The 144,179-nt window shown below is 44.1% G+C and overlaps 3 protein-coding genes and 1 long non-coding RNA gene across 8 annotated transcripts; 1 reads left to right on the forward strand and 3 right to left on the reverse strand.

Annotated features, from left to right (window-relative positions):
• The first annotated feature begins 2,682 nt into the window (after window positions 1–2,682).
• LOC130200908 (gastrula zinc finger protein XlCGF57.1-like) lies at window positions 2,683–5,585 on the forward strand. The gene is made up of 2 exons (XM_056425482.1): window positions 2,683–2,708; window positions 3,348–5,585. The coding sequence occupies exons 1-2, from the start codon at window positions 2,683–2,685 to the stop codon at window positions 5,263–5,265; spliced, it is 1,944 nt and encodes a 647-aa protein (XP_056281457.1). The 3' UTR covers window positions 5,266–5,585.
• Window positions 5,586–11,203: 5,618 nt separating this feature from the next.
• LOC130200787 (uncharacterized) lies at window positions 11,204–12,105 on the reverse strand. Its single transcript, XR_008833080.1, has 3 exons — window positions 12,062–12,105; window positions 11,852–11,967; window positions 11,204–11,733 (listed from the first exon to the last, which is right to left on the reverse strand). It is a non-coding gene; the product is annotated as an uncharacterized LOC130200787 (long non-coding RNA).
• Window positions 12,106–16,129: 4,024 nt separating this feature from the next.
• On the reverse strand, window positions 16,130–35,572 carry braf (B-Raf proto-oncogene, serine/threonine kinase). Of its 2 annotated transcripts, XM_056424770.1 has the most exons (20): window positions 34,414–35,572; window positions 31,496–31,597; window positions 31,065–31,352; window positions 29,890–29,993; window positions 29,232–29,334; window positions 28,788–28,936; window positions 27,202–27,321; window positions 26,956–27,115; window positions 26,416–26,455; window positions 25,892–26,011; window positions 24,741–24,877; window positions 24,548–24,665; window positions 23,763–23,847; window positions 23,458–23,634; window positions 23,314–23,360; window positions 23,014–23,132; window positions 22,436–22,567; window positions 21,438–21,572; window positions 20,631–20,784; window positions 16,130–19,460 (listed from the first exon to the last, which is right to left on the reverse strand). In XM_056424770.1, exons 1-20 carry the CDS (start codon window positions 34,567–34,569, stop codon window positions 19,438–19,440), a joined length of 2,469 nt encoding a protein of 822 aa, XP_056280745.1. In that variant the 5' UTR covers window positions 34,570–35,572; the 3' UTR covers window positions 16,130–19,437. The 2 variants fall into 2 exon arrangements, with proteins under 2 accessions (XP_056280745.1, XP_056280746.1); XM_056424771.1 differs by lacking the exon at window positions 25,892–26,011 and having other exon boundaries at window positions 34,414–35,571.
• Window positions 35,573–36,815: 1,243 nt separating this feature from the next.
• Window positions 36,816–85,319, reverse strand: arhgef39 (Rho guanine nucleotide exchange factor (GEF) 39). 4 transcript variants are annotated; one of them, XM_056425204.1, is made up of 13 exons: window positions 85,268–85,304; window positions 83,568–83,740; window positions 81,502–81,661; window positions 79,545–79,639; window positions 71,035–71,155; window positions 67,102–67,220; window positions 57,388–57,458; window positions 53,909–54,037; window positions 46,516–46,745; window positions 40,099–40,187; window positions 38,762–38,879; window positions 38,204–38,310; window positions 36,816–38,112 (listed from the first exon to the last, which is right to left on the reverse strand). In XM_056425204.1, the coding sequence occupies exons 3-13, from the start codon at window positions 81,649–81,651 to the stop codon at window positions 38,070–38,072; spliced, it is 1,272 nt and encodes a 423-aa protein (XP_056281179.1). In that variant the 5' UTR covers window positions 81,652–81,661; window positions 83,568–83,740; window positions 85,268–85,304; the 3' UTR covers window positions 36,816–38,069. The 4 variants fall into 4 exon arrangements, with proteins under 4 accessions (XP_056281179.1, XP_056281182.1, XP_056281178.1 ...); XM_056425207.1 differs by lacking the exon at window positions 83,568–83,740 and having other exon boundaries at window positions 36,816–38,109; window positions 85,268–85,319; XM_056425203.1 differs by lacking the exon at window positions 83,568–83,740 and having other exon boundaries at window positions 85,268–85,319.
• Between the last annotated feature and the right edge of the window lie 58,860 nt (window positions 85,320–144,179).

The raw sequence follows: 144,179 nt of genomic DNA on the forward strand, positions 1-144,179 counted from the left end.
GTGAGTAGGAGGGTATGGCGGACTCAAAATGACTTGAGTATAAAATAAATAAATAAATGCATGAATAAATAAATAAATGCTTAAATAAATGTATAAATAAATGCTTAAATAAATGTATAAATAAATATAGGAATGAATAAATAAGTTATAAATCAACAGGACATCATTCAATAAATATATCTTTACATTTCTGTATTTCTTCATTTATTTATTTCTCTATTTACGTGTCCACACGTATTTCTTCATTTATTTATGTGTGACATTTACGTGTCCGTATATTCAAATGAGCTGGGCGGTCCGAACCTCTGTCTAAAGCATGATTGGTCACAGGAGTGTGATGCACCTGGTGTGTTGTGCTCTACTACTTCTGCCTGGCACATGAAGCTGAAGTTGGCTCGCTCAGCTCACCGTTAGCAGAAGTTAGCCTAGACAGCTTTTTGACTTCAGCCGTTTATCATTTCCATGTACACTGAGTACAGACTCGTGTTCTTTTGGAGTCTGGTCTTGGGAGTTTGGTCTTGGGAGTCCAGACTCTCGAGGACGCAGGACGGTCTTTCTGGTCTTGTGACGTCACCACATCAACTGTTCTTGCTCATGAATTTCCTCCAATTATTCACTGTAAAATACTTTACAGTGGAGTAGAATGTGTTGCGGTGTTCACTGTCGTTTGGCGTAGGCTACGAATAAACGGTAATAACTATACAACGTCTCGTAGCTTTCCTGACCCAGGGTCGCTACAATATGAAGTTATGAATCTTAACCCTCAGTCAAATTGACGTAACGTTATCTTTTAATAAATAATAAACTCATTCTGCTCTTTAGATCCTCCAAAACCTAATTATATCTCATGTTTAGCCGCTGAGACGTCAGAGCCAGCGGAGCATTTCAAAAAGTCCTGCCGAGATCAGGCTTCTCTCGGCGGCCACACAGCGAGCTGACCGCCCGGCGCTGCGGAGCTCAGTGGTCCCGCGAGCAGGACCTCAAATCTCCGTCGCATATCCTTATTAGGCTGAATCTCGATAAACCGACCACACATTTTATGCTTAAACTACTAACTTCTCGGCTGAAAACATCCTTAAATTACATTCTGTGACTCAACAACAGTAGTATTTAGAATGTACAGACAAGAATGCAAAATAAACGCTGTTCGTCTACAGGTCCAAGTGCTAGGGATCGATTGCTTCTGTCTTGCTCTCCGACTTGACCAATCCTGTTCAACAATGAGGTTCGGACCGCCCAGCTCATTTGAATATACGGACACGTAAATGTCACACATAACTAAATGAAGAAATACGTGTGGACACATAAATAGAGATATAAATAAATGAAGAAATACAGAAATGTAGAAATACATTTATTTAATGATGTCCTGTTGAGTTATAACTAATATATATTAATTTCTGTATTTATTTCTGTATTTATACATTTATTCTTGTATTTATTTATTTATTTATACATTTATTTAAGCATTTATTTATTTATTCCTTTATTTATACATTTATTTAAGCATTTATTTATTTATTCTTGTATTTATTCATGCATTTATTTATTTATACTTAAGTCATTTTAAGTCCTCCATAGGAGGGGAGGGACTGAGTGAGAGGTCAAAGGAAGACAGTAAGAGTAACAGGTCACATGACTTCTGTCTGGATGTTCAAGTCACCCAGAAGGATGAGCGGGGGGCCGTGTTCCGAGAAGTTCGACAGGAGGACGTCTAGCTCTTCCAAGAAATCTCCCAAAGAACCAGGGGGACGGTAGAGAACAACAATGTGTAGTTGAACCGGATGAGTAACCATCACAGCATGGAACTCAAAAGTCAGTGGGGTAAAAAGTGGAAGCGGGTAGAGAGAGAAACACCATTTGGGTGAGATGAGTAAACCTGTAGCTCCACCCCGACCAGAGGGTCTGGGTGTGTGGCTGAAGGAGAAGGCCGAGGAGAGAGCAGCCGGGGTAGACGTGTGATCCAGGTCTCAGTGAGAGCCAGGAAGTCAAGCGACTGCTCCATAGCGAAGCCAGAGATGAAATGGGCCTTGCGGTTGGCTGAATGACAGTTCCAGAGGCCTCCTGTGACAAGGTGCTGGGTGTGAGTAGAACGGGTAGGAAAGATGTTTCTTTATAACTTTAAACTGTCGGAAACAATTCTGGAGGAAGTATTCACATCATGTACTGAGGTAGAGTTACAGGTACTGTACTGCAGTATGTAAACACGTTCATACTTTTTATTATGATACATCACAAAGGTACATATTGTACTTTTTACTGTAGGCTACTACACCTCAGAGGTACATGGTGTACTTTTCAGATGACAGTTTTTCTTCCTCTTTCTGTGTCATGACTTATTGATCTCACTTCTGAGTTTATTTTGTTCAGGTTCTCCCTAAAGAAACCTGTCCTCACTCATTGATAAACCTCTTGAATATTACAGTTCAATTTGAGATTCTTAAGATGTATACATGTATTGTATTATTCTGCACAGATGTCCAGCAGCTGTTGGTGACTAAACCAGAGGTTCCCTCTGAGCAGCATGACTGGAGCTCCAGTCTGGACCAGGAAGACCCAGAGCCCCCACACATTAAAGAAGACCAGGAAGACCCAGAGCCCCACACATTAAAGAAGACCAGGAGGACCCAGAGCCCCCACACATTAGAGAAGACCAGGAGGACCCAGAGCCCCCACACATTAATGAAGACCAGGAGGACCCAGAGCCCGCACACATTAGAGAAGGCCAGGAGGACCCAGAGCCCCACACATTAAAGAAGACAGGAGGACCCAGAGCCCCCACACATTAAAGAAGACCAGGAGGACCCAGAGCCCGACACATTAAAGAAGACCAGGAGGACCCAGAGCCCCCACATTAAAGAAGACCAGGAGGACTCAGAGCCCCACACATTAAAGAAGACCAGGAGGACCCAGGGCCCCACATTAAAGAGGAACTGGAGGACCCAGAGCCCCACACATTAAAGAGGAACTGGAGGACCCAGAGCCCCACACATTAAAGAAGACCAGGAGGACCCAGAGCCCCCACACATTAAAGAAGACCAGGAGGACCCAGAGCCCCCACACATTAAAGAAGACCAGGAGGACCCAGGGCCCCCACACATTAAAGAGGAACTGGAGGACCCAGAGCACCCACACATTAAAGAGGAACTGGAGGACCCAGAGCCCCCACACATTAGAGAAGACCAGGAGGACCCAGAGCCCCCACACATTAAAGAGGAACTGGAGGACCCAGAGCCCCCACACATTAAAGAGGAACTGGAGGACCCAGAGCACCCACACATTAAAGAGGAACTGGAGGACCCAGAGCCCCCACACATTAAAGAGGAACTGGAGGAGCCCCCACACATTAAAGAAGACCAGGAGGACCCAGAGCCCCCACACATTAAAGAGGAACTGGAGGACCAGGAGGACCCAGAGCACCCACACATTAAAGAGGAACTGGAGGACCAGGAGGACCCAGAGCACCCACACATTAAAGAGGAACTGGAGGACCAGGAGGACCCAGAGCCCCCACACATTAAAGAGGAACAGGAGGAACTCGGGATCAGTCAGGAAGGAGTGCAGCTTCAAGCGCTGGAGGAGGCTGGTGTCAAGTTTCCATTTGCTCAGTTCTCAAAGTCCACTAAAAAAACGAAACATTTGAAAACAGAAAGAGATGGAGAGGAAGACGGATCCAGATCAGATCCAGATAGTCCTTTACAACCGACTGCTGATGAGACTTCCCAATCCTCTAAATGTGAGACTGATAACAGTGATGATTGGAAGGAGACTCAGGAACCTCTCTCTCATTTAAACCCTTTGCAAAACAATGAAGTCCTTGAAAGTGACGTGGACTGTAATACTGGAAAAACATCAATAAGCTCCTCTGGAAGCTTTGGCCACAAGAGACACTCTGGAGTCAAAACAGGAGAGAAACTATTCAGTTGTTCAGTTTGTGGTAAAACATTCAGACGAGCGAACGCTCTGAAACTACACTCAACTGTCCACACTGGAGAGAAACTATTCAGTTGTTCAGTTTGTGGTAAAACATTCAGACTAGCGAACACTCTGAAACTACACTCAACTGTCCACTCTGGAGAAAAACTATTCAGTTGTTCAGTTTGTGGGAAAACATTCAGACGAGCGAACGCTCTGAAACGACACTCAACTGTCCACACTGGAGATGAACTATTCAGCTGTTCAGTTTGTGGTAAAACATTCAGACAAGCGAACACTCTGAAACTACACTCAACTGTTCACACTGGAGAGAAACTATTCAGTTGTTCAGTTTGTGGTAAGACATTCAGAAGAGCGAAAGCTCTGAAAGAACACTCAACTGTCCACACTGGAGAGAAACTATTCAGTTGTTCAGTTTGTGGTAAAACATTCAGACAAGCGAACACTCTGAAACGACACTCAACTGTCCACACTGGAGAGAAACTATTCAGTTGTTCAGTTTGTGGTAAAACATTCAGACTAGCGAACACTCTGAAACGACACTCAACTGTCCACACTGGAGAGAAACTATTCAGTTGTTCAGTTTGTGGTAAAACATTCAGACTAGCGAACAGTCTGAAACTACACTCAACTGTCCACACTGGAGAGAAACTATTCAGTTGTTCAGATTGTGGTAAAACATTCAGACGAGCACGCAATCTGAAACTACACTCAACTGTCCACACTGGAGAGAAACTATTCAGTTGTTCAGTTTGTGGTAAGACATTCAGAAGAGCGAACGCTCTGAAAGAACACTCAACTGTCCACACTGGAGAGAAACTATTCAGTTGTTCAGTTTGTGGTAAAACATTCAGACTAGCGAACAATCTGAAACTACACACAACTGTCCACATTGGAGAGAAACTATTCAGTTGTTCAGTTTGTGGTAAAACATTCAGACGAGCGCACAATCTGAAAGAACACTCAACTGTCCACACTGGAGAGAAACTATTCAGTTGTTCAGTTTGTGGTAAAACATTCAGACGAGCGCACAATCTGAAACTACACTCAACTGTCCACACTGGAGAGAAACTATTCAGTTGTTCAGATTGTGGTAAAACATTCAGACGAGCACACAATCTGAAACGACACTCAACTGTCCACACTGGAGAGAAACTATTCAGTTGTTCAGTTTGTGGTAAAACATTCAGACTAGCGCACACTCTGAAACGACACTCAACTGTCCACACTGGAGAGAAACTCTTCAGTTGTTCAGTTTGTGGTAAAACATTCAGACTAGTGCAGAGACTGAAACGACACTCAACTGTCCACACTGGAAAAACAAATTAGTGGTACATTTTTCTTTAAAAAATTCTCTCTTCTCTGTGATTTAAGAAAATCACTATTGCATTGATAAGATCATCAGAAATAAATGAGACATGGTTAAAGCCCCATTATGTCATTTTTCCCCTTTAGCGCCCCCTTCAGTTTTTGAGGTATTTAACGTTTACTTCAGTGTCGTAAATACCCAGTTACGATAGATGCAGCCCGGTAGAAGCAATCCGACGACTGTTTCTATTTTGGATTTATACCAACGGGCGGGATCACTAATACGAAGACTGCGCAGGAACACTGTGAACTGGGCCCAGCACCTACCAGACTAGGGTGAAGTAGCGCGGGATTGAGCAGCGCCGCCACGTTTCCGCCTGGTCGCTCAGCTGTTTGCCAGCTTTTGGGGAGGGGTGTGTGTGCGCGTGCAGTCATTTACTTTTGTTTGGGGGGACTGCAAAGACTTTGGGACTGTCGGGATCCGGGGATTATACTTCGTTTTGAGTGGGTTTGATTGTTTGTAGTGTATGTGTTCATTTTGGGGGCTTCAGATGCATTGAATTTGATTTAATATCATAACATTTGGGTTTCCGCATATCGACTGTTTTTCTTTTATAGCCATTTGAGCAGAGAGTTACACCAGAACTCGCAGATCCGCCCATTCCCTTTTTTGTGTGCGTATTGTACCTTTTCCCCTTGATTGAATTGCTAAGGGCGAATTGTTACAACATAACCAAAAGAATGACAACATTTAGTTTAGAAGACATACCGATCGCGTTTTCAGCCTATATACGTTGTTTTCTAAATGTTTGACTGTGGAGTACGTGTGATCGAATACAATATTGTTGACAACCCCAAAAAGCTACATAAAAAAGCTACCCTTATACTGTAGCTGCGAGCGTGGAGTGGCACTTTATGACATTGCGTAATCACTGCCAGAAAGCAGGTCGAAGTACATCCTCCCCGGAGCGGGCGGCTCCAGAATCCTACATAGCGGAGTTATTTCCCCACTGACCCCCGATGGCAATGGCGGAGCCGCAAATCACCATATTAAAAGTCATTGTATCGGCACAATTTTTTTCAAGCTGTTTATTTTAAGGTACAATTGTTACATAATGTTACTTTAAATACTTAAAAACCGGAGGGTTGAATAAATAAGTTCATTCAGCTACGTTGTTGTTGTTCATGATAAGGTTGAAGAAGTTTTCTCTGCCAGTCTTGACCCTATATGAGTGAACACTGAGTGTTTTATGAGTTCACAGTCTGTGACATCACAGTCGAGGGTTACGCTGGTGTGTGTCTGTCGATATAATTTTTTTTAACTGAACTGAATATGTGTGATCATTTGACCTGAAGCACGACTGGGCCCTGTTTCTCGTACCTGGCTAACGTAGTTAGCTGGATCATTTTCAGGATGAGATCACAAGTGAGGCTTTTTGGGTCAACAAAGCAAGTTTGGAACTAGAACGGGCACTCGATACAATGACTTCGCATATCACAATATTGGGCATTGAATTAAGTACATTTTGGCATTAGTTGCATGCCAATTGGATAAAAATTGACCGCTATGGTAAAAAGAAGATATTGACCTTTGACCCGATCGATCCCAAAATCTAATCAAATGGTCCCCGGATAATAACCAATCATCCCACCAAATTTCATGCGATTCGGTTTAATACTTTCTGAGTTATGCGAGTAACACGCATACAAATAAATTATTCAACATTTGGAAAATACAGCATCAGTATACTGTGTAGACTCTATACTGATGCTGTATTTTCCGACTGTGCCAGAGAGGGTTACTATGACAACAAGCTTGTAATTGAAGTGTCACAGTGTAGAACAACACACCCTGTTCTTACTCCCTTCACCGCTGTCTGATCCAGAACTCTGGATACATGCATGACGACGGCATTCAGATCATAAACATAACACTTTGAAACATCAAGCCATTAAATATGATACATACTGTATGTATTAATATTTAATGTGTTCTGGGCACGTGTGTCAAACCAGTTTCTTCTTCCATAGTGTTGTAGTATATTTTTCATTACATAGTATTTCAAGATCTCTAAACTGGCGGTCCACATGTGGTACTCGTTACCTTCGCATTGAAAATGCGAAAGGTTATGTTTTGATCGCTGTGTATTTATTTGTATGCGTGTTATTCGCATAACTCAAAAAGTATTAAACTAAATCGCATGAAATTTGGTAGCATGATTGGTTATTATCCGGGGACCATTTGATTAGATTTTCGGATCGATCGTGTCAAAGGTCAAGGTCATGAAAAGGTCAACATCTTCATTCATTTTTATAGTTGATTTCTAGAGGACAAAAGACAACAAGTTGTATCTTTAACATATAGTGATGGTTTCCTATCTATTTCCATAATTAGTTGGAATGCTTCAGCAGTCAAACTATTGTTCTTGTCTTCTTTATTAAACTTTTATATTATTCTATTTATTCCATACCCTATAGAGGGGAAAGACTTTTCATATTTCAAATGTTTCAAATGGTTATATCTTTAAATACTTTAATGTTATTTTTGGTGCATCAGATCCTATGGAGAAAACTTTAAAAAGCTTACAGTATCTTCATATTTTCAGAAAATTCAGCTATTTAATTTTTTTAATGTTCACATAGTTTTCCCCTATTGTATATTTTCTAGGGCTGTCAATCGATTAAAAAAAATTAACTAATTAATCGCACATTTTGAAATTCATTAATTGCAATTAATCGCGATTAATCGCAATTAAAAGTTGAAAGTTAAAAGTTCATTCTTTTTAAAGACCAAACTTCACACAGAGCTGTGTTTTCAAAGAGGCTCCTACCTATAAAGTGCCAGCGAGGTATTTAATATTGTGGATGATAAATTGTTTCTTCAGTGAAACATCAGATTAGTAAAAAAATATATATATATTGAGACCCCATTGGTCCTGTCATCTTTAACACTGAACAGCAGAACCAGTGGCCTTGGTAACTGACTGACATTCACATATGTCCTGTTCACCCTCTGGAGGCTGGGCTCATTTTATACATTTTACAAAACATGTAAATTCACCTTTTAAAGGCGTTTGCATATGACACATACCGCCGTGTTCTACATCAAACATTCCAGAACAATCTCAGCTCTATTCAATGAGGCTCAGTTGTCCTCGTGCCGTGTTCTCTGCTCCCTGACTGACAGGCTGCTAATGAGCTTCACCTGTGAGGTGGGAGGTCCTTTGTGATTTACTGAGTGTTCATTGGTTGTTTTTTTCCCAAAATGTTGACAGACAAACGGATTGACCAATCACGTTGAAGGTTTCGTGTGACGAGTTCTTTCCGCGTCACCCGACACGTCGCCCCTTTGTTCCTCTGTGTATCAGAAGGGGAGACGGGAGGAAGGAGGAGCAGGAGGAAACCTGACTGATTCATCCACAAGTTTAAACTGATTTCTGCTCCTTATTTTCGCGGAGAAATAATTGTTTTAAAGCAAACAGTGTTAAACCGTGCAGCGGTTTGACACTCGGTTTGAGTGTAAAACTTCAACGAACACCGGAAGTAAACAAAGTTGCGTTAATTGCGTTAAAATATTTTAGTGCGTTAACGCGGCCAAATTAATCGCATAGATTAACGCGTTAACGCTGACAGCCCTAATATTTTCAAATATTTTTTATCTTTTTCAAATTTTTAAATGATTAATTTTTTTTATGGAATAAAAAATGAATGGGATCCAATGGTGGACATCTTCAAATCCGCTTAAACTTTTTACATTTTAAAAGCTTACAATATCGGCATACATTCAGCTAAAGAAACAATCCCACCTTTAAAATGTTGACGCAATTGTTAGCTATAATTTTATTATTCAGCTTTTTTTGATAGCTCTTGTGTTTTTCCGCTCCTCCTGGAGTTTTCAAAAATAAAATAGGTCAAAATAAAAGTCATAGTTTAGTATGTCAAAATATGTCAAAAATAAAGGTCATAGTTTAGTATGCCAAAATATGTCGAAATAAAGGTCATAGTATAGTATGCCAAAATATGTCGAAATAAAGGTCCCCATGACCTTCCCTTCCCTGCTTGGCTCCTATCGTCATGTCTTGTCTTGTTTTATACTTGAGAGACTCTCTCAGCATCGCTCTTCGAACTAAAAACCATGGACCTGATCAACTGGTCTCTTAACGCAATTGACACCGACTACTCGACGAGAAGCACGGGTTCGGGGGAACCTGCCTGTCCTGCCGGGACGTGTTGCTGGTTACACGATGGACGCGTGGGGAAGTGGCGTGTCTTGTGCCTAGCAGCCCTTTCCGTGGAGGACGTGAAGACATCTACCTATTCGGAACTATGATTACAGGATTTCTGCTGTTTGGATTTGGCGCTGTCCTGGCTTATCGGAAAATTAAGGAAACAGTGACAGCTGTTAAAAGCCCCCTAAGGCTGCCCGACATGATTGACGCTGGGTAGAGTTGTTGGCACTCAGACTGTGGCATTAAACCGCCAGAATGACAACATCGTGGAGAAGCTGACGGCTCTGCAAATGAAATTGGATCGATTTGAAATCCTATTGGGAAATGGGAGGAAAATGGAGGAATAGTAGTTGCGCAAATTGAAATGCAGCTACTGGAAGACCAAACAATCCCAATCTTATCTGCTTTCGGCTCCCTCTACCAGGACGGGCCTTGGCCAAGGCCGTGACTGGAACAACAACTCCCCCGAAGATCACTGAAGCGAGAATCTCTCTCATTCCCTTCCCCCTATCCACAGACACCTGTGGTTGTTTTCTCCCCAAGACCCTTCAAGGCTATCTCCATGGCAACGACCATCTTGCGGTCTGAGAACTCTGTCTGTTGTGGCCTGGGGGAGTCATTGTATAGTATGCCAAAATATGTCAAAATTAAAGTCATAGTATAGTATGCCAAAATATGTCAAAATAAAAGTCATTGTATAGTATGCCAAAATATGTCAAAATTAAAGTCATTGTATAGTATGCCAAAATATGTCAAAATAAAGGTCATAGTATAGTATGCCAAAATATGTCAAAATAAAGGTCATAGTATAGTATGCCAAAATATGTCAAAATTAAAGTCATAGTTTAGTATGCCAAAATATGTCAAAATAAAGGTCATAGTTTAGTATGCCAAAATATGTCAAAATAAAAGTCATTGTATAGTATGCCAAAATATGTCAAAATAAAAGTCATAGTTTAGTATGCCAAAATATGTCAAAATAAAAGTCATTGTATAGTATGCCAAAATATGTCAAAATAAATGTCATAGTATAGTATGTCAAAATATCTCAAAATTAAAGTCATTGTATAGTATGCCAAAATATGTCAAAATAAAGGTCATAGTATAGTATGCCAAAATATCTCAAAATTAAAGTCATTGTATAGTATGCCAAAATATGTCGAAATAAAAGTCATAGTATAGTATGCCAAAATATGTCAAAAATAAAAGTCATAGTATAGTGTGCCAAAATATGTCAAAATAAAAGTCATAGTTTAGTATGCCAAAATATGTCGAAATAAAGTCATTGTATAGTATGCCAAAATATGTCGAAATAAAGGTCATAGTATAGTTGTGTGGGGAAGTCTAGAGCTGTGACTAGGGATGGGTATCGTTAGGATTTTATCGATACCGATACCGATACAGGTATTGCTTATCGGTATCGGTATTTTTCGATACTCTTATCGATACTTTTCAATAATTTGGTGCTCAAAATTATAGACATGAATACAAGATGTGAAGATTAAACAGTTATTTTATTGATATTGTCTTGCAGAAGTAACTGTATAACTTACATTAGCTTCTCAGAAGCAGACAAAAATAAATATAATAACTTAAAGGGCCTGGCTCTCCCTATCATGCTTTTGGAGTTTTCCTCAAACAGAGGATGAACATTTTTGTAACATTAATGCATGGAAACATGTCCCAGAATGAAAACTAAATACTGCACTCAACAGTTTTTGTTTAAAAGATAAGCATGTTCACTTTCTCCGGGAGAAGCCGAGATCTCTCCTTACTGAGAGTGTTGCCAGCTGTGGAGAACACTCTTTCAGAAGGCGTTGAGGAGGCTTGAACACAGAGGTAGGTGGTGGAGAGCTGAGAGGACAGGAAAAGTTTCCTTCTTTCTCCACCACCAGTGGACAGGGTCTTCTGATGTAGGGATGGGAAGGAGGCCTCTGTAGACGGACAGCTCATTCCTGATGTTCTCGAGGATTGTTGGCGCTGTTGTTTCCTGTTGAATAAGGCTCCTCCGCAGCTCTTTATCCTCTTCAGCGAAGAGTTCCTCCAGTGCAGAGACCCTGGGTTTCTTGACATGAGGCTGAAATATAATATTTACCATGTAAATGTATTCAGGCTTATTGCTTTTGTTAGAACATATAGCATTGGTATTACAGAATCATGTCTTACTTACATTTTCCACCTCCTCCTCTTCATCCTCTTCATCCTCATCCACTTCCACTTCCTGAGCCTCCACTGGCACTGCATCCTCCTCTCCTAACATCTGAGAGGGATATCAACATATTAATGTTGCTATGCACATTATTGCAATACAAATAAAAATACACTGTAGTAAACATTGCAAACTTTTTCTTAAATATGTAATTTTGATAAATACTTACTTCCCTCAATGCTGCTGCCTTCAGTCGTTCCCAAACTTCATCAGAAGAACTCAGCTTTCCTTGAATCTTGGATCCATAAGAGTGGCCTCCTCCAGAAAGGCCATTATGTCATGATCCTGTACACAAGAAAATAATAACACTTCACATAACACTTCACAGTGAGGGAGGGAGGGTATATACTCATTATTAGGGAAAGATATGCAGCTGTACCTGGTAACGTTTGGAGAGGTCACCCCAGACCTTTTCTTTTACCGTACAAATGTGGAATCCTCCTCTTTGACAGTTAAGTGGGTCTTCAGTTTTGCAGAATGGGAATTATCTGGCCACATGTAGAAGACTTGTCGCTTGACACACAGGGTACTTGTATACAGCATGCGCATCAGACTGACAAAGTCCTCAGCCCTCCTGAAGTCTTCATCTGTGATCTCTTCAAGTCTGATATTAAATTACAAAATTATAATGTATACTGTATTGACCATTTAGTTATACAATAATTTGTTTATATCATGACATGGATTTTCTTCATCCTGACAAGAATGAACTATTTTTAAGACTTATTATAATAGCATTATTATGTTTGCTTAGACCATTAATTAATTCATACCTGTCTCTCTTCATGAGCTTTTTGGCACAGGGTCCAAGAATGCTGCCTGTATTGCAGGATATTGCTCCACAAATCTCTCCACCATGAGATAAAGAGAATTTTTGACATCAAGGACCACAGAATGGTCAGGCAGGCCTGAAATATATAAATGATGACCAATTAAAATGTATTTATTCCTCCTGTCCTGTCTGAATTACACTGAAACAATGAGGCAAAGTTTCTTACCCAGGAGACGCTGCTTCTCTTTGAAAATGGTCTTAATCATTGAGGATCTTTGATCCAAACGATCACATCCGGATCCTTGCTGACCACTTGGAGATAGCTTGCACATTGTAAACCTTTTGTGCCCTAGGTTTAGAGAATGCAAAGCATCCAAGCTTTTGTTTGTAGCTGTCCAGCCACATCCATATTTGGGCGTTGTCGACAGTTCTGCGCGACCTTCTGTCTCACCCCAAATTCAGCCAGGACTTCATCTATTTGTTCAGCAACAACAGGCCCTCTGAGACTCATATACTGCCTGTGTCTTAAGGACTTTCTGCTTCAACTGGCCTTGGTTAATGTAGTGGAGCGTGACCGTTATGTAGTGGTCCTGTGTAATACTGGTCCACCCATCACTTGTAATGGCAACTTTTCCACACTGGCAAGCTCTGCCTCAGGTTCTCTTTTTCGATGTTATACCAAGCAGGTATGAGTGTGTTGGACAGAGTGTCTCTGGAAGGGGTGGTAATTAGGTTAAGGGCTGTGGTCATCTCCCTACAGTTGGAAAAATAGCAACAAGCATACATATTTAATTATATACATGTATATTGTAATTTATTACATCAGTTAAACTGAATAACTTACTACACTCTCTGTAAATAATATGTTACATCTTTGCACTTCTGTTTATATGCTACCTGCCATACTCTATGCTGTAGATTTTTCAGAACATCCAATTTAAGAAGTAACATAGAGTGCAAGAATGCTCACAACGTAGTCTGCTTATATTCAACACAGAAGAAAACGTTGGGCAAGTCAAAACTAGGGCTAACTTACCTAACAATTAGATAGCGATTTATGCTAAGCCAGCTACCGGCTACCAAACGTACCTTAAACCAACTGGACTCCACTGTACTGAAGGGCTGCATATCCTTCACAATATACTTTGCTATAGCCCTATGACATGTTGCTTTCTGATCCTGTGTCATTGTCCCTCGTTTAGCTATAGAGAATGGAGAGGCCACCGCTGTCTGACTTCTCCTAACATTCTCCTGTGTGGATGCTGTCGCTGTTGCTGCTGCTTGACTGACGTTGTCTATGGGATTATTTGGGGACATACATTAGAAGTTGCTTGATGGCTCCGAGTTAATAATTGTAGAGTTATAAACAAAAACAAATGTTACCTTCACGGTCGAGGCAGCCGTCCCGCTCGCACCAGGTTGCACTGAGGAGGAAGACGTTGTTGTTGTGCTAATGCTAGCACTATTAGCACTAGCATTACTAGCAGCCACAGTGTTTACTAGGCTGTCAAATATGCTGCACCGTTTGAGATTCAAATGCTTCATCAAGTTGCTTGTGTTACCCCCTTTACAAGCAACGACTTGAGTACAAAGATTGCACTTTGCACTATCGCCACTCAATTTTTGAAAGTGCACCCAGACCTTTGATCGCTTCGCTCTGTCCGCCATGACTGCGGGAGTCTCACAGTCACAACACAAATCACAACAATGATAAGAGCGCGCCGCTGGCCAATCAGAGGGGTCTCAAACCGGGATGAGGGTCACGTAATATACCGATAGCAGCACCGTATGTCCAGCGGCTTAACGGTAAACCGATACCGTCAAATCAGGTACCGGTATTGACTTAGTACCGGTTCTCGGTACCCATCCCTAGCTGTGACACATACTGTGAGTTTATCTTTATGATACACCTTTAGGTCATTTTAATCAGATCCCAGAAAAGAGATAACATTACTCCTTCATGAGCTGCTCCGCACTGGCTCTCTGTTAAATAAAGTTAGTGTCCTAACTTACAAAGTCTTATTAAATCTTATAGTTAGAGCTGAATCAGGTTCACCTGGTCCAGACCTAGAGATGCTGCTATAGGCTGATAGGCTGCTGGGGGACGCTTAGGATACACTGAGCACCTCTCTCCTCTTTTCTCTCACCTTATGGATGAATGTTCATCTCTCCATCACACATTACTAACTCTGCTTCCTCCCAGAGTCTTTGTGACTTCACGTCTCATAGGGTCCATTGGACCTGGCTGTGTCTGAGGCCTCCTGCCATGGCCCTGGTGATGAGGCCCCCATTGAATGTGTTGTAACTCTGTAATGACTCCTTCTGGTCACATGACATCTATTGCTTCTGTCCATCCTGGAGAGGGATCCTCCTCTGTTGCTTTACTTTTTTTCTGTGAAAGGGTTGTTTCTATTTCTTGGGAGTTTTTCCTGATCCGATGTGAGGTCAAAGGTCAGGGATGTCGTATGTGTACATAAAGCCCTCTGAGGCAAATTCGAAAATTGTGATATTGGGCTATACAGAATAAATTGAATTGAATAGATTAAGGAACATGTCAGAAAAGAAACTGATGATGTTAGAGTAATACAGTAAGAACAGGAAGCACTGAAGCTTGAAGGTATTGAAAAATAATAAAACAAATGCATCTTTATTTTTCAATTGTCATTTTTTAATACTACATGATAAATATGTATTCTGACATTCGTTATTCTTATTTATTTAAATATACGATTTACAGTTTTCCTTCTATTGCTAACATGCAATCAGTCCAAACTATTGTTTTGGTGGTTTCAGTGAGTTTTGGAGGTGCGATGAACGGTTTGGTTAAGTTGCATGTTATGCAATGCAGACTGGGAAGTGTTTTGAAAAGTGACTTCAGTATTCAGCAACTTGTTCGCCAAACAACTGAACAGACTCACACTGCCATCTCCTGGCAGAGAGGGTCAACACGGTGCGTCTGTCTTCTCATCCAGCCTGAGCTCTGCGTTGAAATGGTAAATGGACTTGTACGGATCTTTTCTGGTCTTCCGACCACTCAAAGCACTTTAACACTCCATGACATCATCCACCCATCCACACACACCTACACTGATGGGAGGAGCTAAGGCGCCACCTGTCCATCAGGACTAACATTCACACAACGTAGTCACAGATATGGGAGACATTTGAGGTGAAGCCTGATGGATCACGGTGGTCTGGATCGTGGAATATGCTGACTACCAACCATGCCATGGCCCTGTTGAGACTCCGCCCACTCCTCTCTACCTCCATCTGCCTGATGGATCATGGAGGTCTGGATCGTGGTCCATGCCGACAACCAACTATTCATACACTCTGTCACTCATTGAATGTGTTTTAACTCTAATCTGTCCTTCTGGTCACATGACATCTATTCTGTCCATCCTGGAGAGGGATCCTCCTCTGTTGCTCTCCTGAGGTGGTTCGGGCATCTGATTCGGACGCCTCCCTTTAGAGGTTATCCAGTTACAATCTGTACACATACGACATCCCTGACCTTTGACCTCACATCGGATCAGGAAAAACTCCCAAGAAACAGAAAAAAAGTATTACAGATTGCAAAGCCAAGGGGCACATTTGTGATTTTGGGCTATACAAAATGAACTAAATACCCCCCCCCCACACAAACACACCAAACAAATGACACGTGAAGCAAGCTACAGTTTTCATGCACTTCTTTAATATATCAGTTTTTCATATTCACAACAAATACATGAAGCTCTTTCTCCTTATGATACAGCCTTAAATATTTTTACACTCAACTTGTTTCTCTCTCACAGAAGTCTGCCTATCAAAATGTCTTTTAATCTTCCCATCTCTTTTATTTTGAACATTTTATAATTCGTTACATTTGTAGTCTCCATGCCTCCGAGCAAACAGACAGTGCGTCTCCTTTGTACAACTATTTACAGGTGAAAAATAACCCAAAATCAGAGAAACGGGTCTCCGTGAAGTCGCTTTCCGCCCGTTACAGTCGGGTCTGAGGAGGGTGCTTCAGAAGAGAAACGGAAACTAGAGAACAGAAAAGGGGGTTTCGGACGAAGAGGAGACAGACGGGTGTGCGGCGGCCTCAGTGTTTACTCCTAAAGATTCTATGAAGACTCGGCAGATACTAGTAGAAGGAAAACAAATAAATACAACGCTCGGAGAGACCGGTCCTCCTCAGGTCCGTCAGGTGAACAAGGGTGTGAAGTCTGAACCGGGGGGGGGGGGGGGGGGGGTGACGACAGAGACACTACTTCCCCAAGATCAAAAGCTCTAGAACAAGCAAATAAGTCAAGCTTGAGTTGAGCTTAAACTTCGTGAACACGTCTTCAAGCCGATACAGAAATGTACGGGAAGTCCTTGGAACGCTCGCTCACTCTCAAGACTAAAGCTGCTCCGAGATCAGAAAACTAAAATATATAAATCTAGGTTTGAATCAGAATTATATTGAAGAAAAACAAATTGAAAAAGCCGCAATTTCAATGATGAAATCAAGAATCTTTTTCTTGCCCACATGACCTCATCCTTTTGTCAGTACCAGTATCATTGGGCTATTTGTAAAAATTTTTTTTACTGATTCCAAAATGTCACGACCGAGAAAATGTGATACTCTCATCTCTAGTGACTCAAAGTCTCCTTTACAACCCGAACAAGCTCATCTCCTTGGAGGGGGCCGTCGACGTGTCGGCTCAGGATTCTTTAGAGAAGACCTCGGTTACATCAGAGGCGTTACACGACTGAGGGATATGTCATATTTCACGAAAAGGCCTCACAATATCCCGTTGTACATCGTCCTAACCCTAACCTGCATACCAGTGGAAGTCAAGAGTGGGTTGGAAGCCCTAAGACGCTCGGGGTGGAACCAGGTCCACCGAACACCAGCGCGTGCTCAACAAGTGTTTCTACGGCAGCCTAGAGCGGACACACCCAACTCTATCGTGAGAGCGCTGCACATTTTTACCCAAAGGCCACCGTAGTTTTCAGACGAGCGGGAAAAAAACAGCCAAAAAAGGATATGCTTCTTAATCTGGGTTATATGACGTCAATAGAAACATCATCTTTGTGCATTCAGTGCCCCCCCGGTCAGGGCTAGCTCTGACCCCGCTTCCACTCTTTGTGCTGAGCTACGCTAAACTCCCCACATCTCCGTCCTGTACGCACAAAGATGAGAGGCAACAAAATGTCCGATTACATGGCCGCTGGGGGGGGGGGGGGGGGGGGGCGACGATGGAAAGACATAACTCCGTGATGATGGGAAGAACCAATCTGTCAGATGTTCAGCTCCACAATATCCATTTCTCAGACCAGCCGTCTCCATCACTGCAGGTAAAGGTTACAGAAGACCGCTCTCAAACATTCACAGCTCCGCCCCCGCAGACGGCTCGCGTGTTGGACATTTCATTTTGGGTCATCAGCTCTGTATGTCACAATTTATTCTTCAATAAAAAAACAAAGAAAAGGCAAGTCGCTCATTTGCTTCTATCCATCTCTACAAAGTGCAAGTACACGAGTCACGAAGACTTAAACAAGCGTCAAAAAGAAAGACCGATAGCTTCAGAATAAAAGCTGAAAATAAATCCCATTAAATAAAATTACAACAACGAAAAAAATCACAAATAACTAAATGTCTGCAGGCCTGCCTGTACAGAAAAAAAGGCAAACACCGACTATAGCAAAAGGAAAAATAAACCTGTAATAATACCGGCAACCCTCAACACACACACACACACTGGAATGAAAAAAAAAGAGATGAAAAAAAAGTACAGGTGCAAGTTTGGAGAGAATGTAAATAACATTTCAAACTTTTCCTCTCCAGATAATCACAGGTAACCTGCGGCGCCATCGGTCAGCAGCTACAAGCGAGGTCCCCATTGTTACGCTGAGTGCAATATTAAAGCCACATGAGGGGGGGGGGGGGGGGACATGCAAAAATTGGTATTACAACAAAAAAAAGGAAAAAAAGAAATGAGAGGTTGGGTGTGAAGCGAAAGAAAAAGCTTTTTTTCGTAAAAGCTGCCGTGTCTCAACTTACTGTACACACTCCGTCGCTCCGCGTGGAGGCCGGCCGCGCGGCTCTGACCGGGCGCTTTAAAGACGCCGCGAGGAACCAAACTCATCGGCGTTTCCCGCTGTAAACGGATCCCGCGGTCGCAGAACACGTCGCGCTTCACATCGACGCGAGAACCTCCCGAAAAGGCAGAGCGTGGCTGAAGCTGGCTAATTAACAAGCGTCTGATTGGTTGGCTTCGACCCTCCGGGGGGGGGGGGGGGGGGGGGGGAGGATCCAATGCCACCGAACAATTAGGAGCAGTTTTCCTTCCCAAGGAACGCCTTCTGTTTTCCGGCGGAGGAACAGGAACACTCTTCTACCAGATTCCTGTTTACATTTTGCAGGTTTGAGAAAAGGTAGAACAAAAGATATACATGTCAGGAGATGAAACTGCTGTTGCCGCGTCCTCGTGGGTGTTGAACGTCGTGTATTTTGCAGAATGTCGACATGTAACCTGGAAAAGAAACCTTTCTTCTCAGAAAAAAACTAATCGGAAACATGAAAAAAAGAAGAAGAAAAAAGAACATTATTTCGGGGGTTAACCGCGCCGAGTAACTTCAGGCTCTTCTCTGGGATCGGCCAACGCCTTCCATCTCAACCGCTGGACGGCAGGCCACGCCTCTTTGCACGGCCCCGTTTCTGCTGTCCAGCGCCTGCAGAGGAAACGATGGGACGAGGGGCGACTCGAGGCCCTCGGTTGTGTCGTGTGGTTCCTAATGGAGTGGCGGGTGTGTCGCCCGTTTGCCTGCTGGACGGCTTTTTGTTGGAAGTGGACTCCAGCGAGGCCGACTTCCTCAGGTGGACGGAGGAAGAATAAAGCGCATTCTTTGAGACTATTCCCCCCAGTTTGTTTCTAATGAATGAATCCACCGCATGGACACGAGACTTGAGAAGTGACGGAGAGAGAGATGGACGTGGGGGCAGCAGATTACTACTTAAACGCCGAAAACTCCCCTAAAAAGAAATAAAGACAGAAGTTAGTGAGCAGCCACAGGAATGATTATACAGCGAGGCTTCATGAGCATCTGGGTTCACCAGGAACACAGTACTACTACTACAACTAGTACTACAACTAGTACTACTACAACTAGTACTACTACTACTACTACTACTAAAGCTAATACTCCTGCTATGACTTCTGCTGCTACTACTGCTGATACCAATACTAATAACACTGCCAATACTATAACTAATAATACAACTAATGGTGCTACTACTGCTACTAATGCTACTGCTAATACTACTACTGCTGCTACTACCACTGGCACCACTAATACTGCTGCTACTACCTGCTGCCACTACCACTGCTGCTGCTACTACTACCATGCCACCAACACTACCACACCACCACTACCACTGCTGCTGCTGCTAATGCCACTACTGCTACTGCTGCCACCGCTGCTACACCAATAATGCCACCACCACTGCTACCACCACTGCTAACACCACTGCCACCACCACTGCTACTGCTACCACTGCCTGCAATATGCTGCCACCACCACCACCACCACCACCGCCACTGCTAATGCCACCAATGCCACCACCACTGCCACCACCATTGCTAATACTAATAATGCTGCTGCTAATGCTACTACTACTACTACTACTGCCATTGCTAATACTAATAATGCTACTACTACTGCTACTGCCATTGCTAATACTAATTATGCTACTGCTAATGCTACTACTACTGCTACTACCATTGCTAATACTAATTATGCTGCTGCTAATGCTACTACTACTACTACTACCATTGCTAATACTAATAATGCTACTACTAATGCTACTACTACAAAGCGAGTATCTACTGCCCTCTCTAAAGCGCTTCCTTTAAATGTTCATTGAATATGCAACATAATCCATTCAGATCAAATCTTTCCACGTTCTGTTTTTTTTGGAGGAGTTTGTGTCAACATAAAAAATAATTAAAAACATGTGCATTGAGGCCGACTTCCCTCCTCGGTTCAGTAGTTCTTTAGTAGTTCGCAGCGCGAGTACATCTCCTGAATCACGACTCGGGTTGAGACCGATGGCGTGTGCGTGTGTGCGTGTGCGCGTGTGTGTGTGTGTGCGTGTGTGTGTGTGCGTGTGTGTGTGTGTGCGTGTGTGTGTGTGTGTGCTCACCGTAGCAGCCGGCCTGGATGGGGGTTTTGGGCGAGGCGCAGGCGTACAGGCTGAAGTCCTCCGTCTGGAAGCCGGCTCGGTTTAGCGACGGCTCCGAGGCGCTGCGGTGGATTTTGGGTAATGAGCGAGCCAGCAGCTCGATGGACGCCAAGATCTGACCGGGAACAAACGCAGAGCGGCCATCGGTCAGAACACGAAGGCTCGCGAGACAAGCGCACCCACAATGCCGTGCGGCGTGGAAGTAAAGGAGTCATCTCTCCTCTCAGGTGAACCTGAGGACACCTGGTGGCCGAGCCGATCGGTCCTCATGGAATCAAATGGAGATCCAACCACCGAGGGAGAGGAGACAGCTCCTGCCCGTTGTGGCCTTTGCTCTTCTCTCTCTATCTCTCTCTCTCTCTCTAGCTACCTCTCTCTCTGTCTCTCTCTCTCTCTACCTCTCTCTCTACCTCTCTCTCTCTCTCTCTCTACCTCTCTACCTCTCTCTCTCTCTACCTCTCTCTCTCTACCTCTCTCTCTCTCTCGCTACTTCTCTACCTCTCTCTCTACCTCTCTCTCTCGCTACCTCTCTACCTCTACCTCTCTCTCTCTCGCTACCTCTCTCTCCTCTCTCTCTCTCTCTCTCTACCTCTCTCTCTACCTCTCTCTACCTCTCTCTACCTCTCTCTACCTCTCTCTCATGGTTTGCTCGTGTATGAAAACTTGAATCCAGGAGATCCTTAAGAACGAAGCACCAGCAGGTCCGCGCTAAAATAAATATCCGATTCAAAAACGATAATATTTGAGCCGTGATGAGCTTCGTCTCACCTGAGGGAAGAGAGGGCGTTCCTCCCTCTTCTTCTTCAGGCAGTCGGCCATCAGCCTCTTCATGACCTTCGGACAGTTGCTGCGCACCTTGCTGAGCTCGGGAGACAGGTAACCTCGGCCCACCATGAATATGATCTATGGGAATCGAGATGGCCGTTATTATGACATCACGTTTGCCGGGATAAACATTTTGTAGAACGAAAGCAGAAATACATGCCGTTTTATTATTCGGAAAAAGACGACACTACAGTCATTTTAATTCAATAGAGAGCATTTAAATGACGCATGGATGAAATCCAAATAAAGATCATATCATTAGTAATGATGTACTAAATATAAGCGACTTATGATCTCGTTTCAGCTCCTCGGTGCGTGTATTATGACGTTTAAGTACGTCAGAGGCAAACGATGCAGTTTGTTTACTTCATAGAAAATGTTTACAGATTTGACTCGTAATATATCCAACAATTTAAGAATGATGCATTATAATTCATTTAATTATACAGCATCATATCAGTATTTCACCTTGAACAGACATTAAATAAAAGCACATTGTGCTGATAACCAAGTAAACTAAGTAAACATGTTAGTGCAGCATTGTTACTGTCAGGTAGTAATAGTTTTACTATATATATAGTAAAGTTACTAGTTTATCAAGTATTTCTTCCACCACTGCACATACGAACATTCGCAGTTAAAATCACTAAATCTGCCACTGAAATGGACAAAAAAATCAAATATATATATATATTGTATTTTGAAGCATGTAATGTTAATGGTCTGAGGTACAGTACAATTATTTAACTGAATTAACATTTGTAATGCTTTTCAATTTTTTTTTAAATGTCATTCATTTATTTATTGTCATCTATGATGGTTAATTAAAGAACACAAGCATTTCCAATAAATAGGAAACACGCGATTTATTTTTTATATTTAAATATTTGTATTTGTAACATCTCTCTCCCTCCCTCCCTCCCTCCCTCCCTCCCTCTCACCTGGTCTCTGTTGTTGATGTTGGAGTAGGGCAGTGCTCCCGACATGAGCTCGTACAGCACGACGCCGAACGCGTACACGTCCGACTGAAAGCTGTAGGGATTCTTGTCCTGCAGCCGGATCACCTCCGGGGCCTGAGAGAGGTCAAAGGTCACACCGACGAGCAACGGAGTCATAAAGACACAGGGTTCATACACTGACCAATGATTTCCACGACTTTTCACCAAATTTGCATTACATTTATGTGAAATCCCAGTGTGTACATCGTGTGGATTATTGCCGAGCTCCTGATGCTATGCCCACCAAACTTTTCAGTTAAGGTGCAAAAAAAAATAAAGATTGCCTGCTTATATTTTGAGCATCTTATTTTTTAAACGTATAAATGATTTAAAACTCAGCGTAAATGAACATATGAATACAACACAATTCCATTACTTTTCCAATTTCTTTTGGGTGATTTCACTTTTTCAAGAACTTTTCCAGGCCTGGAAATAACCATTTAAAAATGCCACGACTTTCCCGGGTTTTCCATGACCGTACAAACCCTGAAGACAACTCAGTTAAGGGGTTGACCACTGACCATCCACAGAATGGAGCCAGACAGCTGTTCAAACTGGTGGGAGCCGCTCCAGCGGGACTTGACTGTAGCGAGACCGAAGTCACCGATCTTCACCGTCAGATCCTCGTGGAGGAAAATATCTGGGGACGAGGTCAAGGAAACACTCCCCCTTTTTCTAATTTCGAGCTATTAAAAGTCGGGCTTCTGGGCACCGAGGATGGAGGTCATATTTTCATCCCGCCATCGTCAGACGATTGCAATTTAACTTGGTCATAAAAATGCCTCAACCTTAAGACAAACGGATGTTTTAAAAAGGGATACTGTTGCTCTTCAGATCTCTGTGGATGATTGATTTGGCGTGCAGGTAGCTGCAGGAGGAAAAGAGAAAAGTTACGAGGCCGATTACACACACGCCGAATGCTTTTCCATGCGTGTGTGTGGGGGGGGGGGGGGGGCGGGGCTTACTCCATGCCCTGAGCGGTCTGCCGGGCGATGTCAATCAGCTTGATCATCTCGAACTTGGTCTCGATGATGTGCAGGTGGTGGTACAGGCTGGAGCCTTCGCACCACTGGGTCACGATGGCCAGCTGAGGTTTGGTGGTGTAGCCCATGAAGAGCAGGATGTTCACGTGGCGCGTTTTCCTGGTGGAAAAACAACAACACACACACAGGGTCGATAAGACCTCTCTGTCTCGAGTAATAAGACGTTCTTCTGTAGGGAAGCTTAAAATGTACTACCCCTGCTTTGAAGGGGGGGGGGCAGATGTTACCTGAGGACTCCCACTTCATTCTTGAAGGCCTGAAGCTGTTGTGGTGTGGGAGCAGTGACATTCAACATCTTCACTGCCACATCACCTGGGAGGAGATGGAGGACATGTCAATGAAAAAACAACATTTTATTTAAGAAAAAAAAGAGTATATATATATATTTGCAAATTTCATTTAAAGAAAAAAAGTATATATATATGTATATTTGCAAATTTTGTGAAGAAAAAGTATATAAATATTTTTTTAAATTATTTTAAGAAAAAATGATATATATATATTTATATATTTTTTAAATGTATTTTAAGAAAAGAATATATATTATATATATATATTTTAAAAAAATATTTAAGAAAAGAATATATATATATTTTTAAAATGTATTTTAAGAAAAGAATATATATATTTAAAAAATTATTTTAAGAAAAGAATATATATATATTTTTAAAATGTATTTTAAGAAAAGAATATATATATATATTTTTTAAAATTTATTTTAAGAAAAAAGAATAAATATGTTTTGAAAAACTTTATTCGAAGATAATGTTGCAAAAACAGCTCCAAAATGACCTGAAATGAGGTCAAGTGTTCAGCTACTTAATCATTTCTGATAATTTTCTTAACCGTCTTGAAGCCGAAACATTAAGAGGTTTGTTTGAAAGAAATACGTCTGTGAAATTGAGATGAGCCTACTTTGTTTAAAAAAATATATAATACATAAACGCTCAGTTATTTATTATCTATAGTGATGCTTACTGGTCTGAAGGCAAGAGGACGGCGTTGGGCTTACCGTGCCACTTCCCCTTGAAGACCGTTCCAAATGATCCGGAGCCGATCCGCTGACCCAGAGTGATCTGACCCTCTGGGATCTCCCAGTCGTCACTGGAGTCCCGCCTCCCCAGGGTTTTCTGTTCCACAGGGCGCTCGGGTCAAACACGAGCTGCACAATGAACTCCACATTTAAAATAATGACAACGTCTCACCATCTTATTGCGGTCCTCGGACGAGGACGAGGACTTGCGCTCCCTCTGTGGGCACGGCGACTTCTGCGGAGCCTTGACATTTGTCAGAGAGCCGGGTAGAGAGGCGGGAGGCGTGGCCGAGAGCCCTGCGGTGGAACCTGGAGGGGGAGGGGATCAGAAATGAAGAGAAAGAGGGAAAAAAGGAGAGGTGAGGTGCATTGGTAAAAACATTTTATTTTTCAAGACAAAGCAGAAACGTAAAGAGGGATGGAAGCTCCTGGATCGTTTGGTCACATGCAGAGGTGAGGGGTTGGATGGCAGTAAATGGTTTAATACATCTAATTAAAAATCAGTTTCTAACTACCCGTGTCCACGATGTTGAGCAGAAAGGAGCCGGATGTGAATATTCTGCACGGAATATTTGTGAAATGGCTCGTGTAGATTTAGATCAGCGTTCATTTGTATTTTTCTCCGTGACCAAGACGACCAACGACTCCATTGCACTGGAGCCGTTATAAATAGAACACCATTTTTGTTATTGTCGCGTTTCTTTTTGAGTATCAAGCAGAAGTTCTACTAATACGCCATCTGAAAAAATACGGACAAAATGTATCCGACTGACTCGTTGCAATGTGCATTATTCCATTTCTGTAGAAATTAGAGACACTTGTGACTTTGTTTAAAGTGAAAATACTCGTCTGAAGTTTAATTTATAGATGGATATACAGGACAAATTGAATCGCAATTTAAATCACGATTGCATTTCTGGTCAGAAACACTCGCCAGTCTCCACTGGAACCATTTCTTCAACTTTATGTTTTTGGCGAACTTGCCCTTTAAATACCTGAAGTCACGTAAACGATGTTCTCTTTTAAAATCGTGCGGCCAACTAACGAATAAATACACCTCCGCGTGAGCTCTCGACTAAAGCCTGGAGCAGAGCAATTGAACAATTATTGATTCGTCATTATCATCAATTAACATTACATGATCACGGGAGGATTTCGGAAACCACAGAAAGAGCCGTCTTATCCGGGTAGACGGCGAGACGTACGAGTGACCTGGTCAGGTGTGTGGTCGAGAGAGCATGTACAGATGAGAGAGAGAGAGAGACATTGGATGTGACACAGGGCTGAGGGGTGAGGGGTGGAAACACACAGAGGCCTAACTACCTCGGAAAACAGGCTCGGACTCAAAATCAAACACTATGTCATTGGGGTAGGAGGATAGGAGGGGGCTTGAGGTCCGTGTTCGGTGCTTCCTCAAGCAGCGGGCGGGGTGGGTCGGGGGGGCTGCAGAGCAAAGAGAAACAGACAGACCATCACTGCTACTCACCCTGCCCCTCTCACCTCAAACCCAAACGACCACTGAGCTCCCGGGCGCAGAGTCCTCCGACCACACTACATCGTAGAAAACAGCCGGCCCCTTGGTGACGGACTGAAGCTACGCGTGTCTCTCCTCACTGTTCTGGGATCAGCTAAGGAGGGTGGCTGAAGGTTCTACCGTAAACCCTGACCCACAGATCTCAGTGGATGGTAGGGTGCGGGACTAAAACAGAACCGACTCAATGTCTTGGGTCGGATCTTCACACACACACACACACGTAGACACACAAGACCAAGAGCACGCAGATGCGGGATGGTTGGAGAAAAAAAAGCCGTAGAAAGAGCGACACGTCTCCGGTTGGGATCCTTACCTCCATCAGACCGCGGCAAGCCTTGATCTCGGATCAGGTCCTGAAAAGAAGAGGCAGGTCAAATCAAGAATAGAACCCTTTATCCCGAGTCTGAATTACGCTGGAGAACTAAGGGTTCATCTTCAGCGACAAGGCAAGAGTCGCTTCATAGATAAGCGGGCAACGGGCGTCCCTTTACAAAACCGTAGTGCACTGAACCGCGGCGGAGGCCGTGATTAATATAGTGCCGACATCATCGTTTTCCAAAAGCTCGTTTCCCCCCCATTTTCCACACAAAAAAAAAAAAATCCTATTTTGGTTGTGGTCCCATGATTTACAGACACGAGCCAGTCACGGTAGGCCCGTTAGATTCGGAATAAAATGGAAAAAGCTGTGGCCTTCTTCGTGGTTGGGGGTCCACGCAGCTCGGGGGAGTAACCTCGATGACAGCTGCGACTAAAATCCGCCAAATTCAACTGCAGCTTCTAGTGTTAACCAGCGGCATCACTTCCTGTTTGAGCAGCACACGTCCATCAGAACCAGACAGTCCGACAGACTCACGTCGATGTTGACGGGCTCGATGGTGTTGATGTGGACGTTGGGGGCCGAGGACGAGCGGTCCCGCTGGCCAAACTGGTTGCGGTGGTCCTCCTCGTTGGGCCGGAAACTGGGTGGGATGGGTATGGACTTGGACGGGGACGCGGTGGCGTGGCATATAGAACTGGAAAGATGAATCACGTAAGTGGAAAAGTGGACCGACCGAAGCACATTGAACCTGAGAGACGGAACAAGAAGACGGGGACTCACCCGGTGGAGTCCGACGGGGGGAGTGACGGACAGGCCTCGGACACGGGGGCGGTTCCGTCTGAATAGACCTCCTCCTGGGTGAACGGGTGATGCTCGAAGAACTTGGACACGAGCAACAAGCTGCGGAGCAAACGTCATCAAGATTACTCGTCCGTCGTTCATTTGTTCTCCACGCAACTTGTTGTTCGGGGCTGGAGCCCAACATCAGACGTGAATCAGGAGACACGAGCTGATGGTTATGGAAGGGCCGAAGACGGTCGAGAACAGACCAGCAACCGCATCGAGCGACGATTAAAAGGTCCAACGCTCTATCGATGGAGCGCCACACACACCGACGACGTCGTTGAACTCATAATGGACGGTTTAAAAAAGCAAAAGGATCAAAATCGATGTCACAGAAATATATCGGCGACACGTTCTCCTCCTGGCGGTCACATTATCCGCAAATTAACTCGACAGTTCAGTCCGTTATCTGGGCGTTTTGTTCCTTACAGTGTAGCCGGGAGCCTCTACGGGGGGGGGGGGAAGTCTGGGAAGCTAACTTCTTTCCGACTCCACATTTCTCTCATCCCCCCCAAACCGACGCCGACTCGAGTGACATCACTTGTGGGTCATTTAGGATTATTTGGGAGTTTTTCCTGATCCGATGTGAGGTTTTGGGACAGGGACGTCTATGTGTGCAGATTGTAAAGCACTCCGAGACAAATTTGTAATTTGTGAAATTGGGCTATACAAATAAACTGAAATGAATTTATCATTTATCCCTGTGGCTTTTTAAAATCATTGCATCACAATGAAGTATTCTCAACACACTGATGTGTGAGCTCTGTGGAGTTCCACCAGTACATATACAGAGCTCAATGTGGTGGAACAGATAGTTGTATTGTTGACTCGGAGGCGTCACAATACGATAGTGAATACATCTCAGTCTCGTCCACCAGCCACCAGATTTCTGCTCAAAATGAACTCACAGCCAGTGGCAGCGGGTGAGAACAAAAGTGTTGGTTTTTATCGAGAGGAATGAGGAATCCAAAAGGAATATATAGTGAAACGCCGGCACTGTGTGGCCACCCTGTCGGCGGCAAAGAGAACCCCCCAACAAATAAAGGCACCTTTAAATAAAACAGCATGCGATTTATTTACGGGCCGCATCGCGGGGTCCTAGATTTATGCCGTTTGGCTCGGATATCTAATCAGGGGGGGGGGGGGGGGGGGACTGGTCAGTTCTAGTACCGAGCTGGCGAATGAGGGTTTGCAGAACTGGACCCGTGAAGGTTTCGGCCATCTGGTAGCTAGACGGACACACATGGTTTTTACATATTGTATGTGTTGTCGTCCACACAGCTGCTTCTTACGGCTCGTTAAAGCAGGAGAAAGGGCGACTTTGCGGGCGATATGTTCAATAACTACATCATGTGTGCCAACAATAACCAGTTGGTCCCGGATATCACGTAATGGTCCCTTTCAAGCACCGCTATGACAACTCAAATCTAGGAGCCCAAGAGATTCTTGTGCCGTGACGGAACGACACCGCACAGATGGCTTCGATCCCAAAGTGGTTGCGGCGTCCGGCTCCTCGGACTTACTCGAGTTGGTCGTAGTTGACGCACATGAGGGGAACCTCCGTGCTGCAGCGCTGGTGGAACTTGTAGCCACAGGTCTGACAGCGGAAACCCTGGAAGAGCAGCTTTCTGCAGAAGTCACAGAAGGCCAGCGTAAAGAAGGTCTTCCTCACCTAGGAAACACAAACACAGATTCAGGACCCAGAAGGGGGGGGGGGGATACCCTTTTATACCGATTGTGCTCTGGATGGGTCAAGGTGGTCGCTGAGGGGCGGATATGGTCAGCGACAGGCAGTGGACGTGTTTGCTGATGATGCGAGTGATACAGATTTGGTGGGAGTGTAAATTGGACTTGGGTTTCCAGGACTGGATTGGGACTGGAATATGGAATCTCAAGCTTACCACCACAGAGGGGGGCGTTGTGATTCTGTTTAGGCCGAGCAATATAATGATGATCCGACGACTTACAAAGTTGTGTGTGGTGAGCGGAACATTCTCCAGCACTTCTACATGCAACTCTTCTCCCGTCAGCCAGGAGATGTCCGTGTCCCAGCCAATCGGCTTCTTCTCTCTGAAAGAGGGAGGGCGGAGTCAGGTTAGAAGGTCTACGCCTCACGCTGACGTTCATCTCAGCTTATCCAAACATGAGCGTGATGATTTCCAAAAGAAAAGTATTGATTATTAAAGACAAGGTACTCTCGCTACTCCTATTTGTAGTCTGAACTGATTATTATGATTATCACCAAATTAACATAAGCTTTAGACTAAAAATTAACCGTTCAGATTTTGTGGGTGAAACGATGCCTTAAATTTCAAAAAAAAAATTACATATATTTTTTTCAGATATAAATGTATTGTATTTTTCAGATATACATTTATTGTGGCATACAGCCTTGTATTGCCAGGTTGCCAAATTATTATGGACCAAGTTTTTTTCCAATCTGAAGTTTTTTCCCTCTCAATATTACACCCTTCACCTGGCTCCTTAAATATTATTACTTAAAAAAGGAATGTAGCAGCTGTGTCACCAATACGCAGGAGCACTTAACAAAATTCTACATAATTCCTTTTGGAGGAGGGCAACATATTTAATAAAGTAACAGGATGACATTTCATGTAGACGTACCCGTCCTGCACCCTGTAGACTGCACAGCACTCTGGGATGAGGCCTCGCATCATCAGCGCTTTCTTCAGAGAGTCTCTCACGGTCATTCCACAGCGAGCGGGTATCTGAACGCACCACAACAGAACACACCACCCGCTAAACTGACAGCAAAAAAAAGGAAAAGAGCCGACACAACCACACCAAGTGTGCATGTTGAAACGTCCAACTGTAGTGATGGAATTAGTTCCACGTAAACCATGGTCTCAGGTGTGCTGGATTTGGTGGGGAGTTTGCAGGCTTGAGCGTCCTGAGAGATATATATATTATTTATATATACATACATATATTATATATAAATATAAATGTGCTTTTGCTTTCTTTTACTCTACTATATACATACATATATATATATAAACTATATATAAATATAAATATTATATAAATATATAGTATATATATAATATATATAAATATGCTTTTGGTTTCTTATACTCTACTATATACATACATATATTATAAATATATATATATATTATATGTATAATATACAGGACTGTCTCAGAAAATTAGAATATTGTGATAAAGTTCTTTATTTTCTGTAATGCAATTAAAAAAACAAAAATGTCATGCATTCTGGATTCATTACAAATCAACTGAAATATTGCAAGCCTTTTATTCTTTTAATATTGCTGATTATGGCTTACAGCTTAAGAAAACTCAAATATCCTATCTCTAAATATTAGAATATCATGAAAAAGTATACTAGTAGGGTATTAAACAAATCACTTGAATCGTCTAATTAACTCGAAACACCTGGAAACACATTTTCAAATGTTTGATTTTGTTTTGCTGTTATAAATCTTTTTTTTAACTTGGTCTGAGGAAATATTCAAATTTTATGAGATAGGATTTTAGAGTTTTCTTAAGCTGTAAGCCATAATCAGCAATATTAAAAGAATAAAAGGCTTGCAATATTTCAGTTGATTTGTAATGAATCCAGAATGCATGACATTTTTGTTTTTTTAATTGCATTACAGAAAATAAAGAACTTTATCACAATATTCTAATTTTCTGAGACAGTCCTGTATATAAATATAAATGTGCTTTTGGTTTCTTATACTCTTGGACAAACAAAATCCCAAACATAAAAATCATGTTCACTGCGTAGGCATCCTCACAGAGGACATCAGACATACCACTGTCCTCTGTTTGTTGGGCAGGAAGACCCTGACGATGGGCTTCTGGGGAGAGCGAGGGTTGGCTCGGCTGGCGTCGACGGGGGTCTGCAGGACGGCCAAGGAGTTGGGGGCTGAGGGAAAGGCCTGAGCCCCCCCAGCGACCCCACAATCTCCCATGTGGACCTCCAGAAGGGCGGGCATGGCAGACGGAGAGCAGGAGAAGTCTGTGCCGTTGCCCAAGGCCTCCAGCAGCTGCTGCTCCCTCTGCTGCAGGGCGTCCAGCTTACTGGTGTACTCCTCATAGGCCTGACACAGAGACCGACTCAACACTTACTGATCATATTAATATTAATGTGTTGAGGCAACATGAATGCATGGATGTAAAACTATTCTATTTAGATTCAAAATCACAAGACGATAGTTCTCTGAAAATGCATATAAAGTCTTACCTCTAGATATATGGAAGGAGGGTTGTGTTCGCCTCCAAACTTGTCCAGAAGGGCCTCCAAGTGTTCCTGTGTCAACTTTATCATCTGTTTAATATTCCAGATCTATGGAGAAGCAACACAGAACAATATTACCAATTTGAAATCCTTCAGTAAAGGAACAACCAGAGTTGAAGGGATTACAGTTTCCTGAAAGAGGGCAACAGTTTTCCAAAACACTCTCACCCAATGCCAGGGTCAGACTCCAGCATAAAAACGGTCACACGAGGAGTTCTTGCCACGATTTAACCAAGAGACACGGCAGACTGCACCGTCCGATAAGGATGCACCGATTCCGATACCACGATCGAGTACTTGTACGAGTAAAACTACTCGGATACAACTGCACCCATAAAGTTAAAGATCTTGGTTCACATCGAACAATCTCGTGTCATCAATAAAGACGGCCTCTGTGAATAGGATGAGCAGTTTGGGGAACGGGAACTTGAATAATTCTTTCATCAAGCTCCAATGTTTGGTTTTAGTGTTCCCTTCATTTCTTTGGAGCAGCGTCGATAACAAATCGGTCTCTTTTCATTCATTTCGAACGGACACAAATACAAGCGTCCTTCTGGGGAAGCTGGCAACAGACTTACTTTTAGCATTAAAATAGGATCTCAGTTACAGTGAACCAACATTTCCCCAAAAGCTGTTGTAAATGAGTCCTCTCAGACGATCAGCTGACTGACGTCATCATTCAGATGCAAACGACTCTCCCTGATGATGCCAGTCACTTCAGCGTCAGAAGACATGTCCTTAGATGAGTTGATGTCGTGCCAACATAACGAGAACAGCTGATATTCAGCTCAGGGGTGTTAAAGCATCCGAGAATTCAACCACCGCCACAAAAACAATGGATCACGCTCTCAACCGGCCAAAGTTGAGCGAATCCCGCCAATTTTTCGCTTCGCTCAAGTCTCGGGATTGCCGCTGCGCTCCGAAAATTTCCGTCAATCGCATCCATTCGCGTCTCTGCATGCGGAATCTACTCGCGCGAAAAATGTGCAACACTTTAGTGGCAAAAACATGCAACGCCAGAAGTGTAGTCCTTTAATACCCGATGTCATACAGCTTCACGACACCGGAGGGGTCAAGTAGGTTCCTGCTGCCATCCGGACATTCGCTGCTTCAGCATCCAAGCCCTCGAGATAACAGGCTGAAAAACAGCTGCAGTTATGAGTTTTTATTACCTTCGCATTCGAGAATGCGGAAGGTAATGTTTTGATCGCTGTGTATTTATTTATTTATTTGTATGCGTGTTACTCGCATAACTCAAAAAGTATTAAACCGAATCGCATGACATTTGGTGTGATGATTGGTTATTATCCGGGGACCATTTGATTAGATTTTGGGATCGATCGGGTCAAAGGTCAAGGTCATGAAAAGGTCAACATCTTCTTTTTACCATAGCGCGGTCAATTTTTATCCAATTGGCATGCAACTAATGCCAAAATGTTCATAATTCAATGCCCAATCTTGTGATATGCGACATGTCAATAATGACCACAATATCCGGTATCAAGTTACATCAATTTACAGCTCCCCACTCTCATGCCAAGTACCAAAAAAGTGGCTGCGGCGAAGGTATGCGCTCTACCGAGTGCCCGTTCTAGTTGAATATTTAGTGATCACGTCATGTTTAATAGGAGAAGGAAGCCACCAATCTCACACGTTCAATTCAATTCAGTTTATTTTGTGGAGCCCAATATCACAAACTACAAATTAGCCTCAAAGGGCGTTACACTCTGTACACACAGGTCCACCCGTCAGGAGAACTCCTCCATCAGTGGAACAACAGTGATGCCCTCATGCCGGCATCGGGCGTAGCTCCAATTGGTCACGGAGACCACAAATGAAGGAGAAGTGAGTGTTACGATGTGGGCATGTTGACGTTTAGCGGGTCTGGGTGGGTGTGGGGGGGGGTGTAGGACTACAAGTCTAGATCTCTCAACCTCTGCTATTTGCATTTCTGGGTCAACCTCAGACTTCACAACTACGCCACTGTCAAAGCGACACGTTGACCAGAGAGCCGACTGGACTCGTTGGGCCACAGAACAGCTTCTATTTAAACGTGATGATGTTTCAGGGTATTTTGAACTGGAAGTATGCTGCTGGGGGAGGAGCCTGCTGTGCTGGGGGTGGAGCCTGGCTGTGCTGGGGGTGGAGCCTGCTGTGACGGTCGACAGGGAGGCCTCTGACCTGCACACTGAACAGTCATTGTGTATTAAGTGATGAGGTCACAGCCTGACAGAAGGTTCCGCGTGCGTGCACGTGGGTTTGCGTGCGTGCGCGTGAGCGCTGATGGTAAAGCCTCTAATATACATCAAAGTAGTGCGTGTAGCTAAATGACATCAAAAGACACACGAGCACGACTTCAGTTAGCCTCCACCTCCATCATCCTCCTCCTCCTCATCTGAGGTAAAAGACCTCAAATGGAACTGTGGGCGCATCGGAGCGCGTTAGAAAAACACCGTAATTGCGTGTCTTTATTGCGTTAACAGCGGTGTGCGCGCGTGCCAGGCTACCCGCTGCAGTGAGCCTGGAAGATGAAGCCGAGAGCGGAGTGGAATAGAAAGCAGCAGGCCCCAAATAAAACACGGGCGGCTCGGGGAATGGACGCGTCCCCTCCCGCCGCCGCTCCTCCGCCGCTCCGCCGCCGCATTGTTCCGGCCGCCGAGCCGCGTGTCATGATGGTGGCGCCGTGTACGTTTGGTGCGTCGCCTCCCCCCCGCACTGCACCCCCTCCACGATCCACGGTTACAGCCGGTGTTTCCTCAACATTTTTACATCCAATTACCTCCGCTCGGAGCCCGGGTCCCCCCCCTCCTCCTCCTGCCCAGCTCGGAGCCCGCCGCCGCCGCCGCTCCTGCCGCCGCGCTTACCTCCTCATCCTGCGGACCTCTGGGGATCCCCGACATGCAGCAGGAGTCCGGCCCTGCACCCAGCTCCTCCCTGCCCGGCTCCCTGCCCGGCTCCCGCTCCGCGGTGTCTCCGTTAAAGACGGGCGGTGGGGACTCGGCGCTGCTCAACGCCGCCATTTTAAACTGCGAGGAACTGAGTGGAAAATAATAGAAGGAAACGCCGACTGCGGCCAGCAGGGGGCGACAGAGAGCACCGCTCAGGGTTGCCAGGTTGTGTGACAACCAGCCCAATATCAGAACTCAAAATATGCCCGTGCCAAACCATATACACTGCTTTTAAAGTGTGTATGTGGCCGTGTCCCATGTCCATGTGTGTACGTGCTGATCTGGAGTCCGTTTGGTAGGATTTGGGTATAAATAAATTATTTCATTTAAAATATGGATTTTTATTTAACGATATTCATGTAATTTGCATGCAAAATAGGTCTACCCGAACCAGCGGACAAAAAATTCAACCCGCGGCAACACTTCAAAAGTAGCCCAATTCCGCGGGAAAACCGCGGACCTGGCAACACTGGCACCGCTGTACGACGACCGTCTGTATGATTATGACCAATGACTCCTGGCAATAAAGACATGTTCTATTGTTTTATAATAGTAATAATAATGTATTATCACTATGCCCTGTTTACAGCCCCAATACATCATGGAAACCTAGTCAATGATTCAACATGTAAGTCACATGGCGTTCATAATGTAAACAACTCTCAAAAAAGGGACTTCAATAGAAGAGAAATGTTGTATTCGGCCCCCTGGCCACGCCCACTATTTAACCCAAAATCAAGAAACCAACCGAGGTCCCAGGTTCATGTGTCCGTTAGTTGGTGATTTGTTTGTGAGCTTTGCTTTCTGAATATTGTGAGCACATAAATACGTAAGATTTCAAGCCTGCTAATGAAAAATTATAATCAAAAACATGCAAGTACTGGTGTGAGAGATGTTTTCTAATTGTTGATGTCTGACTTTATCCACCATTGGCTGACCCAGCTCATCTTTACCACACGTGTGCTGGCTCGGCCTGACTCGGCCTATCAGCCCAGAGGGCCTGTAGTCCATGCTTGAAGGTGCCTGTAACCATAGCTGTGACACCAGGTCAAAGGACTGGGTGTGAAACGTTTACAAAATGGGATAATCATATTATTTATTTGTAATTTTTATTGTGTTATTTATATTTTGTGATTGAAAACGTTGCATTATGAAACAGCAAAAGTTATATTATAAAATAAATATATTTAAAATTAGTATCCATTAAAAAATCGTTCCAAAAATAGAAGTTATTTAATAAATATAAAATTAAATATAAGTGGAAGTTCATAAACTTAATTTGATTAAATTAACATATTCTAAATCATTATCACTGATGGCCCAGCGCTGTGTTTTACACATTTTTTCAAACTGAAAATGCTTTCCGTTGATTAGGGTGTACTACTGTAAACGTATTTCACATGGGGTACATCATTAATAAAAAGGTTGAGAACCACTGTGTTACAGTAGACCTGCAATACACCAACGTGTGTAATTCATCCACGAGTCCTCCTGGCTATGAGGTCATAGCAATTGCCAATCAGCATGTTAAAATTCATATTATTTTAAAAAAAGAAAGAAATATCCACAAAAACAATCGTTGGAATGGATCTGGTTGCCAGTTACTCAATATTAAAGACTTTCATCAGGATCACAAAAAAATTACGCAATAAGGACGTGATGTAACTGATCCTAGACCTGTGGACCCGTTTAATTATTCATCCATTTATGCCTTTGGGGCTCCCAAATATTAGCCAGCGGTGACTAATGGTCCGCAGCGACCTGAAGAGCCAACAGTTTGCTCCATAACAAAAGATTAGTTTAAGGCAGTAATTCATCATTAATAATAAGACATTTAAGATCTACAATCTAGCAGTGTGTATGGATATGAACAAAATAGGTAAGCAGGGGACCCGAGAATGAGATTTGACCGCATTTATTAATATATAATATACACATATATTTATAATATACATATAAACATATATGTATATGTACATACTGCCTAACCCACAGAGTGAACACTGAACCCCTCTTAGGCTGTTTGAGGTCTTCCGGAGCACCAACACTACGTTGTGAGCAGGGTCAGAGGTCACCAGGCAATATGTGGCCTCTGCCTCCATCTGGCGGCGATGAATCGGTACTGCAGCGCGACGACACTCAGCACACGACTAACCAGCAGGTCGAGATGTGAACCGGTCACTCAAATCACTTGATCTGATTTATTAAATATTTTAATGTCATGTTTGTTCTTCGGACCAAATTATTATTTTTAGTGCGACGTTCATCAGGTCAAAGGTCACATCCTGGTTGTCGATGGGTGCAGAGACAACACAACGACGTCTTTAGAGTTTTATTGGGGACATTTTAATGACGTCCGTCTCCATTCATGATCGGTGAGCCGTGTAAAAGCTTTCATGAGCAACATGATCTGTAAAATACACACGAGATCAGCAACATGATAAAACAGAGCTAATAAAACGCAGAAGAGAGGCACGCGTTTGTTGATTGGTTGATAAAAGATGCAACGAAGGACAAATAATGTGATAAAAACATCTAGCTCTTTACATCTGGTCACCAGGGTTTCTCGCCTGGATTCAGATTCATATAAATCATCTCTGGATGAATGCAGCTGATTAAATGCACTCATCCCGTTAACTATGATCACAACAACAACAACACCTCATCACAGTGTCTCACACACACACACACAACAGTGAGGAGTGTCTCTATACCTGGCAAGTAAAACAATAACATCAGAAACTTCAAGAGTTGTACATTTGAACAGAGGATGGTGTGAGGCGGTAACAGCGGAGTGAAGGAGGCGGGGCTTGGAGATGAACCCACATGACCTGGTCTAGTCCAGGACCTGGTCCAGTCCATGTGGATCATGTGGAGATAAACATCCCTAAACCGTTCATGTGGATTATTTAATCTGCTAGTTTCTCAAGACGACCATCCATCCACCTCAAATTGGAAGAATATATTCCCAGTTATAATTATGGTTATAATATATATATAAAAAAACAAGATATTATAAGATAGTAATCAATACAATAGTCCATCATAGCTACTGATATTTGAAAATAAAGACGTGTCTATTTATTTCATAATCGTGTTTTTCCCACTGGCCCAAAGGTGAGGAGGTCAAACAGCCTCGATGACAACATGAAATAGGAGTGAAAACATTATTTTTTTTAAAGGGTCTTTGGCAACAAATACATATTTCCATTGATAATCCTAAACTAGCGCTGGGGTTCACCTGTAACCGGCTAATTTGGGGTCTTTTCCCGTCATGTATGTATGGATAGTTCATCCAAAACCTGTAAATGCATCGGAAAACCAAGACTGGGACAGGACTGGCAGAGTGGTGCATTCAGGTACCGCCCCAAAACGAGCGCGGCGCAGCAGCTGTTGGCGTCACGTTGTAAATGGAGGCGGGCGCCATCGCCGTGTATCCGGTGGTTAAAGCGGCAGAAGGAGCAGAAGACGCCGTGATTAATAATTATAATATTAATAATCCACGTCAGCAGAAAGTGGGTCTGAAGTTAAACTCGGACAGACGGAGCAGGATCATCGCCGACTGGAGTCCATCAGAGGAGCACACAGCTGGAGGTGGACTCCTCCGCCGCACTGCTGGACGCACACACACACACACACACACACGCTGTGAGGACAGAGTTTTCCTGGGAGGGGCTGACAGCCGATGAGGAGCCGATGATCTCACCTGAGCTCCGGAGCGCCGCACGGCTTCATCCTCTTGGGGGCGCTGGCCGCCCACTGACCCGGAGGCTTCTGAGCATGCTCAGTGGGCTCAGTGGGCTCAGTGCTCACCTGAGGGGGGGGGGGGGGGGGGGACAACATATTTAGAACATGAGGAGCGTTTGGGTCCAGCCCGGAAAATATAAATGCTCCGTTCTGCATTTAGAGGTCAAACCTCAAGGACTAATCCTGCTCACACGGTTCATAGAAATAACCTCGCTGACCAATCTAAATAATCTCACCACAGTCACCAATCTGACTCAAATTGAACCACGCTAACCAAGTTAACCCCTCAAACATTAATGACTTGGAGGAGTTGGTTCCTTTAGGCCGACATATTCTTCATGCCAGGGTTCAGTAAGACAAAATAAACCAGGATAATTATCTGATATTAAATAATGTACTAACACTGCTTTAGATGACAGATGTAATATTTAGGAGTCCACACTGAATAATCCTGTTTTAAAACGGTGTGTGTGTGTGTGTGTGTGTGTGTGTGTGTGTGTGTGTGTGTGTGACTCACCATGTTCCTCTTCCTGCTGCCGCTCGGCGTGTCGTGGCCCTCGGCGGCCGGGCGGAGAGGTCTCCGGCACAACTCGTCTCTCTGATGGACCACGAGCGGCTGCTGCGGCTGCAGCTTCCTGTACCGGACACACACACACACACACACACACACACACACACCGCTCAGCTCCGGGGAAACACCTACAGTACAGAACCGGTCCGCTGGTAAATGTAACTACATTTCTTCACTTTTGCAAAGTTGGATCAATATTATAAATCATAAAACATGGAAATGAGCTGCGGTCCTCCACACGTAATACACGTCTCTCACCTGAGAAGGTCAGAGAGCCGATGAAGAGTTAAACCGTCTTCACCACATCGCTGCTGGTCAACCTCACTGTCACCGGGCATTGATCTGCACACTAATTAAGTCCCTTGGCTAGGACGTGTGTGTGTGTGTGTGTGTGTGTGTATATCAATACCATTTATTTTTTTTACTTCCATCAAGAGTGAACCAGAAGAAACTTTCTTGAAGTTCTCTGCAGTCACAGACAGAAGGAAGCTGGAAGATATGTGAACATATGTGTGTGTGTGTGTGTGTGTGTGTGTGTGTGTGTGTGTGTGTGTGTGTGTGTGTAACAGGAGTATTTTGCCTGGAAGCAAGGGCTACCAATCTGATACGACTTCACCACACAAAATAATACATTTTTTTATAATCATTGAGAACATTCGATAGATTCAGAGATGTGAGCCCAGGCAGTGAGTAGTCTCCTTTAAATCAATACACACACACACACACACACACACACACAGAGTGCTGCTGACCCCTGGTCCTCTCCTCAGTCCTTCACCATTGCTAATTACACTCCCTGGAGTTTACCCCCCCCCCCCCCGCTGGGTGGTCCTAGCTCTTTGACAGCCGCCTCCCTCTCCTCTCTGACAAAGTGATAAACTAATTAGCCGGGCCGGGCACGCCGGGGTCGGGGGCCTTCGGCGGAGCCGGGTCCCCTCGGCACAGCGGAGCTGACCCGGACCCTCCTGTGGGAGGGGGGGGGCACCGAGGTCTGGCTGATCAATGATGAGACTGAGAGGAAGACGGGCTTCAGGTACCAGAGTTTTACTGAGAGTCATTCTTTACCCACAGAGTGAGGGGACACACACACACGCTCGTTACACGTGTGTACGGCCGTTTTCTAAATGAACTTGTCTTCACGGGAAACGCAACCGCTGAAGTTGTGTTACTTAAGGACGCAAGTTACTCGACAAATATGTCAACGCCCACTTCTCCTTGACCTCGGAAAGCTCCGAACTTCTCGTGTGTGTGTGTGTGTGTGTGTGTGTGCGGCAGCTACCTACCCGATAGCCGAGCTCAGGCTCTGGTGCCAGTCGTTGAGATCCTCCTGGTTGCAGGACATCAGCAGGAGTTTGGCTTTGGGGAAGGTTAGCTGGAGGAAGAGGAGGAAGAGGAGAGACGGGACCGCTAAGCATGATGGGAGTTCTCACGCATTTTCAGGACTTTTCAAAGGACTCATAACCAGGGGGGGTCGACATGGTCATCGGATGAAATCACACACGTTTGCATTCTGCCGAGTATCGTCTCATGTTATGAAATTTAGTGCAAAATAACCTTGCGATCGTCGTCAATCTCGGCCATATCTCGATAAGATTTCACCATTATATGATTCCATTGACATCAAAATATTGTATTGAATTATGGAACAGTCCTAAGCATAATAAAAATGCCCACGAGCATTTACTATCTAAAACAAACAAACTGTTTAGTACATTTTACTTCAAATATTTATGAAAATAAAGGGCAAGATTTCTGCATCTCCAATAGCTTTGTTTCATATTCACTTCAAAGCCCCGGGCCGAGGCACAGTATTAAAAAAATTTTCAGGCGTTGTCCATAAACACATCATGACTCTTACCTACGCGGCCCGTAGACCCCCTCAGCCCACCCGGATCACTCCAGACCCCCTGGTGGCCCCTCGGGGCCCCGCCCACCTCTTCTTCCTCTGATCTGAAGCCAAAAGGTCGCTCACGTCCGCTTGCGTCTATTGTTTCGTTGCCAGCTGTAATCTGACGATAGTGAACGACTCATGTAGGAATACAGCCGCCGCAAGCGAGTAAACTAACGCGAGTAAAGCGTTGCGAATGTTCGCTTAAGATGTTACACGTCGCCCCTTTAAAGAACAAAAGAACAGGACGTTCCTCAGAACCGGCACCATGCGTGAGAACAACACCGTGGACGTGTCGGTGTCCTCATCGTGTGTTTCAGGGCCTGAAGCTGCAGTGGCACGATGCAGCCAGCAGAGGGCAGGCCGAGGCAAGCTAAGAAAACCTCCTCAGCTCATCGGCCAGCAAAAATAAAAAATAAAAAACTCGAGCTGCTCCTCCAAACAGGACATGAGGCGGGAAAGAAAACATGGAGACGTCCGGCAAAGCAACAGGATGCGTCACATTCACCGGACTCAGGTCTCTCTCTCTCTCTCCCCCCCCTCTCTCTCTCCCTCTTCTCCCCTCTCTCTCTCTTCCCCCCCCCCCTCTCTCTCTCTTCCCCCTCTCCCCTCTCTCTCTCTCTCTCTCTTTCCCCCCCCCCTCTCTCTCTCTCGTCAAACAAACCAACAGGAGCCCAAACAAAGGTCTTGTTTGCGGCGCCATAATTCCACCGGGGGAAAAGCTTTGACAGGGGGATCAAAAATTAGGCCGGCGGCAAATTCCACGACCCTTCACATTTACCCGGCGGCTGCAGCCTCCGCACAGGAAGCCGGCCAATGAGAGGCGACGTATCGATTATTTACGATGCGTATTGGGACAGAACTTAACACACGGGGTACAGAGTAGGAGCTCATCAAACATAACTATGTTTTTACACAGGGGAGGGGGAGGAGGAGAGTGTCTCTCATTATACTTTTTAAATAGATTTAAGATTTCCCACGTACCATCATCAAAAGTATTATCTAAGGGGGCGTCGGTTGATTTATGCACAAATAGATTCCACTTCTATTGCAACACGGGTAATTAGGGATTGGTCAGGAAATCTGACCCTCTTAGGTAGAAATTACTTTGTATAATAAGAGATAAATTCAGCTCGATTATTTATACATCAAAGGGAAGTCTGTCGTCAGGGATGTGAGGAAATATTCAAGCGGCAAAGGGGGGGAAATTAGCGTGGAGGACGAGTGCAGACGGAGGGAGGGAGGGATGGAGGAGAGAGGGCTAGAGAGGAGAGGAGTAGCGGGAGAGTGAGGGGAAGAAGAAGAGAGAGAAGGGGAGAGAGAGGGGGGAGAGCGAGAGAAAGGAGAGAGAGCGATGGAGGAGTAGAGGGAGTATGAGGGGAAGAAGGAGAGAGGGAGAGATGGAGAGAGTGGGGAGAGGGAGAGAGGGAGGGAGCGAGAGAAAGGGAGAGCGATGGAGGAGTAGAGGGAGAGTGAGGAGAAGAAGGAGAGAAGGGGAGAGAGGGATGGAGGAGAGAGAGGGAGGAGTAGAGGGAGAGTGAGGGGAAGAAGGAGAGAAGGGGAGAGATGGAGAGAGAGAGAGGGAGGAGTAGAGGGAGTATGAGGGAAGATGGAGAGAAAGAAGGGGAGAGGGAGGGAGCGAGAGAAAGGAGTAGAGGGAGAGTGAGGGGAAGAAGGAGAGGGAGAGAGAGAGGGATAGAGGAGAGGAGTAGCGGGAGAGTGAGGGAAAGAAGGAGAGAGAGGGAGAGATGGAGAGAGAGAGGATAGAGGAGAGGAGAGGAGTAGCGGGAGAGTGAGGGGAAGATGGAGAGAAAGAAGGGGAGAGGGAGGGAGAGGAGTAGAGGGAGTATGAGGGGAAGAAGGAGAGAGAGGGAGAGAGAGGAGGAGGGAGGAGTAGCGGGAGAGTGAGGGGAAGAAGGAGAGAAGGAGAGCTGGAGAGAGAGAAGGGGAGAGAGGAGGGGGAGAGAGAGACAGAGAATAAGGAAGGTCGACAGATGGAGGGAGAGAAGACAGAAGATGAAAAAAATGTGGGGCGAGCCACAAATAAAAAGCTAGCTCTCTATAAACATGTGTGACCAAAAAAAAAAGAACACGGGAAATTTTAATATAAGGTCCCCCCCCCCCCTCAAACTTTGCATATAGATTGCCGTGGCATTTACAGCTGTCAAATTTAATTTGCCTTTAATTCTTCATGGCCCTGGACGAGGACGGGCCCCGGAGTGCTGACAGCCCTTTTCCTTGAGCTCAGGTAAAGGGGGGGGGGGGGAGAGAGGGGGGGGGATCAATAATGTGTCCTTATGAGAAATCACGTGTAATGCTATTGAGTATGCATTTGGGCCTCGGCGGGATAAGAGGCTAATGAAATGCCATTTTCCGGCGTGAGATAACGCCGCAGCGGGGCTCGGCGACGGGCTTGAGGAAGATGTATTTACTGGAGGGCCGGAAGAGATGGATCTGAAGCCTAATCTGATCCGGCAACGAGAGATTCTGTTACAGCAGGCAGCCATCAGCACGCTGGCCAGACACACACACACACACACACTCTAATCTCCCCATCTGCAGCCTTTTCATTAGTCCCTTGAAGGATGCCTTTAATTCACACCGCCTCCAGCAGATGAAGTCACACACAGGCCCTCGTCATGACGACAGGTCTCCGGGTAACAAATCCCGACTCGATTTTCTCTGGGATCCTATTGGCTGATTCTGAGGCAGGTGAATCAGCCACACCGGCACCAACACGCGGTCACGGCTCGCACTTTTTTTTTAGGAATAGGTATCAAATTACAATACTTATCATGGTACTGACCAACGTGTGTGTGTGTGTGTGCTGAATGCTGTCAAGTCTCAAAAATTAAAGTTAAATATTATTTTATGTCGCCTCATTCGCCAATAAATAAGAAATCTGTAGAATCTTTGGTCCAACTGAATATCGGAAAAAAATTATGAATAAGAACATAAAAAGCTAGACCAAAGGATTCATTTATTAATTGCAAAATAATAATAAATGGATCAATCTATGAATCTATAAAAGAAAAATGTTGTTAGTTGCAGCCTGAATTAGATTGGGTCTAATTTATGCTTATGTTTACATTGATGGAACTTCTTTTGGGAAATGTATTAGGGAAAAATATATTTATATTTGACTGTATATTTTGGGGGAAGGGGATCCACTTGAGACTGTTAAACAAATTAAATTCCATCACAAATCGCATGCAATATTTCACTTATTTCCAAGGAATTACAAAAACAAAACACGTCATGCAACAATAAATTATTTTCTGTTCTATTTATTACTTAAAAAATATATATATATATTTTCCTCCGTTTTAAAAACAATTATTTGATTGACAAAGAGAAAGTTATTGGCAACAATTCTGGTCATGGGTTAATTATTACAGTTCTGATTTCTATGTTTCTATGTGTGGACATTTTTTCCACTTTTTTGGACACTTGATAGACCACATGTTTTTTTATTATATATATATTATTAAAAAAAAGCTAATTATTAATGAAAGTAATCATGAAGTGCAGCCCGGTTTGAAACGACCGACAGTTAAAGAACATTGAACACATTTTACTTGATGTGTAGAGGTTCTAATTATTATTATTAATAACAATAATATAAATAAAAAAATAATAATAATAATAATGAATGATAATTGCTTTGTTAGGTCACTCAGCGCCTTCATATGTGTGAGCAGCCACGGTGCACCACATAAAGAGCTCTCCTTCTACCGGAGATGAATATTGATACGGCGCCGCGTCAGCACTAAACACTCGCCGCGTAAACGCTCACTGCGTTACTCGCTCGGCGGCGCGTGACTCGTTTCCTTTGAATGTTTCATGACAGCAGCTACATCATTTAGACACCGTTTGTCAGCCGGCAGCTGCGGCGGCGAGAGAGAGCCTGATGGATCAGAGTGGGAGGAGCCACAGCGCCAACTTTCTGGGCTACTTCGACAAGGGGTGTGCTGTGATTGGGGGGCAGGTCTTCTCACTAGATGACATGTTAGTTCAAGGGAAATCAGATCACACAGCAGCAGCTCACGGCAGCCGCAAGTAAGACGAATCCGAGCAGCGCGAGTGTGAATGAAATATATAATAATAGTAATAATAATGCCCCCGCTAAGGACTCACTGATGTGTGTGTGCTTAAATCAAAAGAACAGATGTTTCCCCACCTGCTGCCCGACAAACACTCGGAGGAACTTTTCCCAATCTGTGTCTGAAACATATGATTTCATATGTTCCAAAAACAACAACAGACGGGACTTGATCAATCTGTTACAAAAAGAAATAATAAGCAACATATCCTGAACTAGAATGGGCACTCGGTAGAGCGCATACCTTCGCATATCACAAGAGTGGGCATTGAATTATGAACATGTTGGCATTAGTTGCATGCCAATTGGATAGAAATTGACCGCGCTATGGTAAAAAGAAGATTTTGACCTTTTCATGACCTTGACCTTTGACCCAATCGATCCCAAAATCTAATCAAATGGTCCCCGGATAATAACCAATCATCCCACCAAATTTCCTGCGATTCGGTTTAATACTTTTTGAGTTATGCGAGTAAATAATAAATAAATACAAATAAATAAATACACGGCGATCAAAACATAACCTTCCGCATTTTCAAAAAGCACGGGAACAAACAGAAGCCACGCCTCCTCGCCGACTGGTTCTCACGCGTCGTGTTTATCGTCCCGATGTCTCACTCCGTGGAGATCTTTGAGGACGCGCCGAACCGGAACGACCCCGTCGCTTCCCGAGAGCCTCCTTACCGTTACCACGGTAACTCGTGCACAACCTCTTAATGCGGAGATGATTTCTGAGAAGCGTGACGTCCGAACTCGCGAACATAATAATTCCGTCGAGCAGAAGTGACACCGGGAGCGCCGGCGACGCCGCCTGTTGGAACGATACGCGATGACAAACGGACGCATTGTGGCGCCCTGCTGGTGTTTTGAGAGGATGGATCATGATAGGTCTAGTCACACACACACACACACACACCGATGGCGCACTTCGACACGCGGGGATCGAACAGCCGATCTCACGGTGTGCTGACGACCGTCTCACACACTGTTGTACGAAAGAGCATGTTAGTGTGGGATTTTGGACACCGCCAAAGACTAATTTAATTACTTACAAATGTTATATTTTAAAGTATACAGTGCATACATTTCTGTCATATTCATTGGCTGTTCATTCTGGTCACATGACATCTAGTGTTCTGTCCATCCTGGAGAGGGATCCTCCTCTGTTGCTCTCCTGAAGGGTCCTTACTTTTCTTCCCAGTGAAAGGTTTTTTTTGAGTTTTTCTGACTTTTTTGGGAGAGTTTTTCAGTTTTTTTGGGGGAGTTTTTCTGTTTTGAGAGTTGTTCTGGTTTTACTGGGAGTTTTTCTATTGCTTGGGAGTTTTTCCTGATCCGATGTGAGGTCAAAGGTCAAGGATGTCATATGTGTACAGATTGTAAAACCCTCCGAGGCCAATTTGTAATTTGATTATTTTCGATTTTCCAAGTCCGTTTTAATATATGTATGCGAGACCCATTAAGGGTTATCGGAGACTGAAATAGAAAGAGATGCTGGGTAAAATTTACAATCCTCGTTCTATTAACAAACATTTATTAAGTTCAGTTTTGTAACAAATCTTTCCTGTATTTAGATAAGACTTGCATCTAAACCTACCGATTCTCAGTTGGGAAAAAAAAAATGAAAGCAGCGTGAACTTTCTGAAGTGAGTCAGTATTAATGAACCCCGTGAAACACAACAGTCCTGAAGCTCCAGCCGGTCTGACACTCACGCTCAGCAGGCCTCCCTGGCTCCGGGTGTGGCCGAACACCTTCTCCACGGTGCAGTCCTGCAGGGGGAAGGCGCGCTGCCCGGCCAACTTGTCCCCGTCGGCGAGTTGCAGCGGACTGCAGCGCTTGGCCTGCAGCAGCATGTCGGAGAACAGGAAGAACATTCTGGGCTTGGCGTCCGTGCCTCTACGAGGAACCACCTTCAGCCAGCCCTCGCGGACGTACCACCGGCCTGCGGGAGGAACAGAGAACATCGTGGTCGGGGAGCATCCCAAGACTCCTCGTGGCGTCCCCGTTACCCCTCACTTCCCTCCTAGTCCCTCCCACCAGGGAGGAATGGCGAGACGCAAGGAAACCGTGCGAGGAGAGAGGAATCAAGGAAATATGTCGACACCGTTCAGACCACTGAATCACACAGAGCGGCACACGACCGCCCAATAAAGACGCGTTTCAGTTTCCCTCCCGACACGTCGGGTCTCGTGTAGATTGTTCCCGAAATGCTATTTTAAATCCCAGAAGCATCAGAATACAAACTCACGTTCTGCTGATTCCAGATCAGGGTCAGCGATTTGATCTCGCTTGGATTTGTTAATATTATAAAAGCAAAGGGGAAAGCATATTTGGTTATCTTTGGGGACATTATCTTGACATCCCGTCAGGAATCAATCAATAAACAACCAAAGCAAAGACAAGAACAAACTGGTACCCGTGGAGTCATCGTCTTATAGTGAGGGCTGAATCAGGTCCACCTGGTCCAGACCTAGAGATGCTGCTCTAGGCTTACGTAGATGTACAAATGTATAGAAACAATATTTGTAATGTTTCTTTTCACTGTTTAAGGGACAGCATGTTCAAACAGGTGTTATCATCCCTACTTTAAAGATACTGGTTGTATCAGGAGAACACAATGTTGAATGTTAAAATGTCAGCAACAAAGTTATTTTCTAAATGTAATGGTAATATTAAGTACTCGTATCGGTAAGTACTCAAATGGTAGTACTGTTTGTACATGATGATGTACACTGAAGACTTTCCTCTTGATAGTCTTATAGTTCGGGCTGAATCAGGTTCACGTTGTGTATTTGCGGTCTTACAGAATGCGAGTCAGGAGAAGCGTCACAGTTTGGATCTCTGGGAAGGGAAACTTTTTTAAAAATCAATCCGCAATTACAAATCATCGCAGTCGATGATAATCTGCCGAGATCTTGGGAGATTATCTCTAAACGCGGGAGCTAAACCGACTAACTTGTTCTTAACTCTTCAGGCTTTCGTGTAATACACAAGACAGTCTACTCACATCAGCAGGCATCTCATGTTAAGCCGTTGTTACAATTATATAACCTGCAGCAGAAGATATCAGCTGAAGCTTAAAGACAATCACGTAATAGTGGAAATTAAACAATTCTCTGCCGTCTGGTCAGCAACACCAACATAATGACAACTCCTCTCCAGAGGAAAGATGGAGGCTCTGAATTATTCACGCCTACATTTCATGTCTTCTGCCGCTCAGTTCATTTGCAGTTTTCAGCCAGAGGTTGTCAACAACCGAGATCGTTTGAGTTATTGTTGACGTTAAGGTACAAATTGTGATGAGGGATTGAAAAGGATTTGGATTCAATACCGAATTTAGATGAACAAAACGCCAGTGAACCGCAGAACAAAGATAACTCCCGTTCAGACGGACCGCCGATGCAGGTTCAACCAGCGTCGCCGTGTCAGTGCGAAAACGGTTATAATCAGTGTGCTCGGCATCAAATTGCAGAGCTGTGGAGCATGCAAATAATGAGGCTAACTAAGCCGTGCTGAATTGAAAAGATAAATGAGGACGAAAGAATCCAAGACGGACTCAGTGGGAGGTAAGCAGACCGCGAGGAAAGCTCTCATCTCTTTCCCCGTGATTGGCAGCGACGTGGCGATAGCTAATAAGCAGGAGGCTGACATTTGGATAGATAAGATGAAAAATTCTGCCTGGGTCCAGGGTGTTTTTGTAATTGCCCCAGCCAGTAGCCCGTGATTGGAGCTAGCCTGAGTGGCCAGAGCTGTGCCTCTGGGGCTTCGGGGGAACATTTTCAGGTACAGACAAGCCCACTGAGATTAAGTGGCTGGGGCCAGACGGGGGTCAAATTGCTTTTAAAATGCCATGGGTCTCAAACCGAACCGTCGGGGGAAACACGCCGCGACTCTCTCAGGTGTTGTGTGGAGATTGGGAGCGTCGGGTGTGATCCTCCTAATGAATATTATAGAAATGAAACCCTGCTTGAGCCTTATACAACCCTTTAAAAGACAGAGTTTGAATGTGTCGTAACAATCGCCACTCGGGACAGGACATGTTGAATAAACGAGAAGTGGAGAGGGAAACGTCCTCAGGAAATAGATGCCTTGCACCTTCGGCTCTTTCGCGAATAACCGACGGACCGTTCATCCTGGAGACTGACGTACTTCACTGGACAGACCTATTCTCTGGTATGACTACTTCACTGGACAGACCTATTCTCTGGTATGACTACTTCACTGGACAGACCTATTCTCTGGTATGACGAACTTCTCTGGACAGACCTATTCTCTGGTATGACGTACTTCACTGGACAGACCTATTCTCTGGTATGACGAACTTCACTGGACAGACCTATTCTCTGGTATGACTACTTCACTGGACAGACCTATTCTCTGGTATGACTACTTCACTGGACAGACCTATTCTCTGGTAGACAGACCTATTCTCTGGTATGACTACTTCACTGGACAGACCTATTCTCTGGTATGACTACTTCACTGGACAGACCTATTCTCTGGTATGACTACTTCACTGGACAGACCTATTCTCTGGTATGACTACTTCACTGGACAGACCTATTCTCTGGTATGACGAACTTCACTGGACAGACCTGTTCTCTGGTATGACTACTTCACTGGACAGACCTATTCTCTGGTATGACTACTTCACTGGACAGACCTATTCTCTGGTATGACGAACTTCTCTGGACAGACCTATTCTCTGGTATGACGAACTTCTCTGGACAGACCTATTCTCTGGTATGACGAACTTCTCTGGACAGACCTATTCTCTGGTATGACTACTTCACTGGACAGACCTATTCTCTGGTATGACGTACTTCACTGGACAGACCTATTCTCTGGTATGACGAACTTCTCTGGACAGACCTATTCTCTGGTATGACGAACTTCTCTGGACAGACCTATTCTCTGGTATGACTACTTCACTGGACAGACCTATTCTCTGGTATGACTACTTCACTGGACAGACCTATTCTCTGGTATGACGAACTTCTCTGGACAGACCTATTCTCTGGTATGACGAACTTCTCTGGACAGACCTATTCTCTGGTATGATTAACTTCTCTGGACAGACCTATTCTCTGGTATGACTACTTCACTGGACAGACCTATTCTCTGGTATGACGAATTTCTCTGGACAGACCTATTCTCTGGTATGACGAACTTCTCTGGACAGACCTATTCTCTGGTATGACTACTTCACTGGACAGACCTATTCTCTGGCCTCATAACTGCAGGAAAAGGAAGTTTCATTCAAGTTGAACGTAACGCTTTAAGATCTTCATACGAGGTCCAAGGATTTGGATGCGTGTGTTGCTCCGAGTGACAAGCGTCGTTTTCAGGTGCTTACGCAAACTGACAGATGGCAGCGAAATCTGTGAGTGTTAGATTAGGAGACAGGACACCAACGTGTGCTCGATGTTTTAAAGTCGTCCGTCCTCCTGTGATCACAGAATATGTTAACGCTTGAAATGAACGCGTGGGCGGTAATGCGTCACGTGTTCGCTCGAGCATCAGGACGCTGCCGGCGTCCAGCGTGCTGAAACTGATGCGTTTCAGTCAGTGTGGTGATTATACACACACGCTGGGATCTCACACAGCCGCCTTCACTTCTCCCCCGTCTGACCGGGAAGCGTGCGCTAAAAGGTCTTCGCCTCCACGGCCCTCCCGTGTTCGTCAGGGTCTGGGGGGGAAATAACACGGACAATAAGCGTCTTCACGTCCGACAACTATCTCTTGGAACGACGACTTCAGGTGTTTTTGTTTTGAAGAGAAAATTAAAACTGAATCCAGCACTACTTTGGAAAGCAGACTGTAGTTTCCCTTAACCTTTAAAGTTGTATCCGCTACCCCCCCATCAGACCCCCTGATGGACAGAGTCGACAGAGCCAGAGGTTAGATACGCTCTGTGTGAGGAGCAAGTCTCTTTGTGGACCGCGGTCTCTCCAGACCCCCTGGACACATCGGACCGTCCGCGGTGCTTTGAGGCAGCAGCCGGTTCAAAGAGCAGGAAGTGCCAAGCACTCCTCTCCGTGTCCGGGCCTTTCAGCTTCCCTTGTCAAAGAGCACACCTCTGCTCTACAAAGGCTTTTGGGCCGGATCATGTGTGTGTGTGTGTGTGTGGGGGGGGGGGGGATCTACAAAGGGTCCCCTTTCCCCCTGATGTGTCCGAATGATGGAGGCAGACTGCTGTGGCAGAAAGGGGGTTGAGAGTTTGGTGAAAAACTTATTTTACTTTGTTTACCCAACAATATTGGCGGTACTTCATTGTTGCTCAGTGACCAAGTCGAGTGGAAATAATGATTATTTAGGCCCCTGTGGACAAATGCAGTCGTATTTTCTAATGGAGACTGTTCTTCCCATGAGAGCCACTGCTTCGTATTAGAAAGATCCTGGAAAGATCCTGCAGGGTCATCAATAAGTTTACTCACTTTAAAGTTATAGACGATATATAAACCAGTCACGTTGGTCATGCTGAAAATCATCAAAGGCGCTGCAATGCCTGCTTTGTTCCAAGAACGCAGCTAATTTTAGCTACGTGGAAAACGTTAGCTACGTTGAAACATTTAGTTACGTTGAAACCGTTAGCTACGTTGAAATCGTTAGCTACGTTGAAACAGTTCGCTACATTGAAACCGTTAGCTAGCTTTCTTTTAGCCACCATAGTAAATTCATATTTCGGTGTAAAACCACATTTAGCAATGCATTTTATAAATGAAACAGCATCATTCATTTGTGTACTTACTTTAAGAAGCCCTAGGTGTGTGTGTGTGTGTGTGTATGTGTGTGTGTGACCTGCTCCCTCTCCAGCTAACTAGCGACATTCCCAAATCACATACCTATTCTTTCGCATTCATGCCTCGTTTCCACTGAGTTTTAAAACCCTTCAAACAAGAGTGGTTTGAAGACGCTACTGGGAGAAAACAAACGGTTACAGATCGACCACCAGCTCAATGCAACATGGATAAAGGATTACAGCCACTGCTGACCTGGTTGTCTATACTAAGAGCTGTTGCGCTTAATAATTCCACTTCTGCGGAGGAAACAGCCGTTATCGGTGCGGCGTCGTCATTTGGAAGTCACGGTTTGGACTTTCCTTTTCTCGTTAAAGCTTATTTTGATCTGTAGCTCCTGTGAAGTTCACACAGAAGATGTAAAGGAACAAAATGTTCTGAGACTTCAGCCACCGAAGAGCGAAGAGCGAGAAAACGGACGACAGTGAAAACCGAGAGGACACGTCTGAGACGTGTTGACCAAAACTTAGATTTTTAAGTGTTCATTTCAAAGTACATTTGAGAAAGAGAGCGAGAGAGAGAGTCAGAGCCTTGCCACTCAGTTTGAAAACACTTTACAATTTGTCTGTTTGAGTTCAAGATCTAGGTATCAAGCACTACCTTTTATTATTAAAGACTACGACAATACTCTGTATATGTTCTGTAACTAAGCAACCAGTCTAACACCAGAACCTACATACATCCATTTTCAGGCATGCCTGTATGGATGGAAATATTTTCCAAAGGGATGGTAAAAAAAAATCTGAGCTGAAGCTGTCTTTATGATTTGTGTATCAGATCGTGAATCAAAGTTCAAACATCTGAGAGGGAGAAATAAACTCCCTTAGATCTGGTGATGAGAACCGCTGCAGTTCCCCAGAGCCAACGAGGATGTAAATCGTCGTATTGGAAAAGCTGGAACCAGAGGATGGCTGGATCGTTTGCTTGAAGAATAACGTAAATGATCTACGGGGAAACACTATTTATTTGACTGTGAATTAACTGGTGAATCTCCGAAATGTTTCACCCTTAAAATGGAGAAAATGGAGAAATTAAAGATTTCATGATTTCAGTTTCTCTCCAAGTTTAAAAGAAAAAGTACATTAAAGCTTAATATAATGAGGTTATCCGATTGATCTGAGACACCTAAGAGATAACAAAAAAAACACCACAGTCAGGAACATAAAGGGACATCAATGGGAAAGAATCAATGTTGGAACAGGATAGAAAATGTGAGACATCTTTGTTTCAAATTGAAGGAGCAGGCGGGCAGACACAAATCTGCGGCCTCCCAGGGAAACGGGCCGACTGTCTGCTGTATCGATGTCCCATTGATTCAGGCTTTGTGTCTCACAATCACCCCCCCCCCCCCGCCCCTCCCTCATCTCCTACAGAGCTACTTAATATGTCGGAGAGGGGGCTCCGGCGCTTCTCATCTGTACGGAGGCAGAGCACTTTTCTTTTACCCACATTAGAGGCAGCGTTGGTGGGGAGGAAGGAGAGTGGGTCGGAGCGGGTGGTGGTGGTGGTGGTGGTGGTGCTCTGAAGTCTGCCCCGGTGGGACCGGAGCTTTATTAGCTGGAAGAGGAAGCCGGCGGAGTTTGCGAAAAGGGGGCCTGAGAACTCGGATGAGAGGAAGCTTTTGAAACTTCCCACATCGGCATTAGAGAGAGATGAGCTGCTATTCAGCGCTCGCTCCCAGCATGCACCAACACATCCGCAAATACACACACGCAGAAGAAGAAGAAGAAGAAGAAGAAGAAACACTCGCGGCTTCATGCGCTTGTGCGTGCACACACACACACACACACACACACTTTGGCTTCCTTTTTCATCTGCTGGTCCACAAGATGAGGCCGGGCTCTAATTGGTCCTGGGGGAGATTGGCAGGGTGAGCGGAGCAACGAGGAGGCCAGACAAACAACGGGGGGAGGGGGAGGGGGGGGCCCACCGCCGCTCCACAAGTAAGAGAGGAAACCACAATGGAGAAGGGGATATAAACGAGGGGGGGGGGGAGCACACTCGCTAACGGTTAGCAGTAATGCTCTATTAATGAAGTGGGCCGAACACTTTCGCTTCCTGCAGAAAGTCCAATGAATTCTATCGATTAAAAGCAATCCAGTCCGCACGTCTCGAGACTGAACTTCATTTCCCTTCAGTTTATCTCGACTCCCCCCCCCATGTCTCCCAAAGGACACGCAGCAACAGATGCACAGAGAGAGAGAGAGAGAGAGAGAGAGAGAGAGAGAGGGAGGAGATGGAGGTGCTTCTTTGGATGAAAGGAATACGTGATCAGAGGCTCTCTCTCTCTCGCTCTCTCTCTCACCTGGCGCCGACAACTTCGTCTTTTGCCCCTTCAGCAGTTTCTGCACCCGGCACAGCTGCAGGTGGTTCTCGTGGCACCGGCCGTTCTTTTGGATACGCCGGAACACGCCGTCCACCGCGGTCACCGCGCCTGAAGGAGACACACACACACACACACACACAGTTTGACCTTGCATCGATGAACTCCTTTCTGAGTTCCACAATCAAGTCTCTGGGTACATATTAGACATCAAACATATATCCCCATATACGATTGTGATGACGTCCCCAGATCGGATTTCATCGTGACTAAAGACTCATTTAACTTGGTATTTAAAACGGATACCTCGGTCTGCTCGCATTACTTATCAACAACTTCACAATCACGATATTTATTGACATAGCCACATTCATAAGGCCAATATTACAGACGTTATTTTAATTCTGGCTTTCATGTGAGATTTTAATGGTAATCCTGATTCTAGAGGGGCACGGACTACCATGTGACCTCCAGGGATTGACTAAATTTCATGCCCTCTACCCTTGTATGCCCCCCCTATCCCACTGATTACCCGCCCGATTTACTGGAAAACAAATAAAAAAATCTAACAACACGGTCGGTACATTTCAATTACTTTTGGGTGGGGCCTAAACAATTAGAATGTAATTTATACATTTGGTGTCAGAATTCGAAGATTTTTGTTTCAGTTTCGAATGAATAAAAACCTATATATATATAGAATATATATACACACAATATACAGGACTGTCTCAGAAAATTAGAATATTGTGATGAAGTTCTTTATTTTCATTTTGCAATTCAAAAAAAAAATAAATTGCATCTGGTTTTCAACATTATAAAAATCAAATAAAATTGCAATTTTATTTTTTTTGCTTTTACAGATTACAGCTGAAAACTCAAATATCCTATCTCTAAATATTAGAATATCATGAAAATTATACTAGTAGGGTATTAAACAATCACTTTGAATTGTAAAATTAACTCGAAACAGATTTTAGAGTTTTCTTGCTGTAAAGCAATAATCAAATAAAAAAAAAAAAAAAAAAAGGGCAATTTCAGTTGTTGATTTATGTATTGAATGCGAATGTTTGTTTTTTTTTTTTTTTTTTGCACAGAAATACACAATATTCTAATTTTTTGAGACAGTCCTGTATATATATAATATATAAATATAATGTTATTGTTTCCGTAGTTTCCAATATTTAATGTAATTATTATTATATATATAAATATATATCAATATAATTTTAAGGTTTCTGTAGTTTCCAATATTTAATGTAATTATTAATATATATATGTATTAATAATGTGCGTGTGTATATATATATATATATAAATAAATAATATATATATACACACACATTATTAATACACATAAAGTACAATATGAGTATTCTACTCATATTGGAAACTACGGAAACCTTACATTTAATTATTGCACTTTATTTGTATTAATAATGTTAAATGTTGATTACAAGTACATCTGAAACATTGAAAGCCTGCTCAGTGAGACGCGATAGATGTGACGCAATCTAACTGAATCATGCCCCGTGTACTGAACAACTCTTTCACTAACTTTGTTTTCCCTACAAAGCTTCACAATCACAACGAATCGGAGAGTCATTGAAAATAGACAGTCGCATCCAATTACCGTGTTTCCGGCAGTAATAATTTGCTGTAAACATTTAGAACGACATCATTAACGCGTCCAGAAATAACAACAAACAGACGAATTCTAATTTCAAGCTCAACTCTCTTCTCTTCCTCCCCCCCAATCCCCACACACACACACACACTTTTTGTTTCGGGAGCACCAAGACGAACTTGATCCTCGGGGGTGATTCTTCTGCACTAAAATAATCGCGGGCCTAATTGGCTCGCTTTACTTCACACAATTACAATGTAAACCAAACAAGGCATCCGTGTAGACTTTTCTCTCTCTTTTCCCTCCCTTTGTTGTACATGTTTGGAATACTTTGCATTGCCGGCTCTGGAAAAACAACAACTCCTAATTACAGTATTCTCGGGCCGAGTTCTGGCCGAGGCATTAATAATACATCCGGCCCATTACACATTCGGCAGACGTCTTCCGCAGTTCTTTATTCCATTTATTCACTATTTAGACGGCGCTTGACTTCATGGCGGGAGGACGTTCACTTTCGATGTTGGAGAGTTGCGTCGGGTCGGACTCGGTTACGGCTCCGAGGCGTCAGAGGGTCGGATTGAAGCTCCTGGAGCACCGCAAGTACAACAATTAAATCCGGCCTGAATGCACCGCGAGGCAAAAAAGGGGGAGCTGGGGGCCGCAAAAAAAAGAGGAAACTAACAAAGCAGCACAACAAGAGAAAACAACAACAACAACAAAGCCTCTTGTGATTCTATCTACAGTGTGATTTGTCTGGAATTCCTTTTTTAAATAAATCCCTTTACAATACAACCGGGCCGTTTTCACACACACACACACACACACACACACTATCCCACACACAAACACACACTGTCCCCCACACTCGCACAAATGCGCACACACACACACACACACCCACACACACGTTCGTACACACTCACACAAACATACTATCCCACACACTCACATTATCCCATACACACATACATACTCCCACACACACTATCCCCCACACTCGCACACAAATGCGCACACACACACACACACACACAGTTTAAAAAAAGGATCTCCTAATGAGAAGAGGAAGTACATTTAGATGATGTACCTTCATCTTAGAGTCAGGCGCTGTTATAATTTGTCAGCAGAGGCACCAGCAGCCAGATTTTAATTGATACACATAAATAATTCCACGTGTAAATTTGCGCGCGAGTCAGATCCGCTGTTTACTCCACGATTGAAATGAGTCATTATCGCGATACGTGTTGATGCGGGGGAAAGATTTTATTTATTAATACAGCGGCCCGCTTAATATCCTCTGATCCGCTCCCAATTAATTATGTCAAAATGCACATCAAACCAGAACTTACACGCGTATCGAGCTTTTCTCTCTCGGCTTGCCGAGCGCCGCGGCGACAAAAACAACAAATGAGGAATGAAAGGGGGAAAGCGAGCGCTTCCCTTTGTTCCTCAAATGGAGATAACGAGGGCTGTCGTTCACCACGGCGGAGTCTGACTGCGGAGATGAAAGTCTTCGCAGGTTGGGTTGTTGTTGTTTGTTTGTTTGTTTCCCTGCTGTCGGAGGACTGGCCTTACATTCTAGAACCGCACAGCTTTACTTAACCGGGCTCGTCGCAGACAGGACGCCAACTGCGACCAGTGAAGCGGCGCCGCGCGCTCGTCACTCGCCGTTGGGTTGCCGTCGACGACGAGCCCGCCTGGAAGAGGAGGAGGCGACGACGTCGACCCCGGCTTCGCACGTGTGCAAATTTGAGCTACGCCGGAAAACGCACTCGGGGGGGGGGTAATCTGCAGATTGAAATGCGGGGGGAAAAACGATTGTTGAGACACGTACTTGAAAGCTGCTGAAACTCCGGGTGGTCTGGACTCGTGTTGGCGGTCAGGTCCTCGAGGAAATGTTTGTACCTGCGAGAAAACAGAACACCAACGAGGTCAATTCTCAACGTGTCAGTGGTCACCGGAACCACGCTCAGGTGAACTGGACTCTCACGTTGTCATGTGATCACGCGAGAAGTGTGTAAATATCCTCAGAGAGGTGCATTTTGCGTAATATGCAACCTTAAACTTATTTAAGTACACATCCAGACTGATTGGGAGGACAAAAAAAAGCAACGCACAATTCAGAAAATGCCACCCATTGGTGGAGAGATTAAGTCACTCATCGTCCCAGCTTCAGTTTCCATCTAAAGTAACAGTTGTGAAGCGTGTCGGCTTCCTCAGAAATCTTTATCCTCTTGACTAGGATGATGCGACCTTGAAGTGCATTGGCAATTGACATTGATTTCCACTGTCTGCCTGCCTTTGGCCTCTCTGTGCAGTCTGGGCTTGTTTTGGAGACACGGCGGTGCCACTGAGGGGCTTTTAGCGATACTAGGAGACCACACCCCCCCGCTGCTGGTCCACCTGGTGGCACGAGCCACAACAGTGGCGTGTGATCGTGTGTGTGTGTGTGTAGGCTGTGTGTAGAGAACAGAACTACACAATGGGGGTTCTTCCAGCTGCACTTGGGAACACGCTTGCTCGACTAAATTTGGAAGACTTCATCAACATGGAATTTTGTAACGTGATGTCTTTACTTGCGGTCAGAACTCTTTTGGTCTTGAAATATTTGGGTACTACGGTTTAACCTTTTAGAAGCCTTGGACCCCCTATATTATTATTATTATTACATATAATCCTTGGACCCCCTATTATTATTATAACATATAATCCTTGGACCACCTATATTATTATTATTACATATTACTATTATTATTATTATTATAACATATAATCCTTGGACCACCTATATTATTATTACATATAATCCTTGGACCCCCTATATTATTACTATTATTATTATTATTATAACATATAATCCTTGGACCACCTATATTATTATTACATATAATCCTTGGACCCCCTATATTATTACTATTATTATTATTATAACATATAATCCTTGGACCACCTATATTATTATTATTATTACATATAATCCTTGGACCCCCTATATTATTATTATTACTATTATTATTATTATTATAACATATAATCCTTGGACCCCCTATATTATTACTATTATTAATATTATTATTATAACATATAATCCTTGGACCACCTATATTATTATTATTATAACATATAATCCCTGGACCCCCTATATTATTATTATTATAACATATAATCCTTGGACCCCCTATATTATTATTATAACATATAATCCCTGGACCACCTATATTATTATTATTATTATTATTGCAATTAAGTCCCAAGACGTTATTGCTAGAAAATATACAGGCAAATATATATATATATATATATATAGGACTGTCTCAGAAAATTAGAATATTGTGATGAAGTTCTTTTTTTTTCTAAATAATAAAAAAAAAAAAAAAAATGTGCATTCTTCTTTTTCAATTAAAATTTTAATTGATTGCAAGCCTTTTTTATTCTTTTAATATTGCTGATTATGGCTACTAAATTAAGAAACTCAAATATCCTATCCTAAATATTAGATCATGAAAAAGTATACTGAATTCAGTATAAACAAATCACCTGCAAGGGTTTTGTGAGCTCTGACAAACAACACCTGTGTGGTTCCCTTTTTTTTACTTGGTCTGAGGAAAAATTAATAAATCTTTTTTACTTGGTGAGAAATAAAGCTGTGTTTTAATCAGTAGGATTTTGGAAGAGCTAAAATAATAATAATATTTAAACAATAAAATAAAAGATTCTTGATGAATGATTTGTTTGTTTTAATTTTGTTATGACAGAAAATACAAAAAATAAAAATATATTCTAATTCTGCTGAGATGTATATCGAGCCACAGTTTCCAGAGTCTGCACTGACGACAATCCATTGAACACATTAAGTTTCTACTGAAACCCCCCCCCCGACTGGAGCGATGTATGACATCCTCAGAACAGCTGTGGTCAACACGGCGCGAGGGAACGCACGCCGTAAACGGACCAAAAGCACCCACGACGTGCACTGGGGAAAGGTCAAAGGTCGCCCAACAGAAATCAGCGGGTGGCCGGAGAGAGAACAGGGAGGACGTTCACGACCCATCACCACGGCAACCGAGCAAATCCATCCTATGAAGGAGGCCATGAGGTGTCCTTGATGGGGCGTGGCCTGAAACCAAGCCGGTGTGTGTGTGTGTGATACGCGGAGGGTCTGTGGGTGGAGGAGGAGGGCCCTGTTCTTGTCGTCGATTACTCATCGGAAATGAAACGGAAGCCTAACAAGACCCAATTAAACCTCCTTCAATTAAGAGGCGCTTAGAAAGAGAAATCATTTGGATTCTTCCTGCTCCTCGTCTTCGTCGTGTAATAACAAACACATTACAGGCATTATTAGCGATGGATGCCCTCATTCTTAGAAAGAAGGAGTGGAGACGGGAAATCTAATTAAAGCAACCGTGGAACAAAGAGGAGCGCTGTAATGAGCACCGCGGCGCCACACGTGGAACAATGTAAACGGAACTCTCTCGTTTAGCTGCCCGGCGCCGCTCATTAGCGGAGAGGCAGAATCAAGAGAACGAGAGGATCTCGTCATCTGAACCTCGTTCACCTCGCAGAGATCCACACGGAGGACGCAGCTTCTGGAAAGCATGGAGGAGGGCGAGGGCCGGAGCTCTAATTCATTTATTATATTCTCTCCCTCTCCCTCCCTGTTTCTCACTCGCTCTCCCTTCCTGTCTCTCTCCCTTCCTGTCTCTCTCCCTCCTTGTCTCTCTCTCTCTCTCCCTCTCTCTCTCTCTCCCTCTCTCTCTCTCTCCCTCTCTCCCTCCTTGTCTCTCTCTCCCTCCTTGTCTCTCTCCCTCCCTCCTTGTCTCTCCCTCCTTCTCCCTTCCTGTCTCTCTCTCTCTGTCTCTCTCCCTGCTTGTCTCTCTCTCCCTCCCTCTCCCTCCTTGTCTCTCTCTCCCTCCTTGTCTCTCTCTCTCTCCCTCCTCTCTCTCTCCCTGTCTCTCTCTCTCTCCCTCTCCCTCCTTGTCTCTCTCCCTCTCTCCCTCCTTGTCTCTCTCTCTCTCCCTCTCTCCCTCCTTGTCTCTCTCTCTCTCCCTCTCTCCCTCCTTGTCTCTCTCTCTCCCTCTCCCTCTCTCCCTGTATCTCCCTCTCTCTCCCTCCCTCTCCCTCCTCTCTCCCTGTCTCTCCCTCTCCCTCCCTCTCTCTCCCTCCATCCCTCTCCTCTCCTTGTCTCTCTCTCTCCCTCCTCCTCTCTCCCCTCTCTCTCCTCCTCTCTCTCTCCCTCCTTCTCCTCTCCCTCCTTGTCCTCTCTCTCTCCTCTCTCCTCTCCTCTCTCTCTCCTCCTCCTCTCTCTCCTCCTTCTCTCCCTCCTCTCTCCTTTCCTCCTCTCCCTCCTCTCCTCCTCCTCCTCTCTCTCTCCTCCTGTCTCTCTCTCCTCTCCTCTCTCCTCCTCTCTCTCTCCCTCCTTGTCTCTCCTCTCCTCCTCTCTCTCCCTCCCTCCTCTCCTCCCTCCTCTCTCCTCCTCTCCCTCCTCCCTCCTCTCTCTCCTCTCTCCTCCTCTCTCTCTCTCTCCTCCTCTCTCTCTCTCCTCTCTCCTCCTTCTCTCCTCTCTCCTCTCTCTCCTCTCTCCTCTCCTCTCCTTCTCCCTCTCTCTCCCTCCTAGTCTCTCTCTCTCCCTCTCTCCCTCCTTGTCTCCCTCTCCCTCCTTCTCCCTATCTCTCCCTCCCTCCTCCTCCCTCCCTGTATCTCTCTCTCTCTCGCTCTCTCTCCCTCCCTCCCTCTCCCTCCCCCAATGCCAGGTCATTTGTGCGTTTGCGCAGACGTCAGTAAAGAAAAGAAGGACGAAGAAGATCCGTCTAATTATTTTTTCCCCGTACATGCATTACGGATTCAAATGTGTAATTAAGAGACGAGACGCACTGGCAGGCCTCTGCACGGGTTACTGAACACGGCACGGGGCTTGTGGGTAATTACTCAACTTTAATGGCTTGAAAAAGGAAAGGAATGCACATCCGCGGTGGAAAAACAGAGGACTGGAGATAGTCCGCTGTCCAAACTTGAGCAAATAAAATGTAATATGAAGTGATTGTGAAGAGCGTCTTATCGTTCTGTGAAAGGGGAACGAGGATTTACTCAGAAGAGAAGGGAACTCTGTGAATGTAGACATGAGGAAACACTTTCTGGAGCGACTGCTGCAAAGAGTCGACTTAAATCAGAGAGTGAGAGGCTTTTTTAGAGGAGCTTTTTGTGAATTTTGCAGGGAATTAATTACGTCTGCCTCATGCACTTCAACGGTTGCGATCATTAGAGGAGAAGCCCCCGAGGTCGATGTCACGCAGGACGCCAGTATTTCAAAATTTGTAATCCAGATCAGAATAATCCGGATAATCAAATCTCCCCGTCCTCAGACACGGATCAACCTGATCTATCCCGGTATTTCAAAACTTTGCCGGATTTGATCAGAGTGATCCTTTGTCTGTTTTTAATTTATTTTTAATTTAAATATATACTTTTAAATGTAATATTGGTTTATTGCCATTCCACTTGTTTTCCTTTGAATCTCTGTGGAGCACTTTGTAAACATTGTTATTAAAGGTGCTATATAAATAAAGTCATTATTCTTATAATAACTTCCTAAATTAATCAGCAAAAATAAGCTAGATTTGGGGCTAGTATTCAAGCGAAAATCCCAGCCCAGTGTGTTTAAAATGCAAAAAAAGGGGATATTTCACAGTTTTTTCACAGCGAGACCACATTGGACCAAGTCCAGATCTAAATTCACGATACTAGACTGATCAAATCTAGACTAAATCATCCCGAAAACCTCCGAGGCATTCCACAAACACGGGAAAGAAGTGGGCATCATAACGGAATAATCTCTCTATTCTCTATTATTATTACGTTGGTCTGTGTGAGTTCGTTACGAGGGTCTCGCATTCAAATCCCCCGAATCTTGAACTTCTCTTCCTCCGCTAAGAAGTGCGGTCTGCGTGTTCACGGCCGATATGATCGACTAATAGGGGGGGGGGGGGTACAACTCGGCGCTCGGGCCCGCGGGGAGGAGCCACTTTAAAGTGAGGCTGCAATCCTCTGAATTATTTCAAAAGAAATCAACCGCTGTGACCTTGTGCTGGAGAACCTCACCGCGGAGCCGACGGAGCTACCTGAGCGCATGAAGCAGTCGATTTGAAATCCCACCGTGACAATTGAAAGACTGAATCAAGCGTGGCGCCGCGCCCCTCAACGCTTCTCGAGTACGGCAATGACCCCCCCCCCCCCCCCCGAGACCTTTGGCGTCGCGCGGCCTTTACGCTCGGAGCGCCTGTATCCCGAGGCCTGCCGAGCGCCGCCGCCTCTATTATCGACACGAACGCGGCGAGAGGGCTGCTATTCACCGCCACGATCGACTCGAGACCCCATCACTGTCGTCATGGGCGATCTCAGTGGGGAGGAAGCCGCCGCCGACCGCTCCGGCGAACGCCACTTAATAAAGGCAATGATTTTATTCCTCCCCCCGCAGCAGCGACATAAGTATCCGCGCTCCGGGGCCTCCGCTCGCCATCCATCATCCTCGAACGGCGATAAGTGACAACCATTGCCCCCCCTCCCCCCCCGCTAGTCCCAGCCGCGGAGGCCGGAGCAAAGGTAAGGCGCCAGACGCGGGCGATTATCTCGGCCCGCGCCACTTAAAATCATCATAACATTAAGACGATTCCCCTCCAGAGGGTCTCCCAAGTTTTACAGACGACAGACGAATCGATGATGATGATGGGAAGAGTGAGAGAGAGCGAGAGAGAGAGATACAGGGAGGGGGAGAGAGGGAGGGAGAAGGAAGGAGAGGGAGGGAGAGAGAGGGATGGAGAGAGAGAGGGAGACTGAGATACAGGGAGGGAGGAGGAGGGAGAGAGGGAGAGAGAGAGGGATGGAGAGAGAGAGGGAGACTGAGATACAGGGAGGGAGGAGGAGGGAGAGAGGGAGAGAGAGAGAGAGACAGATACAGGGAGGGAGGAGGAGGGAGAGAGAGGAGAGAGATACAGGAGGGAGGAGAGAGAGAGGAGAGAGATAGGGAGGAGGAGAGGAGAGGAGAAGGAGAGAGGGAGGAGAGGAGGAGAGAGAGGAGAGATAGAGGAGAGAGGGAGAAGGAGAGAGAGGGAGACTGAGATACAGGGAGGGAGGAGGAGGTAGAGAAAGAGGGAGGGAGGGAGAGATAGTGGGGAGAGAGAGAGGGAGGGAAAGAGAGGGAGAGAAGGAGAGAGGGAGGGAGAAGGAGGGAGAGAGAGAGTGGGGAGAGAGGGAGAAGGAGAGAGAGGGAGACTGAGATACAGGGAGGGAGGAGGAGGTAGAGAAAGAGAGAGGGAGGGAAAGAGAGGGAGAGAAGGAGAGAGGGAGGGAGAAGGAGAGAGAGAGAGGGAGACTGAGATACAGGGAGGGAGGAGGAGGTAGAGAGAGTGGGGAGAGAGGGAGGAGAGAGGGAGGGAAAGAGAGGGAGAGAAGGAGAGAGGGAGTGAGAGATACAGGGAGGGAGAAGGAGGGAGAGAGAGAGACAGGGAGGGAGTTAATGAGGCCCACTGATTATGTGTCAGAGGCGAAGACGATGGTGGTCAGCATCCTCTCGTGAGGAGGGGGAGGGGCCTCCCACGCTTGTACACAAAGTCTTCCCAAGACATTCGCAGTGACCGAAAGAGGCGAGTAAAATACGAGCTGCACTCGAAGCTCGTACACAACGAGTTGTTGTACTTTAGAGACAACACAAGTCTTTTTGTCAGCACCGTGGAATATCACATTTACGTTTCATGCGCAGTATTAGTTTCATTAGTCTACGTGCAATATAATTTTATACTACTTTTTCAATATCATTGACAATTATCTATCTCAATATCATGCTCAATATTACTTTTCTATTGTAGTCTTCATTGGGCGCTGGTGTTCGTATCACTTCTCATACACGTTGTGTTCTTACTCTTATTGCTGTTGGCTTCTACATTGTAATGGTGCCAGTATTTAGTCTGTTATTCTGGGGTTCACACATGTTTATATTTTTATTCTATCGCTTTTTGCTATACTGTTGTAATTTTTAATGAAACTCTTGCATAAGAATTTCCTTTGGGATTAATAAAGTTATATATATATAAATGTTTGTTCCAGGAAAGATTACAAATATTGAGACATTATTTATAAGCCATCTTGCCCAGGCTGAATAAATAGCCATTTAAATGTTAATTTCACCTGTCTACTGTTTTGTCGAAACTTATTACCAATATATATAGGGCTTTATTTACTATAATCTGTATTTATGATACTTTCTGTTGCACTTCTGGTTGGATGCCAAACTGCATTTCGTTGCTCTGTACGCATGTGTAATGACAATAAAGTTGAATCTAATCTAATCTAATAATAGCATATTTTCTGTTGAATTTGTGCTATATTCACGCAATGGGAACCGCAGCAACACTGAAATAAGTAAACATGTCAGGATATAAGAAATGTTAGAGTGAAAAGTGAAATTCTAAGATTTCTTTCAATACCACGTGAAAAAAAATTAAACAAAACAATAAACACTTTGAGCTGGTGTTGAAAAGGTTAAACAGGTCATTATTCCCTTTCTCAAATACATACATGTCGCTGTGAAAATAACTACATTTTACGAGATTACATTTCGCCATTGCCCTGTTGAGACTCCGCCCACTGTTGAGACTCCGCCCACTCCTACTCTACCTCCATCTGCGTGATGGATCATGGAGGTCTCAATCGTGGAATATGCCGACTACCAACTATTCATACTGTCATACTCATTGAATGTGTTTTGACTCTAATCTGTCCTTCTGGTCACATGACATCTATTACACCTGTTCATCCTGGAGAGGGATCCTCCTCTGTTGCTCGTTGCTCTCCTGAAGGTTTCTTCCCTTTTTTTTATTTGGGTTATTTGGGAGTTTTTCCTGATCCGATGTGAGGTCAAAGGTCAGGGTTGTCTATGTGTACAGATTGTAAAACCCTCTGAGGCAAATTTGTAAAAATGGGCTATTATGACGTATTATGATTCATTATTTTAAATTTTTTATTTTATTATTATTTATTAGTTGTGTTTCTTCTCATTTTTCACTTTACGTTGTCTGTTTGCTCTACCTTCCTGTCACTTTATGCAGTACTACTGCAAACAAGAACAACACACACACACACAAAAAAACGTGTTCGCTGATCCCTGTCGCTATATTGTGCACATTCTCTAATAAAGTATATTTAAAAAATATAAATTTAAAAAAAAGGTTGTCCGTCTCAGAGAACACTTCTCTCCACGCTGCAAACGGACGGAAAACATTTAGAGAGCTCAACTGTAGATCTGGAGCGACGGGAACGTGAGCGGGGCCTAATTAAGATCCAAAGCAAGCAGCTTGATAAACCACCGTCAAGACATCCGCCGCTTTGGAAGGCACGCTTTCAGCCCATTTCTCTCCATTCCGCTAATTAACAGGCGAGATCAAGACCGCGTGAGATTACAGCCAACAACAACTCGCGCTTAACGAAAGAGACGTTGACAGTTTGTGGACAGTCGGAGTACTCGTACGGGCGCCGCATCAAATAATAATAATTACATCTGTCGCAGAGACTGCATACGTTGTGCGAGCGCAGCTGGTGGCTCGTGAAGGGAAACCAGCGAAACAGCAGAAGCAGGAGTCAAGTGTGAAGTCTGCGACCCGTCTCCGGCGCGGAGCGGCGCCGCCGTAACAAGTCCACAAACACCCGGCAAGCTGGGAACATTTCAAACGACAGATCTTACCGTTTCACATCGGGAGAGATGATTCCGTTGCGATGCCCACTTCTTTCCCGTGTTTGTGGAACGCCTCGGAGGTTTTCGGGATGATTTAGTCTAGATTTGATCAGTTTAGTTTCGTGAATTTAGATCTGGACTCGGTCCAATGCGGTCTCGCTGTGAAGAAACTGTGAAATATCCCCTTTCTTGAAAAAACTGTGAAATATCACCTTTTTTTGCATTGGGCTGGGACTTTCGCTGGAATACTTCCACAAATCTAGTTTATTTTTGCTGATTTCTACAATGTCACCTACCCAAACTTTATTAATTTAAGTTACGTTAACTTAATTTAACTTAATTTTTAAGTTAAATTAAGTTATTATAATAATAATAATAAAAACTTTATTTATATAGCACCTTTAAAAACAATGTTTACAAAGTGCTCCACAGAGAGCCAAAGCAAAACAAATGGAATAGCAAGAAACCAATATTACACTTAAAAGTATATATTAAAATAAAATAAAGATTAAAATAAATTAATTAATTAAAAACCAAATAAATTAAAAACAGACAAACTAAATTAGGGGAACCAAAGTTCTGCAAAAAAGGACGAGATCACTTAAAAGCTGTTCTATAAAAATGGGTTTTAAGAAGTGATTTAAAAGAAGTTACTGATTCTGCGAGCCTCATTCCCTCCGGGAGGTCTTTCCAAAGTCGAGGGGCTCTAACGGCAAACGCACGGTCACCCTTTGATTCAAGCCCAGACTCAGGAACTATAACTCATATAGAAAAAGAAACGTCACATCAAGCGTCACCTTCATTCAAAAAAGAAAACGGAAATCTTACTGATCGATCCGCTGAACGGGAAGTCGAAGCAAATCCTCGAGCGTGAGGTTGTTGAACTCCGGCCGGGCTTCCTGGAGCTTCTTAAAGCGTCTGAAGGCCTTGTTCTTCTTCAGCTGGCTCTAGGACGACACACACACACACACATACTTGTGAAGGGACGCTCGGAGACACGCAGACACATTTACGCGGCTTCGTGCTCGGCATAGTGACGTGTTGTGAGGTGCAGTTTAGTTGTTCTTGAAATCACATCCAATCACGTTCACACCAAAAGTGTTGAGAATTTTTCGTGCAAGTAGCTCCCATTCAGAGTTAAAGCACAGACACGAATGGTTGCGATTGATGCAAATTTTCGCCGGTCGGCGCGAATGAAGGGAATAGAGCGAAGCGAAAAATACGCCTCAAATTGGCGACTGTGGGTCAGCGGTTAGCAGGTCCGTCTTTGAATCAGGGGGTTGGAGGTTCAATCCCCGCCCTAGTCGATGTGTCCTTGAGCAAGACATTTAACCCTGAATTGCTCCCTGTAGATGTGTCTACGGTCTATGAATGTAACGTGATTGTAAGTCGCTTTGGATGAAAGCATCAGCTAAACTAGAACGGGCACCCGGTAGAGCGCATACCTTCGCATATCACAAGATTGGGCATTAAATTATTAACATTTTGGCATTAGTTGCATGACAATTGGATACAAATTGACCGTGCTATGGTAAAAAGAAGATTTTGACCTATCCATGACCTTGACCTTTGACCCAATTGATCCCAAAATCTAATCAAATGGTCCCCGGATAATAACCAATCATCCCACCAAATTTCATGCGATTCAAGAAGATGTTGACCTTTTCATGACCTTGACCTTTGACCCGATCGATCCCAAAATCTAATCAAATGGTCCCCGGATAATAACCAATCATCCCTCCAAATTTCATGCGATTCGGTTTAAAACTTTTTTTGTTATGCGAATAACACACATACAAATAAATAAATAAATACACGGCGATCAAAACATAACCTTCCGCATTTTCAATGCGACGGTAATGACATGTAATGTAATATAAAATTGAATTAGTCATGTCATGTATAAATATATATGGTATTATTAGCCCAAACACGAGCACGTTCCATGTTCCGACGTTTGTGGGATGTCCACAACAAGTATTCAGCAGAAATAGTGGTTATTTATTCCGTGGCGGATGAAGGAAATGATAACTGTTTCCACGGAGTAAAGCCACAGAGATAAGCCCCGCCCCCTCTAAGGCACGAATGACGCGAATCAACCACAACTTGTCGTAAACTCGCAACAAACCGACTCATAACACGCGACCTGTGCTCACTGCTCAGTCCAGACGACACATCACGTGCTACACCGATTGTTTCATGACACTGACTGGCAACTAATCCACAAGAACATCACATCGCTCGGGAGCTGAGGGGAGAGACGTAGACGTTATTAAAAATGCATTTGCACATCGTGTCGGCGTGAGTACGAGTCAACACCCGGATGTCAAAAAGACTTATCGCGTCATTCCCCGTAAATCATCAGAATAAACATCGCGGCTGTGTTCAAACAGACCCGAGGAGAGCTCTGCCCGGCTTCGAAAACATCCGCGTGTTCCACTTGACTTTTTAGATGCCAGCTGCGTGTGCGTGTGCGTGTGTATATTTGTGTGTGTGTGTGTGACTTTGGCAGCTCGAGCTGGACATGGTTAGCAGACAGGTGGAGAATAAGTGGAATGATGGGGACAATGTGAGAGGAATCACTCATCAGACTGAGGCGGTATCGTAGCGACAGTGTAGTAGTAGCTATACAAAATAAACTGAATTGAGTAGAATAGAGTGTGTGTGTGTGTGGGGGGGGGGGGGGTAAATCAGACACCTGAGAGAGCAGAGGGTGTGGATTCAGGGTCGAAGGTCACCGATTGAGAGTAGAAACGCAAATGTTACGCCGCTGCATTTTTGGACCTCGGAAACCCCCCGACAGACGGCGGGTGAGACGGTAACCATGACAACGGCGATCCCTTCATAATTTAACAACTCTCTCTCGAAGTCCGCGTGGACCTGCAAGTTATTGCCCATTGCACGATGGACACTAACGTTGCTTCCATGTGCACGGAACACGTCTTCGCTGCATCTGGCCGACGTGATGTTTGATATGTATACGCTCAGGAGGACGCAGGTCAAAGGTCACCGTCACTAGAAGACCGATCACCTCCCGCGCACACGTCACCACGGCACGCTTCCCCCGTTCGGTCGACTGTAACGGACGTCAATCTGCAGCGGGATCAATGCAAACTCGCGGGGCTCGGTCCATAATCAATGCGATTACTCGATGCTCTGCAGACACGTCCGTCCTCTTAATTAAGACGACGTCCCGGCAGGCGGACAAAGAGACGCGACGCCGGGATCGATGAGTCGACCGCATCAGGATGCGATCCTTGTCATTTCTGGGGGTGTCAGATGACAACATTTAGAAGAAAAAATGAAATATTTATAGTCCCGACAATTTGGGGGACAGGCTCATTACCTTCACATTGAAAATGTGGAAGGTTATGTTTTGATTGGCGTGTATTTATTTATTTGTATGCGTGTTATTCGCATAACTCAAATAGTATTAAACCGAATCGCATGATATTTGGTGGGATGATTGGTTATTATCCGGGGACCATTTGATTAGATTTTGGGATTGCTCGGGTCAAAGGTCAAGAAAAGGTCAAAATCTTCTTTTTGCCATAGCGCGGTACATTTTTATCCAATTGGCATGCAACTAATGCCAAAATGTTCATAATTCAATGACCAATCTTGTGATATGCGAAGGTATGCGCTCTACCGAGTGCCCATTCTAGTTCGCTTTGTTATGATACTGAAAAAACAACAACAACATTGATTTCAGTCTCTTGTCTGTGTGAAGCATGGGGCGTAAAGACTGGACGCAGCCTGGCTTTGTTCAATCAGTGCGCATTTGATGCCCAAGGCGCACCGATTGGCCAACGACTTGGGAGGCTGTTAGGATGCCGGAACTATTTCTTGGCACGCGAGAAATCCATCCGCCCATTAGCGCCGGCTGCTGTAGTGCTGGTCGCCACATGGTATCAAACCTGGCAACCCCCAGTCAAGACGAAAACAAATAGTTCCAGCGTGTAACTCAAGAGTAAAAAAAAAAAACTGTTGCACATAAATTGTTGAATAAAAACCCAAAAAACAATTAATTTGGAATGGTCCGGATGCTATCCAGTAATGTACATGGAAATGTTTCCATGGTGTCGCTGACAGCTGTGAAATTGATGGCGTCAGCGACAAAGAATCCAATCAGCAATTGAGCATTTGTTATTGTGTATTCAGTCCAATAACCGCGGGAATACAATTTCCCCCACGGGGCATTATTACGATCTAATCAAATCAAACGTAATAACAGGGTTCTTAGACATTTTGACCAATGGATTTCCATAACTTTTCCATGACTTCCAGGACTTTAAAACAAATTTCCACGACCAAACTGAAATCTCGGTATAAACATGAACAATTTAGAGAATTTTGTTTTCATAAAATTAGAATTCAAAAGCATACAGTTTAGCTTAAATGAAACAAATGAATGAGACAATAGTTTGATTAAAAGAATAAACATTTCTATTCATGTTTATTCCTTTAAACACTTATATAAATGTTTATTCTTTATGTGCAAATCCATCTGTTTATATTAATTATTTCAAACTCGGCGTGAATGAACATGTGAATATACCAACATTTCCGTGACTTTTCCAAAACTTTTATGATTTACGTTTTTTTCCATGACTTTTCCAGGCCTGGAAATGACCATTTTAAAATTCCATGACTTTTCCAGGTTTTCCATGACCGTACGAACCCTGAAATAACCACCTTGAGAACGGCTCATCGGTGTGACACGGAGGTGTGCGCACCACACGGAGACGCGCGTGTTCCTACCCCGAGCACTCGGCGGCCATTGTAGAGGTTGTCCGCGTACGTGTCGTAGTGGTGCAGATGTGGACGCATCTGGTCGAAGCCTCGGCCAAAGTAGCCGTTCTCCAAATGGACGAGCAGAGATCTAGCGAAAAAACAACAACAGGGTAGACGCAATTAATTACACATTTTTTAATTAAAAATTTAGATTTTAAAGAGTTCTGGACCCGGCGATGCAAATAGACGTGTTTTAACGAGCTGTAGAGGGAAAGCTTTCAGATGGCTGTCATGGAATCTGAACCTCAGCCTGCGGTTGATCAAGGGAGACGTAGCCCTGAAGTGTAATTTACCGAAAATAACCTGCAACTATAATTTATATTCTTTCATTAATCTGCTAATTATTTTTTAAGATGAATTGTGAATTGGATAATCGGTCTATAAAATAGTGAGACTAGTCCAGAATATCATCTCGAAGGTGAGGAATTAACAATTATCCTTTTAAAGGTTGCTCTGATGTCTTTATGGGACAGACATGTCTGAATAAAATATATATATTTATTCTTTTAAATAAAACTGCGTAAATGAACATATGAATATAACACATTTCTGTGAATATTCCCAAAAATGTGTGATTTTTCCAGGCCTGAAAATAACCATTAAAAAAATTCCAGGACTTTTTAAAGTTTTCCAGGACCGTACAAAACCTTTAGTTATCAAAAAACGCCACACGTCTGTAACGTCGACCATTTTTTAGAGCACGCAAACGGACCGGCACTCATTACCCATTCACAACAACAACAACACCCGTAAACTCCAACACAGGACACACAGCAGAAGCAAACTACTTCAATATGTGTGCGGCATATTTGTTGTGCATGACAGATCTCTGACACATCCCCCCCCCAGTGAGCATTTAGCCTCCAGTCAAACCGCATTGGACTTTGAGTTAGCGCGAGAAGAAGAAGAAGAAGAAGAAGAAGAAGAAGAAACAACAACACACACGTTTAGAGGGGAAAGTGCGGAAGGCTGAGCAGAGTTCAGAGGATCACTTCCCCGTTAATGGTGAGAGGGGAGGGTGGAAGGGGGGGGGGGTTTCGTGGGGTTCTGTGGCGTCATCTGAAGGCCTCTCTCTCTCTCCTCGTGGGTGACATATTTACCGGGACCAAGTCGCGTGTGTGTGTGTGGGGGGGGGGGGGGGGGTCTACCTTCGGGGGCATCCGGGGCCACTTAGTAGTGCGAACACGCCCAGACGAAACTCGGGGAGCAAAACAAGCGGATCAAGGGGAAGGGAGGCAACGTCGGGCGCGTTACAGGAACACGCGGACGCGATCGGTCGGGGGTGTTGACACTTGTGAAGGAGCCTGTTATCCAAACTTAGAGGAAGTCACACACACACTCCCACTCTCTAATGATGTTCCCGGAGACTTCTGTTGGTACGCGCTGCGAGAGGCAGCACTTTGCTCGTTGAAGTTGATTTAAATAGATTTTAATGAAGTTGTGTGCCAAGGTAGCGTCAGTTTGTAAACGGGAGACGCCGGAGCAGCCGAGACACTTCTAACGAGGGCAAAGGGCGGGAAAAACTGCGTTTCCGTTCCCCCCTCCCTCACTGCCAGAGGCTATTATGATAAATATGAAATTATGGATTACATTTTTATACCGCAATTAAATTGTCCGGCCATCAGCGGCGGGACGGAGATGGCGTTGGCATACCGTGCGCTTCACGTTAATAATCCACATTATTTCCGAGCAGTAGGCGAAACATCTGGGGCGGATGGAACCAAACGATCCGGGGGGGCCGAGGCGCCTTCATTTGAGGGACACACACATAAATGACTGCTTAATGTAATAATAAAGAGAACCGTGAATCCCAGATGAGACAACAAAGCCCTAACGTAGCATTCCGGCGCTCTCCACGGACGACTAAGGCGTCGCTCCACGTCCGTTGTGCCACTCGCACTCCATCTACTCTCATCCTGACCCCCCCCCCCCCCTTTCAAATCCAGCGATTGCTCGCTCCTTACTGGATCCAGCGGTTCCTGTTTGTCATGTGAGCAGCTGGGGGGATAATTGGGTCGCTCCTCCTCCCCGCCGGCTCTCTGTTCTCCAGACGCAGGATGACTGACGTGTCCCTTTTCCTTTCGCAACAAGACGAAGCATAACGAAGGCGCAACTCTCTGCTCCCGCTGCACTTCGGAGTTAAGTAAATAAAGAGGGAAGCATCAGATGGATGTACCTCCGCTCCGCACACACAGACACACTCGCGGTTATTATCGGAGAGCCGTTAGGCCGCCGCCGTTCAAGTGCTTTCCTGCTGCGTCGTGAGGATCAACAACTCGTCTGAGGAATCGGTGCCCGGCTTACAGAAAAAAAACCTTCTTATGAATATATTTCTCTTAGTGTTTCTCTGATGAGGAGAGCAAGGCGGGGATTCTCCAGATCTACACGCCATCCAGCATTCAACTGGAATCAAATGTGAGCTTTTGCGTTCTCTATGTGAGTCGTTTATTATCGACCATTTTTCCACGTCCTGTATTTGATTATTTTAGGAACTAAAATGCCTTCACATGATGTATTAGTAGAATAGATTTTGCCCCTCGATGGATGTCATATGTCCAAGTGCAGGAATACCGACATGGTGGAACCTGGTTAGCTTTTTAAAGGGACATCTCCCTTTACAGTCGCCCCCTGACAACCATGGGGCGACTCCCCTGGTTGTAAACATGAGTTTATCGTCTCAATCTCTAGTTTCAAGTCTTCTTCAAATCGTAAATAGACGTGTACTTGTATCTCTCCTTTCTAGTCTTCCGACCACTCAAAGCTCTTTAACACCACATGTCATCATTCACCCATTCACACCCATTCATACACTGATGGGAGGGGCCAAGGTTCCAGCTGCACATCAGCAGTAACGAACATTCACACACATGAGCACACCTCAGCCACCTCAGCCAATCGACCCCCACTACCCACCATTTTACTGGCAAATGTACAGTCTTTGGACAATAAGCTATGCGAGCTACAGGCTCGTATTCAATTCCACCGGGAAACTAAGGACAACTGCATCATCTGCCTTACGGAGACATGGATGTCGGAGGATGTTGCCGACTCAGCCATCGAGCCGGCAGGATTTTCCGTCCACCGCGCGGACAGAACAAAGACTCTCTCTGGTAAAGATCGTGGAGGGGGGGTATGTCTCATGATAAACAGATCTTGGTGCAACCAAAGTCATGTACATACTCTCAAGTCGCTCTGTTCCCCGGACCTGGAGTACCTAATGCTCATGTGTCGACCATTCTGGCTACCGCGGGAGTTTACAGCAGTCACCGTAACTGCTGTGTACATTCCGCCTCAAGCTAACACGGACATAGCGCTGAAGGAACTCTACGGGCGATCAGCGAGCAGGAGTCGGCACACCCCGAGGCTGCTTTCATTGTGGCGGGGACTTCAACAAAGCGAACCTGAAGAAAGTTCTCCAAGTTCTACCAACACATAAAAGCAACACGAGGGGAGCGGATTCTTGACCACTGCTACACTCCCTTCCGGGATGGATACAAAGCCCTCCTCCGCCCACCGTTCGGCAAATCGGACCACCGCTCCATCCAACTACTCTCCTCCTACAGGCAGAGGCTTATGCAGCAACCAATCTCTGTGAAGTAAGTGCAACGCTGGTCGGACCAATCGAGTCTATGCTACAGGACTGTTTTGAACGTGCGGACTGGGATATGTTCAGGGTCGCGTCGGACAACAACGCCAGTGAGTACGCGTCCTCAGTCACCGGGTTCATCAAGAAATGCATAGATGACGTTGTTCCTACCAAGTCGGTTCGGATTTATCCCAACCAGAAACCGTGGATAAATGGCGATGTTCGCGCTGCACTCAGACGCGTAACACCGCCTTTGACTCGGGAATATGGCGGAATACAAAGAGCCCGCTACGACCTCCGTAAGACCATCGGCTCTGCCAGCGGGAGTTCAGGAACAAGGTGGAGGAGAAGCTCAAGAGCCATGACGTGAGAGGTGTGTGGAAGGGGCTACAGACAATCACGGACTTCAGAGGGAGAACCAGCGGTGAAGAGAACTCCTCTACCTCCCTCCCAGGCGAGCTAAATACATTCTTTGCTCGGTTCGACGTGAACGGCAGCCCGCCGAAGGCAGCGCCGCCCGAGGAGACCAGCCTGCTGATCATCTCAGAGGCCGACGTGCGCAGAGCCTTCAAGCGGGTGGACATCCGGAAGGCAGCAGGTCCCGACCACATCCCGGGGCGTCCTCAGAGCATGTGCAGACCAGTTGGCAGGAGTCTTCGCAGACATCTTCAACCTCTCCCTGTCCCAGGCTGTTGTTCCTGAGAGCTTCAAGATGTCCACCATTGTGCCTGTCCCCAAACACCCCAAGGTAACCTGCCTGAATGACTGGAGACCCGTAGCCCTCACCTCGATTGTCAGTAAATGCTTGAGAGGTTGGTCAAGGACTTCATTTGTTCCATGTTGCCTGCCACGCTGGACCCATGGCAATTTGCATATCGTCAAAACAGATCCACCGACGACGCAATTGCCATGGCACTTCACACCGCCCTTTCCCACCTGGAGCGGAGGAACTGTTGTGTGCGAATGCTGGTTGTGGACTACAGCTCAGCGTTCAACACTATTGTTCCCGCCAAGCTCGACACCAAGCTCAGAGGTCTAGGCCTGCACTCTACCATGTGCAGCTGGATACTGGACTTCCTGTCGGGCCGCCGCCAGGTGGTGAGGATGGGCGGGACCACCTCAGAGCCGCTGACCCTCAACACGGGAGCCCCTCAGGGATGCGTGTTGAGCCCTCTCCTCTACTCCCTGTACACCCACGACTGCACGGCCATGCACAGCTCCAACGTCATCATCAAGTTTGCTGACGACACAACAGTGTTGGGGCTGATCACCGGCAATCTACGAGACAGCCTACAGGGAGGAGGTTGGATCACTGGTACAGTGGGGCCAGGAGAACAGCCTCGTCCTCAACGCCAAGAAGACCAAGGAGCTGATCGTGGACTACAGGAAGCGGAGAGGAGAGCACACCCTCATCTCCATAGACGGAGTTGCAGTAGAGAGGGTCAGCAGCTTCAAGTTCCTCGGCGTGCACATCTCCGAGGACCTCACATGGACCACGCACACCACTCACGTGGTGAAAAGGGCCCAACAACGCCTGTATTTCCTTAGGCGACTGAGGAAATTCAACATGGCCCCCTGCATCCTCAGAACATTCTACACCAGTACCATCGAGAGTGTTCTGACAGGTTGCATCACCGTCTGGTACGGGAACTGCACCGCCCTGGAGCGTAGGGCACTACAGAGGTGGTGCGGTCGGCACAGTACATCGTTGGAGGTGAGCTTCCCTCCATCCTGGACATATACACCAAGCGGTGCGTGGCCAGGGCCAAACGGATGCTGAAAGACAATAACCACCCCGGCCACAAACTGTTCACCCTTCTACCGTCAGGCAGGCGATACCGCAGTATCAAGTGCCGCACAAACAGACTGAGGGACAGCTTCTTCAGTCAGGCCATCAGGCTGCTGAACAAGGACTGAGACCCTCATTAACACTACACACCAGAACATATTCTGTGAATATCTATGGCCATGGTGTATATTTTATTACATTGTTTATATATATATTGTATATATATATTGTATGTATATACATATATATATATATATAGTCTCAAAAAAGTGTATATTTTATTACATTGTTTTATATATATATATTGTCATGATGTATATTCTATTACACTGTTTTATATATATATTGTTAATACTTTCTTCTTTTTTGTGTGTGGATATTGTATAGTTTATTCTCATTCTTATTCTTTTTTTAGTCTGCTACTGCTGTCGGGTGTTTTGCACATAAGAATTTCACGAACCGATTATACTTGTATAAAAGGGGATGTGACAATAAAAACTTGAAACTTGAAACTTGAAACTTGAAACTTGAAACACCTTAGACACATGTACGGGAGCTATTTTGGGGTTAAGTGTAAAGTAGAGTAAAGTAAATTATTTAGAGTCAACAGAGTCGACCACTAACGTTAATTACGGAGTTCCACAAGGTTCTGTGCTGGGGCCAATTGTATTTCCCTTATAAATGCTTCTTTTGGGCAATATTATCGGGGCTGGGTACTCGTATGATATACAGTATGAATCTCATTTCACAAGTTCTCAAACGGTATATGTAGTGTAAACACAAGAAGTGCATTAGAAGAACTTGAACTCAATAAAAAAGGCTAAAATGATGTACTATGTAATGCAAAATGTGCGAGAACTGTCAATTCTGACCACATACTTGATACTGTGATGCATCAATTTGACCAAGACAGTGCACTTGCTGACAGACGCAGCAGCATGCCCTTTACCATTGAATCATTATAGTTGGCCTGTTTAATGCTTTAAGACTTAGTCTGGATCACTTGATGTTTTCTTGTGTGTAAAACAGAGGAGGAAGTCACCCACATATCCATCAATCAGAGCTAATCATCATCCCTGTTATCATCAGTAATCCTTGGCACTGTCACACACATCCACCCTATATACCCAATGTCAGTGAAAAAACTCAAAGAATAAGGGGAAATCTATTATCAATCACTGAACAGCGGTGGATCGGTCTAGCACAAACACACCGTCTCTCCGTGGACCATTTTTTAAACGGAGTGCTTGCCATTATGTTTCAACCATTGATTTAATAAGGGGCTCATAATGAAGATGTATGGGGACTGCGGAACCATTTATTCAATACATCAGACTGTGTAATTCATACTTCCATCTTCATTGCAGCACTCTCAACAAGAAAGTCTGCCAGTCTGCGGAGGATTGGAGCCTGCGGGAAACCCACGCCACTCATTATTTAGTGAGGCAATGGAACTCCCCATCAAACTACGCACGCCGCATTTTGTCAAGCTGTGCGGGAGGCTTGGCCGGTAACAAGGTATTATGGGATACTACGGTATCTAGAAATACCGCCGGTAGGATTGTCAAAACTGTCAGAACAGACGCTCATGCTGCCATCATACAGAGACGGAGATGCGATATCGGGGGTTTAAGTTGACTTCCTGTCGGGATGGAGTATCTGAGATTTGGAGATTTTCATGTTTATTTTTAAGATGTTTTTATAACGGAAATGTGGTATTGTTTAAGTTTTAAGTTATGTGGTCTGAAAATTCAGCAAACTCTTTTCATTCGACCTAACCAAGTAGTTTAGTGGCCTCAACCTAACTGAGTAGTTTAGTGGCCTCAACCTAACTCAGTAGTTTACTTGGCTCAACCTAATCGAGTAGTTTAGTGGCCTCAACCTAACTCAGTAGTTTAGTGGCCTCAACCTTAACGAGTAGTTTAGTTGGCTCAACCTAACTCAGTAGTTTAGTGGCCTCAACCTAACTCAGTAGTTTAGTGGCCTCAACCTAACAGAGTAGTTTAGTGGCCTCAACCTAACTCAGTAGTTTAGTGGCCTCAACCTAATCCAGTAGTTTAGTGGCCTCAACCTAACAGAGTAGTTTAGTGGCCTCAACCTAACAGAGTAGTTTAGTGGCCTCAACCTAACTCAGTAGTTTAGTGGCCGCAACCTAACTCAGTAGTTTAGTGGCCTCAACCTAACTCAGTAATTTAGTGGCCGCAACCTAACTCAGTAGTTTAGTGGCCTCAACCTAACTCAGTAGTTTAGTGGCCTCAACCTAACAGAGTAGTTTAGTGGCCTCAACCTTACTCAGTAGTTTAGTTGCCTCAACCTAACTCAGTAGTTTAGTGGCCTCAACCTAACAGAGTAGTTTAGTGGCCTCAACCTAACAGAGTAGTTTAGTGGCCTCAACCTAACTCAGTAGTTTAGTGGCCTCAACCTAACTGAGTAGTTTAGTTGCCTCAACCTAACCGAGTAGTTTAGTTGCCTCAACCTAACCGAGTGGTGTTGTCGCCTCAACCTAATTGAGTAGTTTAGTGGCCTCAACTTAACTGAGTAGTTCAGTGGCCTCAACCTAACCGAGTAGTTTAGTGGCCTCAACCTAACAGAGTAGTTTAGTTGCCTCAACCTAACCGAGTGGTGTTGTCGCCTCAACCTAATTGAGTAGTTTAGTGGCCTCTCTTTGGGGGTCGTTCACGTAGACAGTAGTGGAAGTCCTTTAGTTTCTCAGTGGCCTGAACCCGAGGACCCATGTGACGTCTCGACGTGGTGGTGAGATCAGCTCCATCAGCTCTGACTTCCCTTTGGCCACGCCGCCCTCTGAGAGCTTCAGCTGAGGTCGGCAACAAGAAGTAAGGATTTCTTTACGGTCACAATAACGCTCTTCACTCGTGATATCAACCTGCGTAATTACAGCTGATATGCAGTATTGTATCCACCAGGGAAGGAAACACACATCTGCAGTCCAACACAATATCATTGACTCCTGCTAATGGTGAAGATAAGGACTACGCTTTGGTCGAGTTTATCTACACCACATTCTTTAAGCAAGAGACAAACCACCAATCCTCATCCCCAATATCCCGTAGGTATTCTGTAAATTATTCAGAGGATACTTACTGGTTTACTGAATGAATGGCTTTAATTGAACTGAAGATGCCTTCGCTTATGTCCGGCTTCAGGGTTCCTTTGGCCTTTAAGATCTCCACAAAGTACTGTGACAAACAAGAGAAACACAGAGGGGTTATTTCTTCAGCACATGTATTAATAAGCTAGAAGTGATCAGTCACGTTATGATGAGATGCTTTCATTGATGAGAGAGAGCAAATGTAACACCAGTATGCAGCTTAGCAGTCTTTTCCCTTTCAGCCCAGACTTGATTGTTAGCATGGATCATCGAGGTCTGGGTCATGGAATTCCTGCTCCTGACTACGCCACTGTCCTGTTGAGAGACCCTCCCCTCCTCCTCCCACCGCCATCTGCCCGATGGATCATGTCTCCATCAATCCATCTACCTATATGAACTATATTCATACACTCTGTCATATTCATTTAATGTAAATAACTTTTAACTGTAAATCTGTCCATCTATTCTCTACATTCTGTCCATCCTCCTGGTCCTCCTCTGTCCTCTCCCTTTTCTTCCTTTTCCCCCTGTTTTTTCCCCTTTGGGGTTTTTTTATCCGGGAGGAGTCCTTGGTTTTTGGGGGGTGTATGTGGGTGTGTACATTAAAAGCACAGATTGTAAGCACTCTGATTTGTGATTTTGTTTACATATATAGATATAATTTGAATTGAATCGAATCACATGGTTCAGGGTTCATACACATGTGGACCAATAGATGTCCATGACTTTAAACCAAATTTCAATTAACAAACATTGTGTGAAAACTCGGTGTATACACGAGTATACCTTGAATGAGTGGTTCTCAAATGGGGGTACGTGAAGGCCCTCTAGGGGAAACGTGAGATTTGTTATAAATATATTTCAAATGAGCATTCATTAAAAAGGTAATTTAATAAATATTCAATAAAAATATAAGTGTACGTTCATAAACTGAATTGTATATATTATATGAAAAATGCTGCATATTACAAAAAAATGTCCAACCTAAAATGCTTTGCATTGGTCAGAGGGTATATAACTCAAAAAAGGTTGAGAAGCATTGCATTAAATGACACAAATGAATGAGAGACAACAGTTTGATTAAAAATAAAAAATATTTATACAAATGTTTATTCTTTTCAATCGAACTGCGTAAATGAAAATATGATAACAAATGTTCCATGACTTTTGGGGTTACGTTTTTTTCGAGGACTTTTCCAGGTTTTCCAGGACCGTACGTACACTGTGTGTCACTGCGTGGCTCATACGAATGAACCAGTATACTGGAATGTTGTTTCGCAACGCTCAAAATAAAGCGACAGCTGTGCCCGTCTCAAGTCATTTGAAGTGAAAATGGAATTAGCTAATTGAATGTGCATTAGGCCTAAAAAAAGACTCCTAATTGGAGTGAAAGGGTGGAGGGGTGAGTAATTGTGTAGAAATGAGGCTGCACAGTGGTGGGTGAAGGAGTCTGTTCTCTCCGCGGGGGGTAGGAGGACCATGTATGCTACCTTGAGTCTCTGTACAGTGTTCAACTTTTGGCTTCTGACGATGCTCGACGAGGAGGCGTTGTCTTTTTTATCACTGCATATTCTCTTTTATTATGGAAACAAATCCTACAAATATTATTTTTTTAAATATGCATTTTCTTTCCAGTATTGGTATGTATCAATGCATATAGTTTTGTCTTTGTGTGTCGTGGTTTTAAGATCAAACTGAGATATATGCCTCCACCTTAATACAATAAAAGGTGGATGGTATTTTACAGTGGAAACATCTTGATCTCTATGTTCATTATAATCATAATTTGTCATGCAGATTACCATGAAATTGACATTTAACCAAATACAGGAAGTCTGAATGGGATTCACCCAACCTGGCCGACAATACCGAGGTTCAAGTCTGGGTTGTGTTACACTTCAAATGGCATGTTGAGACTTCTCAGACGTATTCCTTTACAGTCGTACGTACAGTGGTGACCAGCTCCAGCTGTTGGCAGTAGCGTTGCTCCGTCAGCACCAACTCTTTGGCCGTCCGGCTGCGTTTCCTCTCCCAGCGGTCCCGCTGCTCCTGAATACTGGTTCCCCCGTAGGGACCGAACGGACCCGGGGAGAAGCTCATGGTCACGACACTGCACACACACAAATAGACAGATACACTGAACATCATGCCATATACAGTGGGGCAAAAAGGTATTTAGTCAGCCACCAATTGTGCAAGTTCTACCACTTAAAAAGATGAGAGAGGCCTGTAATTTTCATTATGGGTAAACCTCAACATGAGACAAAATGAGGGGGGGAAATCCAGAAAATCACACGCCGAGGAATTTACCAATTCATTCATTAAAAATCCTACAATGTGATTTTCTGGATTTTTTTTTTTTTAAACATGCGAGATATTATTGTATCTTTTTACTCCATAACAGTCAATTAAACCTTTTTTCCATTTCCCACCCTGAAACACTGTCCGATCGTCGTGAAGCGTCGGCCGCGGTCTGACCAGAGAATGTAAATAAAGGCGTAAATGATTGAATGCATAGACTAAACTAGAACGGGCACTCGGTAGAGCGCATACCTTCGCATATCACAACATTTGGCATTGAATCATGAACATTTTGGCATTAGTTGCATGCCAATTGGATAACAATTGACCTTGCTATGGTGAAAAGAAGATTTTGACCTTTTCATGACCTTGACCTTTGACACGATCGATCCCAAAATCGAATCAAATGGTCCCCGGATAATAACCAATCATCCCACCAAATTTCATGCGATTCGGTTTAATACTTTTTGACTTATGCGAATAACACGCAAACAAATAAATAAACTAGAATGGGCACTCGGTAGAGCGCATACCTTCGCATATCACAAGATTGGGCATTGAATTATGAACATTTTGGCATTAGTTGCATGCCAATTGGACAAAAATGTATCGTGCTATGGTAAAAAAAAGATGTTGACCTTTCCATGACCTTGACCTTTGACCCGATTGATCCCAAAATCTAATCAAATGGTCCCCGGATAATAACCAATCATCCCACCAAATTTCATGCGATTCAAGAAGATTTTGACCTGTTCATGACCTTTGACCTTGACCTTTGACCCGATCGATCCCAAAATCTAATCAACTGGTCCCTGGATAATAACCAATCATCCCACCAAATTTCATGCGATTCAAGAAGATTTTGACCTGTTCATGACCTTTGACCTTTGACCCGATCGATCCCAAAATCTAATCAACTGGTCCCCGGATAATAACCAATCATCCCACCAAATTTCATGCGATTCGGTTCAATACTTTTTGAGTTTTGTGAATAACACGCATACAAATAAATAAATAAATAAATACACGGCGATCAAAACATAACATAACGCACGCATACAAATAAATAAATACACGGCGAAGGATGTCATTTAGCAGGCTTTTATATCACTTACAATACACAAATTTGCATTTCAACCCAGTACAAACTAGGGGTCGGATGGCCTTAGCAGGTACCAGCCAGGAGGAGTTGCAGTAGTCGGCGTGAAATGACAGAGCCTACCTACAGGAGCAGCGTCGTCGCTGCGATGTTGGCCGTCCAGGGAGAGTTGACTGTCTCACCCGAGGTTCCTGGCAGTCGGGTAGGGGCCACAGGCAGAGATTGGTGCCCGCCACCCGTGTTTGGATGATTGGAAGAAGATGGTAGGAGAAGCCATGCGAACGAATGACAGAGCCGAGAGAATTTTGTACAGAGAAGAGGACTCTCCAAGTTACCAGTGGGTCGGTCTTCTTTAGGGAGGAAAAATAAAAAGTGGTGTGCTGAGTCCCCAGGTGAGCAAGGAGGGCCGTCTCTGTCAGTGGTGCCCTTGAACAAGATAGCTCGCTCAGAGTTTTGGAGAGAAAGGTAATGACTGAATGCGTACATGTCCGATGTTTCGGACTGTTGGATCGTGATTCAAAGACCCGATATCATTCGTGTGTGGAACATTTTAGTCGGAAACAAATGTTAGTTACTGCTCCCTATTCCGCGCAAAATAAATGTCAGTCTCTCTCACCTGTCCCTTAAGCAGCTGCGGTGACAAACCCTTCCCCAGCTGACCTCCAGCCCTGGAGAAGCAGTGTGTGTCCCTCCCTCATTAGTGTCACCTCCTCTGCGTTAGCGGAGCGGTGAGTGGGCAGAGAGCGGGGCTTCGGCAGCAATTAACCCACGTGCCGTCCCCGAGGAACCCTGCGCCGTAAACAAGAGGGCCCGATCAATGCTAACCAGGTTACCCCCCCCCCCCCCCAGGGAGACGCTCGCTGTGACTGGACGGGGGAGCCCGACGACGGCGCCGATCCGACAGCGACGCACCTCTGCGGTTCAGCGGGAGGCTTGCTCGGAGGTTTTTTTTCCCGCGAGCTGAAAAATGCCGACGCCTCCGAGCGCAACGACACGCAACTCAAAACAGAGCCTTCGGGTATCAAGCTCCTCCCCTTTTAGGGAACCATCTTCCCCCTTCAGTCCTGGAGGCAGACAGTCACCTCATGGAGACTTAGGACTTTCCTCTTGATAGTCTTATAGTTAGGGTTGAATCAGGTTCTCCTGGTCCAGACCTAGAGATGCTGCTATAGGCTGATAGGCTGCTGGGGGACGCTTAGGATACACTGAGCTCCTCTCTCCTCTTCTCTCTACTTATGGATGAATTTTCATCTCTCCATCACACATTACTAACTCTTCTTCCTCTCCAGTCTCTGTGACTCCACGTCTCACAGGGTCCATTGGACCTGGCTGTGTCTGAAGCCTCCTGCCTGGTGAGCCGGCCTCCTGTCACAGCCCTGCTGATGTTGATATTGGGCAATATGAAATAAACTGAAATGAATTGAAAACAATAACGGCATTTTGTTCTCGTTTAAACGTTAGAACTGAGTGAGATGAGAGCTTAAAGTGACGTGTACAGTTTACAGTAGACGGACCACTTGATGTCTTTTAAGCCGAGTACATTTGACTAAATTGGCCACACTACAAGAAACACCTACAGTTGATCCCAGTAGAATATGTAGGAACTTGGATTTATCGTCTGTTAATTAAAAATTGAAACTAAACTCTGGGCAAACTCCATCCGCTGAGGAAGATAGTTTGATATGGTGGAAAACAGGCAGCTAGGAAATGGACCAGTGTTATTAAGACCTGAAGATATTAAAGTTAAACATGAATTATCAACTTCACATCCTATTTTCATTTATTGTAATGTGTGGTTTACTTGTTTTAAACTCTCAAATGACTGGACAGGTTCACATATATACATGCAAACAGCTTTATATGCCTTAGTCAGCGGTTGAACTCCTTAATCAGATAGAAAGGCAACAATTAAGGCTTAATTCCACTTCTACGGTGTTACAGCGAGATGAGAAGAGGGATTATCACATTCTAGAGCTCGGACATCCGGGTATGTTGTGACGTAGAGAAACGCGTTTCAGTAAACCCAAGATATAAAACACGCAGCGCTAGGTAACGTTGACTAAGCCAAAGCTTCAGATTACTCACAGTTTGCTGAAATGTTTATTTCATGTGTCAAAACTCGTATTTTATCGGACACAACACTTCTGTATCCTTTTATCCGACGTCGGGACCACTCTGCCGCAGCAACATAGCTTGTGCTACTCTAACATGTTCAACAACGAGCGACTAACTTTCTCTGTTTCCGTAAACTAGCGCTGCTTCGTGTGAGAAAACGAAACGTCTCTACTCCGTAAGTACAAGAACCAAGCGGCTTACCTTCAGGGAACGTCTCCACTTTTAATTCAAGGCGCCCTTTTTTCGATTTGAGCTTCCTACTTCCGGATTGCGATGACATCGCGCACGCCGATTGGCTGGTTCGCACCGAGCCAATCACAGGACGCCCCGCCCCCCTCTGCTCTCTGAGCACAGCTGGAATGCCGAGACCTGCAATGGAAACGCTGCTATTTGAAATAAACCATGTTACATTTGCCTTCCCCCCCCCCCCATTATAATATATTCATAACTAGAACGGGCACTCGGTAGAGCGCATACCTTCGCATATCACAAGATTGGGCATTGCATTATGAACATTGTGGCATTAGTTGCATGCCAATTGGATAGAAATTGACCGCGATATGCTAAAAAGAAGATGTTGACCTTTTCATGACCTTGACCTTGACATTTGACCCGATCGATCCCAAAATCTAATCAAATGGTCCCCGGATAATAACCAACCATCCCACCAAATTTCATGCGATTCGGTTTAATACTTTTTGAGTAATGCGAATAACACGCATATAAATAAATAAATATATACACAGCGATCAAAACATAACCTTCCGCATTTTCAATGCGAAGGTAATAACATATAGATTCATTATTATACATGATTTGACATTACATTTACCCTGTTAAGCAACTTTATGCTTCAAACAGTGAAACATGTTTATTTTGTGTCAATAATATTGGACTAATACTGGTATAATATGTATGTGATGTTGTATCTTGTAGTTAGTGGGGTCAGAGTGAATATTTCCCACAATTCAGTTGCTGAACATGCTCTGTGTCTTTTATACCGACTATATCTAAATGGGTTTATTAAACCTGCTTTTAGCGTTTTGACTCAAACAGCATAACACCTTAATGTCAGATGTGAAGAACAAAATAACATAAAAATACTTCAATTTTAACTTTAAAATTAACTTGAATACTCCCATGGAGGCTTGCACTATGTATATGCCATGTGTTCATATTACTAACCCTTTTTGTGAATAAATAAACATGTACGCTTCTAGTTATAACCATACAAATGTTGATTGAAATGAATAAACTATTTTATAATCTGGTCTATATTTTGAAGAGTGACATTTAACATTTGATTATATGAAACCCCTTGATTTTACTCACAATTTAGCTGGCTTTTAATATCTAAAATGTGCCTTTCAATGTCTAAAATATGTCTTTTAACATCTGAAATATATTTACATTGTATGTTTATACATTATACAAATTCCTGTTTGCCGGATTGCATATTTGCTGATCATGTGACTGAACACATCGGAATATGCAATATACAAGCACACAATTGAAATGGTTTCAAAAATAGGTTTTGCAGTACCCACTTTGAGGCCCTTGTCATGTGAGTTGATGTTGCACTTTAGTGGCGGATTACAAATAAATATACAAATAAAACCAGTTAGCGGCCTAACGGAGTCTAATATAATGCTTCGACAACCTTTTAACGTGGTCTTGTTTTCTCTCTTTTTCTTCAGCCTCATCAAACTCGTTCTGAAACCTCTACCAGATGTTTCCGTGTGAACTAGCAACAAGTGGTGAGAGAGGCCGGCTGATACGAAGACAGCACAGCTCAGCAGTTCGGTGCTCATTATGAGATAAAAGTAATGCCCTGCGTAATCAGGCCGTGACACACAAGGCTATAGCATGAAATCCATAAGGACGGAAGACTTTTGAGTGCAATAAAATAAAATAGGATGCATCTTTCTGGAGCGTATCCGAGGCTGTGGCTTCCTTTTCATGCCTGCAGCTCCGCAGAGCAGCGAGAACACTGACATCTAGTGCTGATGGAGGCCAAGTCCTGCTGAACAGGACACACGTATGGGGGGGAGGGGAGGGGAGGGGGGGGTATCTGGATATAGCTGGATTTCACCACTTTCACTCATTTAGTCAAACCAGCTGATGCACTCATATGTCGCCGTGGAACACCTGAGGCACAGCAGTGAGAGACATTACAGGTCAATGAAGTCAGATACAGTCGCTCTGTGAATATTCCTGTTTCTTACACAACATTCTGATTTGGTTAGCATTTTTTCTATTTTTTTTATAATTCACAATATACGGCATTGCCATGGAAGCATAGTGTCCCCCCCCCCCTACCGATCCCCCTGTTTAAGGCGGTTAGCACTATATTCGGGCTGTTGCGGCACCATTATTCAATTGAATTCAGTTTATTTTATGTAGCCCAAAATCACGAATTACAAACTCCCCTCGGAGGGCTTTCCAATCCGTCGACATACGACACCCCTGACCTTTGACCTCACATCGGATCAGGAAAAACTCCCCAAAAAAAGAAGAACAAAAAATTCCACGGTGGAAAAACGTGAAGAAACCTTGAGGAGAGCAACAGAGGAGGATCCCTCTCCAGGATGGACAGAATGATAGATGTCATGTGACCAGATGAACAGAGTTACAGAGTTACATAAACATTCAATGAATATGACAGATTGTATGAATAATTATTAGAGCCGTGTGGAGGCAACAGCAATGCTCTGCATTTTGCATTGAGCACCTTTAACTACAGAAACCCCATCGCAAGACTTCAAAGAGGTTTTATACAAATATCATGTCAAGTGCATATTTATTAAGGTAAATATTGGTTATAGTGATTGGCATTCAAAATAAGTATAATATGTTATTATGCAAATATATGAATACAATTCCGAGGTACATGTTAATTCCTCGACTCTTTCTGTTTTTTTGCAGCGTTACATTCTTTGTACACAATGCATTCAGATATAATTACCAAATTAAATATAATGTTTCATTACAGATTACGCAATCCAACAGTATAGACAATTGTTAAATTGAGCTCCACCATCATTAACGTTAAAATTGACACAATGAAAACATGAATGCATTACTATTTTAATTAAATTTTCACATATATATATATACACATATAGATATATATATATAATTTTGATGCGGCACATCGTGCATAATGAGGATTATTGAGGCGTATATTTTGATGCTCATATTTCTAATTTCCTCTTGTAAAAATGCCATATGATCTGCCTTTCCTCATCATTCAGGAGGACTTCTTAAGTCGCTGGGTAATTAAAATGTCACGAGATTTAATTTTCACATGTGAAAATCAATTCCTCCCCCCACATTTGCTATTTTTGCGTGACTCTGTTGGCGTCTGACTCAAAGTGAAGCAGAAGCCGCGATGGCCTCCTCCCAGCTGCTCTCTGCACGACGCCCATGTTCTGCTGCTAACGTGGCAAAACTCTGCAAATTGCTGAACGTGTAAAAATGAATTTTTAACAAGAGGATTATTAAAATGCATGATATTGGTGGGCCCACTCTTTATTGTTTTTCAATTGTATTGTGTTCCCAATACATTTGGTATCATAATAATTGGCCCCAAAACAGACCGGTGCAAATTAGGCCTCTTTTGCCTCGAGGCTATGGAGACATGAACGGTACAGGAGACCACAGACAAAAGGGTCCTTTCTTTTTCTTCTTTTTACCTGAGGATAGGAAGAAAAAAAAGAAAAGTAAAAGCGTCAATAATCCACACAAGTGGAGGAGCTCTCTCCCAAGGTTCCGGAGCCCTTCGGTGTTTTATTCATACCAGCTATTATGCCAAAGGACTCATAATTGACCTCTGCACTTTGTGAAGAAAAAAAAGAGAAAAAACTTTCACATTGCGACTCGTGAATTATTCATCGCGTAGGAGGCGAGGCCGCTGGAAGATGTTATATGAAACAAGGTTGCAAGACCAGATATCAAATAAGTTGGCTCCAAAAAAAAAAAACATTGTAAAAAAACAACAACAATAAATATAAGTCACATCAAAATAAATAAGAGTGCTGTTGGACAGAAATGTCTTGAGTGAATACAGGTGAAAATATTACGGTCAAATAGCTCTTCTTTCCATCGGATGCTGGCCCTTGAACTGAATAAATATATATCTTAAGTGTTTATTGATGTGGAATGCAATTATCTACCTCTGCTGAAGGGGGGAAAAGGCGTCATTTATGTTTTAATGCTTCGGCGCCGGCTCGTCACTTAACTTCTGACTTGTGAATAACAATGTTTTTGTCAAATGGTAATCACGGCGTCAAGTGTTGACACTTGAGTCGCGCTTCTGGTGCGGCCGACAAGTGCATCATTTCATCAGTTAAGTTAATAATATAAGAGGAGAGAGATGTCAGATCGCCATGAAGCTTCTTCCCCAGGTGATTTCTCACATTGAGACAATTTGTTGTTGGGTTACGAGTTCCCTTAAAAGTGATGTTTAGAAATGCAAATATGGCATTCGCTTATTAAATATGTACTGGGTACATTTTCAGAGCAGAAATCCATCGCCTACATGTTGTATAACTGAGGCGACGAATGATAGTTGAAACCTTCAGAATAGAGAGAGGAATGAAAGAGCTGCTGAAGAGGAGATTTATGGATCAAAAAACCTTGTTTCAAGAAAACGGCCTTTACGGAGAAATATTGTAAAATTACAGACATTTTGAAGGTAAATGAACTAAAAGGAAAAAACATGAAAATTCACCAGTTCATTCCTGTGATTAGGACAACGACTCTTGTTGGACATAAGAGACATCACACCGGGCTAATGTCTGGTTAATGTAAGTGAAATCTACAGACGCATATAGACCAAATGTACAGAGGAGGAGGAGGAGGAGGAGAAACAAGAAGAGGAAGAGAAATAGGAGGAGCAGCAAAAGAAACGGGAGGAAGAGGAGCAGGAGGAGAAACAAGAGGGGGAAGAGAAATAGGAGGAGGAGGAAGAAGAAGATAAACAGGAGGAAGAAGAAAAGAAACAGGAGGAAGATGAGGAGGAGGAAGAGAAATAGTAGGAGGAAGAAGAAGAGGAGAAAGAGAAAGAAGGAGGGAAATAGGAGGAAGAGGAGGAAGGGGAAGAGAAACAGGAGGAAGAAGAAGAGGAACAGTAGGAGGAGGAAGAAGAAGAGAAACAGGAGAAAGAAGAGGAAGTGGAAGATAACAGGAGGAAGAGGAGGAAGAAGAAGACAAACAGGAGGAAGAAGAGGTAGAAGAGAAACAGAAGGAAGATGAGGAGGAAGGGGAAAAGAAACAGGAGGAAGAGAAACAGTAGGAGGAGGAAGAGGAAGAAGAAGTAGAGAAACAGGAGAAAGAGGAGGAAGTGGTAGAGGAGGAAGAGGAAGAGGAGTGTGTATTTTGGATGTTTTCTCTAAAAACTAAACTCTGAATACGTAGCATCGATAGTAATTGTTCATATTTGGATGAAAGCATTGACACAAAATCATAAAGATTTTGAAACCCCAAAAAATAAAAAATGTAAAAAGGTACAAACATAAAATATTGTAATTATTCGTGAAAAAGCAATTAGCAGTACGGCCCGTTGTCTCCGACGGCCTCGGCCTGAAACCCTCCGTCAGCCGTTGCAGCCTCGCTCTCCACACCTGCTGCTTTGTGTGTTGCACAGCGGCGAGCTCATTAAAGGGAATTGACCATTCGGCCTTGGGAAAGAAAAGAAAAAATCACAGGGAAACAAACAGCTGTACAAAACTAAGTGACACTCGAGTGGTGGAGGACCATCGGAACAGACGCGTGGTCTCAGAACCCAGCGGTTTTCACGGCTAATGATAAACTGTCATGCCAATTACTGGAAGCACTGGATGGGAGGCTTGTTTTGATGTGTGTCAATGAGGTCAGCTCCTAATTGACGGTCAGGGACGCTAAACTCGCTCGAAAAAAACTGCCGCTCGAGCATCAAACTGCCAAACGGGAGGGTATGAATCGTTGGACGGAGGTTACAGCACGACTTCCTGTTGGTCCTCAGACAGCCAGCCCACGGCGAAGGTACTGACCATGTGACGTCGCTACGACTCCCCGACTGTCAGAATGTTGTAAGAAGTTGTCGGCATGACGTCATCCATCGGTTTGCGGTCTACGATTTCGAAGCCTTCAGCTTTTTGGCCTTCGCTACGTTGGTTTTTGTCTGTCGCCGTTTTGGGTTTGGGCGTTGCAAATTTTTCTCGATAGTAGATCTCATACAAAGTCAATGCGCAGACGGCAATGGTTGCAATTGGCACAATTATTTCCCGGGCGGCGCGAATGATGCAAATTTCGCGGCACGAAATGCGCGCCTCGAATTGCGCAATACGAATGTCTCGAAAAATTTCCCTTTTGGCCTTTAGAAGAAATGCACGTTTAAGGAACTTCAGTATTGACTCCACTTTTCACAGCCAGAGAATGAGGCCCAATATCAATTCAATGTATTGAAAGTAAAACAAGTTCAATATTAATAATCTCATAATACAGTAATGAACTAAAACTATTTATTGTAAAACTAATATTAACGTTAGATGCATGTTTGTTTCAATGCGTTGTAATTCTTTTGTAAGTTGTAACATGTCAGGTATTACATGTGTACCCATGAGACCCAGAGGAACCATACCTGTCGTAACCATGGTAATGACACACATCCAAGATGTCGTGGCAGCTTTAACCTCAGAAACTTCATGCAAATTCAAAAATGAGACGAAAATCGTACTGAATAAAATTGGACTAAAGCTAACCAAATGACTGGAATGTGACGAAGCTAATATGCATGTGTGTCCAAAGACGAGATGAGATGGCAGGGAGACCATTGGCTTGTGGAAGGATCCACTCCACACGAGAGCCACACTCTCGAAACTGAGAATATGTTGGTACCCTGGGATCCGATCACTCTGCTCAAGTACATTTTGCTTTATTTTTCAAAGCCACTCCTTTTTTTAAATGTTTATTTCAGTTTTTCCAAAGGGAGCTCGAGTTTTCTGTTATTGCTTATTTCCTCCAGACATTATTAGCTCTGGATGTATTGCGGTTTCCACGATTCAGCTGTCTTCAAATTAATCCAACAATGAATGGACGGGATAACATTATTTCACATTTCATCTTTTGATACCATCACCCACAGCCTGATTGGCAGAGGATTAACTCTGTACTCAACTCTTCTGCACACACAGTTGTTGGTAAACTCCTGGGATAACCTTTCAGGCCCTGTAAAGGACAGTCCAGCAGATGGCAGTAATGCTCATGGATGCCGACCGCCATAAAACTCAACAGAAGAAGAAGGGAAATGGTGGGATGCTAGATGTAATCGGCGGGAGACATCTCGTATTATTTATCTCGTATTAAATGCTAAAGAAGTGGTTGATTCCATGACGTTCTCATCGGAGTCTTGTGATTGATCGGACGGCCGTCACCCTTCGCCTGCCTGTCCCTGCGATATTACTGCTTTCACTCACGCGGACGTACCCGGCATCGTTTCCCTGAAATATTACGAGATATTGAGAGTCATTTGAGATTTCTTTTCCTGAATAATTATCACTGCCTCCCAGACTGAAGGTGGAAGCTGGTTCCATAAAAGAGGAGGAGCTTGATACCTGAAGGCTCCGGCTCCCATCCTACTTTGTAAGACTCTAGGAACCACAAGTAGCCCCGCATTTAGTGAGCGCAGCGCTCTAGTGGGGAGATATGGTACTACAAGCTCCTTAAGATGATGGAGCATCACCAATCAAGGCTTTGTAGGTGAGGAGAAGAAATTTAAATGCGATTCTTGATTTTTATATAAGATGAGCTTGATAACTGAAAGTTCTGAATGTGATTTTGTAGCCTTTCCTCATGAAGGCAAGAGCCAGCTGAGAAGGGTGTCAGTGGGCTTATTGTCCAGGGGGGGGGGGGGGGGGGGGCTCACTGACACCACGTTGTGTGTGTCCTGATGCTATTCCAACTAACACCTGCCAGCCAATCATATACGAGTAAACAGCAGAGTGACTTCATTTCCTTTCGTTCTGGAATGGGTAATCACCCTCAGCTGACATGAGGAAGGACATCACCACAGACCTTTGTCATTAGTGGTCAACAATTAATTGTGAAATTGGCTCATTCTGGCTGGTTTCTGAGATGACAACTGGACTCCTATGTTGAAACAATGGAATGAGCGCCTACGTGTTTCACTCTACATGTTTATAATTACACATGTTAACAGTACTAATGCCGCGTTCACACCAAAAGCGTCCCCTTTCCTTTCCAAATGGCATTCTGTGATCATCCAAATGAACTTATATTATGAATGAAGATGATCAGATATTACTGTAAAAGGAAAAAACAAACAAATGTTGGCTTCTCTCCGCGATAGGCTTAGGCTGATGTTTGGTATTTGTTTTGGGTTTTTCCAGCCCAAAGTTTAAATGATTATCATTTTTGTAGAGTTTTTTAAGCAAAAAGCATCTTTTATTAATATGCAGTAGGTCTGGCTACACTCTGTCACTGAAAAGGCAGCGACGCCACATCAAATAGAAATAAATCCAAAGTGAGAGTCGATGAATCCTGTCCGCTCGGCGCACACGGCTCCTTTGCATCCGGAGGTGCACCCCTCTCTGCCTCGGAGTATCTCCCCCAAAGCTGAATCCCCCATCGGGCACGGAGCCTTTAAACTCAGCAGAAAACCTATTTACCCGCAAATTAAAGCACAGCGCACTGGTGTGGCGCAGGGATCTGCACTCGCTGAAAGAAAAGCAGGGCAATTACTTGGAAAGAGTGAGCCGGGGGAATAGGCCTCATCCAGGGAGGAGGTGTGGCGCGTACTCAAACTTCTTAAATACGAGCAGGGTGGAGGGTGGAGGGTGGAGGAGACACGGTATGAGGAGAGGGGTGGGGCGCACTCTAAAAACGTCTTCTCTGAAAGTAAATCAAAAGAGCAGCTGAAAGAAAACAGTCCTGGAGCGCGGAGAGAGAGAGAGGGAAAAAAAGGGAAAGCCTTGCAGGTTCATTACATCATGGAGAATGGAAGTTGTGTGTGTGTGTGTGTGTGTGAGTGTGTGTGTGTGTGTGAGAAGGAAGCAGCAGAAAGTCTGCAGGCAGTCAGAGATGGCCGCTCTCCAGTGGGGATTGCTTTGTTGTCCTTGTTTACGGTGTAGATCGACAGACTCATGGGAGGGAGGGAGAGGGGTGTGTGTGTGTGTGTGTGTTAGAGGAAGTTTTCATGTATTACAGACCCGAACCCCCCCCCCCCCCCCAACCCAAACTATCCTCAATTCGTCGTCTCACCTTTTCAAGGAAGCTTCCAAAGAGACGGGATGCACAAAAACTGATTTTCCCGACGTGTCCGTGGGGAACCCCGACAACACGGAGGCGTCCACAGGGACGCCGGTCGCTGAGGGATTGGCAGATCCCGGCGTACCGTCTGGTTGAAAGAAGAAGCCGCGTTTGATAATGGTACTTTGGGTGTGTGTGTGTGTGTGCATCTTATTTTGACTTCCTTCAGAGCTCGAGGGCCATATTAGCCAATGAGGAGCATGGAGCCTGACTAACGACAGGTGTACCCACGACAACATGGAGTCCAGTCAATCTGCCCGTCTCATTTTTTTCCTAAGCCGATAAATATGGATCTGTTGTCATCTGCATAGAACTTTTTTACAGCCGACGTCATCAAAATGACGTTGGCAACGGAAGTGGGCGTTTTGTCCCCCCGCCATCCAGAAAACCTTTTAATTAAACCGACCCCGGCATCAACACGTCTGGATGTCGCATGTTCGGTTCTGAGAATCAATATTCCGACCTGAACAGAATTATGACAGCATCTCCACCATGTTCAGAGCAACGGGTAGATAATAAATACAGATGAGTTTTGGACTTGGAAATAGGACACCTACTATGAGATGAAGATCTATGAAGCTCAGATGAGATCCACATCTCCAGAAGAACTAAATGGACCCGGTACATGAGGTTGTTTTCTCAATGGACCCTTCTCTAAGTCCCGCCCCCCCGAAAATCAATGAATTTAGAAAAATACTGTATGCATGTAACAAGCGGAAATCGACCCGGGTTGCTGGACACAAAAAAAGTAATTGTACCTTTTTCATAAGCTATCGTAAAAATCATTGTCTGAGGATAAGTTAAAAAAAAAATGAATATAATTCAATTCAGTTTATTTTGTATAGCCTGAAATCACAAATTACAAACTCCCCTCAGAGGGCTTTACAATCTGTCCACATACGACATCCCTGACCTTTGACCTCACATCGGATCAGGAAAAACTCCCTCCAAAAAAACTGAAAAAAACCCTTTCAGGTGGAAAAAAGTGAAGAAACCTTCAGGAGAACAACAGAGGAGGATCCCGCTCCAGGATGGAGAGAATAACAGATGTCATGTGACCAGAAGGAACAATAAACATCTTCTCAGGGAGTGCGGTTCGTGTCTCCATGGCGGCTCTGACATCTTTACACTACTGAACACCAGAATATATTATATATTCTAATGTTATGAACACAATAACATATATTATATATTATAATGTTATGAATACAATAACATATATTATATATTATAATGTTGTGAACACAGTAACATATATTATATATTATAATGTTATGAACACAATAACATATATTATATATTATAACGTTATGAACACAATAACATATATTATATATTATAATGTTATGAACACAATAACATATATTATATATTATAACGTTATGAACACAATAACATATATTATATATTATCATGTTATGAACACAATAACATATATTATATATTATAACGTTATGAACACAATAATATATATTATATATTATCATGTTATGAACACAATAACATATATTATATATTATAACGTTATGAACACAATAACATATATTATATATTATAATGTTATGAACACAATAACATATATTATATATTATAATGTTATGAACACAATAACATATATTATATATTATAACGTTGTGAACACAGTAACATATATTATTAGGGCTGGGCACGTTAACGTGTTAATCTTGCGTTAACGCAGCACTTAATTAACGCCGACAATTATTTTATCGCGCATTAACGCATGTTTTGTTGTTGTTGTTGTTGTTGTTGTAATAAATGTTTTGTTTTTTTAAATAATTTTTTTAGACAAAAGACAATACATAGACATAACACCTAGAGGACTATAAACAATGCAGACGACAAAACAATGGACATAACATCATAAAGTCAGAGTATTTGTGGGGGAAAAAGAATCTCAACAAATGACGGCAGGTATGAGACGCCCTCAAGACACACATCACACGGAGAATACACGAGTTGTATGAAAAGGAGAGGACTGCAAAAGCGACAGCTTCACAACGTGCTGTTGCTCTCATGGGGACGACTGGACATCGGGTGACCAGACGTCCAGTTTTCCCCGGACATGTCCTGCTTTTGAGCCCTAAAAAATGCGTCCGGCAGGGATTCCAAAAACGTCCGGGATTTTGCTTCGTCGGATATTTGTTTTTCTCTGGGTTTTCATAAACTCGTATTTACCCCTGACAAGTTTTGGAAATGGTATCTCCCTTCTTACGTGAGCTCTGACTGTAGAGAGGACAGTCATTGGTCGACCGATCTCAGGGTTGCCAGATACACGATAATTATCCTCCAAATACAACCATTTTGAGCCTTTGGTACGATACTTCACCATCTCCAATCTGGCAACACGGAGCACCTCGCCGCCTCCACTAGTTCATTGTTGTTTGTGCGGCATGCTATACACTACAACCAGCGTCGCCGCTCCCATAATGCACTACGCGCTGTGCGTAGGGCACAAAGTCCTGAGGGGGCTCCACAAAATAGGCAACTAAAAAATCCTCATAGTTATAATAATTATAATGCCGATATTATTTCAGTCTAGAAATATTAGGCACCTTTTAGGCATGTATATCACAAAACAGGCAGAACAAGAGAGATGTTTAATCTCAGCCCCCAGACGAAGTGTCCTCTTTTTCACAAACTCAAACCTGGTCACCCTACTGGACATCACTCTGTAACCACAATGACCTCGGAGTGACTGTGCATTATATTGATGAGAAGTGGGCGCTGCATTCACACGCCCTGACTGATGAAAACAGAGGAGACACATGATGCTGAAACGTGCGCGGGACACTTTACTGAAGTTGCACAGCAGTGGAATGTGTCAGATAAAGTCACCACACTGAGCAGATAGAGCACCAGAGATGATCGCTGCTGCCAGGCGCCTGCCTTTGATCATGACCCTGCTTCAGTCTCCAGCGCTCTGTCACAGTGTCTCTGCATAACAGTGCATTTGACAATGTCCTGACAGATTTTATGGCACTTTAGTTCATATGGCAGAACATTTAAAATAAGTGTCAAGTTCTAGGAATTGACAAACTGCACTGAAAGTGTTTTCTGGTGTCTCACTCTAACAGGGACAACACATGTTATGGCACTTTCATTCATATGGCAGAACATTTCAAATAGAAGTGCGCTATACACTACTTTTGAATGAATTATTGGATTTTGCGTATACAAATGCGATTAATCGCGATTAATCGTGATTAATCAGGGAAATCATGCGATTAATCGCGATTAAAAATTTTAATCGTTGCCCAGCCCTAATTATAATGTTATGAATACAATAACATATATTATATATTCTAATGTTATGAACACAATAACATATATTATATATTATAATGTTATGAATACAATAACATATGTTATATATTATAATGTTATGAACACAATAACATATATTATATATTATAATGTTATGAACACAATAACATATATAATATATTATAATGTTATGAATACAATAACATATATTATATATTATAATGTTGTGAACACAGTAACATATATTATATATTATAATGTTATGAACACAATAACATATATTATATATTATAACGTTATGAACACAATAACATATATTATATATTATCATGTTATGAGCACAATAACATATATTATATATTATAATGTTATGAACACAGTAACAGCGTTTAGATGTTCCGCTCTCGTAGCTGGAAGCGGAAGTCTTCCAGACGTAACAGTAACTTCATCGGTGAAAGTGACGAAGCTGAGTGAGCCTACGGGTGATGTCATGTATAAATATAAATATTATATTAATGTCATGAACCCAAACACGAGAGCGTTAGTGTTTGGGATGTCCTCAACAAGTATAAAGCAGAACTAGTGGTTAGTTATCCCGTGGTGGATGAAGGAGATGATGACGGTCTTTACGGAGACGAGACACGGAGATAAGCCCCGCCCCTCGCGGAGCGTCACTTATGGCGTGAACACGGCAAATGGTCGAGCGAGTAAACGCACGCGTTTTGTGTGTACGTACCTTTATCCTGCTATGTGTTTGCATCAGAGACCGTAAATAAGAATATCCATCGCTTTTAGTTCGCCGTTTTAAGCACTTCCGTTTTATCGTTTGTGGATTCAGACGACAAAAAAAACGGGGGAAAAAATAGTTTTTCCCGTTTTTGGGTTTCAAACAGAAAACGAAGAAACAACGGAGCGCGACCGGACCGAAGTGGTGGAAGCAGTAAACGCTCGAGTGGCCTTTCCTTTCCAATCGCTGCTTTTGCGTAGACTGAAATGACATATCGGCTAACCTAGCCTGCCCTCCCGGTCACACGACCGTTGACTGTAATGAATTGCCTCCTGAATTGCAGCTCCACAAATGGCTCTTAAATGGAGATCTGGTGTTAGTCTGATGATGTTTTAATTGTAACTTGCGGAATGTATTAGCCGTGACCTACAGGCTTTTTGTGGCAGCTTCCATTCAATATGTATGTGCATCCCGACACCTTGGGTTTAGAAAGGTTAATTAACCTCTGGTGGTGGACCTTCCCTTTGCACTTAGCTCGGTCCATGTCCTGATAGTGCCATTAACCCGCGCCCTAGCCTCTTAACCTCCTCTTTTATTACCCACCTAAAAACCCATTAAAACTTGCTATTGATTATTATTTTAATGTTTTTACACACAACCTTCTGAAAAGCTCGGCAGCGAACATTTTTCATGAAATAAAACGTAATTATTAGGTTTGAGGTTCGTGATGAATGAGACTGGAGCACATTTAAACTCTCCTGTCGAGAAATAGAGGCAGCATTTTTTCACATGTGTGTTTGTGTATTGATTATTAGACAAACACGACTCGGTGATGTGTTGTTCGCATCAAACTCAACGGAAATGACGTACACAAACATGCAGAGTACGACAAGCAGTCAAATTATTTCGTGCTCCTTTGTATACATATATTCATAATTATTATAAAATCGTAAAAAATGAAGTGACAAATATTGTGAGACAGTGTGACCATGAAGAGTTTCAGAAAAAATAGATAAAGAAAGCAACAACCGTATACAGGACGAAATACAACGATGGATTCTGAGTTCTGGATGGTCACTCATTCAGGACCCGGATGGCCTGGGGGAAGAAACTCCTCCTCCTCCTCCTCCTCCTCCTCCTCCTCCTCTTCCTCCTCCTCTTTCTTGACCAAGCCCCAGTGATAGCGCCTCCCTGACCGCCTGCTGTCGGGGTGACTGGGGTCTTTGATGATCCTCTCGGCTCTCGTCCTAAATGTCTTGTTCCCATTGGACGGTGCGTCCAGCTGACCTCACCAACTGGGCGGAGGGGCGCTCTACATCAGAGGTCACAACCTTTTTGAGGTTTGGAGAAAGACAATATCACACGGTCCAAGGTACGGGGGACAAATCTAACGAAATTAACTGAGATGACCGGCATAAAAAACAACTTTTTCTTCTTCTTCTTCTTCTTCTTCTTCTTCTTCTTCTTCTTCTTCTTCTTCTTCTTCTTCTTCTTCTTCTTCTTCTTCTTCTTCTTCTCACTTTTTTTCCATGTGAACGTTTTTTTTCTATTTTCTGGAAGTTTTTCCTGATCCGATGTGAGGTCAAAGGTCAGGGATGTCGTACGTGTAAAGACTGCAAAGCCCTTTGAGGCAAATTTGTAATTTGTGATATTGGGCTGTACAAAATAAACTGAATTGAATCATGTTAGTTGTCATAGTGTTTTATTGGGTCACGCACAAATCAATTTGCACGTTTTAATAACCACAACCCGACCGATGGACAGTGGACCAGCTGCTTTCAGGGCCTCCAAAACATCCGAGCAACGAGCAGCCAAACACTCTGCATGACTGACACATTTATAACACATTAATGTGAAGGCAATCTGGGAGGTGAGCAGAGACATCCAGTCCTAAACTCTAAACTCTGCTCTCTCTCTCTCTCGCCCTCTCTTTGCATGTGTCAGAAACACTGAAGCGCAATTAACAGGGACTCTGCTTTGCTTGTTTGCTCAGTCGCCACGGCAACAGCATTGATTAACACTTCAGCCGTCGCCAAATTAGCAAAGTAAAAAGCCCTCCCATTAACGGCAGCGCATCACTTGTGCGGTGCCCCCCCCCCCCCCCCTCGGCTTCAAACAGAAACACCTTTGTCTCACCGCCAGTCAACGTTTCCTCAGACGCCTTAAAGGGCCGGAGGCAGATTCGGGATGCACCTGTTGTTTCCACTAATTTGATCCGTTCACTTTGAGGTGTGCGTGCGGTTCATGCCGTGTGCTAAAGTTAGCACTCATTTGGTGGTTGCCAAGTAACAATGAGGAGGGAAAAAAAGTATTTTCCACCTTCAATTGGACCACGTTTCACGGAAAACATTTTGACTGGCAAGAGCAGGAAATGCACAGGCGTTGTTAGTCAAGGAAATGGCGGCTGCAGTCCATTCGGGTTCGCCGGCATTGTGCGCGCTCACAGAAGCTAAACACACTGGCGTCAAAAGAAGAACACCCACCACGCGGGAAACGCCCCTTTTTCTTTTCTTCTCTCTACTTTATTGCTAACGCCTGAAAACAAACGAATGTCATGCACGAAAATGAACGCCACGCAACATTTTCAGGAAGTTCATCATTTCAAATAACGCTCCTATCGGGTGAAACGTGAACTAAGAAGTGACTTTTAATTTCAAACACTCTTTTGAGGAAGTTATCGAGGCCCGAGACTGGTGACTTTGAGAAGAAAATATGAATTGAATGTTTGGATGTTTACAAATTTATTATATACTCGAGATTCTAATTTACTGAATTATTCACACATTTGCTCGACTGTTTATTTTATTTTAATTTTTTAAAATTATAAGACAAAAGACAATATATAGAAATGAAATGAATAAAATGTTCTTCGCAAAACACACAGAAAAAAGAGAAATAATCTTTTCTGACATAATAATCGTTTCAATATTTCAAAGATATGTTGATCCTTTACACGACTCTCAATGAACACAAATTCAATAATAAATGACACCATCATACTAGGTGACATCATTTAAATAATTTGGAACACATTACAAAACCGCACACAGAAATGTAGTTATTGTTCACGAATAAATGTAAAAGAAGACTTTTTTTTTAATGAACACGTCAAAAAATCCCACCACTGATAGAATGTCATTACGTTGGATACTTACCACACAATAAGGCCATGACACATTTAAAATGAACAAAGGGCTTAATAGAAACATGCAAGGACATGTTTGTGGTGACTAAAGGAAGCCTGACTTCATCGACGCTGAAGCAGAGAGGGGCCATGTTTGGCATTTCCTGTTCTCTAATCCCAATTAAAATCCAGGAGGAGGGGAGGAACATATCAAAAGGAAAGCTGTCCCAGAGATGGGTGTGTGGGCTGGGGGGGTAATTATTTTGAAGGGTATTAAGTCATCAAATTTACTTTTATCTTGATTGCATTGTTGTCGTGCATAATTAATGAGTGGGGGAGCTTATTAGGAAAGGATGATTAGGCAAATTACACAGGTGTCTGATGCATTTTTCATGATGAATTTTGCCAGGACAATCCGAGATTTCCATCTGTTCTGCTCTTATCAAAATGTCACTTCGGGTGGGGTTGGGGGTGTGGGGGGGGGGGGGGTAATCACTATACGACACAATAAAACGCTGGCAAAAAAAGGGGAGATAAAAGTAACGCGAGACTTAAGGGTTCGTGCTGAAATAAACATAAACGGGGAATAGTCATTTTAAAATACATTCTCATCATCAGCAAGCTTTTGCCAATTGGGACAATAATAAGCTGCTTCATTTTTAATAGACATTGGGGAATTTTATGATTACACTGTGCAAAAAAGAAAAATACTTTGTCCTTCAAAATGATGTGTGGTCCAAGCTCATTCACTACATGTAGGCCATTACTGCAGGTATAATTAAGACTCACCTTCATTGGGTCTATAATCCTCATAGCCGTCGGGCAGGAATGTTCTCCTGTATCTCTCCTTGTTGTGGCGCGCGCGAGGGAGAAAGAGGAAATGCTGTCCCTCCCTGTGGGTGGTGGGAGGTGGAGGAGGTTGTCCAATATTTCAACGTCCTCCTTCACCCACCTGTTCCAGGTGCTCCAGCGCAACCGATGATGGAGCAGCCTTCTAAACAGTTTGTTAAGAGCGGCGGTGTCACCGGCTCTCGTCTGCTCCCAGCAGACAATGGCAAAGTGCAGCACACTGCGACAACCCGACTGGTAGATAACTCAGCATCTTGCTGCACACTGAAGGATCGAAGCTTTCTCAGGAAAAAGACGACTCATCCCTTTTTGCACAGCGTTGATGTTGGCCTTCCTTGTTCAGTCGGCTGTGTCGATGGAGAGCCCAGGTACTGTACTCCTCCACTACGTCCACACTCCCACCAGACAACAGAGAACCAGGACTGAGATGCTCTCCTCTTCTCCCTTTCATCCCTCCTCTCGGCCTGGTTCTTCAGCCATCCCTGCCTCCTCGCAGGCAGGTGCAGTCACTCTCACCACTCACTCACTGCCTCCTCCCTGCCTGCCCTGCCCGACCACACCCATGCAGCATCCATACTTCACCGGCATCTGGAGAATCGTGGAGTACTTCACTGGTACTGGAAGTCAGCGTGTTGGAAGGGGGGACAGAGACTGGGTCCTGTGGGTGGCAGCAACATCACTGACCACCGTTCCCAGACAGCACGCCCATTCTGACAAGCATGGTGTGGAATGCACACACAGTAGTGAGGCAGTGAGGGTGGACAGCAGCAGTGGATCGCAGGCAGGAGATCTCTCAGCAGCAGCAAGTAGCAGCGGTGCTAAATGGACCTAGCAGTTCAAAAGAAGTGGACAGGTGATGCACTGAGGTTCCATCCATGCCCGTCTGAGCCTGCTGTCCACCAAATTGCAGAGGGTCCAACGATGATTTCACCCCGGCCGGAGGCCAGACAGAGCAGCTCTCCAGCACCTTCATCACATGGGGTGAGGCGACACCGGTCGGTAGTCGTTGGCCAGATGGTGTGAGACTTCTTTGGGACGGAGACCTACACGGACGTCTTCACAGCAGGCGGCGTCCAAACAGCGATCCCGCCCCCTCTTCTTACCGCTCTGTGTAGGCGTCTCTGCAGCTGAACAGTCGAAAAAGTAGTTATATGGTCCAGTGTCCGACCGTAACTTCAGAACGTGAAAAAAAGAGAAGAAGAAAAAGAGAAAGTAAAAAAAGACAAGCAAAACGCCACTACTGAAACAAGCAGCCGTTGGCACAGCGCTTCCTAATAGTGGAAGCATGAAAAAAGCCCACTATTATCCTCCCTAAGCAAAGCTTTTCTTTCTCTGCTTTTCTTTGGAAACATTCTATTAAATGCTGATACTGATGCGTAGACCTTCACTCTGACTGAGCGGTCTTTCAAAGGCCTCGGTTAAAAGAACGGCTCTGACCTGGGTTTGGGGTTTTTAATTACACTTTGATACACGTTCTGAATAGTCCCCCCACGTTTTTCATCAACACAATTTGTATGCAATTAGAACAAATTCGACATTTAGAACTTAATCGGAGAAGACTTTGTCCAAGTTGAATCACGGCAATCTGCTCATCAAACTATACACACAGATTAATAATGGTTCTTAAATGGTTCTTTAAAAGGCTTTGTGGTTCTGCGAAGAACCATCGCCTACTGAAAACATATTTTTTCGTTTGGTTCTTTGAAGAAGTCTTTGAGGAAATGGCTCTTTAAAGATCCCTGGTTTGAAAGGTTCTTTATGGAAACAGAAATGGTGCCTTGAAGAACCATTTCTTGAAGGTTCTTTGAGACACCTTTATAGGTTCTTTGAAGAACTATTTAAGGAAATGGCTCTTTAAAGAACCCTGGTTTGAAAGGTTCTTTGTGGAACTAGAAATGGTTCCGAAAAGAACCACTTTTTAAGGTTCCTTGAGACACATTTAAAGGTTCTTCGAAGAATATTTAAGGAAATGTTTTTTTTGAAGATCCCTGGTTTGAAAGGTTCTTTATGGAACCAGAAATGGTACCTAAAAGAACCATTTTGAAGGTTCTTTGAGACACCTTTATAGGTTCTTTGAAGAACTATTTAAGGAAATGGCTCTTTAAAGATCCCTGGTTTGAAAGGTTCTTTATGGAACCAGAAATGGTGCCTTGAAGAACCATTTCTTGAAGGTTCTTTGAGACACCTTTATAGGTTCTTTGAAGAACTATTTAAGGAAATGGTTCTTTAAAGATCCCTGGTTTGAAAGGTTCTTTGTGGAACGAGAAATGGTTCCGAAAAGAACCACTTTGTAAGGTTCCTTGAGACACATTTAAAGGTTCTTCGAAGAATATTTAAGGAAATGTTTTTTTTTAAGATCCCTGGTTTGAAAGGTTCTTTATGGAACCAGAAATGGTACCTAAAAGAACCATTTTTGAAGGTTCTTTGAGACACCTTTATAGGTTCTTTGAATAACTCTTTAAGGAAATGGTTATTTAAAGATGTATGTTGCATCACAACTGAAAACCCACTTGGACTCCAATTGGTTATCAAACCCCAGATCTTACCAAACGAGTTTAGGTCAAGACCATTACAGTTACCAGAGAGCGCCCCACAAACTACACAAGGTGAAACAACTGGGGGTATATCTCAGTGGCAGATCAAAGGGTCCCCACTTCAACTCTGGGGGCCCCCTGAGTGGAAAACAGAAACAATTGTCTTTATAGATATAGTTCAATGTAAAGCAGGATAAGCAATCGATCTATTTGTAACCAGCTTGTTTTGTTTGACCATGGCACCGGTTTGGTCAAATCGACCTTCACTCTCCAAAATAAACTACCGACCCTTTTCAAATATAACTTGTGGCTTAAAGATCCCTGGTTTGGAAGGTTCTTCGGGGAACCAAAAATGGTTCTTCTATGGCATAACTCTGAATAAACATGTTCGGTTCCAGATGGCACCTTCATTTTTCTGTGTGTAGGTAGTGATCAAGGCAACCAGAGTGAAGTGAGGTAAGACGCGATCACATTTATAATCCCGAGCGTGCCTGCAGACGGCACCATCCTCCCCGTCCTTTTCCAATGATCAAACCTCATCAGCTCTTGCATTATTGAAAGGAAAACCGGCTCAGTGTGACCACCGGTGTCTTATGTTGGTGTGGTCCTCTCCCCGCTCCCCTTTATTTGGGTTCCCTAAGGACGACTTCAAGGCCCCCTTCAGATCATTAGGCTCTCGGGCGGTTGGGGTTTTCACCTCTCACACCTGTGAACCGTCTTCATAAATTCCACCCCGACCCCGCGAGAAAATCAGCAATGCTGTTTGTGTTGCTTTCATCCGAGCCTTCCCCCTCGCTGGTTGCTGCTCATTTGTCCGGCGCCTGAACCAAACCCCCTTCTCACTCCCAGCTCGTCAAACCCAGCTGACGGCCGGCCGCGATACCTACAGGATGATACCGTCGCACCTGACAAGTAGTGCTTTATTTGCGTCACTCGCTTCATTCGTGCCGTAGAGGGGGCGTGGCTTATCTCTGTGGCTTTACTCCGAGGAAACAGTTATCATGTCCTCCATCCACCACGGAGGAAATAACCACCGTTTCTGCTGTATCCTTGTTGTGGACGTCCCACGTTGGAACATCTAACGCCCGAATGTTTGGGTTCATAACATTAATATCATATATATGTGAATTCTTTGCTTCACTCTATTCGCTTCTTTCGCGCCGCCCGGAAATCACGTCTGCCGCAACCATTCCCGCCTGTGCATTGACTTTGCACGGGAACTAGATTTGCACCGCTTTTGGTGTGAACGTGAAAGAAAGACGCTCAAAATATAAGCCGGCATACGCTCTCTTACTGGCGGCGCTCTCCTTTCTCGTTGCAAGTGAACGCACCTTCACTAGAAAGTTCGCTGGCCATAGCAACAGCAGTTCGGGAAGCGGTCTGGATATTCTACTCTGCCAGAGAAGTGTAGATTTAACCATGTTGGTACTCTGTGTGGTGGCAACACATTGGACATTTAAACATGGGAGAGAGAATAAACTTGTATATGAATGTTTATTTTTTAAATCAAACTATTGTCTCATTTATTCGTTTCATTTAAGGTATACTGTATGCTTTGGAATTCTCATTGTTAAAACACTAAATGCTCTCACTTTCATGTATACACCGAGATTTCAGTTTGGTCATGGAAATTTGGTTTAAAATCATGGAAAAGTCCTGGAAAAGTCCTGGAAATACATTGGTCAAAATGTGTAAGAACCCTGGGTGAGGGTCCCGCTGTACTTGGGATTAATGCAGTGGCCTCCTGGCCGTCCCGAGTCACATTGGATGATGTTGCAGTGGGGATGATGATGATGAGGAGGAGGAGGAGGAGGAGGAGGAGGACGATGACAGATCAAGAGAAGTTTGAAGGATGGCTGAGTGGACAGACGTGTGACCTGAGAGGAGAAATTGGATTTGGCTCCTGTCTCCTGGCGCTGGCAGAGAGGGGTGGCGACAAGCTCGGTAAACTACCCCCCCGTCACACACACACACACACACACACACACATTCATGCACCTCCCCGCCACGCCATTTCCATTTCATTTTTCCCCGCAAAGCATGAAATTAAAGCTATTTATAACCTGGCTGATAATTACATTATACTTATTCCATCACGATTAGCTTTCTGGTTTTTATGATACAACGTCACAGTTTTAATTAAAGCGTCTCTGGCGGCGTTGCTCGGCCACCCTGTTTATTCACTCCTCCAAAAGCAACTCGCCGTCCACCTGATGACAACCCCCTCTGACTGACAGCGCCGGCGCCCTGTGATTACACCGGTAATCTGAACAATTTGACTTGGACACATCCTCCGTTTGATGGCGAGCCTTAAGGGTGGATGTGATGGAGTTTGACACAGATGGATTATGTCACCTTTAAAAAATGTCCCAGTGTCTGTTTAATGGCTAATTACATTATCAAAGCAAAACCCAGACTGGCGGAAGTCCTCCGTCAACCTTGGAGGAATTAATGATTGAATTATGAATGTTAAAAAAAAAATCCCTCTCCCCCGCCCCCCCCCCCCCCCCCCGAGGGGAGAAAAAGAAAGTTGAGATCTAATGTTTAACAGTGATACTTCAGGAAAGTAAAAAAAAAAAAGGAATCTGAAAATGTACCCTCTAGGTATTGTGCACCGAGACCTAACTTACGGGGAAAGAAAGAAGAAGTTGGTGAATTATTTAACAGTGATATATGCTCAATAATAAATAGCCGATAAATAAAATATACAAGCGTGTCTTGATTAAGGTGTGTGTATTCCCCTCCCCTGGCGCCGACAGGCCTTTGATTCATGTATCTGTGTTTGTGCAGTCCTCCTTCCTCCTCGTATTCAACATTTCCACTTTGTGTAACACGGTTGAAAAGGCATCGCTTCTTTGGCTGCAGGGATGTTGTGTGGAAGAGGAGCCAGAGGAACGCCTCGCCTGTGGCATCGGCTCAGGGCATCGTTAGAAGTCGGACCACCCTGGGTGCTCATTCATGTTTCAGTGTGCAGGGAGAGAGAGAGTCTGTGAGTGTGAATGTGTCCCCACTTGAGTGAATCGTGGTTATGGCAACACCGAATTGTGGAGACGGGTAATTAATACCGTGTGGATATTTCCCTCTGTTGGATCGATTAAATCATGCAAAACACTCCTAATTAGAAAGCTTCCCCACAGGATGATTTGTGTCTCAGAGCCGACTGCAAAATGTCACGGATGAAGTGTTTGCGGCACCGGCGTTGACTCTCAACTCTGCTGGAGACAGATGGGATTGAACTTTTGTATGCGGACCCTATTCCTCAAAAAGAGCCGCCAGCCCCCCTTGTCCACCTGAGCCAGCGTCGAATTCCATTTATCACCGTGCGGATATCGGTCTGACAGTAAAAACTCATGTAGCGGCGAGTCGGTGTTGGCCCGGCGGAACGGATACGACGGCGGATATCGGGACATGACTTCACTTCGCCGCTTCGGAGGCGTCAGTCTGCAAAACGCTGCAATGAAACATGCGCCGCTATTCATCACTAATTACCTTCGAATTGAAAATGCGGAAGGTTATGTTTTGATCGCCGTGTATTTATTTATTTATTTGTATGCGTGTTACTCGCATAACTAAAAAAGTTTTAAACCGAATCGCTTGAAATTTGGTGGGATGATTGGTTATTATCCGGGGACCATTTGATTGGATTTTCGGAAAGATCGGGTCAAAGGTCAAGGTCATGAAAAGGTCAAAATCTTCTTTTTACCATAACGCGGTCAGTTTTTATCCAATTGGCATGCAACTAATGCCAAAATGTTCAAAATTCAATGCCCAATCTTGTGATATGCGAAGGTATGCGCTCTACCGAGTGCCCGTTCTAGTTCAGTTTATTTATTTGTATAGCACATTTTCACAAGTTACAAATTTGCCTCAGAGGGCTTAACAATCTGTATACAGACATCCCTGACCTTTGACCTCACATCGGATCAGGAACAACTCCCTAACAACCCTTCACGGGGAAAAAAGGGAAGAATTCTTCAGGAGAGCAACAGAGGAGGATCCCTCTCCAGGATGGACAGAACAATATATGTCATGTGACCAGAGTCTGATTACCATCATCTGCCAAGTGCCCAGTTTCAGTTCCTCTTATAGTATCTTGCAGGAGTCCGCCGGCTGAGTCAAAGAAGGACTCCGTGGTCCACGATGGTCAAAAACAGGAACAAAGACGAAGCGCCGACGTGCGTGAACGGTCGTCACGGTGGAGCAGAAGAATGGCTTCCTTGTTAAATTCTCTCTGAGCAGATTGAGCCATTGTTAACGAATGGTGCAACATTATAATAACATTTAGCAGTGAAGGAGGTCTGAGGTAAATCCAATTTCTAGTGAATTCATTTTCATGTTCTTTTCATTGTCAGTTTTTTTTAAAACCATGAATAAGATCGGTTGAGGCACTTAATCCAAGTTTTGAAGGTGCAGTGCAAACTGGATGTAGCTGATTAAAGCAGAAGCAAACATCTCTCTGCTTCGTGAAGATATTGCGTCGTCACGTCGACCCGAGCAGAGAATGAAATGAAATGCCAAAAGTGGGCGGAGCTTAGCACAACCAAACTCCGATGAAGACTTTTGAAGACGATCCGGAGAGGCGTTGACCGAAAGCGGCGATCCCGCCGTGTGATGGAGGAAACGTGTTTCCGTGTCGACTAGAATTCAACTTTAAAATGAAATAATTTCAAACAAGTTTCTCGGGACTTCGGGATGCCTTCACGCCCTCGGCCGTTACGTATCGACCGTGGCGCCGCCGATAAATATGCTGCTCGCGCCTCCGGCTGAGGAGACAGCAAACTAAAGGGTAAATGTAAAGTGTAAATAGTACACATGGCCTTTAAAACTATGTTAAGGTGAGAGCGGCGCCGCTCCTCAAGACCAGGACACTAAAGGTTGCACACCTCTCCGTTGGCAGAGCCCTCACAGTTCTGACAGTCCCTCAACACGCCACTCTCCCAGTGGCAAAGCAAAACACCACAAAAGGTTTAGGGAAGTGCCACGTCTGACCTTTTTAATCCGCTCAGATATGTGTGTGTGTGTGTGTGTGTGTGTGTGTGTGATTGCTGGCCGTGGGTCATGAGTACAAGTTTAAGGGTGAATGGTCCTCTGAGGTGGGGCTTTTGTTGCCAATATTTTTCTTCTGTCGACACTCGGGGGTTAATTACCAACAATAGCTGCCTGACCTTCTCAAAGGTCTACGTGTGAAACGCTGGAGATGTTTCGCAAAAAAAAAAAAATCACCCGGCAGGACCGCGGGGTCGGTAGATCCACGTCTTACCACCGGCAACCGGTAGCCAACTGGGTTTGAGATGTTATGGTCCAGGCCGGCCGCTTGGGAACAATGCCCCCCCCCCCCCCCCACACACACACACCTGCAGTAGTGGGTGTTCAGACTGAAAACAAAAGGACGCACGTTACAACTCATTTACACTGAATAGTTTGGCTCGACCCGACTTGTTTCTTTTGGTATACGTTCTTTTTCTTTTATTTTTTCATCGCGGATTGTACCCCCCCCCCCCTCAGTGAATGAGGATTTGCAGCCAATTGCCGAAGCGATGCCACGTTTTAGTGCTCTGACATCATCTTCAACCAAACTGAAATACAGTTGAGAAGTTACAATTTGAGTATTACTTCTCATCAATTTAAAGTTACTACGAGGGACTTTCATTGTGTGTCGATTCTGGCGCCCCCTGTGGACTAAAGTGGCGTTTCTGAGCACCAGAGTCCCTTCACCAACCAGGTCTGGGTCTCCAACAGTGTGGTGTCGGTGTTGGCTCCCAGCGGGGACCAGAGAAGCAGGGAGGAGAAACTCTGGAGGAGGAGGAGGAGGAGGAGACGCTTCTGCCGGTCCAAGGCTGCAGGTGAAGCCTGATCTGGGTCTAGTCCGCGGTGGACTGGTCTCTGCTGGAGTCTGACCTGAAGGAAGTTCTGGTGAACCTGCATGATGTCATCTGGTTTCGCCAGAATCCGACCCGGTGGCTCCGATGAGGAGCTTTAAGAATAACTCTATAGAAACAGACCATCTTCTCTCTGATGTTCTTTTCCCGGATGGAGGTCATATTCAGTTTTCAATATTAAGTTGGGACTATATATTTATGTATTTCAGGGCAAAATAAAGTTATTCCTATTGGACAGATGCAGTGAATGTTGGCATAGTCGAGTACCAGACCTTTGAACCACTGCCCACACCTCACATCTGTTCTCTCATTTAAATAGGTTCAGTAATTAGTTTCAGGAGTGTTTTTCAACAGGATTAAGAATGGGAACGTCATCTCACTAAACTCCATCCATACATAATGTGACAGAATGATGTCGACGAGCATGTACGACGGACGCAGCTGTAAGTTAAATTGGTCTATAGAAATAATGAGATGAAGTAGTGGATGGATTTGGAGATGGGAGGGTGAATTGGAGGGATTGAAACTTCTAGATCGGTACGGAGAGTCAACAGCGCGTTGTTATCATTTATGAGAATGGGATCATTTATATTATATGTAACATAGCCTTGATATGATACTGATATTTAAAGGAATAGTAGACTTGCAATGGAAACAGACCGCACGCCTCGGTGTGAACGGCCCAATTGTTTTCTATAGGCGCCGAAAGTTTCCCAAAGTAGCAAAAAAATGTTGATGAAAGGTCATCGACTGAGATATTTCACAGAATCCAAAGATAAGGCGAGTTATGGAGAACCCGGGACCTCTGCGGGGGAAAGCAATCAACCCAACGGGCCACATGGTCCGGATGCCCACCCCGACAAACCTGAGCCGAGCAATCGTCCCGTCTCGTGAGTAAAAAAAGAAACGGCTGCTGCTGAAGGAATTGTCGGCATCACAGAGGTCAGAGAGTCGTCCTCTGGGCAATATGAGTATGTGGTACGAATCTCGCTGCAATCCATCCAAAAGTTGTTGAGATGTTCTGGTCTGAGCCAAAGTGGCCACCATTGGCATTCCTGGAGCTGCTCTGCATGTGGTTCCCTCCCCTGCTGGGAAAGAGAGTAGCACATCCAATCATGTGGGTCTAATAGCTCAATCCAGGAGCTGCCAGAAGTCCTATTTTTTCAAAGGCTGTACCTTTTACTTTCATTAGTGCATATACAGCCAACCTTTGCCGAACCGGCCCTCCCCATTGTACTCTATGCCATTCACCTTCCATTTGGAGCCCGGGCTCTAAAAGGAGACAATAGAGCAATTCTGCAGCAAGAGCAGGTAATCTTAATGGAAGGCCTGGAAACAATGGGAGCCAGTATGTGGGCGGGCGGGGGGGGGGGGGGGGGGTTCACATGGTAATAAGCGGACAAACCTGGGAGCAATTAACTCTGTTGTAATCCCATTGAGTTCAATCAAATGAAGCAAGTAGTACTTTCAGAGTAAAAAGGGAGAAAGAAGGAGCGAAAGGAAATGAAGGACTTTGAGTGCGGCACCTGTAGAAATGGATGCAAGGGGACAGCTTCAACAAATGAACCGTTTCAGGCACTCGGGAGGCATTTGAACCTGGGTGAAATACTCACAAGAGAAGAGAGAATTTAATCAGCCCGGCTCGCTTTAGGTCTCCAGTCATGGAACAGTTTGACTCGAGTTTAATACAAGACTTTGCATCCGGAAAATGAAACCGAACTTGGCGGTCGCATTTTTCTTCCCTCTCCTCCCCATGACCTTCCCTTCCCTGCTTGGCTCCTATCGTCATGTCTTGTCTTGTTTTATACTTGAGAGACTCTCTCAGCATCGCTCTTCGAACTAAAAACCATGGACCTGATCAACTGGTCTCTTAACGCAATTGACACCGTCTTCTCGACGAGAAGCTCGGGTTCGGGGGAACCTGCCTGTCCTGCCGGGACGTGTGTTGCTGGTTACACGATGGACGCGTGGGGGAAGTGGCGTGTCTTGTGCCTAGCAGCCCTTTCCGTGGAGGACGTAGAAGACATCTACCTATTCGGAACTATGATTACAGGATTTCTGCTGATTGGAGTTGGTGCTGTCCTGGCTTATCGGAAAATTAAGGAAACGGTGACAGCTGTTAAAAGCCCCCTAAGGCTGCCCGACATGATTGACGCGTTGGGCAGAGTTGTTGGCACTCAGACTGTGGCATTAAACCGCCAGAATGACAACATCGTGGAGAAGCTGACGGCTCTGCAAATGAAATTGGATCGATTTGAAATCCTATTTGGGAGGAAAATGGAGGAATAGTAGTTGCGCAAATTCTAATGCAGCTACTGGAAGACCAAACAATCCCAATCTTATCTGCTTTCGGCTCCCTCTACCAGGACGGGCCTTCGCCAAGGCCGGTACTGGTACAACAACTCCCGAAGATCACTGAAGCGAGAACCTCTCTCATTCCTTCCCCTATCCACAGACACCTGTGGTTGTTTTCTCCCAGGACCCTTCAAGGCTATCTCCATGGCAACGACCGTCTTGCGGTCTGAGAACTCTGTCTGTTGTGGCCTGGGGGAGGACGACATACCAGGCCACGCACACACGAACTTTCAACATACGGATTTGCATTCACTACCCCCCCCCCATCCCACGCCTTCGTCTGCTTCGTCCCTCAGTGTGACAGGACGGGGTCTGTGGCTGGCGCTGTAATGGCTGACGGACCGGGCTGGCTGCTTGTCGGTGCTGGTCACCTTCTGCCTCCAATGGCTGGGCTTAGATCACCCAGTCTTTGGCTTACCTCCCCTCCCCCCTTCCTACTCGTTGCTAGTCATGTTTAAGATGTATGTGCTTATGTGCTAAGGTGTTTTTTCCTGCTCCCACACTGTACCCCTTTAGGGGCATAGTCGGGGGGTTGTTTTTTTCTCGCCTCTCTTCCCTCATGTTATGCTGTAATCTTTCATCCACCCTTTCTTTGCAATTTCGTTGCTTTTGTACCTGTACTCTAGTCAATGACAATAAAACCGCATACCATACCATACCATACCATAGCGGCGATGTTACATTTTTGGTTGGACCCCTTCTTCATGGATCTCCTCTGGTCTTAAAAGTGTTTTAAGTAAGCGTCTCCTCCAAATAACGGACAATCAATTATGCATTTGCTTTCCAAAATCCAAAAGCAGCAACGGGAAAGCTTCCATAGATCCAGAAATGTGGCCAGCAGTCATAAAATAAGAGCATTTACCAGTTCTGCCTACGACTACAGCACATAAGTGTCATATGAGACAGTCATATTCTGAGGTTATCAGTTTTCCCAGAGCAGAAGAAATCCAAATCCAGTTATGGATTTAATGTTTATTGAAATGAGATGCTTACAGGATATTTGAATATGCGACTAGACACTCTGTCATATGAAGCATTCCCATAAGAGGCGGGGTCAATAGGTGATCGTTGAACGGGGAAAGACATTGTAACATGTCTTATTGACCCAAAGGCCTGCTGGAGTAACTGTGGAGACACGAATATAATGAAAAATCAAAGTGTTCAACAGCATTAGTTTTCTTTGACAGAATGATCCTCAAATCAATACAAATCCAAACCACTGATCAGAGTCTTTGTTCCAAGCTAAATCTTTTTTACAGCTGTAAAATATCACAATATATCATTAATCGGATGTTGATTATTGTCGAAATTACGTAGGTTTTCATTTCAAATAATCGTGGAAGTTCATTCTTGATCCTGGCCCTTTTTTTCTGAGCACATTAATGCTCTACAACTGCAGATAAACACAATAAACTAGAATGGGCACTCGGTAGAGCGCATACCTTCGCATATCACAAGTTTGGGCATTGAATTGTGAACATTTTGGCATTAGTTGCATGCCAATTGGATAACAATTGACCGTGCTATGGTAAAAAAGAAGATTTTGACCGTTTCATGACCTTGACCTTGACCTTTGACCCGATCGATTCCAAAATCGAATCAAATGGTCCCCGGATAATAACCAATCATCCCACCAAATTTCATGCGATTCGGTTTAATACTTTTTGAGTTATGCGAGTAACACGCATACAAATAAATAAATAAATAAATACATAAATAAATACACGGCGATCAAAACATAACCTTCCGCATTTTCAATGCGAAGGTAATTAGGTCTAATAACACAACATATCTAATGGTTAGTCAATCACATGTATTTCCAGTTGAAAGGTAACTTATGAGAACCACAAAATAATATAATAATCATAAACTGAGCTTGCCTATTTCACTTACTGGATCATCCTGCGTAAATGCAGACGTCTGGTAATACTATATCATATTAATTGCTATATATATGTCTACCTTTCAAAGTAAATGATCCTCTAAGGCCAGAAGTTGTCTCTGCTAACACCGACGTGGCATTGTGCTGGATCATCAGAAGTTGTCGCCAGTTGTTTCCAGTAAGAGCGGCGAAGAAGGACAGAGACTGTCGAACAAGGTCACGCGGCCACGGGCGACAAGGGCTGCAGATAGTATCGATAATATGGGAAATGCGATCGCCTTTCGTCTGCACTTTTACATTTGGGGAAGAGAGGGCGAGGGGGGGAGGGTAGAGGAATCAGAGGTGGGGCGGGGGAGGGGGTGTAAGGGATCCCGCCGGTCTGCTCGCTCGCCTTGCCGTATCCTCAGGAATCGGCGAAGCGGCGACAGCCGTCCTGTCGAACGGCTGCTTGGCTGCCGCTCCGCAAGCTATTGACGGGAGACCAGCACTGCCTCATCTGGAGGCCGTCTGTCCGGTTCATGTCCAAAGATGGGACGCTCTCGAATCCGAGAAGGGGCGACCCGCCTCGCTTTGCGTATCATATCAACTAATTGCTAGAACTATCCAACATTAAGTGAAGGATTGGAAAGTGGAACCAGGTTTTGATCCAGACGGATCAATGACACTCACTGAGGTGGTATCGGCACTAATGTGAGGTTCCACTTATCTGCTTGCTGCTACAGCTGAGGCCGCTAGTCAAATTTCCGTGACAACCCGACAGCCGTTAATAAATCAAATGCTCTGAGAAGAAAAAGAAAACGTGGGATCTGTGCCCCCCCGACCTCTGTTGCTCTCCTGAAGGTTTCTTCACTTTTTTCCCTGTAAGTTCTTTTTATTTTTTTATTTTGGGAGTTTTTCCTGATCCGACGTGAGGGCCTAGGACAGCGATGTCGTATGTGTACAGATTCTAAAGCCCTCTGTAATTTGTGATATTGATTGGGCTACAATACAATACCTACAATACAAATTAACTGAATTGAAAATTGAATTCATCCTCTGGGGACCATACGTATAAAACTTAATTGCCAATCCATTTAATAGTTGTTGAGATATGTCCGTGTGGACCATGGGGCTGACCGGCTGACAACCATGACATCCCTGGAGCCATAATGCGACGGCTTAATGCTAAAGCATATACACAATGCTAAAGCATTCCTGGTGATCTGGAACTCTAACGAGTCCAACAGGAATGAGGAGTGAGGGGAAAGGGGCGTGTCAGTCATGTGAGTGTGTGGCCCCACTTTCTCTTCAACCATTTTAGTATCATTTTAATTTCATGCTCGGGGAAATAAACACAACCAGTGTAAATGTAAATGAATGGAAAACAATGGTTCCCTTGAAGGTACAAGAGAGATCCCATATTTTTGTGTGGATATTGTATAGTTTATTCTCATTCTTATTCTTTTTTTAGTCTGCTACTGCTGTCGGGTGTTTTGCACATAAGAATTTCACGAACCGATTATACTTGTATAAAAGGGGATGTGACAATAAAAACTTGAAACTTGAAACTTGATATTTAATAAATCTCATGGTAAGATTTGTGGCCGTATTGCAATTCATATTTGAAATAAAAGGGCAACATTTTCTTCTTTTATATATATATATATTTTTACTTCATCCTAGAAAGCCGGCCTATCGCAGCATCCCTGGTTCACACACCCGGTTAACTTTGCTTTCAACATGGCTGCACTAAAGCTGAAGTAATGAGGCCCAATTTGACTCAATTAGGTGGTGTTTGTGTTGATGGTTATTGAGTGTGTGTGTGTGTGTGTGTGTGTGTGTGTGTCGTTCGGCTCGCGGGCCATTCCTCCGGGACTCCCCCAGGCCACAGTCTGGGTAATTAGGGTTCATGTGAGAGGGTTAACCCACCTCAGTGGGCGCGAGACAGAGAGACAGCTCACCTCTCTCTCTCTCTCTCTCTCTCTCTACCTCTCTCTCTCTCTACCTCTACCTCTACCTCTCCACTATATCTACCTGAATGTCAACCAATTGGGACAGTGCAAGGGCTTGACATTATGTCTGCAGGTTATCATTATATGTATTATTTTTTTCCACCTGATCGATTGGCTCTGGTCTGCAGTTGGTGCTTCTGGGGGTATCTGTCACTGCTAGTTAGGGATTGACCAGTGGGTATCATTAAGAGCACAGAGCGCCGGCTTGGGGGAGGCTTTGTTGTGGTGGTGGGGGGGGGGGGGGGTTGTGAAGAAGACAAGCCTTTCTCCTTTTAGCCTCCTGGACTTAGTTGACCTTTCACTTAGGGAGCAGCTGGAGCCAAGAGATATTTAATTGAATGGAGTCTTCAGATGTATTTTGGAGGGAGCGGAGGAGATGCCGCCTTCTCAAGAGCAAGGGAGAGGGAGAGGAAGAGGGAGAGGGAGTTTGCTTGACCTTCAAAGCCTAATTGATAGGCTTTTCATAGACCTTGTTTGAGATGTGCGTGGTCCCTGTTGTTCAGCAGACCCTTACAACTCCAGCAGAAGTACAAAGTCAACCGCAGGTAGGGAGCCCCCAGTGGCCCGCTGCAATCAATAGGCTGGGCTAACGAGAGCTGCAGCCACTCGTCGGCTTTTCACAGCCCCCTCTCCCATTAGCAGGCAGCGCCCGGCCTAATTCCACAGTCTGCGCTCATTAATGTGGAGAAATAAAGGGGCAGTCGCCACACGAGGACGGAGAATAACCGACCCTCAAAACAGAAGAGCGGAGCGATGCGTTCGGGGCTCGATTGATGAGCGGAGAGTTTGAGATGCATCAAAACTGCAGCCGCCTCCCTCTCCGCCCGGCGTTTCTCCCTCTCATCTCTCCATCCCTGTTTATTTGAGCGTTGCCGAATTTATATTTTTCATATTTTTATAAACACACACACACACACACACACACACACACACACACACAGGGCAAGACGGGAGGCTGAAGCAGATTAATGGCGATTCAATCTTTCACCTCACGAGGTAAAGCGAGGCTGAAGCTGAGTGTGAGTCAGGCGATGGGGGGGGGGTTCAGGAGGAGGAAGCTCTGGCCTTATTGTCTTTGAAAAGTGATTTAATTAGAGCCCCTCTCCTCCTCCTTCCTCTCCATCACTCTCCCGCTCCGCTGCAGCAGAGACGTGCAGCTCCGGCGGCGGCGGCCTTGGACGCACAGAAAAAGATTTCTGAGGGATCATGTACGGAGATCAACTGATAAGCAGCTAATTTTGTGCACTTATGGGAGCAAACGATCGCGTATAACCCCCCTCCCCCACTCTCGGAATTTCCTCCAAGCCGAGAGAGGATGAAAGCAAAGGAGCCGAGATCTGAGGCTGTTTTCGGCCATTAATGCTGATCTCCAAAATTAAAGATTTATACAAACTGATAGAGCTCAGCAGCAACACACACACACACACACACACACCAAATCCAGAATGAAGGGGAGCGTTCTCCTTTAAGGCTTTCTTTAAAGTATTTGAACGGGAGGGGGAACACGATCACGAAGCACCACTTTTTCAGACTAATTGGAATCTCTTGAATAAGTTAGCGGTGAAAGATGTTTAATTTGGGAAATGAGTGATCTTTCCCGACGTTTTGATGGGGAAATTAAAGGGGAGAGGACCGGCGCCAGGATCTGAAGATGTTTCTCTTTTTTTTTTTTTATCGTCTACACATGTTGATTGATTCCCACACAGCTCAAGGCCCGACGCCGGCTAACGAGCCACTAAACAAACTTTATTTTGAGAAAAAAATGCAGCGATGACGGCGTGAAGACGTGTTTTCGAGGGTTTGCGTCTGATCGTGTTCTACATTTCTCATATTGCCAACGATTCCCATGAGTAGAATAGAACATTCAGTGATTGTATCTGACTAACTTGATGTCTTTTTATTCTGTGCTTCATTGTTTTCCAAAAACTAACACACACACACACATGCGCGTAGAACATCTTTACAAAAATAACTAATAATGCATTAGTGTTTTGTTACTCAACTCGTCTACGTTCCACTGTTTTCTTCTTTTCTGCTGTTCAATCTCTATAAACAGATATTTGCATATGACGCACAAATCTGGAGGCGAGCTTGAGGATTGTTTTTGGTGTCGTGAGCGTTCTGGTTTCCATCGGCGGTCCGAGAACCGTTGACCCCACTGCAGCTGGTTCTGGTTGCCTTCATATAAACAGTCCGTGTACAGACGTGGATAACATGTTTCAAATTGGGCGCTTCCACAACACTCAATTCAATTCAGTTCATTTGTATAGCCCATTCTCACACATTTACAATCTGTACACATAGACATCCCTGACCTTTGACCTCACATCGGATCAGGAAAAACTCCCAAACAACCCTTCAGGGGAAAAAAGGTAAGAAACCTTCAGGAGAGAACAGAGGAGGATCCCTCTCCAGGATGGACAGAACAATAGATGTCATTCAATTCAATTCAATTCAGTTTATTTGTATAGCCCAATTTCACAAATTACAAATTTGTCTCAGAGTGCTTTACAATCTGTACACATAGACATCCCTGCCCCAAAACCTCACATCGGACCAGGAAAAACTCCCAAATAACCCTTCAGGGGGAAAAAAAGGGAAGAAACCTGGAGGAGAGCAACAGAGGAGGATCCCTCTCCAGGATGGACAGATGCAATAGATGTAATGTGTACAGAAGGACAGATTTAGAGTTTAAATACATTCAATGAATATGACAGAGTGTATGAATAGTTCATAGTAGGCATATTCCACGATGGAGACCTCCACGATCCATCAGGCAGATGGCGGTGGGGAGGAGGAGTGGGCGGAGTCTCAACAGTGGGCGGAGTCTCAACAGGACAGTTTCGTAGTCAGGAACAGGAATTCCACGACCCAGACCTCGATGATCCATCAGGCAGATAGGATCTATGCCGTCTCATAGGGTCCGATGACCCCATGAGACGTGAAGTCAAAAGGACTCCGGGGAGAAAGCAGAGTTAGTAACGTGTGATTGAGAGATGAAAATTCATCCTTAAGGAGAGAAAAAAAAGAGGAGATAGGTACTCAGTGCATCCTAAAACGTCCCCCGGCAGCTATAAGCCTATAGCAGCATCTCAAGGGGCTGGACCAGGGCAAACCTGATTCAGCCCTAACTATAAGCTCTGTCAAAGAGGAAGATCTTAAGTCTACTCTTAAACGAGGTGACTGTGTCTGCCTCCCGGACTGAAATTGGAAGCTGGTTCCATAAAAGAGGAGCTTGATAACTAAAGGCTCTGGCTCCCATTCTACTTTTTAAGACTCTAGGAACTACAAGTAGTCCCGCATTTAGTGAGCGTAGCTCTCTAGTGGGGCAATATGGTACTACAAGCTCCTTAAGATATGATGGAGCATCACCAATCAAGGCTTTGTACGTTAAGAGAATAATTTTAAAAGTGATTCTTGATTTTACTGGGAGCCAGTGCAGAGCAGCTAGTGCAGGAGTGATGTGATCTCTTTTCTTAGTTTTAGTGAGAACACGAGCTGCAGCATTCTGGATCAACTGGAGGGACCTAAGAGATTTATTAGAGCAGCCTGATAATAAGGAGTTGCAGTAATCCAGTCTCAAGTAACGAAGCGTGAACCAATTTTTCTGCATCTTTTGAGACAAGATGTGCCTGATTTTTGAAATATTACGTAGATGAAAGAATGCAGTCCTTGAGATTTGCTTTACGTGGGAGTTAAAGGACAAGTCGCGATCAAAGATAACGCCAAGATTCTTTACAGTGGTGTTGGATGCCAGGGCAATGCCGTCTATAGAATCCACATCACCAGATAATTGATCTCTGAGGTGCTCAGGGCCGATTAAAATTACTTCGGTTTTGTCTGAGTTTAACATCAAGAAATTGCAGGTCATCCATGTTTTTATGTCTTTAAGACATGCTTGAATTTTACCGAGTTGGTTGCTCTCCTCTGGTTTTATCGATAAATATAGTTGAGTATCATCTGCATAACAATGAAAGTTTATGGAGTGTTTCCTGATAATATTGCCCAAAGGAAGCATGTATAAGGTAAATAAAATTGGTCCAAGCACAGAACCTTGTGGAACTCCATGATTAACGTTGGTGGTTATCGGCGTCATCGTTTACAAATACAAACTGAGATCGATCTGATAAATATGATTTAAACCAAATTAGTGCCGTGCCTGAAATGCCAATCGACTGCTCCAGTCTCTGTAACAGGATGTCATGGTCAATGGTGTCGAATGCAGCACTAAGGTCTAACAAGACCAGGACAGAGAGGAGTCCTTTATCTGCTGCCATTAAGAGGTCATTTGTAATTTTCACCAGTGCCGTCTCGGTGCTGTGGTGTTTTCTAAATCCTGATTGAAATTTCTCAAATAAACTATTATGATGTAGAAAGTCGCACAACTGATTTGCGACCACTTTCTCAAGGATCTTGGAGAGGAAGGGGAGGTTAGAGATCGGTCTGTAGTTAGCCAATACCTCTGGATCCAGAGTGGGCTTCTTCAGGAGAGGTTTAATAACAGCCACCTTGAAGGAGTGTGGTACGTGGCCTGTTAGCAGAGACACATTGATAATATCTAATAGAGAGCCGCCAATTAAAGGCAAAACGTCTTTAAGCAGCCTCGTCGGGATGGGGTCCAAGAGACAGGTAGACGTGTTCGAAGTAGAAACCGTTGAAAATAATTGGTCACGGTTGATGGGAGAAAATCCCTCCAAATATACACCAGTGCATACAGCGGTTTCCAAGGCCATTCCACTTGAGGACAGATTGGCACTGGTTATGGGCAAGAGAATATTAATCTTGTCCCTAATAGTTAAAATCTTTTCATTAAAGAAGTTCATAAAGTCATTACCACTAAGGTTTATAGGAATGCTCGGCTCCACAGAGCTGTGACTCTGTCAGCCTGGCTACAGTGCTGAAGAGAAACCTGGGGTTGTTTTATTTTTCTATTACTGATGAGTAATAGGCTGCTCTGGCATTACGGAGGGCCTTCTTATATGTTTTAAGACTATCTCGCCAAACTAAGCGGGATTCTTGAGATTAGTTGAACGGCATATGCGTTCAAGCTTTCGTGACGCTTGCTTCAGTTTGCGGGTCTGAGGGTTATACCAGGAGCAAACCTCCTCTTCCTCACTGTCTTCTTCTTCAGAGGGCTATCGAGTCCAGTGTCATTCTCAAAGAGCCTGTGGCACTGTCAACAAGATGATCAATCTGGGACGGACTAAAGTTAGACCAGGAGTCCTCTGTTATATTGAGACGTGGTATCGAATCAAATACAGAAGGAATCGCTTCTTTAAATTTAGCTACAGCACTGTCAGTTAGACATCTGGTGTAGAAACTTTTGACTAACGGAGTACACTCCGGTAGTATAAATTCAAAAGTTATGAGGTTGTGGTCTGACAGAAGAGGATTCTGTGGGAAGACGTTCAAATGCTCAATGTCAACGCCATAAGTAAGAACAAGATCAAGCGTGTGGCCAAAGCTGTGAGTGGGTTTCTGTACTCTCTGACAGAAGCCAATCGAGTCCAACAAGGAGATGAATGCAGCACTAAGGCAATCATTATCAACATCCACATGGATATTAAAATCTCCAACAATAATAACTTTATCGGTTTTAAGAACCAAACTTGATATAAATTCTGAGAATTCAGATATAAACTCTGAATATGGACCTGGTGGTACAGAATCACAAATCGAATTGGCTGTAGTGTTTTCCAGGTTGGATGTGAAAGACTAAGAACAAGGCTTTCAAATGAGGTGTAGTGTAATTTTGGTTGAGGATTAATTAATAGGCTCGATTCAAAGATGGCTGCTACTCCACCTCCTCGACCGGTGCCTCGAGGAATGTGAGTATTAATATGACTTGGAGGAGTCGATTCATTCAGGCAGACATATTCTTCATGGCTCAGCCAGGTTTCAGTTAGGCAACATAAATCAATGTGATTATCTGATATTAAATCATTTAGTAACACAGCTTTAGATGACAGAGATCGAATATTTAGGAGACCACATTTAATAGACCTATTTTGTTGCACTGCTGAAATAATGGTGTTAACTTGTATAAGGTTATTGTGTACGACTCCTCTTCTGCTTACTTTTGATTTATTTAATTGAAGTGGCCGTGGGACAGACACAGTCTCTACTCTAAAGTCATGGGTGGGTAACTGCTCGAATGGAAGAGCAGAGAAGGGTGTTAAACTACAACTCTGCTCCCGGTTCCTGATCTGAACCCTGGGTTGTCATGGATTAAGTCCTGATCAACTTGGTCATATTCGCAGAAATGAGACGCGCTCCGTCCAACGTGGGGTGGATGCCGTCTCTCCTCATCAGGTCAAGGTTTTCCCCGAAAGTCCTCCAGTTGTCTACGGAGCCCCTATTATTTGCTGGGCACCACCTCGACAGCCAGCGGTTGAAAGACGACATTCAGCTATACAATTCGTCTGTCTGCAAATTTGGGAGAGGGCCAGAGAAAATTACGGTGTCCGACAACGTCTTGGCATAAGCACACACCGATTCCACATTAATTTTAGTGACTTCCGACCGACGGGCTCGGGCGTCATTACCACCGGCGTGTATTACAATCTGACTGTATCTCCGCTTATCCTTAGCCAGCAGCTTCAAACAAGACTCCACGTCGCCCGCTCTGGCCCCCGGGAGGCACACGACTCTAGTCCGTGGCTTCGCTATTTTCACGTTCCTGACTATAGAGCTCCCGATAACCAGGGTGTGTTCCTCAGCGGGTGTGTCGCTGAGCAGGGAAAACTGGTTCGAAACGTGAAGTGGTTGGTGCACAGCGGGCTTCTGTGTAGACTTACTACTCCTGCGAACAGTTACCCACGATCATGTGACCAGAAGGACAGATTAGAGTTAAAACACATTCAATGAGTATGACAGAGTGGATGAATAGTTGGTAGTCGACATATTCCACGATCCAGACCTCCACGATCCATCAGGCAGATGGAGGTAGAGAGGGGGAAGGAAGAAAGTCTTGAGAGATGGACGAACATATGTAGGTTTTCGTCATTACATGATATTTGTAGAAAACATATACATTAATATCAGACTTATTATTATTATTGTCTTAAATCCTAAAGTAAGAATGTAACCAGAATGTTTCCATCCATCCTGGATCTTCATTTTAAACACTGCACTTCAGATCTCTCACACAAATTCACTCTCAATATTTGCGAGCCGACTTCCATTCTTTTCATTTACCGCTTTTCAAGTCCGTCGCTCCTTTCTTCCTCTAGGGTTCGCCAATCATCGTGACATGATGATGCATATCAAACAAATGGAACATGGAAAAAAATATCTAAATTACCCATGAAGCAACACTTTGTGCCGAGCAACCCTTGTTTTATTCATATCCTTTTTTGATTTTTTGATCCCATTTTCTTCAAAATATGAGCACACACTATCACGGGACATCATCCGTGCAGAGACCCAGTGGATCCATGACAAACATGAATCAACAGCATCTTATTAGGGATGACCTTAATACTCCATATTTAGTTCAAGCCTGCCAATCAAAAGCCAGTCCACACCCATGTTTGCTCATTAGGCATCCGACTGAAGAGATAGTGGAAATTCCACCTACACCTCTTCTCTGTTTGTACCAGGAAAAAAACATCAAAGGTGGTTTCAGCCAATGAGGAGGGGGTAACCCCTGCTAGGGGGTGTGGCTGCAGCATCTGACGGACAATGGTGGTGGGGGGGGGGACTCATTAGGGGGGGTCCATGGAAACAGAGCAGAGACGACAGAGTTCTTTGTGAGAGGCGATCCTTCAGTGTTTCATCAAAGCTCGCCGATCTGGCACGTTGGTGTTCACTGCGCTCGCCTTTCTTCACGCTGCCGTCCTTCAGAGAAATCAAAAACGCCGGGATAATATGATCTGTTGCCAAGTTTGATAATGAGGATCTAAATGAGTTTTGGCCCATTAAATCTACCTCTTGAAAATGAATAAACCATTCACCTCACAACCCGGATGTGATCTCTAATTAGGTTCCAGCACTGTTCACATAAGCAACTCACAGTCACATGTCTTGGTGAATTTAAGAACTACGAGGAATGAAAACCTTAAAGAGTCAAAACAACTATAACTGAATGGCAGACGACCCTACCAATAGTTTCCCCAGAGGATATAATCCAGTGGTTCTCAACCTTTTTTTCAGTGATGTACCTGTAGGCCAACCCCTGGAATATATTTTTTCATCGAAAACATTTTTGGTTGGAAAAAAAACATGCAATACACAATGTTTTGCCATTAGTGTCTGATTTAATATAAAATATATAAAAATCAGTTTCTAAACTTTTTGAATGGACCTTTTGAATGGATGCTTATTTCAACCCTCCTGTTACCTTCAAATTTACTAACATCTTTTACCCTTGGGGTCAATTTCACCCCAGTAATTAAAACCTACAGAACATTATTTGAATTAATATTGTTTCCCAAGTTTAAGTGTGAGGTACTTTATGTTTGTTTACTAGCTAAATAGCCTTTTAAATAAATAATAAAGTTGATATTTCTTATATGTTTTACACAGTGAAAAACAGCCTGGGGTCAAATTGACCCCAAAGAACACCGATGCGTACAAGTTGTGTTCAGGACAGTGAAAACATATCATGTGAATGTTATGTTTTCCCAGTTGTCCCCAATAAATTAGGAAAAGTCATGAAATATGAAGCAAAATTAATGATGTCAATTACTTTTTTAGAGACGTTAAACATTGAATGGGGTCAAATGGACCCCAAAGGTAACAGGAGGGTTAAATATATTGAACAAAAAATCTCACGTACCGCCTGGAGCGCCTTCCCCTACCCCCAGGGGTACCTGTACCCCCAGAACCACTGATTCTAATCCACTTCATCTGGAGGTCGAGGTCACTTGATGGAGCCGCTTGAATTTACAAGGGGGCAATTTTCTTTCCTCCATAGAATAACCACATAAAGAAAGCACGCGACGGAATCCGACTGAGTTGTGTGGTCGGTTCATCGATCGGTTCAGCTCCAAAAGTATCAAATTCCATCGCATCGGCCTTTGAGATTTGGCTGACTGACCAATATTTTTTTGCTCGTTGCTCATCTAAAGTACAAAAACAATTCCGGCTTTAATTTTTCCCATTTCCGAGGTTAATGTGTTGTACTATTTGGACCTTGAGTCTGTAATAAAAATGTGATTGATATATAATATTCAGAGAGATGGAGAGGTACAGGACATTTAAACCATTGTTCCCCAAATTCACAAACATCCAGTCTTTGTTCCGATACTGAGAAGGTACAGAAAGGAAGTTGAAGCAGGACAGTTTATCTCTCTTAATGCCACCACATCTATTTCTTTTTACCGCATCAATTGTTAATTTTTTTTTATTTTCACAATGTTCTCAATATATCCCAAGTTTATTGGGTATTCTTGTAAAGAGAGACCGAGAACACAGAGAATACTAGCTGGAAGAGTTTACTGTGTGTGTGTGTGTGTGTGTGTGTGTGTGTGTGTGTGTGTGTTGGTATACTGACAGCAGATAACTACTGCAGGTAAACGGAGTGAATTGTTGCGGCCGTCCCAATCGCCGAGGTGATCTGAGAAATGCCTCATTTATTTCAATTGCTTTTTGACATTTGGAGAACGCCTTCTGCCGTCACCGTGCCCGAACTCTCTGACCAAAAATTATTCAATTACACAAGCTAATTGACACCCTGTGTTGTCTTTTACAGGTGGATTTATTGGGTAATTGTGGCCGCCTCAAAAAAAATAAAAAAAAGGTACTTCACCCTCGCTATTGAAAGTCCACTCTCGCTCCGTTCTCTCCGTACTTGACGAGTCCGCAACAAAAGAGCGAACAGAAGTTTCATCGAGTTTTTTTAAAATTGCAGTTGTTGATTGTTGTAAGTATTTTTTGCATGAGCAATGAGTGCGTTGGTGTCCTCCCCCAGCTCTCCAGTCATTGTTTGATAATTCCTGAATCCATGAAGCACCATTGAAAACACAATGTCACAAAGACCCTGTAACACATGGGTGTCGATACATTAACTTTTACAAAATGAGCTCAAACTCTCAACAAATCTGGGTTTTTTTCCGAGTTATTTCAGTGTATTTACCAGTTCAGCCTGTTAAACATATTGATTGCTGTTTACAGTATTGGTCATTGTGACATTTATATACCAAATAATGGAGCTTATCTAGCCTATAAAGAAGTGAGAAGCTGAATCGATGCATTCAAATTCACTTTTAAAAATCTTTATCAAAGATAAGGATTGGGATAGATTGTGAGCATTACGATTCCAGCTGCTTTTCAACACGTCAACGGCGAGTCCAGTGCTGATAACAGCGCTAACACTTAGCAACAGAGCTAACATACCTATTCAATTCAGTTTGTTTTGTGTAGCCCAGTTTCATAAATTACACATTTTCCAAAGAGGGCTTCACAATCTGTACAAAAACGACATCCTTGTCCCAGGACTTCACATCGGATCAGGAAAAACTCATTCCTGTTACACCACATTCAATGAATATGACATAACTTATGAATAATGCGGAGTAGGTATGGATCACAATCCAGATAACCACAATACATGTAAACAGAAGGAGTTAGGGAGGGGAGGCATCAGCAGGAGGCCGGGCCGATGAGGCGAGGCCAAGGGGAAGGGTTTAGGAGAAAGAACCGGTTCCTGACACAGCCACGATCCAAGGAAACCTGATAGGTGAGAAGGCACAAAAACTGCGGGGAAGAAGTTGAGTTGACGAGACATGAATTTGTCCAGAAGGAGAGAGAGAAATGGAGAGAGGAGATCTAAGATTTCCCCCAATAGCCTAAGACAATAGTAGCAACATATTGCCCAAAGAAAGCATGTATAAGGTCAATAAAAGTGGTCCCAGCACAGAACCTTGTGGAACTCCGTAACTAACGTTGGTGGTCATCGAGGCGTCATCGTTCACAAATACAAGTTGAGATCGATCTGATAATTAGGATTTAAACCAACTTAGTGCCGTGCCTGAAATGCCAATCGACTGCTCCAGTCTCTGTCATAGGATGTCATGGTCAATGGTGTCGAATGCAGCACTAAGGTCTAACAAGACCAGTACAGAGATGAGTCCTTTATCAGCACTAAGGTCTAACAAGACCAGTACAGAGATGAGTCCTTTATCAGCACTAAGGTCTAACAAGACCAGTACAGAGATGAGTCCTCTATCAGGACTAAGGTCTAACAAGACCAGTACAGAGATGAGTCCTCTATCAGCACTAAGGTCTAACAAGACCAGTACAGAGATGAGTCCTTTATCAGCACTAAGGTCTAACAAGACCAGTACAGAGATGAGTCCTCTATCAGGACTAAGGTCTAACAAGACCAGTACAGAGATGAGTCCTTTATCAGCACTAAGGTCTAACAAGACCAGTACAGAGATGAGTCCTTTATCAGCACTAAGGTCTAACAAGACCAGTACAGAGATGAGTCCTCTATCAGGACTAAGGTCTAACAAGACCAGGACAGAGATGAGTCCTCTATCAGCACTAAGGTCTAACAAGACCAGGACAGAGATGAGTCCTCTATCAGGACTAAGGTCTAACTAGACCAGTCCAGAGATGAGTCCTCTATCAGGACTAAGGTCTAACAAGACCAGTACAGAGATGAGTCCTCTATCAGGACTAAGGTCTAACAAGACCACTACAGAGATGAGTCCTTTATCAGTACTAAGGTCTAACAAGACCAGTACAGAGATGAGTCCTTTATCAGCACTAAGGTCTAACAAGACCAGGACAGAGATGAGTCCTCTATCAGAACTAAGGTCTAACAAGACCAGGACAGAGATGAGTCCTCTATCAGCACTAAGGTCTAACAAGACCAGTACAGAGATGAGTCCTCTATCAGCACTAAGGTCTAACAAGACCAGTACAGAGATGAGTCCTCTATCAGCACTAAGGTCTAACAAGACCAGTACAGAGAGGAGTCCTCTATCAGCACTAAGGTCTAACAAGACCAGTTCAGAGATGAGTCCTCTATCAGCACTAAGGTCTAACAAGACCAGGACAGAGATGAGTCCTCTATCAGCACTAAGGTCTAACAAGACCAGGACAGAGATGAGTCCTCTATCAGCACTAAGGTCTAACAAGACCAGGACAGAGATGAGTCCTCTATCAGCACTAAGGTCTAACAAGACCAGTACAGAGAGGAGTCCTCTATCAGCACTAAGGTCTAACAAGACCAGGACAGAGATGAGTCCTCTATCAGCACTAAGGTCTAACAAGACCAGTACAGAGATGAGTCCTCTATCAGCACTAAGGTCTAACAAGACCAGTACAGAGATGAGTCCTCTATCAGCACTAAGGTCTAACAAGACCAGTACAGAGATGAGTCCTCTATCAGCACTAAGGTCTAACAAGACCAGTACAGAGATGAGTCCTCTATCAGCACTAAGGTCTAACAAGACCAGTACAGAGATGAGTCCTCTATCAGCACTAAGGTCTAACAAGACCAGGACAGAGATGAGTCCTCTATCAGCACTAAGGTCTAACAAGACCAGTACAGAGATGAGTCCTCTATCAGCACTAAGGTCTAACAAGACCAGGACAGAGATGAGTCCTCTATCAGCACTAAGGTCTAACAAGACCAGGACAGAGATGAGTCCTCTATCAGGACTAAGGTCTAACAAGACCAGGACAGAGATGAGTCCTCTATCAGCACTAAGGTCTAACAAGACCAGTACAGAGATGAGTCCTCTATCAGGACTAAGGTCTAACAAGACCAGTACAGAGAGGACTCCTATCAGCACTAAGGTCTAACAAGACCAGGACAGAGATGAGTCCTCTATCAGGACTAAGGTCTAACAAGACCAGGACAGAGATGAGTCCTCTATCAGCACTAAGGTCTAACAAGACCAGGACAGAGATGAGTCCTCTATCAGGACTAAGGTCTAACAAGACCAGGACAGAGATGAGTCCTCTATCAGGACTAAGGTCTAACAAGACCAGTACAGAGATGAGTCCTTTATCAGCACAAAGGTCTAACAAGACCAGTACAGAGATGAGTCCTCTATCAGCACTAAGGTCTAACAAGACCAGGACAGAGATGAGTCCTCTATCAGGACTAAGGTCTAACTAGACCAGTACAGAGATGAGTCCTCTATCTGATGCATTTAGAAAAGTTTTTAAAATGTTATTTGTATCACCCGTTATCAAAAATCTGTTTGGCTTCAAAATCAAGTTATAGTTTTTGGAAAACAATGAAGCTCTATAGCCCAGCAGGAAGAAGCCATATCAGGTTACTTGTTAGTAAGATACAATCACTGATTGTTCTATTCTACTCATGGGAATCGTTGACAATATGAGAAATGTAGAATATGATCAGACTCAAACCTCGAGACACTTCTTCATGCAGTCATCGCTGCATTTAAAAAAGAAGAAGTGTGTTTAGTGTGTGTCTGTGAGCTAAACAACTAGTGACACTGAGGCCTTTCACAACGACCGTACCACCAAACTTTCTTTAATTTCTCCTGATTGTCGATACCTGCAGTCGTCTTAGTGGCTTTGAAACACACTCTTCATTGTAATTGCACATGTTTCCATGATCAGTACATGAACGCTGGCTCAGTATTGCAGCCCGTGTTTCCTCCCTGCAGCTAAGTGCTCGTGAGCTTCTCCCACGGTACCCTCCTTTTGTCTTCGACACAGTTTTTAATGACTTGGAGAACAAAGTTTCCACCTGCACACAACTCTTCAAAATAATAAATCACAGGATTTCTGCTCACGTTAATTGACATTTGACAACACCATTTGCATAATGATTCAAAACAGCCTCCAGCGAGATGCTTAAGAGGAGGGAAACATTATGGATTTTCTAATTAGTCATCGTCAATTCTTCTGTGTTGCTGCAGTCGTTAGTCTTGGTGCATGAACCCGATCAGACAACCGTAGCTTTATGACAGTCGTCATCAGTACTCAATCATGATTATTGCTGCTTTTCTGAGGTGGCTGAAACCACAAGTCGTAATATGCCCGACTAAACTACCCAGTGATGTTTTAAATCAGAATGTACAGTCTAATCAAATGAAGTCTTGTCAGGTTTATATAGCGACTCGTAAAAAGGTATGACTCAGAGAAAACAAGAGACATCTGAGACGATGAGCGCTTATTTCTCTTTCAAAGTCGGTAAAGATTGTCTTTTTGTGCGATTGTCAAGTTGACTAAGCGTTTCCCATCATGCATTGGGCCACGCAGTCGGTGGAGAGCAACTGTGGCGCCTTACTCTGAAAACTGCGGACGCCTCGACCTCGGGAGGTCATCGTTGACCACGTGGGCATGACCTCAGAGCACGTCGGAATCAAGTCAGACCCAAATCTAACCGTCGAGTATTGTGCGATGATCGGTTCTGTGCGGGACCGGCTCCTCTCCAACGAGCTCTCTAATCACAGTGTATTTAAACCCTGTGTTCCTGGTGGTCTCTGTTCCACTTTGTCTTGGTCCAGTAATTTCCTAGTATTCCATGTTCCAGGTTTCTCTAAATATTTCTCATCAACCACGTTTTTGGCTCATCCCCGCCTGACCTCCCTGTATCCCAAACCTCTGCTGTTGGGCAAGGACTGTTCTGCCTACACCTTATCCTGTGTCCTGATTGGGCAATTGACTCTGTTTTTCTCTCTTGTGATTTTCCAGTGATAATCATAACATTGTTTTTTAAACATTGTCATTGATATTCCTGTATTTTGCAGTATCAACATTCTCTGACAAGGTTAGATGAGCCATATGATTACCTGTAGTTATTTAGCAGAGTCGACTTTAAGTGAATTCATCCATGCTAGTCGTTCTCTTCCAACACTGCCCTTGCAGGAGCACAGTAATTGGGCTGATCGAAGGCTCAGCAGCAACTAAGGGCAAGAGTCACAGCTTTACTCTCAATCCCAGTGTTTATGGTAAACACTATGTATGACAGACTTGCGTTTATATAGGTTCCGAACTCAAAGCGCTTGCATCTACATATCAGTGTTCACCCGTTCACACACTGATGGCAGGGGCTACCATCTAATTAACATTATCACCTCACATCATATACCAATTAGACCAGGAGATCCGGGGATTGAACCGCCGAACTTCCAAGACAGAGAGGGTCGGCCCTCTGAATACTAACTCCCATTTGCTGGTACTGGCACGTCAGGAACAACATCATGAGTCATGACAAAAGGGCGATCTTGTAATTATATATGAACGGTTTGATTACATTTAGGTTTTGGTTAGGTTTAGGCAATAAAATATGCTTGGTTAAAGTTATACGCCTTAAGATTTCATGACTGGTAGATATAACAATCATGGTTACTGGTAGAACTATAGTGTTGTATTACAGACAGAACTAGAATGGGCACTCGGTAGAGCGCATACCTTCACATATCACAAGATTGGGCATTGAATTATGAACATTTTGGCATTAGTTGCATGACAATTGGATACAAATTTACCGCGCTATGGTAAAAAGAATATTTTGACCTTTCCATGACCTTGACCTTGACCTTTGACCCGATCAATCCCAAAATGTAATCAAATGGTCCCCGGATAACAACCAATCTTCCCACCAAATTTCATGCGATTCAAAGAAGATTTTGACCTTTTCATGACCTTGACCTTTGACCCGATCGATCGACTTTTTGACTTATGCGAATAACACGCACGCGCGCATAAAAATACACGGCGATCAAAACATTACCTTCCGCATTTTCAATGCGAAGGTAAAGATTGTCATCGTGGTAGAAAGCGGTCACCGTGGCGGCAGGAGACACGAGTCATGGCCTGCACTGTGACACTCAAACAAGTCGTCGGCCCAAACAGCCACACAGTCGATTTTCAGGGGGAAACCAAAGCGTACAATAACCTATTTGATGTCTTTGGCATCATCTTTGGTTTTCCATTTGCCGTTACACCGATGTTTGTTTAGTGCTCGCTGTGTTATTTCATATCAATCTTCTCATTGTTTTCCTACCAATTCACTCCACACACTTGAGCTACAGGAACACCAATGTGCCATTTTCCTTCCATTCGGTTCCTCCAGATGCTCCATACAGGAGAGAAATTAGTTGAAGAACCAACTGAGAAATTCCTCCAAACATGGGCAAAGTAGGCTATTTATACTTTAGCTGAATGTGAAGGCCAATGCTATTTTGTGGGGTTAAGGAAACACAACCATTGGAAAGAGCGGATGCTTGAGAAGCTGTGAAATAATTTCCTGTCAAGGGCATAAAACGGTTCTCAATTGAGGTAAACATTTCGACTCTCAAAAGCAATTTATTTTCTAACAACCGCTGAAAGCAGACAACATATCTTATGTTCCCCTTTCCTTGAATTTTCATTTATGCCCCTCCCCACTCCTTCCCCCATTTCACAAGTGAGTGTTTACCGCCCGCTTGAAGCCACGAGTCGAGCTGGGGTCTGGAGACTGGCAGTGAGAAATTGCCTGGTTTCTGAGTGGATTTGGATTAGGGTCAATGCAATGTGTTATTTTTGGGAAAAATACCTTCATGGCGTTCCATTGATTTTTTCCCCCCCTCTTTTTTTATATCAATTAAGACTGCAGAGCGAGAACGTAGTCTTTGCACAAATGTAACGGTCTATATGCTGTAAAGCCACAACATGGTACTGTGTTGCAATGTAGAATTATGCCGTCTACATACAGTCTGTGCACGAATATACAGCATAAAACGCATTTAGCATGTTTTTGATTACATAATTTTGAGTTATTGACATTTTTTTGAAGATGACATATTGGTTTTACATTGTCCTACATTTAAAGTGATGCAATCATGTATAAAGCAAAATGTAGAAGTGAACGCAGTTTTCTGTAAGTTTAAAGAACTGTTGAACGATGGAACACACACGTTCTTCCTCCCAACGAAAAGCTGAGGTCAGCTTTACTCAATTTCCCTTTTTGCTGCACCGGCCTTACATGGTCTGGTGGTGTGCGTTAGCTAGCAACACTACAAGATAACATAAAGAGAAAACTGATTCTCTATAACATATTCAGAACATTATTTTATCGATATATATATATATATATACAGTAATAACTTTTTGTTATGTTTTTTAAGACATAGTGAAGTCATGTCTCTCTCTGTGTTATTTGTGGACAACCCGGCCTTTTAGTGAACGCTAGCTAGCACTAAGATAGCTAGCACTAGCTCTCATACGCCGTACAGTTATCACCTGAACAACAGCGCCATCACAGACACGGAACGTTTCTCAAACATTTAGTGGAAGAAAACTAATGAATGTGTTGACATTAAAGTAATACAATGGACACCTAGCTTGGGCAAGCTACATGCTACATGCTCATTGTTCTGTTTTGGCAACTAAATCTGGACATGGTTACACTTTTTCAATATCTAACTAAAACTACGATCAGTCCTGAACCTCTATCAAAGTCTTGCTGTAAACTGACCCTGGGCTTGAGTCAGAAAGCAAAAGCAGGTCTTCGGTATGAAAGTCGTGCATTCTGTACATCCCCAGCCACCCCGACCGCCTCCTACGACATACGATGTCTGCGACGCTCCCTTGACTGGTATTGTCTGTTGCCAGAGAACGTATCCAGACTGTATTTCCTATGAATCATATTTCTAAAAAAAGTGAGAATAGTTCAACAACTGGGGACCAGTTTTGAGGCTTCCTACCAAAGTCTCATTCCACGCTCTCAAGTCTCGGATTTGAAATGGCAAATGATCCAGTAGTTTCCGTTTAGCCCGTGTTGAAAACCCTTTGTGCAGAATTTGCACATTATCTAAACTTGGTAAGACCAAAAAAGGCAAAGTGGCAGGCAAGAAAATATACTCCATACAGAAATCCACTTATAATGACTTTTTGAATGAAATTAAATGTGCCAAAGCAAATTGTAAGCAATTTTTCAAATGCCACAAATGTGATTGAGGTTTGTTCCCATCAACTGGTAATTAGGGTATAGACTCGGCTACAGTGTAGTTTCATGGCTGTAATCCAGCCTGTAAAAACAAGGCGCTTTGGCCATCTGACCCATCCACGAGAGACAAATAGACTTCAGGAATTATTTTGGGAAAGTTTACAATCATGCTTTCATTTCTGCGAGTATTGGTTATGTTTCATGCTGTTTATCAAACATATCCTTTTCCGTACATGTAGAAAAGGGATCATTTCCTTTTGGTTTGGTGCAAAAACAATAATTGTGTTCCGTATGGTCGATATGAAATTGTGCGAAACAATCTTGATGATTTCAATATGTGTATTTTTCACCGACACATCAAAGCAGATTATCCGTGGATGGGCTGTAGCCGGCGCTCCCGACCTCCAGGTCTCCCGGGTCATCCATCCCACGTGATACCTTTCTGGCCAGATCTATTTATTTATCCGTTGTGTTAGCAGGAGGTGCTACGACGTCACTTACCGCCACCATTCCAACCCCTGCCGTCTCCACTTTTCACAGCGGCTCAAAAAAAAATCCCACTTTAACACATTAGACTTCCCATTTCACCCAGATAATTACACAATTATCCAGCTTCGCTCAAAAAAAATCCATCCAGGGGTAATTGGTGTGTTGGGTGGGGGGGGGAGTCACCCAGAATCCACCGCGGCGAAGGGGTCTGGAGGAACGAATCCAGATCAATCAAGCAGAAAAAAAGGGAGGGGAAAAAAAAGCTGCACTTATTCGATTTTAATCTCGCCACTTTGCAAGCATTTAAATAGCCTTCATCAGACTCCTGGTTTGCAGCCCTGCCACTAACCTGTTATCAATGGCGAGAAATGCCCATTTAAAATGTCAGCGTGAGCGCAGAATGGAGGCACGCTAACAGGTGCTCGGCCCGAGGTGAACTGCAGTAATGCCCCCATTATTGGTTTCTCATAGAGCTGTTACATGTTGCATTGTCGCCGCACGGCACACGGCATCCTGCGAGTAAAAGCCGGAGCTCAATTATTGGCAGGGAAACACGGAAAAGCACACAATGGCCAGCAGAATGGGGGTCCGCTCGGGCTCCGTCTGGAGCCTATGAAATAACCTTGATAAAAGGAATTGAATTTTACCGTGATAAGATGAACTTGTGGTAATTGTGAGCACTAGCTGGGCTTGAGTCCCGACAATAATACTGGATGACAGTTCGGAATAATCACAGCCTTCCCTCCCAAGAACATATGCAACGGGATAGAAGAAAAGAAAAAGAAAAGTGAAGGAATCAAGTCTGAAATCGAGCTCTCAGTGGCCAAACAACTACGGATGTCCTGATTATCATGCACACTCTCACAGTCCTTTTTAAATGTGCTGATATGGGCTTTAAACAAGATGCAACACTTTAAACCCCAGCAGACTTAATTAAGGGTGGAACCTCGTGCATGCAGACATGAGCGAGGAGAAGGAAGAGAGAGGAGGAAGGAGAGCGGATTGAGGAAGTAGGAGGTATGGTGTGTGCGTGGGGGGGGAAGCGGTGCACTGATATAGAATAATATATTTGCGCTTCCATTTTATTTCTTTTTTTGCCCACCAGCTTTAGCGTCCGACCTGACGGACCCCGCCTCCCTCCGCACGCCGGTTCAGGAACAAACACACGCAAAGGAAACAGCGACGTGTCTTAAACTCGCCATTACTTTGCCAAAACTGCCTAAAAATATCAAACAATGCGCAAGCCGTGGGGGGGGGGGAGGCTGCTTAAAGAGCCCAGTCTCATTTCCATACAGCTTTTTACATGTTTTTCCAAAAGATATGCATAATTACAGGGTTTATATATAATTGCTCCAACACGTTGCCGGGAAAAAGCCAGGTTGTTCCTTTTTTTTTAAAAAGATATTTTTTTTTATTACCATTGGCTCGGAGAGAAAACACACACCCCCGTCAGAACATTTACCGCTCGAAAAGAGGGCCCGGCCACCTTGGCATCGGATCACACACTGTTTGTTTTTTCTTGTCTATTTCCCACCTCCTTCCTTCCCTCCTTCCTTCCTTTCCTTCCTCCCGTCCTCTGCACTCTGGCTGCAACGGAGCGGGTTATGAAAAAGGGAAATGTAAATAAGACGGAGCCTCGCGTGCTCAGAGCGACGCGCCCAAGGTGTCTCACGCAATCAAAGGGGACTTTACGCAAAGCTTTTCAGAGTCGGGGAACAGATGTTCAATCGGATACACGCAGAAACACAGAGGCATGTAACGACGGAATATTGGGGATTGTCAAAGACTTCCTCTTTGTGAGGCTCTTTAGTTCATAGCGGCGATGATCAGTCTGTCGCTGCCTTTCAAGCTCCGCCGCGGCGCACGATGCCGGGATGCATGTTTGTGTCTCGTCTCACTGTCGTGTCGCTGAGTGCTTTTTCTCCGTGTGCGTGTTGCTCGAGCCCCCTAATAACCTGCACTGGTGTACATCTGTGAGTGTTGCTGCCGCCTAATGGGCAAAGAGCCTTCATCCTTTCAGTCTCTGAATCATCGCCGAGACGTGGCCATTATCCAAATGCTTTGGCTTGACTCGGAGGAGAGAGGAAGTCGTTCCTCCGGCGGGGTCGATGAAAGCCGGGACGCTTCTCCTTTTGGAGGCGGCGGCACCTTCGGTTGTTGTTTCGCCGCCGCCTCCATCGCACTCTGTCGACGCGCCGAGTGGCGAGTGGTTACTCAAAGCTCCTCGCTCAACACTTTGGTTTCTGTCATCCGATTCAAACGTTCGGCGTGTCTGCGGCGGGGTGAGAGGCGCTCCTGCCAACAAAAGAGCCGGCCGACTCGCACGGAAGCCGTCAAACACTTCCTCTCCTATTGATCAACACAAAGGAATGGCGGACCCCATGAAGAGGTTTCGGCGATAGTCTCTTCGAGTTAATTCTCTTCGAAGGCTTAGAGTGGGATTAATTTTTCTTAAATGTCACGGTCAGAGGAGGGTATGTGGCCTAAATTGGTCTCCGCTGACAGTCTGCAGACAGTGATTGTGGTTGGCTGCGATGATGTATCAATGCAGCTGGAAGACTTCTTCATCCCAGAACAATATACAGCACTCAGGGGACAGGGGTGGGGGGAGGGGGGCTGCAGACAAAAAATACATCCCTTTACAAGATAAAATTACTTCCCCCCCCCCCCAAGAAAGTCAGAAAAATGATTGGAATAATACACCATCCCTGGTATCGGACAGCGGGGAGGGGAAGGAAGCCAGGCATGTTCTAAATGCTTTCCTCATACTTGTATACCCCACTGCTGACCAGTGCAGAAAACCCAGGTATCCTAATGTTTAAAAAATAACACCATTATTGGTACCTATTTAAGCAATGCAACGTGTAACAGATAAGGACCTGATGGAATCTGTCTTTGCTCTATCTGAGCCCAAATACTCTCTGTCGGAGTCAAATGGAGGAACCGCATTGACGATTCAAATGGACGGCGCTTTGCAGGCAATTCTTTACCCACGCCTCCCTCACCAGCTGGCCACCGCCAGATTACATTTCAGACACAAAAGGCATTCTTTTGAGAAGGCCCACCGTATCCACTCGGAATCTAATCAAGTCCAGAGATTTACATGGACACTACCGTTCAAAAGTTTGGGGTCATCCAGACAATTTCGTGTCTTCCATGAAAACTCACTTTTATTTATCAAATGAATTGAAAATTGAATAGAAAATATAGTCAAGACATTGACAAGGTTAGAAATAATGATTAATATTTGAAGTATTAATTTTGTTCTTCAAACTTCAAGCTCAAAGGAAGGCCAGTTGTATAGCTTATATCACCAGCATAACTGTTTTCAGCTGTGCTAACATAATTGCACAAGGGTTTTCTAATCAGATATTAGTCTTCTAAGGCGATTAGCAAACACAATGTACCATTAGAACACTGGAGTGATAGTTGATGGAAATGGGCCTCTATACACCTCTGGAGATATTTCATTAGAAACCAGACGTTTCCACCTAGAATAGTCATTTACCACATTAACAATGTAGAGAGGGTATTTCTGATTAATGTTATCTTTATTGAAAAAACAGTGATTTTCTTTGAAAAATAAAGACATTTCTAAGTGACCCCAAACTTTTGAACGGTAGTGTACATTCATGATGAATTAATTATAATCTATTAATATAATAGCGTTGTTCCAAATAGGTCCATCAATGCCAAGAAAAACTTTTTGTGATTTTGAGCATCGCTCTGCCTTTACAGTAAAAACACAAGTTTGCAACTTGACCAATTACACTGAAAACCATGTTTTTTTTTGTTGGTGCAACATTAACAGACTTTCTGGTTACTTTGCACTGCTAAGCTTTTTTTAATTGGAACAGATAACCGATCCCATAAATCTCCACCTGGCTCTATATGTCAATATGCCTCAGCCATGTTATAAATCAGTTACACCTACAACACGCTACATTAAACATACAAAATAAATGTACAAGCAGTGCACCCTTAACACATATCATTAGTTTTTTCTGCGGTTGCCGTAGGGATAACACCCACCTCTGACTTCTCCAGCCTTGAGGAGGTCCCCCGATAGCCTCTCCTTCATGAATCTTTTAGGCTAGGAGAGTCCGCGGTTCAAAGTTCCTGTGAACCCGAGAAATAATAAGCTCCCTGATTAGTGTGGCTAAAAATACCTCTGGCCGAAAAGGCTCCAGGTCGGCCCAGCTCGATCCCGGACCATTTACATGCTGGGAGGCTGCAGATGAGCACCTTCTCTGAGCACGTTGCACCTGGCAGAAAGTCTACTGCCCGCTGATCAGGCACGTTTCCAAACCTCACTGACCAGTTGCTCAGGTTAATCTAGAGAGAAAACTTGAACAGCCACTACCCCAATATCCAGAAAGCCCAGCAGATTGAATGGACTCAAATTTGTGGCCATTCATTTCGAGTCCTAGATTAATCCAATCAAAAGATGTCCACATGCTGGGTAGCAGCAAGCAGCTGGAAAATGTGATTTGATGTAATCTCAGAGCCTAAAATCAAAAGAAGGGTCATAGGTGCTCAGTTGAAAAGAGACGCCATCTTCACTATATATTTAAATGTATTCTTTAGCATCTATATGAGATGCACAGGACTTTAAAGATGTAGCTGTGTCAACCCATCTGTGTCACTACGAGATTAAAAGTGAGAAGTCCTCTCAAGGCGAGCGGGGAAGATGGTGGATAGTCCAAACAAACACACGGCTTTCATGCTTCGGGTGAAATTAAAAGTCACACAACTGAGTCACAGGACGTTACATCCATGGCTTACGTTACATTTCAAGGAGTAAACTTTAGGACACGCCATGTGATTTGGTTGCACCGAACTGCCACAGTTTTACAGCGTTAACCACATGTTACGTTAGCTGCCTCAGTTTCACGTTAACCACATGTTACATTAGCTGCCTCAGTTTCACGTTAACCACATGTTACGTTAGCTGCCTCAGTTTCACGTTAACCACATGTTACGTTAGCTGCCTCCGTTTCACTTTAACCACATGTTACGTTAGCTGCCTCAGTTTCACGTTAACCACGTTACGTTAGCTGCCTCAGTTTCACGTTAGCAACGTTACGTCAGCTGCCTCAGTTTCACGTTAACCACATGTTACGTTAGCTGCCTTAGTTTCACGTTAACCACGTTACGTTAGCTGCCTCAGTTTCACGTTAACCACATGTTAGCGTAAAAAAATAAAATAAAAAAAACATTAGCAGAGTGTTAAACCCTTCGCCACGGCTGATCTTTCCCTTTAAAGCGTCGCTCCACTAAAGGCTTCTGCCTGAGCTCCAAATGTTACCAGTGGGGATGAGATCACATTAAATAATGGAAGGATGTTCCAGTGATCATTATAGGGCGTTCTACACCAGGACTCACACATGTGGACATGTCTGGTCTGTCTGTGGAAGTGCTGTTGAGAATGGAATTGTGTTCTGCATTAACATCGAATACTCATTCGTTATTCTTGATACAGAGCTTGTTGTTTAGATGCATAATGTGCAGGCGGGATCTTTAAATATTATATACAATTCCCTGCGTAGCATGCCACAGATGAAATGCATTTTGGTTAGAGGGTTTGGTTTTGTTCCAGTGAAACATGTTTTCAACTTATAAATGTCTCTGACATTGTTCCAGTGTGTAGCCCTGAGCAGGTGCTGCTGTAAATGATTTAGTAGCGCTGGGCTTAAATAACATCCAATCCTTCTTCTCACTCCATACTGTACATACTCATTTACACAGATAACTCAACTTTAAAATTACGGCATTCAGCTCCAATATAGTTAGAATGTATTTGCTTTAAGTTTTGATGTCAAGAATTGTCTCTCAATTTTTGCTATTGAAATGTTGAAGAGGACATTATTTGCATGTTAGTGCAAAACCAAATTCATATATTTAGGTATCCACGAACTGGAGGCTTGGAAAGAGTCACGATATGATTTGGGGAATCATAAAGATGAATGATGTGGTGGGAAGTTGTGTTTTTCGAAATACTGGAGAGATTTACTCCATTGGGCCTCAAACAACTACTGAAGTTCTATCTGACACATGACAAGCCGCCCCGAGGCAACGTGAGCTCAGAAATACGTCAATGCGCATTATGTGGTGGTTGGCCCCTCGGAATTTTTTTTTTTAGGTTTTGGAAAGTATAAGCAACAAAACTACTGTCCTTTGTTTAGGAAAGAAAGTGTATTGGTTTCAATTCAGTTTATTCGATACAGTCCAATATCACAAATTATGAATTTGCCTCAGAAGGCTTTACAATCTGTGAACATACGACATCCCTGACTTTTGACCTCACATCGGATCAGGAAAAACTCGCAAGTATCAGCAGGGGGCAGGAGGCATCAGATACAGCCAGGTCCAATGGACCCTATGAGACGTGAAGTCACAACGACTCCGGGGAGGAAGCAGAGTTAATAATGTGTGATGGAGAGATGAACATTCATCCATAAGGTGAGAGAGAAGAGGAGAGAGGTGCTCAGTGTATCCTAAACGTCCCCCAGCAGCCTATCAGCCTATAGCAGCATCTCTAGGGGCGGGACCAGGTTTGGGTTACAATAAGTAGCCAACTTTTTATAGGTGACTTTAATTGTGTAGCTGACGTAAATTAAGTCAACACTCACTCTAAGTTTCACACAAGACTCAAACACGAGTCTCCTGGGTGAAAGTCCGTTGTTTGACCCATCCCCCTCGCCCTCTCCGACCCGTCTTTGCAATAGAAATCGGTTAAACTTGGGTATGTGTGTGTGTTTTATCACAACAAAGGACTTTTAGTTGACTCTCCAGTCACACTGTTTGTAATTTTAACACATTGCGTGCCTCCACCACCGCCTAATGTGCTGTTATGTCAAAAAGCACCAAACGGTTCTGAAGCACCGATTAAATATTTAACACTGTGTTGGATTTTCTAAACTAAGTGTGTGTTGTCTTTTCTGCAAAAATCAGAAAAGTAACTAAAGCTGTCAGATGAATGAGGTGCAGTAGCAGGATAAGGTAGCACACAATGGAAGTAGTCTCAAGGTATCTCAAAGGTCGACTATACTTGCGTAAATATACTTTATTACATGGTTATAACAGGATAATAAAGAAAGTTGCAACAAATAAATTCCATAATTATTATTCAGCTTGTTTGCCAAATTATATCGGTTAATGCCCAGCAGCAGATGCTTCGTGTCCTTCTACAGACCCCCCCCCCCCCCTCTGGCCCCTCTTCACCCGGACCGGCCCGGTCTGCGATCCCGGGGACGGATTAATGGGAGGAGGACGTGGAGCGTCTCACCGGAGGAACAACAGTCATCTGTTCTGCTCTCAGTATTCCGTCGCACTGCGAGTTATTCAGCAGGAGCTGTTTGTGCTCTCCTGCCTCCTTCCAGGCACACACACACACACACACACACACACACACACACACACACACACACACACACACACACACACACACACACACACACTCTTTCCTCCTATTTTATATTTAACTCCAACCTGTCAATTAAAGAGTGAGAGGGCAACTAAGAAAAAAAAAGAAAGGAGGGAGACAGCAAGAAGCAGAGAACTAATTAGGCAACTGTGTAATTTTAATTAGCTGTTTTGATAATTAAACTAATTAGTTCCCCTGTGTTTCCACAACGTGCAGCCGACTGGAGGTTTTCTTTCTTTATTTATATATATCAAGGCTTCAGAGATCCACTCCGTCGGTTAATTAGTCACTTTTGCATCAGAAAGCTTTATTGATAGCCTTAATTTGCAGTTGAAATGAGAAATCTGCTGTCAATAATTCGGATAATTGCCCCGCTGTTTGATTGCCGAGAACAAAAAAAGTGAGCGGCCCCGGCTCGACACAGCCGCAGATCCCCGGGGTCGTTTCCCGAATGCTTAGGCTCCGTGATCTGCATATCAGCAAATAAGCTCCCCTGCTGCCGGCTTCTCCTCCGTGACCTCGCTAACGAGAGGAGAATCCTGATAAATAAGGCAAAGATTGACCCGCCACACCCCCCTCTCCCACAACACCACCCGCAGCCCGGGCCTGGGGTTCCGCCCTCCTCCTCCTCCTCCTCCTCCTCCTCTTAACTCTAAGTGTCCTGCATGTGCGGTAATTGGAAAAGAAGGCAGGGGGAAGGAAGGAGAGGAGAGAAAAAAGAGAAGCAAAGCTAGTGCTTGCTTTGTAGCTAATTAGTGTCCTTGGAATTAAATGAGCAGCTCGTTGTGCACCTCCAGCTCCTGCAGGCCCCGTGTTTGTGAATTGAATAATTGATTCTCCTCCACTAATCAGAGAGCGACATAATGAGCCAGTTTAATTAAATGGGGATCTAACCTGGCGAACACTGGGAAAATATTTGCTCGTTTACGGTTAATCAGGAATAACACAGGAGTGGGGGAGGGGGGGGGATGTGTAGGATGGGAACACATATTGGTTTGTGTGTGTGTGTGTGTGTGTGTGTAAAGCAAGTCGCTGCGGAACAGGGGGAAGCAGTGTGGTGTCAGTCAGGCCCGGCGGTAACCGGTGGTAACCGGCTGCCATTGGGGGTGGCCGTGTTTACATGGACTCTGGTGTTGTGACGTTCTCCTGTCTTTGTTTCCACCGAGCCAGTTTCAGTTTCAGAGATGTTCTTGAATCTAAATGTAGGCGCCACGTAGGAGAGGGGACGATAATCCAGGTGTAGGCACTCCGGGGGGGAGAGAGAAGGAATGCAACAGCTATCTGCATTGTCGGTGAGGGTCGATTAGGGTCGTATTCCATCTGCCAACATGTTCAAAATAATGAAAAATAAGGGATTATAAGCGGTTTTCCAATATGTTGCTCTATGCTAACGTGTT

Source organism: Pseudoliparis swirei, chromosome 10 (genome assembly GCF_029220125.1).
Source record: "Pseudoliparis swirei isolate HS2019 ecotype Mariana Trench chromosome 10, NWPU_hadal_v1, whole genome shotgun sequence".
Taxonomy (NCBI): Eukaryota; Metazoa; Chordata; class Actinopteri; order Perciformes; family Liparidae; genus Pseudoliparis; species Pseudoliparis swirei.

What these genes read in the sequence shown, in the direction of transcription:
- LOC130200908 (XM_056425482.1), top strand. Translation starts at nt 2,683, where the DNA reads ATGAAGACCAGGAGGACCCAGAGCCC. An exon ending in ACCAGGAGGACCCAGAGCCC is followed by an intron (nt 2,709 to 3,347) that starts GCACACATTAGA and finishes GCCCCCACACAT; the next exon opens with TAAAGAAGACCAGGAGGACC.
- braf (XM_056424770.1), bottom strand. Translation starts at nt 34,569, where the DNA reads ATGGCGGCGTTGAGCAGCGCCGAGTCCCCACCGCCCGTCTTTAACGGA. An exon ending in CCCCCGTCGGACTCCACCGG is followed by an intron (nt 27,116 to 27,201) that starts GTGAGTCCCCGT and finishes TCATCTTTCCAG; the next exon opens with TTCTATATGCCACGCCACCG. An exon ending in CTTGCCGCGGTCTGATGGAG is followed by an intron (nt 26,012 to 26,415) that starts GTAAGGATCCCA and finishes TTTGCTCTGCAG; the next exon opens with CCCCCCCGACCCACCCCGCC.
- arhgef39 (XM_056425203.1), bottom strand. Translation starts at nt 81,651, where the DNA reads ATGAGCTTCTCCCCGGGTCCGTTCGGTCCCTACGGGGGAACCAGTATT. An exon ending in GCCATTCATTCAGTAAACCA is followed by an intron (nt 71,156 to 79,544) that starts GTAAGTATCCTC and finishes TTTTTTCGCTAG; the next exon opens with ATCTCTGCTCGTCCATTTGG. An exon ending in AGCCTGAGCTCGGCTATCGG is followed by an intron (nt 38,880 to 40,098) that starts GTAGGTAGCTGC and finishes TGTCCGGTACAG; the next exon opens with GAAGCTGCAGCCGCAGCAGC.